Source organism: Oryx dammah, unplaced genomic scaffold (genome assembly GCF_014754425.2).
Source record: "Oryx dammah isolate SB20612 unplaced genomic scaffold, SCBI_Odam_1.1 HiC_scaffold_20, whole genome shotgun sequence".
Lineage (NCBI taxonomy): Eukaryota > Metazoa > Chordata > Mammalia > Artiodactyla > Bovidae > Oryx > Oryx dammah.
Window position 1 is genome coordinate 28521045 of NW_024070204.1, and position 144179 is coordinate 28665223.

Here is a 144179-nt window from a genome sequence, read left to right on the forward strand (position 1 = left end):
ATGAAAATTATAGCGACTTTTAAAATTTAATCTTAACACAATTGATGTATACTGTAATCATCTGATTCCTAGTATTTAACTCTGCTTTTAAAGATAGTATTTCAACATGCAAAAATTATTAAATAATTTTTATTACATAAATTCATTTAAAATACAGGAAAACTGGAGTCTGTAATACCAGAATTTGTATTCTGACACATAATGCTAATAAAATGTGAAACTGTGGTACTCACAAGTTTCAAAGTCACTCTCATGGGTGACTAAGGAGAAAAGAAGGTTAGAAAGCATGCTCTACCTCTGATTGGCTATTTGCCACTTGGCCAGGAATTTAATTATGTGCTTCAAATTAATCCATTTATAATAAATGCCTGTCTTCTAAAGAAATTTTATGACTCTCAATATAAAACTGTTGCAACATGTTGCATTCAAGGTCCTCCTAAAGTGTTAATGTCTGTATATTAATCTGAACTTATTTCTAATGTTTTATCGTTAAACTATCAGCCTGCTGTGTGCTAAAGTCTGTTGGAGGTCCTAAAAATTGAGCTATGTCTATATTTGACTAACTTCAGCCCTATAATATCAGGGTGTTTGGGATAATGGTCTTGGTTAGTATTTGGTTTGCCATTAGTGTAAACCACTGGATACTTTTAGAAATAGCATAGGAAGACAGAACAAACATAATCTCTACTTTTCTAAAATGACAAGATCAATATCAATTTGAATGATCATGCATAAATCTTCCTTGGACAGCTGTCCATTTCTACACTGATGATCAAGCAGTAACTCAGGAGTAATGAGTAATTCTCATACCATAAGAACTCTCAGAAAGCAAGTTGAGTGCCTTAAAGTCCCTCAATACTTATACAAAATTGAGTATGCAGATGCAAAGAGAAACAGTCCCCAATATGCCAATTAATTTTAAGCCTCTAATGTCACCCAGCTAATTTTATAAGAAATCTCACTGGTGTGGTGTGCATTTTCCTCCACTTTTGGTGGCAAAGTTCTATCAGCATGCCCTGATTATCCAAAGGTCAAAAGTAAAGAATGGTCTTTTTATCGCTAACAGAAAAAAACTTGGAGGCTTAAAAGTGATACAATATTATTATACAAAAGAGTTATTATTAATTCATTGTATTTATTCATAGTTGCTTAATAAAATACATTTTATTAAATATGACAGTAATATTTTCAGGTCCTTAGTTTATTGTTTTTGGGTGTTTTCAATTAGAGTCACATCAAATGGGATTTTGCACAGATTAATTTGCTCTGTATAATGAAGAACATCCTCTGTGGAGAAAGACTAAGATTCACAAACATTGTACTCCAATACCCAACCAATAATCATAGTGAACCAGGGATCATTTAAATGGTTTTTAATTTATATCACAGATGAAAATACAAAGAGAGCCTCACCTCTACCATTTGCTTGGGCAAAGATACCCACAGTATAATAAGAATAACTTACAAAATAAAACTTGAGTTCATGTTATCTTGAGGCACATACATACTGAAAGAATTAGAAAACTGAAATAATATAAATGCAAAACAAAAACTCTCCCTTTTGCCTGGAGATGATGTATTGCATTCCTTTAAACAAATGTATTGTGGTTTTTATAATCATAAAATCAATGGGAGAATATAAAAATATTACAAATAAATTCACCCATAATTATGCCATCCAGAGATGAGTGCTGTGAACTATTAAGGTGGCTGTTCACTAGACCCATTAGAACTCTGAGACTCAGAAGATAAAAATGTTAGCTATTTGGGCAGCCCCAGAAAAAGTGGGATGTTTGACACATGGATCAACTATCTTCCTCAGAAGCTAAGAGCTGGCTTGTCATCCTCTCAGTCTCTGAGCAGAGGGGACAATCTATTGATCCCAGCTGCCATCTCCTTTCTCCTCCACATGTCGGACTGTGCCAGTACCTTGAAAGCTTCAAGACTGGCAAGACAGAATCCAGTCCTCTGGGAAGACCCCTCAGAAAAGTTGGGTGTTAGATGCACAAATCAATGCCTTTCCACACCTGGGAAAAGCTGGGAGCTAGTGGGTCTCTTCTTGACTATATGGTTTCCTGCCAAGGGTAAGGATTCTAGAGGGTGCCCCAAATCTCACCATTGGCTTCAGTGAGTGATTTCATGTTCTTCTGGGAGGAGGAAACTTTTAATTAATTTCTAGATTTCTCAAGAGAATTTGTCCATGAATTGTTGCTGAATCTTTCTGTTTGTTGGACGGAAAAGAAAAAGTCCAGGGTTTCCTACTCTGTATCTTGTTAATGTCAATTCCATAAGTTTTTTTATTATCATACATTTGAGATTTTAGGAATATGTTTGTTTTGAAGAAAGATAATTTGCATTTAAACTTTCGATTTACTTAAATATATTTATGGAGCTTCTCTGGTGGTTCAGGTGGTAAAGTATCCATCTTCAATGCAGGAGACCAGGGTTTGATTCCTGGGTTGGGAAGATCGCCTGGGGAAGGAAATGGCAACCCACTCTAGTATTCTTGCCTAGAGAATTGCCATGGACAGAGGAGCCTGGCGGGCAACAGTCCATGGGGTTGCAAAGAGTTGGATATGACTGAGCAACTAAGCACAGAACAGCACATTATGATATTAATCAATGTTGTTACCTTTCCTATCTGTTTGAAAAACACCTTTGGAATACACTGAATTAAATAAAAGAAACTATTGAAGCAAGAAGTTTTAAAATTGCTATCTATAACTCATGAAGCTGGAATTTTTTTCTATTTCAAATTATATATAATTATATATTCATATAATTATAATCATAATATACATATCATTTTCCTACATTTCCTTACACTTTCTAGCATTATAATTATTAAATAATGACCAGCCAGAGTAAAAGGAACACTGCTCATAAGATGAATTTTTCTAGTTCCACAAAATAATACCTGGACATTTGTACCTTTATTTTGGAAGGCCCTGGATTGTACAATAATAATGATATCATAATTGCTTATACAAAGGTATCCCCACCATTTTCCCATTTGATCATCACAAAATTAAAACTAGCATTTATCTATGAATAATCAATCCTGGAGCTGGTTGAAATGAATACTTATTTTCCTGATGAGAGGCCATTTTTCTATCAGAATAGTTTCAATCTGACTCTTTACTAAGAATTTCTACAATCCTAACACCTCATTGTGGTCTTTATCACTAATCTGGTTCAAATGTCTTCCTCACTCAACAGTCCTATCTGTAATAGTTCTAACGTGAACTTTCTTCCAGTTTGTAAAACTTTGTTAATTATTCTTTAAGAAAAAGAGACACATGATACAGCTTCAAAAAGGACCACACAGGAATAATGCCCTCAAAATTCTTTGCATAATAATGTATTAAAATTTACTTCCTCTGCTTTTTGCTCTATGCTCAGCCAAGGATACAGGCAACTGAGTTTTGAATTCTGATTCTCACTTAACTTACTTCCTGGCCCCTGATTAATTAGTTACCAGGACTATCTTTCATCTCAATTATCCCTCACAGACCCCTCCCTCTATGTTCTGCATGTCTGGTCAATGATCTCTTGTTGGCTGTGTGTACATTTTAGAACCTGCTGCTGCTGCTGCTAAATCGCTTCAGTCATGTCCGACTCTGTGCGACTCCATAGACGGCAGCCCACCAGGCTCCACCGTCCCTGGGATTCTCCAGGCAAGAATACTGGAGTGGGTTGCCATTTCCTTCTCCAATGCATGAAAGTGAAAAGTGAAGGTGAAGTCACTCAGTCGTGTCCGACTTCTAGAGACCCGATGGGCTGCAGCCCAGCAGGCTCCTCTGTCCATGGGATTTTCCAGGCAAGAGTACTGGAGTGGGGTGCCATTGCCTTCTCCATTTAGAACCTGAATCAAGTGCATTTTGCAAGATTTCATAAGCACATGCCTAATCAGTATTTAGAATGAACATAACTGAAACAAAATTTCAAAATGGGCCATCCTTTGCCACATTTCTTTCAAACTTTCAATTTTCCATGATGTCATAATCCAGCCCAAAGAACTCAAAACCTCCTGGGTTGCTTCTCTCTCCTTCAGTCCCATGCTAGCAATTTTCAGTTTACCTCTATTTTTCCGCAAAACTTCTTTTGAGCCATTCTCTCTCTGAAAGGAGCTCACACACTCCTACCTTCAACCCTGGGCCATTTGAATAGCAGCAAGGACCTTTTTTAGTCCAACTCTTCTATATCATCTGCCAAAACTATCACAGAATCACAGAAAAATGCAGTATCAAAGGTTCTAAAGAGATTTAATCCAGGGCTCTTCCTGTATTTTCCTATATCTGAGCTCTGATTTCCTTCTGTCACACTTGGCTCAAAATTCTCAATGACTTTCTTTAAGGTAACAAATTAAATTCAAACATTTGACCTTACCATGCAAATTTGCAACCATCTGCAGTCAGTTCATCTTTCCAGGTTTATCTCTTCCTATTACCCTCCGTAATTAAGATACTCCAGTCTACCTATCTCACCCTTTCTAGTCATGTACTGATATATTTTCATTCCAATCCAAAAGAAGGGCAATGCCAAAAAATGTTCAAGCCACCCCACAATTGTGCTCATTTCATATGTTAACAAGGTAATGCTCAAAATTCTTCAAGCTAGGCTTCAACAATATGTGAACCAAGAAATTTCACATGTACAAGATGGACTTAGAAAAGGCAAAGGAACCCAGAGATAAAACTGTAAACATCTGTTGGATCATAGAAAAAGGAAAAGCAAGGGAATTCCAGAAAAAAGAAAAACATCTACTTCTGCTTCATTGACTATGCCTTTGATGATGTGGATCACAACAAACTGTGGAAAATTCTTCAAGAGATGGGACTACCAGACCGCCTGACCTACCTGCTGAGAAATCTGTATGCAGGTCAAGAAGCAACAGTTAGACCTGGACATGGGAAAACAGACTGGTTCCGAATTGGGAAAGGAGTACGTCAAGGCTACATATCGTCACCCTGCTTATTTAACTTATATGCATAATACATCATGTGAAAAGGTGGCCTGGATGAAGCACAAGCTGGAACAAAGACTGCTGGAAGAAATATCAATAACCTCAGATATGCAGATGACACCACCCTTATGGTAGAAAGTGAAGAGGAACTAAAGATACTTTTGATGAAGGTGAAAGAAAAGAGTGAAAAATCTGGCTTAAAACTCAGCATTCAAAAAATGAGATCACTTTGCAGACAAAGATCCATCCAGTCAAAGCTATGGTTTTTCCAATAATTATGTATGGATGTGAGAGCTGGACCATAAAGAAGGCTGAAAGCTGAAGAATTGATGCTTTTGAACTGTGGTGCTGGAGAAGGCTCTTGAGAGTACTTTGGGCATCAAGGAGATCAAACCAGTCAATCGTAAAGGAAATCAACCTTGAATATTCATTCAAAGAACTGATACTGAAGCTGAAACTCCAATATTTGGCCACCTGATGTAAAGCGTCGACTCATTGGAAAAGACCCTGGTACTGGGAAAGATTGAAGGCAGTATGAGAAGGGGCCGATGGACAATGAGATGCTGGGATGGCATCACTAACTCAATGGACATGAGTTTGAGCAAACTCCAGGGGATAGTGAAGGACAGGGAAGCCTGGTGTGTTACAGTCCATGGTGTCGCAGAGTTGGACACGGTTGTGACTGAACTGAACTAATACGTTATTCTCTTCCATCTATTAAGATTTGATTCTGTCCTATCCTTAGGTACCAGTCCATGCTTATTTCATTTCTGTATCTAAAGAGAATTTCCTTGTTTGAGTTAGTTATTTCTATGAACATATAACATGGCACATCAACATCTTGGGTACCATTTACTGTTACAGGTAACACTTAGTCTTTCTTCCCTGTCATGACAATAATCTCCTTGAGGAGCTGTATTATTTACATTAGGCTTACTTTTTTCCCTTTTATAGAACACCTCCAATTGAGCTTTATGTATAGGAGGTTTCAATGAATTTTTGATGAGTGAGTGAATCAAAGTGAGAGATAGCATTTACTACCCACCCCCAATTCATTTATCAGAATCTTGAGACACATGAGATGAGCCTCAGGAAAAAAAATATGGCTGACATTTTTTTTTCATAGATCTCTGTATTTTAATAACCATGATACAAATATGTTTATTTTATTTCTCTGTCTATTCTGTGCAGTTCTTGTCACATTATTTTTCTTCTCTAATTAGAGGGTCTGTGTCTACAAATCATGAAATCTTCATGGGTTCAGTGACTTCCTGTAGTAAATAAATAAGATGATCTGGCTTCAGTGACTATGATAACTACATTGTTATAAAGCTATCTTATAGAATCTACACTCAAGAACCAAGTGATGGAGTGCTGCTCCTGTCTTTTAATCTTCTTGTCTTTTCCACAGAAAAATCCCACCTCATGTTTTTTTTTTTTTATCTTTAGCATAAAAATTATGAACTTTTGTGAGAATTAAAACAAACCTTCAACATTTATATCATTGGCCTTTTTGTCTCTGTTTTTATGTTTTTGTTAAAGAACATGTTATTCACAACTTTATTGAGCTAATTATTTTAGAAAACATATACATCTTATCAGTTTTATTGGTGGCCTCATCCAGGGTTTTGTTTTTAACTATTTAGTTTAGTTACAAATTAAGATAAAAGAAAGCCATATGTACTATAAAACTTGAAATATGATTTCCACTTTCAGCTACAATATGATATGAAAATTTTACTTAGAAAGCAAGTTTCAAATTCATGGCTCATCAACAAGCCACTTCATCTTTTTTCTTTCTGTAAAGAATGACAAATTGTGTTGAGTTCAAAAGTAAAAATTAAAAAAACCTGGAGTGTATGCAGTAAATATGGCTATGCAATATAATATACAATAGACGCTCAAACAACTTGAGGGCTAGGGACAGTGACCCCACACAGTAGAAAATAGATACAGATATAGAGATGGATATCCAACCCTCCCTCAATATCCATGTTTTCAAATATGTGGATTCAACCAGTAAAAAAAAAAGCATATACTACTGTAATACATATATACTGGAAAAAAAAAACAACTTCCTATAAGCACAGTTATTAAAAACTCACATTATTCAATGGTCAACAGTATGTAGCATATATAAATATAGATTTGAAAGTGAAAGTGAAAGTTGCTCAGTCATGTCTGACTCTTTGTATCCCCGTGGACTATAAAGTCCATGGAATTCTCCAGGCCAGAATACTGGAGTGGGTCCATTCTCCAGGGGATCTTCCCAACCCAGGGATCGAATCCAGGTATCCCACATTACAATCGGTTTATCAGCTAAGCCACAAGGGAAGCCCAAGAATATTGCCGTGGGTAGCCTATCTCTTCTCCAGAGGATCTTCCCCACTCAGGAATCAAACCTGGGTCTCCTGCATTGCAAACGGATTCTTTACCAACAGAGCTATTAGGGAAGCCTTTTTTCAATCTTAATATCTACATAACTTCAAAGCTTCCTTGAGTACATAGTTCAAATCTACACCTAAAGTCCATCTATTTTAGCAAAAGCATAGCTCTAAATTTCTGATTCTTTTAACATGAAAACATATATGATTTTGAAATAATTTTTATTGAATGCTGGATTTTTGCATATGTGATGTTATCTACTTTGATAATTTAGGTTGTAATGCAAAACTACTTTTTCTTCCTTCTTTCATCCAACAAGCATTTATTAAGTTCCAATTTTGTATCAGATTCAGTGCATGGCACTGAAGATAAGAAATTAAATAAGCACATTTCAGCCACCAAATTTCTTACAGCTTATCAGAGGAATGTATGTGTAAATAAAGACTATCTTCTTTTATATCCTCCCTATGATTAGTGTGTGTATCATGTATAACAGGGGAAGATGTTACACTCAACGATACCAAAATGTGTTTTTGTAATCAAGAGTGATTGAATATCAGCAATTTCACATGGTTCCATTTACAAAAAGAAATGGAAATTCTAAATGAAGAGAATGATGATCAAATATAAAACAAGTCCTGGATAATGCATCCAGATACTCTAGACTAGGTGAAATGCAGACTGCATCATTCCTGGGCTTCTTTGCCCTCAGATTCATTTCACCCTTCCTCGCCTCTGTGCTACTAAGGGACTGATCCATTTAAGTTATAGATTGTCCAATTACAACTCTGTCTGGAAACTGTAAGGTAGCTCGTTTCTGTCTATGGAAGTGTCTTTGGTTGTGTCTGTTTTTCAATGGCTCCATCTCCTACTGGGAAAACCCACCGCCACTATTTCCACTTCTTCTGAGTGACCCCAAGCCCTTAGGCTCTGTAATATCATCTCCCTCCTTTGTTCTTCTAATTTAGGATTCACAGTGTCCTTCTATTGTTGTTAACATCATATTTGTCCTATTCTCCTGCCCAGTTTCTTAGTTATTTTTAAAAATCATTTGTCTTATATTATCTGAGATTTACATATACAGAATATTTTCTGTTTTGTGAATATGCATAAACCCGACTGATACAAAATTAAGGGGCAAATGTGCTGATATCTTTCTTATTTCTGACTACAGGAAAATGTCCTTCCTTCAGGAGCAGCAGGTGATCCACCCTCATCCTAAGAAAGATAAAGGCTATCCCTGAATAGCCTCCTCAGTTCCTTCAGAGACAAAGTGATTAAGCTTATTGATCAGCTAATGATTTTTCTCTCCTTAAATGAGCTTCCTTTATCCCAACACCTTCATCTTTCTAGCAACTGGAAAATCTTAACCTTAGCCAAGATACCTCATACCAAGTAAACCTCTAATCTAACCTCTTCATAATGTTGTTTGGCTAGGATTAAGAATTGATCAACATTTTATATCTAGCAGACTGTAAAATTATCAGTATTGTTTGCTAGAAAATATAGATACTAGCTTCTCTACTCAGAGATTCTGACCTGGGGTCTGAATGTGGCAAGGGAATCTAGATTTCAGCAACATACTTAAGAACATTCAGATAAAGGTTTTCTGTGGGCCATGATGCTTGGCTGCACCAAGGAAAATAAATCACTAGTGTCATCTGGACATTTGTGTTGGAAAGTTGGGGCTTATTCAGTGCCCCTAATAACATGTTCCCTGGGCTATTCTTTCTCCTAAAAAACTGTGGGCCTAGAAACTTTGGAATTATCACCTTTACTAAAGAACTCCTTAGGGCAGAACCTGACTCCTATACTGCCTGTGTCCTTTTGACAAAGTCCAGTGATTACTTCCAGAGCACAGTCAAGGGTGGTAAATAGACAGATAGATAGATATTTATATAATATCATTTTACATATACTACATATTTTTATGGGTTTCCAAGTGGTGCTAGTGGTAAAGAACTCTCCTGCCAATGCAGGTTAGATGTAAGAAACACTGGTTAGATCCCTGGGCCAGGAAGATCCCCTGGAGGAGAGCCCAGCAATCCACTCCCGTATTCTGGTCTGGAGAATCCCATGGACAAAGGAGCCTGGTGGGTTATAGTCCATGGGGTTGCAAAGAGTTGGACATGACTGAAGCAACTTAGCATGAACTCACACATGCATATATCTATATAACTGCGTACATATCCACTTATCTGATAAAAGGGAGATTGAGGTGGATCAATTCATACATGGCAATATAAAAGACAGAGTAGAAAACATGAGTCTATATAAATGTTTATTTTCATTTCTTTAAAGAAAAAGAATAAGCGCCCTGCATGCCCTGTCCAAGGGTTTTAATGGGGTATAAATCCAACCTTATATCATTGGTCAGGAAGCTCAAGTTTACTAATCATTAATATTCTTTACTCTTTTTATTAAACTATAATGAATCACTCTGAATGATACAATACTTGGTGATAAAATAATTCAAAATTTATATCTTCCAGGGTTTGTCCTTTCCTTCAGTTATTGATCCACTAATTGGAAATAAATATCACATTAAACATAATTTCTTTATCATCATTAGATACCATAAATTAACTTGTATCACCAGATTTACCAACAGTATTTGTGAGAAGATAGTTTGGGTGAAATCTCAAGATTTCTACTGCACACTGAAAAGTCAGTGAAGTCTGTTCTGCAAGAGACATCTTGAGGAAAAGAAAGACAGCTGCAGATTGAGAAAAAACATTAGACAAGAAATGTTAGGATAAAGAACTATAAAATAATAATAAACTTAACCAATTTTTAATGGGAAAGAGATTTGAAGTAACATTTTATCAAAAATGATGTACAAATGTCCAATAACTGTATGCAGAAGTGCACAACATCATCAGGGAAAAGCAAATTAAAATGACAATGAAATAACATACCTCAGAGTAACTAAAAAAAGACGAACAACTTCAGTGTCGGCAAGGATACGGAGAAGCTTTCATGCATTGATGGAAATGTAAACTGGTACAACGGTACTGGAAGTTTTATCTGTAACTTTTTAGAAACTTGCTGTATTTTTAAAAAATTTTATAATAAACGTTTTAGAAAATGAACATAGGTTTTAAACAGATTTTACAAAAGAAAATATTCAAAAGCATATGTAAAGATAGCCACCGTTAATAGCATCAGAAAAGTGTTAATGAAAACACAATAAGATACTACTACACAGCTACAAGGATGACTAAAATTAAAAAGTCTCATGATAGGAGGTACTGATGAAGTTGTGGAGTAACAGCAACATTTATACTTGGATGGTGGGAAGGTAAAATTGTATGATCACTTTGGATAACATTTTGGCAACAGTTTCTTACATACAACTCCCAAATTCTATTTCAAACTATTCAGTTCAGTTCAGTTCAGTTTCTCAGTCGTGTCTGACTCTTTGCAACCCCATGAACTGCAGCACGCCAGGCCTCCCTGTCCATCACCAACTCCAGGAGTTCACTCAAACTCACAACCATCGAGTCAGTGATACCATCCAGCCATCTCATCCTCGGTCGTCCCCTTCTCCTCCTGCCCCCAATCCCTCCCAGCATCAGAGTCTTTTCCAATGAGTCAACTCTTCACATGAGGTGGCCAAAGTACTGGCGTTTCAGCTTTAGCATCATTCCTTCCAAAGAACACCCAGGGCTGATCTTCTTTAGAATGGTTGGATCTCCTTGCAGTCCAAGGGACTCTCAAGAGTCTTCTCCAACACCACAGCTCAAAAGCATCAATTCTTCAGCGCTCAACTTTCTTCACAATCCAACTCTCTCATCTATAGATGACCACTGGAAAAACCATAGCCTTAACTAGATAGACCTTTGGTATTAAAAAAAGACAAATTAAATACATATCCACATGAAGACTTGCATATGAGTCTTAATAGTATATAGCTTTATTCATAATAATAACTCCAAACTAGAAGCATACTAAATGGTTCAAAGCTAGTGAATGGATAAACATATTGTAGTATAGCCATGCAACTGAATGATACTGATCAATAATATGGACTGAATTAGCAATACTGGCAACATCATGGATATATCCAAAATTACGCTGAACAAAAGAAGCCAATTCAAAGGAGTACATTTATATGAAAATCTAATAAAACAAGCTATTGTGAACTTTTAGAAAACAGAAGAGTACAAAAAGATGAGTGAAGTTTTTGAGATGGTGGAAATTTCTATATCTTCTTTGCAGTGACATGTATATACACGGATGTATGTACTTGTCAAAACTCATAGAACTGTGAACTTAAAATGATAGTGTTCAATTGTAAGTAAAATTGTACTTCAATTTAATTAAATACAAAAATATGAATTGCTGTTATTGGCTTTGCTGTGGAAAATGTTGAGAATTCTGCGCTTGAGCACAAGAGTGGTAAAGCAGAGGCCAGTGTCCCCTCAAGTGTGAAAGAGAAGGCCAGCCAGCTGCTAGAGTCCTAGCTCAATGTTTTCTCCTTCCCCAGGGTGTGAGAGGTGTGCTTCACTTAAAAATAGTCTCTATTATCACTGAGGGGATGCAGAAAGGAGAGCAAGAAAAAGACATAGAAAGGCCAATGTCAAATGGCTTGACATTGAGCCTGGTCCTAGAATCGCAGTTATTTAGAGTAAGCTTCTGTCCCAGTTTCCCCAGGGTCATTTCCAGTTTATTAGTCTTGTCCTGTTGCAATTACTAACAGTGTTCCCTTTGACCCTGGGTGAGTGTTCTAGTTTAGTTTATAAATATTACAGTCACCCAAGCTTTGCCAAACACTCAAAACTGATGGCTTAGAATCAGGATTAATATGAGAAATCATCTAGCTAGTCTTTCCCACGTTTTCACTATTTCTTTATATTTTTAACTGCTGTGCTTCATGCTCTGTTCCAAAATTGAAAACATTTTTATAGACCATTTCTAGAATTTTCCAACCTGTTGCTATCTCTGGTCAAATCTACCTGTCAGGTTTAAACCTCAGAACCATGCCTGAAAGATCAGAACCTGTATCCTTTGTCCGAACCTAGTGCTTAGAACACACAGCACATTTCACACCTACTTCCCTCTGCTCTAAATGAATTGCCACATGGCACAGCAGAATGGAAACTTGGTTGTTGGGTTTTTTTCATTAATTAATGTATTTATTTTAGTTGAAGGCTAATTACTTTACAATATTGTGGTGGTTTTCGCCATACATCGACATAAATCAGCCATGGATGTACATGTGTCCCAACATTCTGAACTCCCCTCCCACCTCTTTCCCCACCCCATCCCTCTGGGTTTTCCCAGAGCACCAGCTTTGAGTGCCCTCCTTCATGCATCAAACTTACACTGGTCATCTATTTTACATATGGAAATATACATGTTTCAATGCTATTCTTTCATATTGTCCCACACTCACATTCTCCCACATGGACCAAGAGTCTGTTTTTTTACATCTGTGTCTCTTTTGCTGTCTGGCATATAGGATTGTCGTTACCATCTTTCTAAATTCCATGTATATATGCATTAATTTACTATATTGGTGTTTCACTTTATGGCTTATTTCACTCTGTATAATAGGGTCCAGTTTCATCCACCTCATTAGAACTGACTCAAATGTGTTCTTTTTTTATAGCTGAGTATTATTCCATTGTGTATATATACCACAACGTCCTTATCCATTTGTATGCTATTTTTTAATAACCTCTAAAATGTGTTAGACATACCTGTTAATTTTTGTTGTTATTTAGCAAGGACTTTGATTTTAACACTAGAGTTTAGTTTGAAAACACTCTTGAAGATACAGATATGAATTTACTCCAACAATGAGTTCATTCTGTCCTTTCTAGGTTCTAATAGAGCCATGTATTTCCCAACTATCAGGGGATCCCCTTATCTGATTGTCTTGTGGATCTCTACATGTTTCCCCAGTGTTGTTTCCAATCATCCCTAGTATCCTATCCAAGCCTTGTAGAGATACAATAATAGTTTGCAGACTGAAATAAATTTTATTTATATCTGCCTGCATAAAAAAAAAATTAATTCCTGAGGAAGAAGTCCATGAAGCTAGGAATCTTATATGGTGCACTGAATATATTGAAGACAAATAGTCAACAATAGTGACTCAGGATGACTCTGCCATTTGCTATATAATTCTCACTTAGGAAGAATCACATCTTTAGAGTTCAGTGCAGTTCCTTAACAGATAGGAAACCAAATTAATTAAGAGGAATACTTTACCTTAAAAAGCCACATAACCAAATAGCAACACATGCAGAGAGATAAGTGAAGATATAAGTATAGAAAGGATATAGTTTTGACCCATCATCATTAAGGCTGCAGAGCACATTAACACTGAGTCACCCTTCTTCTGCTCCAGGCACTACTTTGCATGGACTATCAAACATAATTGCATGTTAAAAGATCTTTTAAAGAAAAGCAGGAACACTCATTAGAACAATCCTATGATGTTGACATCATATGTAAAATTACTGTATCTGGTCACCAGACCTGGTTGCTAAGGGGTGTAGGTATCTTGTCTGTAGTGCATTTTCATGAGTCACTTTTTTGTTATCAGTATGCAAGCCAACCACAATATTAAATTGCTGGAGGAAAAGAGAAAGCAAGGATGAAGTCTTATCTAATCTGCAAAATACAATGATTAAGTGTACTGTCTTTAGCAGGGTGTTATGGACAGTCGAGTATTAAAATTTCCCATCTTGATTCTACATTTTGCAGGGGAGAAATAGTCAACAGCAACATTAATAGCAACACAAGTATAAAGGAGCCAGAAGGAAATCATAAAATGCTAGCAAGGACTTTTTTATTTCCCCAACATAAGAAAAAGATTGATTGGAGTGTTTTCTGTTTTTAATTTATACAATCTTCACACTTAATTTAGAAGAAAATTCACAATAAATGATGCTCTTTATTTATGACTTTGGGTAATATGTCCGTTGTATTTGTTTGAGTAGTTGATTCAGAAAATAATCAAAAAATAACACAAAAACCTTTAAATTAAAACTTGCTTGAGAATGAAAAATGATCCCATAACCCTAAAGTTTTTTTCCTATAATGCATTATTGCTTTAATAAAAATCTATGTTCTCCAACTGACCTATTTTTCCTTTGGTGGAGATTTTAGCTACTATATAAGCAAAATAAAATTAAAGCCTGGAATGGGACTTTTCCATAGTCAGTCTTGTTTTTCCAAATATTTACTCTAAGACCATGGTTTGATTACACAGACAACAACCAAAAAAAAAAGCAGAAAGAAATTTGTTTGCATATACAATAACAAAAGGTTGGATTTTTTAAATACTTCCCAGTTTATATTGTATTTTTTTTACAAATATTACCACACAACTCCATTCCCATACAGCAAAAAGCACTCCCATTTTATAGATGAAAGCAACTTGGAAATGCAAAATATAAGTGTCTGCTATAGTCACTAGCTAGTAAAGAAAAAAAGCACAGCATTAAGCCCAGGTCTTCTCTAAGACTCATAGTTGCTATCATTGCTAAAATCCATCTGTTGTTTGGGTTCTGTGCAAATAAAAACACACATAGCAAAAGCTGTGAGTTCAGTTTTATTGGGAAACTTCCTAAAGAAGATCACCTCTCAGATCAGACTGCCCTGAGGAACTTCTCAGAAGAGGTAAGGGGGAGGTCAGCACATAGGTGCTTTTCATAAGGGGATATTTGCAACTAAGCACATGTCTCCACAGAAGGTTGCCACTGGTCACAAGGAACCACTATTTTAGTTAATGGTTTTAGTGTTTTTCTAAATATTTGTTGTTATTCAGTCACTGAGTCATGTCCGACTCTTTGCAACCCCATGGACTGCAGCACGCCAGGCTTCCTTGTCCTTCACTCTCTCCTGGAGTTTGCTCAAACTCATGCCTATTGAGTCCTTGATATCATCCAATCATCTCATCCTCTGTTGCCCCCTTCTCCTCTTGCCTTCAATCTTTCCAAGCACCAGAGTCTTTTCCAATGACTCGGCTCTTTGCATTCTAAGCATAGTAGGATGCAAGATTCCAGATTAATAGAACTGTCTCCTGAAAATACCTAACTATCTGAAGGCCTGTACTGCCAGTTTTCCCTGAGCACAGAATGCCTCATTCCTCATCTCCATCTTGAAATCCTTTCAAGGTGTGTTAAAAGTCAACAATTGCTGTGGCTCATGACCAAATCCTTATAGAACCAGATGGTAAGTGATATTTTGTTAGTTACCAGTTCAAACTCTCAACACCAGTTTGGAAGATAACATAAGAGTGCAACTGATTATACAAATCAGTCATAATTTCACCACAGCCTCAGCTTTGGATGTTGTTCAGTCATACAGTCATGTCCGACACTTTGCAACATCAGGGACTGCAGCACACCAGGGTTATCTGTCCTCCACTATCACCCAGAGTTTACTCAAATTCATGCCCATTGACTTGGTTATGCTATCTAACCATCACATTCTCTGTAGACCCCTTCTTTTGCCTTCCATCTTTCCCACCATAGGGTCTTTTCCAACAAGTTGGTTCTTTGCATCAAGTATTGGAGCTTCAGCATCAGTCCTTCCAATGAATATTTAGAGTTGATTTCCTTTGGGATTGACTGGTTTGATCTCCTTGCAGCCCAAGGGACTCTTAACAGTCTTCTTAAGCATCACAATTCAAAAGCATCAATTCTTTGGTGCTCAGCCTTCTTTATGGTTCAACTTTCAAATCTATATATGACTATTGGAAAAAACAGCTTTTGATCATACAATCAATATTTAGAACATCAGTAAAACTTAGTGATTTATCATAGTTTTAAAATTTGTATGTGTATATCTATTGTTTTTATTGGAGCACATATTTCAGTTACAACCACTTTATAAAGAAGGTTGATGTGCAAATTAGCCTTCTTTTTTGGATAAATTATTTAGTATCTTTAGTTTCTCACTTGAAAATAACAAGAAAACCTATTCAAGTTGAAAAATGCTTATTACACTTTTTCTGCTTTTAAATGTCACCACAGTCAAAATTTCAATGTCATATCATCCATAATTTGTTGTACTCCATCTCTGTCTGGTTTGTTCTATTGGAAAGCTTAAAATTTGCATTTTTTTATTTTAAAACCTTCCTCAAAACTGATAAAACTTTGACAGGTTTCTAATGACCCTGTGATAACATATAAGGGCAATTGGAAATGACTGCTTTCATAATAACCATATTAATGTATTTTGAAATTTTTTTACCTCCCCCATCCACCCCCCCACCCCCAAAAAAAGCCTGCATGTCCACATCTACAAACTTTTCTCTCAAGTCATGTGTATCTCGGGGCCCTTCTATGAATATATGCCTTGCTCTCCACTAAATAGCTTCTCTCTTTCCTTCTATGAAATGACAGATAAAACATGTGATTTCTTCTCATAGGACTTTCACCTTAAATTGCCTCTTTCCCACTGCATCTAAACTCCTGCATCCCACCTGAACTGGAAGATGCCCCATTGTTTTAACTTGTTCCCTTATCTTGCTAAACTATCGGTCTTGAAGGAGTAGCAAAGAGAAGTACAAAAAGATTTAAGAATTTATGCCTTGGACCAAATAGACATATTTCAATCTCCAGTCTACCACTTACCAACAGTGTAATTTTAACAAATTATTTGGTTTCCAGAGCACCACGTCTGCCTCTATAAATGGGGGAGGCTTGGAAGTGATAATACCAGCTTCAAAGAGTTGTGAGAATTAATAAAATAAAATAAAAGCACTAAGCAAACTGGAACATAATAAAGGTTTAATAAACGGCAGTTAATTTTATCATAAATGAAGATCTGATTACCTCCTATTGCTTCTGATATTACTTCTATGGAGCTGATTTCTAAATCTGTATATTTAGCAATTGTCTATATTTTTCCTAAAAGTCTTTCTCCTTTCCAACTCAGTTTAGTTCAGTCACTCAGTTGCGTCTGACTCTTTGCAACCCCATGAATTGCAGCACGCCAGGCCTCCCTGTCCATCACCAACTCCGGGACTTCACTCAGACTAATGTCCATCGAGTCGGTGATGCCATCCAGCCATCTGATCCTCTGTCGTCCCCTTCTCCTCCTGCCCCCAATCCCTCCCAGCATCAGAGTCTTTTCCAATGAGTTTACTCTTCACATGAGGTGGCCAAAGTACTGGAGTTCCAGCTTCAGCATAAGTCCTTCCAAAGAACACCCAAGGCTGATCTCCTTTAGAATGGACTGGTTGGATCTCCTTTTAGTCCAAGGGACTCTCAAGAGACTTCTCCAACACCACAGTTCAAAAGCATCAATTCTCTGGTGCTCAGCTTTCTTCACAGTCCAACTCACATCCATACATGACCACTGGAAAAACCATAGCTTGACAAGATGGATCTTTGTTGGCAAAGTAATGTCTCTGCTTTTCAATATGCTATCTAGGTTGGTCATAACATTTCTTCCAAGGAGTAAGCGTCTTTTAATTTCATGGCTGCAGTCACAATCTGCAGTGATTTTGGAGGCCCCCCAAAATAAAGTCTGACACTGTTTCCACTGTTTCCCCATCTATTTCCCATGAAGTGACTGGACCACATGCCATGATCTTCGTTTTCTGAATGTTGAACTTTAAGCCAACTTTTTCACTCTCCTCTTTCACTTTCATCAAGAGGCTTTTTAGCTCTTCTTCACTTTCTGCCATAACGGTGGTGTCATCAGCATATCTGAGGTTCTTGATATTTCTCCTGGCAATCTTGATTCCAGCCTGTGCTTCTTCCAGTTTAAGAGTTTCTCATGATGTACTCTGCATATAAGTTAAATAAGCAGGGTGACAATATGCAGCCTTCACGTACTCCTTTTCCTATTTGGAAACAGTCTGTCATTCCATGTCCAGATCTAACTGTTGCTTCCTGACCTGCATATAGGTTTCTCAAGAGGCAAGTCAGGTTGTCTGGTTTTCCTGTCTCTTTCAGAATTTTCCACAATTGATTGTGATCCACACAGTCAAAGTCTTTGGCATAGTCAATAAAGCAGAAATAGATGTTTTTCTGGAATTCTCTTGCTTTTTCCATGATCCAGCAGATGTTGGCAATTTGATCTCTGGTTCCTCACCTTTTCTAAAACAAACTTGAACATCAAGGAGTTCACGGTTCATGTATTGCTGAAGCCTGGCTTGGAGAATTTTGAGCATTACTTTACTAGCGTGGGAGATGAGTGCAATTGTGCAGTAGTTTGAGCATTCTTTGGCATTGCCTTTCTTTGGGATTGGAATAAAAACTGACCTTTTCCAGTCCTGTGGCCACTGCTGAGTTTTCCAAATTTGCTGGCATATTGAGTGCAGCACTTTCACAGCATCATCTTTCAGGATTTGCAATAGCCCACCTAGAATTCCTTCACCTCCACCAACTTTGTTCATAGTGATGCTTTCTAAGGCTCACTTGACTTCACATTCCAGGATGTCTGGCTCTAGCTGAGTCATCACACCATCGTGATTATCTTGATTGTGAAGGTCTTTTTTGTACAGTTCTTCTGAGTATTCTTGCCACCTCTTCTTAATATCTTCTGCTTCTGTTAGGTCCATACCATTTCTGTCCTTTATCAAGCCCATCTTTGCATGAAATATTCCTTTGGTATCTCTAATTTTCTTGAAGAGATCTCTAGTCTTTCCCATTCTGTTGTTTTCCTCTATTTCTTTGCATTGATCACTGAAGAAGGCTTTCTTATCTCTTCTTGCTATTCTTTGGAACTCTGCATTCAGATGCTTAAATCTTTCCTTTTCTCCTTTGCTTTTTGTTTCTCTTCTTTTCACAGCTATTTGTAAGACCTCCCCAGACAGCCATTTTGCTTTTTTGCATTTCTTTCCCATGGGGATGGTCTTGATCCCTGTCTCCTGTACAATGTCACGAACCTCAGTCCATAGTTCATCAGGCACTCTATCTATCAGATCTAGTCCCTTAAATCTATTTCTCACTTCCACTGTGTAATTATAAGGGATTTGATTTAGGTCATACCTGAATGCTCTAGTGGTTTTCCCTACTTTGTTCAATTTAAGTCTGAATTTGGCAATAAGGAGTTCATGATCTGAGCCACAGTCAGCTTCTGATCTTGTTTTTATTGACTGTATAGAGCTTCTCCATCTTTTGCTGCAAAGAATATAATCAATCTGATTTCAGTGTTGACCATCTGGTGATGTCCATGTGTAGAGTCTTCTCTTGTGTTGTTGGAAGAGGGTGTTTGCTATGACCAGTGCGTTCTCTTGGCAAAACTCTATTAGTCTTTGCCCTGCTTCATTCTGTACTCCAAAGCCAAATTTGCCTGTTACTCCAGGTGTTTCTTGACTTCTGACTTTTGCATTCCAGTCCCTATAATGAAAATAACATCTCTTTTGCGTGTTAGTTCTAAAGGATCTTGTAGTTCTTCATAGAACCATTCAACTTCAGCTTCTTCAGCATTACTGGTTGGTGTATAGACTTGGATTACTGTGATATTGAATGGTTTGCCTTGGAAACAAACAGAGATCATTCTGTCATTTCTGATATTGCATCCAAGTACTGCAGTTTGGACTCTTTTGTTGACGATGATGGCTACTCCCCTGATCCAAAAACTCTGGAGCACTATTTCACTTTCTTCTCTCCCATTTGATTCATTTTATGCTATGGATATGTCTATGTCTCTGTAGAACACTTCTGAACATGCTGTTGACTCCAGCATCCCATAAGCATTTGTATTTTCTCTTTACTGGAACATTTGCAATGGTGTTAATTTTCTATAATATAAAGTTAAAATATTCTATATATTCATTCATTGATCCACCTACCACCTACTTATTGAATATGCAGACTGCATACATTCAATGCATGTTCAATCTCTTCCAGATTCATATTTACCCAAAAAATGGTTATTTCACAATTTCTTAGATGATTAGTGTTGGGGAATTGGACCCGTTTCAGTGATTCTCAAAAATATCTTTTGCAACCAGTGTATGTGGGAAGTTCCTTATATAATTGCCTCAAATCGTGCATTTTACTGGCTGACAATTAAAAAGGAAGAGGATGTTAAGACCTGGATAGAGGAAGAATTATGTTTTTAAAAACCTATTTTCCTTTATTTATTTTCATGGATAATATTTCTATTTTCCATTGTCATCACTGATATACATTTTAAATACTCATTTCTTTACGGGAGTGCACATGTATAATCAGGACCTTTTGTACATAAGTTTGCCTGTGTGGAATCAGCCATGTTTAGGGAAGTTATTTGGATTGCTTTCCCATTCACAATATAATCTATTCAAGTTGAAAAATATTCAGTGCTGATATCAACATTTATATGCTTCCACCTAATATAAAGAAGCATATGCCCAGATGTAATTGTGTATATTTTAAAATATTAATAACTGCTGCTGAGTTTGGTGCATCCCCAAACTTTAGGCACAAGTCTTTCTAAATCATATGTTGATTCTCACATGAATCACTACCATGCCCAGGACTTTAGGACAGCTGGCAGAGAAAGTTCCTTCTATTACTTTTCTTGTAACATTACCTCTAATGATTAATTCTCTCTTCAAGCTGCTTAGTGGTTAAGAGATAATTAAGGGATACCAGATATATGTCTTTACAGATCAATTAGAAGCTATGTGTCATACATTCTTTCAAATTACTCTTCATAAACTCTCCCATAAAGCTGAATTAATTCCAAGTAATAGTTAGCTTAACAGCATGAAGCTTCTGAAACCATCTTTGGGCTTTCCTCTACTATTCCACCAAGCTTTCCCATACTATTCCCTCTCCATCATATTTCCCTTTCTTTTTTGTAATAAAATTCTCATTTTGTTTTTAACCTCAAATATTTTTAGTTATTGATACAGATTTGGTGGTCCTTGAAATTTAAATAAACTAAAATTCTATTAATCATGGACTAAAGATTTAAAAAAAAAAACTGACTTAACTGGAGAACTCATCATAAATTGATTTTTTTTAAACCCATTTTTAACAATAATAAAAAAACTATTTTCAAGATTTTCCATAACTAGTGAATTCCCTGAGGGGTCAGGACTTATATATTTGAGTCTTTGTTACTATGGATTTTTAACAATCTGTTTCCCATAGAAATGACTCAATGACTCAAAGTCTTTTTGTTACATTTCAAATATCTTGGAATAATTCTCCAGAAAGCATTGGTCTATTTCATTAACATAATCAGAGTGGGAGCATTGCTGAATTAGGTAAAACACAGAAAGTTTATTTAATAGAATAGGAAGTTTTAGGCTATCTAAAATACTATTAAAGGGCAAGGAAAAAAAAGAAACCAAGAAAAGGAAAATAAAAAATAAAAATAAACAGTAACGTAGCCTTGCAAGGAAAACAAGGAGTGGCATATTAGAAAGGGACAAAATTTTACTAAGTCCTATGAATCCCCTATTCAAAAATAACTTTCTTGAAATATATTCCAGTATCATATGAATTTGATTATATTCCCTGCCAAAATAGGAAACCAGTTGCTATAGGAAGTAACAAGGCAAGTCATTCTGGGTGTAATGTGCTTTTTGGATGTAAATTGGCAACACTCTGGTGAAAAAAAGATGAACACAGTAAACAAGTCTTATTTGATGAAAGGTGCTATGAGTAGAAAATCAAACATTCATGAAAGCCTGTGTCTTATTAACCTAGTTATATTAAGGAATCAAGATTGTCAGAAGAAATATCAATAACCTCAGATATGCAGATGACACCAACCTAGTGGCAGAAAGTGAAGAGTAACTAAAGAGCCTCTTGAAAGTGAAAAAGGAGAATGAAAAAGCTGGCTTAAAGCTCAGCATTCAGAAAACAAATATCACAGCATCCAGTCCCATTACTTCATAGCAAACAGATGGGGAAACAATGGAAACAGTGACAGACTTTATTTTTTGTGGGCTCCAAAATCATTCCACAATGTGACTGCAGGCATGAAATTAAAAGACATTTGCTCTTTGGATTAAAAGCTATGAAAAACCCAGACAGAATATTAAAATAGAGACATCACTTTGCTGACAAAAGTCCACAGTCAAAGCTATGGTTTTTCCAGTAGTCATGTATGGATGTGCAAGTTGGACCATAAAGAAGGCTAAGTCTGAAGAATTGATATTTTTGAACTGTGGTGCTGGAGAAGACTCTTGACTCTTGGACAGCCAGTCAATCATAAAAGAAATCAACCCTGAATATTCATAGGAAGGACTGATGCTGAAGCTGAAACTCCAATACTTTGGCCACCTGATGTGAAGAGCTGACTCACTGGAAAAAACACTTATGCTTTTGAGCTTGAGGGTGTGAGGAGAAGGTGGTGACAGAAGACGAGATGGTTAGATGGCATCATCGACTAAATGGACATGAGTTTGAGTCAACTCCAGGAGGCAGTGAAGGACTGGGAAGCTTAGCATGCTGCAGTTCATGGGGTTGCAAAGAGTAGGACACAACTGAGCAACACAGCATTAAAGATAGCATGACATGAACCTTTGAATCATAATGTAGTCAAAATAGAAATAATAAGCCTACAAAAATCATTTTCCAAAAAACTAGGTAAGTTTCTTTTTTTTTTTTTTTTTTAGTTTTATGCTTTCTAAAATGAACACTGCTCTGATAACTTTCCTCATTCTGTGTGCAATTTAATTGCACTGTGATAGATGCCCTCACTCACACAGATGTACTCCAACAATATCCACTTTCACTTGAATTTTTTCTGCTTTGTCCCACATGTCCCAGAACTGAAATGTCTCCCAAGATTCCTCTATCTATTGAGTGCCCTCTTCTAAAAAATATTTAAACATAACATATGTCTGTTCTCTGCCCTCCTTCTAACTGCTAGAACAGCTAGGGCTAAGGATACTTGGAGATAGGAGTAGGAGATCCAGAGTCCACAGGTGACAATATTTTCATCACAACTAAAAGCGGAGAATAAAGCCGGAACAGAGAGACTTTGGGAGAAAACACAGGGGAAATAAGTCCTAGACCCCTGTTACCACTAATACAATGCTGATTCACTTGATTAGTATGTAGTAGACACTTTTATAACAATTCACATAGTTACTTAGTCACTAAGTCATCTGACTCTTTTGCGACCCAGTGGACTGCAGTCTGCCAGGCTCCTCTGCCCATGGGATTTCCTGGGAAAGAATACTGGAGTGGATTGCCATTTCCTTTTCCAAGGGATCATCCTGACCCAGGGATCGAACCCGCATCTCCTGTATTGGCAGAGAGACTTTTTACCTGTGAGCCACCAGGGAAACCCATCTATTTAGTTAATTCTCTCCAAAACCTTACAGAGAGGATAATAGAGCATTTCCCATTTTTTACTGATGAGGAAACTGAGGTTCACACTATTCACAAAGCTTGCCAAGGTCAACGCAGACTGGGAGAACCAACGGGCATTTTAGTTTCATAGATCAAACGTTTAACCATGACCATGTATTGCTTCCCAAGAGAAGAGACACTTTGACCTGAGGAGTACAGTTATATAATAGTCTTTGGATTTTTCTCAGGGAAGTTGTCCACTCCTCCTCTTATTGCAGTTTTTCTAGTCTTTGAGATCCTGTGAATGGGCCATCAGGTAAATCTAATCTAGTTCAGGTGTAAAATCATATTAACACATAAATGACAGAAACTTTCTACTACTTTGTACCCATTATTATGTTTCAATGGGGAAAACTGGCTGATGAGAAAACAAACACAAAGATGTTTTTACTCAGGAATTGTAAGAAAATGGTAAGGTAAATTATATAAGAACATGACATTGTAGCCATACTCATAAATCTCTCTCAGCCTTTCAGTAAACCAGGTTCCAACTCAGTGGTCTGAAAATTTCAGAAAATTTCCAAATTGATTTTCTACTGATACTGGTTGACTCATACAGGTCAACCAACTCACTTGCACCCCATCCTGTTTTGACTGATCACTGCTTATTCCAGGTCAGTTAAAACTTTCACCCCTTGTCCTGTCACTAGTGTTTTTCAACATACTCCTTATTTCTCATTTTCACACCCCATACTTGTAGGTGGGGCAGCAGATTACAGTCAGCAGAAATGAAAGGATTGCAATGTTTTATTTCTGAAAATGGATAAGGAAAAATGGACTTTATTTTCTAGGCAGAAAAAGAAAACATAAAAGATGAAAGCACAATTGAGTATGCTCAATTTACTTAATTTATCAGGAATATCTCTGAATGCTGTCTTCTGAAATTTTGTCTTATGTAAGGTACAAAATGAGTACACTTTTCTCTCTATGACACGTCTTGAATTCTGTAACAATGGAAAGCATACTTTGAATGTTTCAGAGTACAGAGACTCATTCTAGGGTTTCATATCACTTTCCAAGGAGCATGCCTTGAAAGAGGAGATCTAAATGAGGGAGAAAGAGGAATGGTTTCTCAGTTTTCTTTCATTTTCTCAATTGTCTCCATATTCACATATTTTTAATTTGAATTTCTCTGAGTTTTCTTTATGTTCTCAGAATTATCTACCTATTAAGATTTTGGCCACTTGTTTATAAATCATATTGCTAGAAAAGTCTAAATTCCTGACCAAGGAAGGCATTTAAGGCTAATGTCACCCCCTTTTCTTTCTTTTTGCATGATCTTTTTATTTCTTTCTTGCTTTCTTTGATTTTAGATTCCCTTTCAATTCTCATTCCTCATTCTGTCTAATGTAACTGATTCTAATTCTTCCTCAAGACTTTCTTCATTTTTATTTCACTTTGGAGCAATATAGTTTAGATGCAATGAAAAAGTTTTTAATATAGAACATCCTATAAATAAGAGTCAAAACTGTTAAATACATCACCCGCGTGTATGTGTGTGTGCACGTGTATGGTAAATAATTAAAAGTTGGGAGGTGATTCCATCATTTGACAAATACAAATGCTTGCTCTGAACACTAATGTCACCATCCTGTTGCTACTGCTAAGTCACTTCAGTCGTGTCTGACTCTGTGTGATCCCATAGATGGCAGCTCACCAGGCTCCCCCGTCCCTGGGATTCTCCAGGCAAGACTGGAGTGAGTTGTCATTTCCTTCTAGGTGATATTTTAAACACTTGTCTTAATCCAGTGTTATGCTCTTTGACTAATGGACAGTAATGAGCTAGATTAAGAGATTAATCCTAGCCATGTAGTGGTTGTATTGAAAGTAATAGACACGAGAAGCACTATTATTTATGAGATACGTTTTTTGTTCACAGTATATTTTAGATGTAAAGTTTCCATGGCTCATATTTCATACTTTCTATTAAAAAAATAAATGAAACAAAATTTAAAAAACAGCAAAAAATAAAAATGTGATTAGCCAAATAGAGAATTTCACATGTACTTTTTTGAGGTTATTGATAGATGTAAGAAAACAATCTTATATTCATACTAGAAATATAATACAAGCAATACCTTGTTACAGCTTCTTATGGCTTTTGGTTTATTTTCACTCTCTTAATCATTGTTTCAATTTTCTACCAAGATTTTTTTTTTTTTTTTTGTAACCAAGCAAGACCCTATGGAGTTTTCCCAGGACAGACCCCTCCCTCCATGTCCTCTGCCTGCCTCTTGTTTGTGGGAAAACTGTAGTCTTCCCAGGCTTCCCCTGAGTTGTGAAAGTCTGACTCTATAATCAACAATTGAAAAGATGTGAACCTGTAGTGACGAAAGTAGCAGCTAGGCCAAGAAAACTGGTAACAATTTAAAAGTTAATCAGCCATATGGCAGTCACAGAATCTTCAGTTCCTCTCTGAAGTATGTATGTAACAGTATCTGAAGCACCTTCTTGAATTACCTGACCATCAGCACAGTAGCCCACAGACTGGCTAGAGCCTCAGGGTCAATAATGTTAACCCCTGCTGCCATACCATCAACCAGTTAAACAACTGGGCAGGAGCTGAACAATACCTGCAACTCCCCTCACTCATCTGGCCTTTAAAAATGCTCCCCCAAAACCCATAGGGGAGTTCCAGCCTTTTGAGCATGAGCTGCCTTGTTCTCCTTGCTTGGCCCTCACAATAAACCCTTCTCTACCCACTCCAGTAATCTTGCCTGGAGACTCTCGTGGAGAGAGGAGCCTGGTGGGCTAACAGTCCACAGGGTCGTAAAGAGACACAACTCAGATGACTTAGCACGCATGCTGCTCCAAATTCCATTTTGGTTTGTTTGGCTTCATTGTTTGTCAGGGATATGAACTTGAGTTCAATGAAATTTTTACTCCAGATGATGACATTTATATTTAACTGCATCAGTTGAACAGTAATTTTAGCTATATTTTATTAAAATGTTTGCCTCATTCATAGACTACATACCTTAAGTGAGTGAAGTCGCTCAGTCATGTCCGACTCTTTGCGACCCCATGGACACCAGGCTCCTCCATCCATGGGATTTTTCTAAGCAAGAGTACTGGAATGGGTTGCCACTTCCTTCTCCAAGGAATCTTCCCAACCCAGAGAATGGACCCAGGTCTCCCACATTGTAGACAGATGCTTTACCATCTGAGCCACCAGGGAAGTCCTAAGACTCCAACGAAATATCTTTAAGGCTGCACAATAAAAAAAAAATAAAAATAAAAATCAGAGTGAATGTTTATTTCTATTTATACACCTTCCAAACTAATGGAGTTCTCTACTCATGCAGGGTATCCATACATAAAGCCAAAAACATAGACACCTTGTGCCTTCTTGTGTACATTTTCACACTAGAATTCTAGAGCCCAAAGAATTACACTCTTTGGTACTTCCGTTCACCTGCCAGACAATTTCCTGTCTTCCTATTCCAAAACATTTGGCTTTAGTGAGTTGAGAAAAGTGGGAGCAAAGAACTTCCATAATAGACATAGAAAAGGAGAAAAAACAATCCAATTATATTATTTTCATAGGGTAAGAGCAAGTAAAATTTGATTGCTAGAAGTGCTTTTAAAAGGTTTGTTAAAAAAGGAAAGAGAAGGAGAAGCAGCAGAAGGGGAAGGGGAGGAGGGAGAAGGGGTGACAATCGAGGCATTCATCTTCTTCATGTGATGTACATGAAAATCTAAATGGTGGAATGATTTGGTTTAGTCCATGTAAGAGGTAAAAATTGATGTAATCGGCCCTGTGAAATATTATATAACCTTCAAAGGAAAAAAGAAACATGCATTGATATTGCAGCATTGTTCTTTTAATTTTTGTGATTAAACTTTATCTTCATGCTCCCCAATATTTGCAATAATTATTTTGAATTCTAAAATGCTGTGCCATTAACTTCCCCTAGTTTATCATTACAGTAACATCAATGGCTACAACGGCAACACAAGATACACACACACACACACACACACACACACACACAGCCAGTGATTTCCATAACAAAGGTCTCTCATGTGAATAAACAAAGGTTACTGTATTTTACATTGTACGTCAAGTGGAAATCTGTTTCATATCCGGGTTGAAGGAACATATAGGATGGATACTGCCATTTCCATAGCATGCTAAAAGAGATGACTGAACACTGGTGGCTCTTTAACATTTTTCTCTGCTTACTCACAGCTCATTTGCTAAACCAAGTTACAGGATAAGGTTGTGGTCAATGTGCGGAGAAGAAAAATCTTCTCATAAAGAAGAGTAATAAAAATCCCATGATCAAGCCTGATTGTGGAGAAGGGTGTTTCTCACAGGAAAGGAAAGGTAACACTGAGAAACCAAGATTTAATCGACCACAAATAACTAACCAATTAAAAGAAAGATGAGTAGTTTGCAATCAAGAACAAGTCTCAAGACTTCATTTTTTAAGGAATGTGTCAAAATTGAAATTTCCATGGAATCAATATTTTTACATTACTGCCCTTAGAATTTTTATTAGAAATTTGGAATTTAAATATTTTTAAGGTGTGGAGTTGTGTGGTAGACTTTTTTCTCCAGATCATTTAAATTTCCCCAGCATCAAAGAGCGATTCCTTCCATATCCTTAAAAGTAACTGCATGCCTTTCTATATGAAATTCACTTTCAAACAAGAAAATGTATTCTACCCTGTTTCTGGCACCATAAGGTGAAAAGTGCTTCTCAGAAGTCATCTCATCAGTAATGGGAAATTTTAATCAGGAAATGTTGTTGTGCTAATCTAATAGACTTTAAGTTAAGACCTCAGTGTCACTGAAGCCTAAAATATTCCTGCAGTTCTACATATAGAAATCTCTGTATAATGTAGTTCATCCCTAAAGAGGTATTATGCAAATGAATGCATTCAGTTAATATGTACTGTAAACAGATCACTACTTCTTTATTCCTTTCTAAATCACAGCAGAGATTAAAACTATGAGACTCATATTACATAACAAGATAGCTAAATATTTAAAGTAGATCTTCAAAGAACTTCAAGCCCAAAATAACACCTCTTAAATTTGGATTGGGGTTTTCCTCCAAAGGTCATAGCATCTTCTTACATGATTTCTTCCAAACTGCCAGAAAAATATTTCTCCCAGCAACATAATATCAAGTTACACCGGCTTTCACTACCCACTGAGAGTACTGTACATTTTATATTCTCATATTACCAAGTCCAACCCAGCACTCAGTGATGAGTATAAAACTGACAATCATACGGAACATATAAGTAGGAAAATCAAACCCAAGGTGCAGAACGTAGTTGATTGGTTACCTCTGATTTAGTGGCCTCACAGTGAGTTGATGTCAATTTCCATTAGAACTCATCCATGTCACATTGACCGATTTTACCACCAGCAGATGATTTCAGGTGAGAATGAAAACTGAATAATGATCATTTCATTCCTCTTTAAAATCTTTATTGAATAAAGACAATGAAGTAGGATGCTAGGGCTTTGGCTATATAATTTTAAAAGGTTGATTTTTATGAAGCTATTTTTGAGCCATCATAAAAGTTGGAGTGACAGCAAATCTTTTCCTCTCAATTATGCAAAAGCAGTTGATCAAATAGTGCTGGTTTCATTAAATATGCCCACCATCCCCTTGGGATCACCTAATTTCTGCCAGACAACTCTCCTTCTCTTTTGAAAGATGTAAAAACGAACAGGGATAAATGATGACTTTTAAATCAGCAAATTTGCTTTTGCTCTTCTGTCTTTAATTTGTTATTGAACTGAGGTAAAATATTTCTTTATTGTTCAAGAACACAGAGAACCAAAGGATCCCAGTGCAGGTTTGTAGTTGAAGAGGAAAAGTTTTGCAATCTTACACCGGGGAAAGAAGAGAGGAAACAAATAAATCTACACTGGTCACTCTCAGAGAAAGGGAGGCTCAATCAAATGCATTACTACTTCCTTAGAGAGGAAAACAGGCCTCAGTGCAGCACTGAAAGGCAAGTTTTAAGAGTGAAGGAGATGATGGGCTCAGAGCAATGCAACAGTGGGTAAGTAAATGTTGTCAGAGGGTCTTCTGTATTCTCACTAATGGCCATTTTGACTTGCCTTTGGTACCTACTAGATCACTGTCCCTGAGGTATGAAGAGGTTTGTAATGTCCAAAGAGGCAAAATAATTTTCCAACCCCAGTGTTCCCTGAGGCAGTTCGGTTAGATATATGACTTTCAGGAGGGAAGCAGAGTATACCAGAAAATCTGAGATAACAGCGTAGGCATTCATCAGTTTTCAAATATCTGTTTCACTTGTGCCTAGTAAAGTAAATGATGTGTTTCCATTTTATTTCTGCTGTTTTCAATAAATGTTTCTATTTTATTAAAATTCTTTCTTTCTTCATTTACCTTTTCTTATATAGATGCTTCCAATTTTTCCAGTTCTTTCCCTTTTGTTTCTATCCTTTATGGTATAAAAGATATCACTCTGACATTTTACTTCCAATTGGTATTTTCTGTAACATTTTATTTTATGCAGAAGCACAGGGTTGTCTAAGTAACTAATAGAGTTCATGGCAGGAGGGAAGAAAATCAAGTCTATTACATAAGCTATATTTCTGTTTTCATCAAAATTAAATATTCCCGCCAAATATATTATTAATGTTCAGTCAATATTTTTAGGCAGTGCATGTGCAGTTTATAAAATTGCATTTTTACTTTGTATTTTACTTTCTAAAATATTTTCATTGCATATATTGATGGGCTATAATTAGGAACTATGGTAAATGGTTAAAGCTATAAGACAATTGAAATTAAAATGTGAGTACCAAAATGAAAATCAACCCCCGTGTACTGGGTTTAGTAAGACATGTTCAGGTGCTAATCCCAGAATTTATTCATGTTAGCGTTTTCAGAAGTAGGGTCTCTTTCAGTTCAGTTCAGTTCAGTTCAGTTCAGTCGCTCAGTCGTGTCTGACTCTATGAGACCCCATGAACAGCAGCACACCATGCCTCCCTGTCCATCACCAACTCCTGGAGTTTATCCAAACTCACGTCCGTCAAGTCAGTGATGCCATCCAGCCATCTCATCCTCTGTCGTCCCCTTCTCCTCCTACCCTCATCTTTCCCACCATCAAGGTCTTTTCCAATGAGTCAACTCTTTGCATGAGGTGGCCAAAGTTTTGGAGTTTCAGCTTCAACATCAGTTCTTCCAATGAACACCCAGGACTGATCTCCTTTAGGATGGACTGATTGGATCTCCCTGCAGTTCAAGGGACTCTCAAGAGTCTTCTCCAACACCACAGTTCAAAAGCATCAATTTTTCGGTGCTCAGCTTTCTTCACAATATAACTCTTACATCCATGCATGACTACTGGAAAAATCATAGTCTTGACTAGACGGACCTTTATTGGCAAAGTAATGTCTCAATTTTTAATATGCTATCTAGGTTGGTCATAACTTTCTTTCCAAAGAATTCAGTTCAGTTCAGTCACTCAGTTGTGTTCGACTCTTTGCAACACCATGAATCGCAGCACGCCAGGCCTCCCTGTCCATCACCAGCTCCCAGAGTTTACCCAAACTCATGTCCATCGAGTTGGTGATGCCATCCAGCCATCTCATCCTCTGTCATCCCCTTCTCCTCCTGCCCCCAATCCCTCCCAGCATCAGGGTCTTTTCCAATGAGTCAACTCTTTGCATGAGGTGGCCAAAGTATTGGAGTTTCACCCTCAGCATCAGTCCTTCCAATGAACACCTAGGAATGATCTCCTTTAGGATGGACTGGTTGGATCTCCTTGAAGTCCAAGGGACTCTCAAGAGTCTTCTCCAATACCACAGTTCAAGAGCATCAATTCTTCGGCGCTCAGCTTTCTTCACAGTCCAACTCTCACATCCATACATGACCACTGGAAAAACCATAGACTTGACTAGACGGACCTTTGTCAACAAAGTAATATCTCTGCTTTTTAATATGCGAGGAGTAAGTGTCTTTTAATTTCATGGCTGCAGTCACCATCTGCAGTGATTTTGGAGCCCCAAAAAATAAAGTCTGACACTGTTTCCACTGTTTCCCCATCTATTTCCCATGAAGTGATGAGACTGGATGCCATGATCTTCGTTTTCTGAATGTTGAGCTTTAAGCCAACTTTTTCACTCTCCAGTTTCACTTTCATCAAGAGGCTTTTTAGTTCCTCTTCACTTGCTGCCATAAGGGTGGTGTCATCTGCATATCTGAGGTTCTTGATATTTCTCCTGGCAATCTTGATTCCAGTGTGTGCTTCTTCCAGCCCAGCATTTCTCATGATGTACTCTGCGTATAAGTTAAACAAGCAAGGTGACAATATACAGACTTGATGTACTCCTTCTCCTATTTGGAACCAGTCTGTTGTTCCATGTCCAGTTCTAACTGTTGCTTCCTGACCTGCATACAGGTTTCTCAAGAGACAGGTCAGGTGGTCTGGTATTCCCATCTCTTTCAGAATTTTGCAGTTTATAGTGATCCACACAGTCAAAGGCTTTGGCATAGCAGAAATAGATGTGTTTCTGGAACTCTCTTGCTTTTTCGATGATCCAGCAGAGGTTGGCAATTTGATCTCTGTACATGTGATTAAATTAAGGATATTGAGATGAGAAAATATTCCTGGATCTTCTGGGTAGGGCTTATATACAATGTCAAGAGTTCTTATGAGAAACACACAGAAGAGAGGACACAGGCACACAGAGGCAGAGACTGAAGGGATGTGGTCTCAAGCCAAGAAAGCCAAGGAATAGCAACAGTCATGAGAAGCTAGAAGAGGCAAGGAAGGATTCTTCCCTAGAGCCCTTAGAGGGAGTGGGGCCCCACAAACACCTTGATTTTAGATATGTAGCCTCCTGAATTGTGAGATAATAAATTTTGCTGTTTTAACCCACTCATTTTGTGGTAATTTTTTATGGCAGACATAGGACAATAATACATCTACCAAAAATCCTATGAATGAATTTTTAAAAGATACATATATATGGAGATACTTATGAAAATTAAAACAAGCATTTTCATTTTATAGTTATTTATAGGTTTTTCTTGAAGCACATTTGCACCCACATTATTTCCTTTGATATATATGCAAATTTTCTTCAAGTTCTATTTGTGATTATCTAGCCTTATGGCACAGAAAAGGCGATGGCACCCCACTCCAGTACTCTTGCCTGGAAAATCCCATGGACAGAGGAGCCTGGTGGACTGCCGTCTATGGGGTCGCACAGAGTCGGACACAACTGAAGTGACTTAGCAGCAGCCTTATGGCAATAAGTAAAATAAAGAACTTCGTCTCTGTGGGGGTGGGAAATTTCCTATAGAAAATTGATATGCCTCTCTCTATTCAGACCATAAGAAAGAAATTATATTAAGGATATTTGAAGTAATTTTGAGTTTATTATATGTTACCATTTTAGATGAGTAAGAAGTAAATAATGTTTTGATTTTGAGACAATATATAATTCTGAATCACTAATTATTTTTTAAAAAACTGACCCAATGAGTAAAGTGAAGCATTTTAACTCTCCTTGAGGCTTAATATAATCCCAACTTGCATTCTTCTCCTTAATGCTCACATTTTCTTTCTTTTATTTCATCCATTTATCATCTTGTATGATGGACAAGGAGGCCTGGCATGCTGCAGTTCATGGGGTCGCAAAGAGTCGGACAGGACTGAGTGACCGAACTGAACTGAACAGATGAACAGAACTGAACTGATAACTGAACAGGTTTCTGTTAACAGAGTTAATCATTACATATATTGTTAAGTGTCAGCCAGTCCTACTTGAACATAAGCTCCAAGAGGGTGTAGATCTTACATGTTCCATTTGCTCACGCTTCACCTGGAACATCTCAGGGTCAGTGCTCAGCTTGTACTGAATAAACAAATGATTAACTCAATTCTCTGCTGCCAAAGTCTAGAGAGAAATAAGCCCCAACTAATGGTCATACAGAGTTGGAAACAACTGAAGTGACTTAGCAGCAGCAGCAGCAATGCACTTGGAGAGATAGAGAAATGAGAATGATTGTTTCTGAACATCAAGAACACATGAGAGGGCAGAGAAGGGGAAATTAAAATTTGAGAAGACGTGTCACAACTAGTGGGTACTGGATATTAACTTTTTTTTTCATTTTTATTGAGGTATAGTTGGTATACATTATTATATAAGCTTCAGGTGCACAGTATAATAATTCACAAATTCTGAAGGCTATGTTCCATTATAATTATAAAAAAATACTGCCTATATTCCCTGTGGTGTATATCTTTGTAGCTTATTTATTTCATACATAGTAATTTGTACCTCCTCATCCCCTACCCCTAACTTTCTGCTACCCCATTTCACTCTCCCTACTGGTAACTGGAAACAACTAGTTCACTCTCCATATGTGAGTTTGTTTCTTTTTTGTTACATTCACTAGTTTGTTTGTTTTTAGATCCCACATATAGGTGATATCATATAACATTTGTCTTCTTGGTATTATTCCTTTTAGCATAATACCCTCCAGGTCCATCCACGTTGTTGCAAATGGCAAAAATCTCATTTTTTTTTTTATGGCTCAATTGTGTGTGTGTGTGTATAATATACATTGTATATATATATATATATATAAAATATACATACTGCATATTATTATGCAATATATATGATATGTATATGTGGTATATAATATAGATTATATTTATATGGGTATGACTATATGCATATTATATATTTTTGGCAATTCAGGGTCTTTTGTTGCCATTTCTTTCTTCAGGACATCTTCCCAACCCAGTGATCGAACTCAGGTCTCCTGCATTTCAGGCAGACTCTTTACTATCTGAGCCATCAGGGAAGCTCCAGGGACTTTTGTGGTTGCATACAAATTTTAAAGTTATTTGTCCCAGTTCTATGAAAAATGCCCTTGTTATTTTAATAGGGATTGCATTGAACCTGTATATTGTCTTGAGTAGTATGGTCATTTAACATTAACTATTCCAGTCCATGAACATGGTATATCTTCTCATCTGTTTGTGTCCTCTTCAATTTCTTTCATCAATATATTATAGTTTTGGGGAACATGTCTTTTACCTCCTTATGTAGGTTTATTCCAAGGCATTTTATTCTTTTTCATATGATTAAAAATGGGATTTTCTTAATTTTTCTTTCTGATGGTATATTGTTAGTGTATAGAAAAATAATATGTTTCTATATATCAACTTTGTATCCTGAACCTTTTCTGAATTCATTGATGAGATCCAGCAGTTTTCTACTGACTTCTTTAGGATTTTCTACATTTAGTATCACGTCACCTTCAAACAGTGACAGTTTCACTTCTTTCTCTACAATTTGGAGTACCCCTCTTTTTTTCTTTTTTTCTTTAATTACTGTGGTTAGGACTTTCAATATTATGTAGGAAAAAAGAAGTGAAAGAGGACATTCTGTCTTGCTCCTAATAGTAAAGAAAATGCTTTAAGCTTTTCACAATTGAGTATACTGTGAGCTTGTCATATATGTGAAAGTGTTAGTCGCTCAGTCATGTCTGACCCTTTGTGACCCCATGAACTATGAACCACCAGGCTCCTCTGTCCATGGAATTCTCCAGGTAGGAATACTGGAGGGGGTAGCCATTCCCATCTCCAAGGGATCCTCCCTACTCAGGGACTGAACCCGGGCTTCCTACAAGGGCTTTCCTGGTGGCTTAGATAGTAAAGAGCCTGCTTGCAAGGCAGTAGACCTGGGTTCAATCCCTGGGTTGGGAAGATCCCCTGGAGAGGGGAAAGTTTACCCACTTCAGTATTCTGTATAGTCCATGTATACCATACAGAGTCAGCCACGACTGAGTGACTTTCACTTTCACTTCACTTTTATCATATATAGTTTTTGTTATGTTGAGGTATGTTCCCTCTAGACAATTTCCTGAATAATTTTATTATTAATAGATGTTGAACTCTGTCTTCTGATTGGAGCATATAATCCATTTACATTTAATGTAAGGACTGATTTATATGATCTTATTGCCATTTTGTTGTTTTGGGGTTGCTTTGCTGGTCTTTTTAGTTCCTTTCTTCTTTCATTCACTTCTCTTTTGATTTAATGAATGTCTTTAATGTTATGTTTGAATTCCTTTTATTTTTTCTGTGTGAATCTATTATAGATTTTTGTTTGTGGTTACCTTGAGGTTTTTTTATAGCAATATATATATATATATATATTGTTGTTTTATAACAACAACAAAATGACTGTTTTAAGTTGCTTATCTCTTATTTCAAATGCTTTTTAACAACTCTGCATTGGTACTCTCTTCCTCTAATGATACTGTTTTTGATATAATATTTCACATCTTATTGTTTTACGTATCCCTTAACTTCTGACTGTGGAAGTAGATGATTTTACTACTTTGACTTTTAACCCTCCTACTGTATTTTTACGTGGGTGATTTACTATATCTATGGTATGTTCCTAGTTGTAGCTTTTTCTTTTTCATTTTGAGAAGCTGCTTTAGCATTTCTTGTAGAGCTGATTTGGTGACACTGAACTCTTCCAGCTTCTGCCTGTCTGTAAAGCTTTTGTTCTATCCATCCTATCTTAGCAAGAGCCTTGCTGGGTAAAGTATTCTTGGTTGTAGGGTTTTTCCCTTTCATCACTTTAAATATACAATGTCACTCCTTTCTGCCCTGCAGAAATTCTACTGAAAACTCAGTTGTGTTATGGGCATTCCCTTGTATGTTACTTGTTACTTTTCCCTTGCTGCTTTTAATATTCTTTCTTTCTTTAATTCTTGCCATTTTAATTACAATTTGTTTTGGTGTGGTCCTCCTTTGGTTGATCCTATTTTTGATTCTCTGTGCTTCCTGTACTTGGATGTCTATTTCCTTTCCCAGGTTAGAGAATTTTTCATCTATTATGCCTTCAAATCTGTTCTCGGTCCCTTTCTCTCTGTCGTCTACTTCTGGGATCTCTATTAGTGTGCTTGATGTTTCCTCAGAGGTCTCAAACTGTCCTCAATTCTCCTCACTCTTCATTCTTCTTTTCTGTTCACTAATAGTGATTTCCACTATTATGTCTTCCAGCTCACTGATCTGTTTCTCTGCATTATTTAGTCTACTCCTATTTTCCTTTATTTTTCATTTCACTTGCTATATCCTCTATCTCTAATTGGTTGTTCTTTTATTCTCTAACTCGTTGCTAAAAACTATTAACTTCTCTGTGCACTCATTATTTCCTAAGTTCATTGATCCTGTTTATGATCACTAGCCTGAACAATTTCTTGGGTAGATTTTCTGTCTTCACTTAATTCTTCTTCTATAGTTCTATCTTGTTCCTTCATCTGGAACCTGTTCCTATGTTGCCTTAGTTTGCCTAGGTGGCTGTTTTTATTCTTATTGGTTGGTTACATTTCTCAACCTTAAAAAAGTGGTCTTTTGTAGGAGATGTTTTATGTTTATCAGTAGCACATTGCCCTCTGATCACCAAAGCTATATGCTCTAGGGTTACCTCCATGAGGGCTATGTGGGTCTTTTACTATGGTGGGTTGTGTGAATGGATTGATAGGCCTCCAATGAATATTCAGGGTTGATTTCCTTTAGGACTGACTGGCTTGATCTCCTTGCTGTCCAAGGGACTCTCAAGCGTCTTCTCCAACACCATAGTTCAAAAGCATCAATTCTTCAGGACTCAGCCTTCTTTATAGTCCAACTCTCACATCCATACATAACTACTGGAAAAACCATAGCTTTGGCTAGATGGATCTTTGTTGGCAAAATAATGCGTCTACTTTTTAAATATGATGTCTCTCTCTCTCTATATATATATATATATATATGTATATGTATATATATATATTTTACACATACACACACACATATATATGCATGTGTATATGTGTAACTGTCACTTTGCTGTACATCAGAATAAATCAACTATACTTGAATAATTTTTTTTAAATCAAGCCCTTCTTGAGAGAAATAGAAAGTCAATAATACCGTATTAAAAAATGAGCTTTTAGGAAACATTAAAATTAAACTACTTACATGGGTGGAATATATAATGAAAACTAGATACCCATATAAATATGACTAATGCATATTCAGGGCCATGGGATGGCTATTCCAGAGAAAGTTCATAAATGAAGGTATATACATGACAGAGTGTTCCATTTTGAAGTAAGACGGTGTAGAGGACTAAACATAAACTTTGTAATTGAATATACCTGAATTTGTATCCTGGACCTACTAAAAAAATTTTATGAAACCTTGGATAACTTACTCAAAATTTTTCTTGTCTGAAATACTGCAATTAACCACTAGAGAAAATATCTAAATCTAAGATTATGGAATTATTTGAATTAAGTAATAAAATACAAAACCAGGTATACAAGAGGTACTTTTAAAATATATTTAGGTCATATTTAGTCTCAGTTTTTTTTTTTAATGCTAATATTGTCTCTGGTTTTGATTCCCAGAATACATGAAATTATTCATGTATTTGTTCTAATGGCTACAACATAGTATATAAAAGATGCATTTGTCTTACTTTTCCTTCAATCAACTAGTTAATTAAAACTGATCACTAACAAAAAGATTACAGAAAGAAGCCAAAGACACAATACTAGGAAGGCCTTACACTAAAATTTGAAAAATGAAGAGAAATAATCATGAACATTAAAGAATTCATAAAGGCAGGAGAAGAAAAACAATGTATGAGAAGTCAAAAAAACATAGAGCTTATGAAAAAGGAGCAGTCAGCAACAATAAAGCCAACAGAGAAACACAAATTTTCAGTGCTAAGAAAAGGGTATTGATTTTGCAATTTGAAAGTTACTGGTTTTCTTTGAAGAAGAGTTGCAACAGAATAGTAAGAAAGGAAATCATATTGTGTGGAATTGACTGAAAAATGAGAAGTAAGGACATGGTGATAAAAAGAATAAAAAGAATATGTGATTCCTTAAGGGCTAGAGAAATCAAGATGAAATGGATTTTTTCCCCATTAGTAAGAAACAAATGTTTTAAATGCCTATGGAGTCTTGTTAGTAAAAGTGATTGATTTAAGAGTGGAGAAGTAAGATAAGGAAGGTAGGGATCAAGAGAACAGGTGAAGGCAGCTGTGTTAGGGAAGAAGGCACATGCTTTTATTTAATACAGACAGAAAGGAAGAAATAAGAAATGGAAGAATGATATGGTGGAGTTTTGAAAAGTCAAGGATGTGGTTATAGGAAGATATTTTTACAGAGAAGGGATAGCTGGCAGAAGTACACTCTGGATAACTAATTTTTCTTTTTTTTTCTGTGAAGTAAGAGGTAAATTCACGTCTAAAAGGGAGGAAAAAAAGCAGTATTTTCTGATATGGAAACTAGCAAACAACACCCAATTGATCTTGGCACTTCAGTAAATAGGAGAGTGGTTGCATACCTGGCTTTCAGAAATAATTGCTCAGCTGAAATGTATATTTGGATCTTGAGGAGAATAGAAATGGTTTAGAAGAGTCAAAATGAGAAAGCAAAAACCAAAAAAAGGATGAGGAATGAATTGAAGGCATACACACACATTTGAAGAGTTTCAGTGACAGCTCAAGTGATGTTGGAGAACATAAATTTGGCGTGAACCAAGTTTTAGAAAATATAAGTCCTATTTTTTTTTTTCCTAAGGGAAACTGGGTAATGAAATCCATTAAGAATACACTACCCAATTGAAAATTGAAAGGGAGATTAGGGAAGACAAATGTAATTACCCAAACTGTAATTTGGTCAAGACACCAAGGTTAATAACATTCCGCCTTTTTCAAAAGTTGCCATGAATTTTTTAACACCTTATAATGGCCACTGTCACAACTTTTATTCCTTATATGAGAGATGAACACTTTGATATGCACTTTTAAAATGTTAAGCATATATATTAGGATATGTATTCACCATTACACATGCACATGCATTTATACCAATACAACTATTAGAGAATGAATTTTTAGATTAGGCTAAGTGCTTAGATAAAAAATAGCTGCCACTTTCCCTCTCAAATCTGACAAGAAGTTGTGACTAAAACTAGGATCTATCAACAATAAAGGTGGAAATAATGTCTGGGTTACAATGTTGTTCAGGAATTAGAAATATGATTATTAGAGAGACCTTGGTGCAAGTTACATGTCCTCTATACACACATCTGCATGCATGAATGCTAAGTTGCTCAGTATGTCCAAATCTTTGTGACCCCCATGGACCATAGCCCGCCAGGCCCCTCTGTCCCTGGGATTCTCAAGGCAGGAATACTAGAGTGGGTTGCCATTACCTCCTCCAGGGGATCTTCCAGACACAGGGTTTGAACCTGTGTCTCTTTCGTCTTCTGCATTGGCAGGCAGGATCTGTACCATTAGTGCCACCTGGGAATCCCTATAAACTCATCTACTAATGGAAAAACAGAGATATGTATCCATATTATATTACAGGGATTTTGAATAATAAGATAAAGCATATAGAAGACTTAACATAGATGCTAAATTCTTAATAAATGTAAATTATTAACCTACCTGTTAATAGTTTTAATGTAATGCTTCTTTGGAATGGGTGAATTTAACTCAGATGAACATTATATTTACTACTGTGCGCAGGAATCCCTCAGAAGTAATGGAGTAGCCATCATGGTCAACAAGAGAATCCGAAATGCAGTACTTGGATGCAGTCTCAAAAACGACAGAATGATCTCTGTTCGTCTCCAAGGCAAACCATTCAATATCACAGTTATCCAAGTCTATGCCCCAACCAGTAACGCTGAAGAAACTGAAGTTGAACGGTTTTAAGACCTACAAGACCTTTTAGAATTAACAGCCAAAAAAGATGTCCTTTTCATTATAGGAGACTGGAATGCAAAAGTAGGAAGTCAAGAAACAACTGGAGTAACAGGCACATTTGGCCTTGGAATGTGGAATGAAGCAGGGCAAAGACTAACAGAGTTTTGCCAAGAAAATGCACTGGTCACTGCAAACACCCTCTTCCAGCAACACAAGAGAAGACTCTACACATGGACATCACCAGATGGTCAACACTGAAATCAGATTGATTATATTCTTTGCAGCAAAAGATGGAGAAGCTCTATACAGTCAACAAAAACAAGACCAGGAGCTGACTGTGGCTTAGATCATGAACTCCTTATTACCAAATTCAGACTTAAATTGAACAAAGTAGGGAAAACCACTAGACCATTCAGGTATGACCTAAATCAAATCCCTGATGATTATACAGTGGAAGTGAGAAATAGATTTAAGGGACTAGATCTGATAGATAAGAGTGCCTGATGAACTATGGAATGAGGTTCGTGACATTGTACAGGAGACAGGGATCAAGACCATCCCCATGGGAAAGAAATGCAAAAAAGCAAAATGGCTGTCTGGGGAGGTCTTACAAATAGCTGTGAAAAGAAGAGAGGTGAAAAGCAAAGGAGAAAAGGAAAGATTTAAGCATCTGAATGCAGAGTTCCAAAGAATAGCAAGAAGAGATAAGAAAGCCTTCTTCAGAGATCAATGCAAACAAATAGAGGAAAACAATAGAATGGGAAAGACTAGAGATCTCTTCAAGAAAATTAGAGATACCAAGGGAACATTTCATGCAAAGATGGGCTTGATAAAGGACAGAAATTGTATGGACCTAACAGAAGCAGAAGATATGAAGAAGAGGTGGCAAGAATACACGGAAGAACTGTACAAAAAAGATCTTCACGACCCAGATAATCATGATGATGTGATCACTAATCTAGAGCCAGACATCCTGGAATGTGAAGTCAAGTGGGCCTTAGAAAACATCACTATGAGCAAAGCTAGGGGAGGTGATGGAATTCCAGTTGAGCTGTTTCAAATCCTGAAAGATGATGCTGTGAAAGTGCTGCACTCAATATGCCAGCAAATATGGAAAACTCAGCAGTGGCCACAGGACTGGAAAAGGTCCGTTTTTATTCCAATCCCAAAGAAAGGCAATGCCAAAGAATGCTCAAACTACTGTACAATTGCACTCATCTCACATGCTAGTAAAGTAATGTTCAAAATTCTCCAAGCCAGGCTTCAGCAATATGTGAACTGTGAGCTCCCTGATGTTCAAGCTGGTTTTAGAAAAGGCAGAGGAACCAGAGATCAAATTGCCAACATCCGCTGGATCATGGAAAAAGCAAGAGAGTTCCAGAAAAACATCTATTTCTGCTTTATTGACTATGCCAAAGCCTTTGACTGTGTGGATCACAATAAACTGTGGAAAATTCTTCAAGAGATGGGAATATCAGACCACCTAACCTACCTCTTGAGAAATCTGTATGCAGGTCAGGAAGCAACAGTTAGAATTGGACATGGAACAACAGACTGGTTCCAAGTATGAAAAGAAGTACGTCAAGGCTGTATATTGTCACCCTGCTTATTTAACTTATATGCAGAGTACATCATGAGAAACACTGGACTGGAAGAAGCACAAGCTGGAATCAAGATTACTGGGAAAAATATCAAGAACCTCAGATATGCAGATGACACCACCCTTATGGCAGAAAGTGAAGAGGAACTAAAAAGCCTCTTGATGAAAGTGAAAGAGGAGAGTGGAAAAGTTGGCTTACAGCTCAACATTCAGAAAACGAAGATCATGGCATCTGGTCCCATCACTTCATGGGAAATAGATGGGGAAACAGTGGAAAAAGTGTCAGACTTTATTTTTGGGGGCTCCAAAATCACTGCCGATGGTGACTGCAGCCATGAAATTAAAAGACGCTTACTCCTTGGAAGAAAAGCTATGACCAACCTAGATAGCATATTCAAAAGCAGAGACATTACTTTGCCGACTAAGGTCCGTCTAGTCAAGCCTATGGTTTTTCCAGTGGTCATGTATGGATGTGAGAGTTGGACTGTGAAGAAGGCTGAGTGCCAAAGAATTGATGCTTTTGAACTGTGGTGTTGGAGAAGACTCTTGAGAGTCCCTTGGACTGCAAGGAGATCCAACCAGTCCATTCTGAAGGAGATCAACCCTGGGATTTCTTTGGAAGGAATGATGCTATAGCTGAAACTCCAGTACTTTGGCCACCTCATGAGAAGAGTTGACTCATTGGAAAAGACTCTGATGCTGAGAGGGATTGGGGGTAGGAGAAGGGGACAACAGAGGATGAGATGGCTGGATGGCATCACTGACTCGATGGACGTGAGTCTGAGTGAACTCCGTGAGATGGTGATGGACAGGGAGGCCTGGCAGGCTGCGATTCATGGGGTCGCAAATGGACACGACTGAGCGACTGAACTGAACTGAACTGAACTGAATGTTTCTTTGATACAAAGTTTTGATATATGAACCAGAAATTATGGAAAACAAGGTTCATAAAGGTTCATTCTTTGGTAGTATTAGATTATGGAACATCTATTTGTCTTATATATTTACTACACTAAATTTTCTTATACATGTATCTTTCTTGGTGTAAATTTTGAACTATCTTGCATTTGTAAAAGATCCATTTTATAAAGAGACTTTTATCATTTCTTTTATTTGATAACAATGTTCAAATGGTATTCATCAGTAAATCTACATAAAAGTATACTGAATATCCATTATCTCTTAAGAAAGCATTTCTTCTCTTTAAGTATTCTTGTACTTGGCTAATATGTATTTCTATAAATATGAGAAGGCTTTAAAAAATTAAAATTATATTTATGAAGTATGTGTGTATAATATATAGATATATGTATATGTATGGCTTCCCAGGTGGTGCTAGTGTGTAAAGAACCTGCCTGCTAAAGCAAGAGACATATAAGAGATGCAGGTTCAGTCCCTGGCTTGGGAAGATCCCAGGAGGAGGCCATGGCAACCCACTCCAGTATTCTTGCCTGCAGAATCTCATGGACAAAAGAAACTGATAGTCCACAAAGAGTCAGACACAAATGAAGCAACTTACCATGTGTGTGCATGTGTGCACACACACACACATATATACATATATATGTATATATATCATGTTAGTTGAATAAATTTCATTAATATGTTTATTATACTTAACAACTGTGTCTTACATTAATATGATAATAATTCAATTCTATACTCATTCATGGAATCTGATTTTAATATTAAATAAAATACATTATAGAAAACTAAATTTTTAGCATTATTTTTTAAAATTTACTGAATTAAATATGTATAAGCATACTAAAAATAAACATTACCACTACCCTTTCCTCCTAAAGTGCCTTCAGAAGCAAAGTGATAGAAAGTATTCAAGGCTAAACAAAGAGCATAATCTATGTCTTTTTCAAGTTAAAGCTTATATCCAAATATTTTACTGACAGACCTTAGCTTAAAAAGGCACTTTATCATTCTCAATAAATCTGGGGGATAGAGGTGTCTTGGGGATTATTGAATCTGTGTGTGTGTGTTTAGTTGTTGTTGTTTTGTTTTGTTTTGTTTTTTTAATCTGTTTAGCTTCTCTTTCTCCTCCTTTTCTGCTATTTAACTTTGTGTGTCGATCTTATTCTCTTCTCTTGAAGAATTGAAGAAAATGACCAAAAACAGGTTCAAACTTATACCAACTCATGTGAATTACAAAAAACAAACAAACAAACAAACAAACTATAGTTCCCAGTTCCTTTTTACAAAACCCTTGGTATCTATTTGTATCTGGTTTAATGTACAAATGCTGAGCTAATTACTATAACTAGAGTAATGGAACTTTTATTTCTCAGGTGCAAGTCACATGTTCAACGTTTACAGAGCTAGTGATTAGTAACCACACAGACAAGAACCCCACTGACAGAAGAGACAGCCTCCAGAGTAGAAGGAGTGCTATGACAAGAAGAATGGACGGAGTTATACCATACAAACAAACTAGCATCTAAGTCAACTTTATGATAAGATCCCATTAAGCCAATAAAAAAAAGTGGAATTACAGAAAATATTGCAACCAATAAGTGTGTTCTGACAATGTTGTCAGGTACTGGAGCAGAGGCCCTTTGTCAACTTTGTGCAGGACTTTTTTTCAAACCACTGCCAGTCTCTATAACTTAGCCTCCTCAATTTCTATAACTAGAAGACTGAATTTATTTACATATTATGTAATAGATTCAAAACATTTTAGCTTTTAATAAATTAACAGATTTGAGCAATTATATCAACTTGTATAAAGAAGCAATTGCCACAGTGGTGGTGAGGAGATGGCAATATTCTCTACTTTCTAAGAGTTGTAATGAATACATGTGATAATTTCAGTGCCTACCATGGAAAGACCACTTAATAAGTGTCAGGGTTTCTATTATTACTGTCATTATTATTATTATTTTATTTTTATACCCTTCAGAAAAGATTTTGCACATTTCTCGTAGGATGTATGTTTAAAGAGTTGACAGCTTTTTTTTAATATAAAAAATTTAAAAAACCATCCTTCTATCAATTCCTGAGTTCCACTGGTGATAAGTCAAAGCAAAGTGCTTTTTAATATAATGTGCAGCAGCATTGGGAATTTATTTTAAAAAAAAAAAGGTTCAATACCATCTAGAGTATTTGGAATAAAATGTTTTCAAGTCACAATAATTATGAGGTCATAGAAAGCAAGTGTGATGCTACTTATTCCTCTCTGTCCCCCTGTCTTAATAGATCAGGATATAGGAAAAGTGGAATGGTAATTGATAGACACTTCTCCTAGAATAATGCCATTAGAAATTCTCATCAGAAAGTGACACTTAATTGACACAAAAAGTTAAACACTCTTTTATGTTAAGTGGCCATCACTAACATTTTTAAGAGCTAATTAAAGAAAAGCACATTTCTTTTTAAAAAGCCCTTGTTAAAGACACTAAATTCAAAGTGATCTTTAGGTAATTGTAGAAAAAGGAATGGAGAATTACACTGCAATTTGTGTTCTATCTCCTGATGAATGGTTCTGACTATTTTATTGATGATCAGCATGGGATATGAATGTCATCGAGTTTAAAAAAGAAACCAAGGAGTTAAAAAGAGTGAATAAATAAATAAATACCAGGTCATAAATTCTTATTTCAATTCTTAGTAAATAGAATTGATAACATCATTCAAATTCTCAATTGCTATTTTCAGTATATACATTTACATGTTAAGATTTAAATTTAATTATATATTAAAAGATACACCATATAAACTTTTGGCTGAAATCAACATTTACCCAAAATCAAGGCCAAAGGCAAATATCTCCATTGTAGAACAAACTGTATGAACTCTATGATGTAAGAGTAAATCTAAAATGAAAATGAAAGAAAACAAGGAAGTGAGGACAATTCAGTCTAAACATATCAAGTGTTAGTGAAGTAAGCACAGGAAAACAGGAACACTCTTTTTTTTTTTTTCTTGTGAAACTGTAAATTGTTAAAATCCACCTTGGAGAACATATGGTAATATCTGGTGAATGCCTTATCACCTGGGAATCCCATGCCTATGTATGGACCCTGGAGAAATAAATAGTTGCCTGAGTGTACTAGATAGTGTATACAAGGATGTTCACTGTAGCAATCTTTGAAGCAAAAAACTAGAAAAAATAAACCATAATTAATCCATATGATAGATTAATTTAAAGCTCTAGAACACATTGGCAAATCTCAGAAGTACACTGAGTGAAAAGAGTAGAATGTTAAATGAATATTTGCAAGTATTTTATGAAATATATCCAAGACATACAGTACATGAAGATACATGTAGTCAAGGATTAATTAAAAATGTAATAGTTCCCTTTAGAGGGTGAGAGAGGCTAATGGGACTGCAGAAAGAAGTGAAATTCAACTTTACTCTTAATAATAATTGCATAAAAATTTTGAAACCGAAAATGGCAGGATGAAGAGTAAACAGGTGTATACAATGTTATTTTAGCTATTTTTTATGTTTTAAATGTTCACATAAAAGTCAAGGTGCATGCACGCATGCTAAGTCAGTTAAGTCGTGTTCGACTGTTTATTATTCTATGGACTGTAGCCCACAAGGTTCTTCTGTCCATGGGATTCTCCAGGCAAGAATACTGGAGTGGGTTGCCATGCCCTCCTCAAAACTCAAGGTACTTCACAGTAAGTTCACCTTTCTAGTATTGTATAAAAAATGCAATACAACTGTTCCAAGTCTCAACTAATCACTAATTCCACTATTCAAAAAATTTTAAGTCTCCAAATTAAGTGAAGAGTAATGAATAGCCATTAAAAAAATAATGCTGCTGTTTCTTTTTATTGGAATTAGGAGGAAAAAATCTTAATTTAAAAATAAAGCTCAACTTCTTAGTTGGTAAAGAATCTGCCTGAAATGCAGGAGACCCTGGTTTGATTCCTGGGTCAGGAAGATCTGCTGGAGAAGGGATAAGCTATCAACTCCAGTATTCTTGGGCTTCCGTTGTGGCTCAGCTGGTAAAGAATCCACCTGCAATGAGGGAGACCTGGCGTCAGTCCCTGTGTTGGGAAGATCCCCTGGAGAAGGGAAAGGCTACCCATTCCAGTATTCTGGCCTAGAGAATTCCATGGACTGTATAGTCCATGCGGTCGCAAAGAGTCGGACATGACTGAGAAAATTTCACTTTACTCACTTTTATGATACGTAAGACTCAAATGCAACCAATACTATGTTTGTGTTTTTGTGATTAAGGCAAACATAGGAATTGAAGATTTAGAGATAGCAAAGGAATGACTTTAAAGTTTTTGTTTATTGAAACCACTAGTCTTTAAAATTTAAAACACAGAAAACAATGACTGTGTTGCGTCTTTCATTTTGCTGAAAAGCAATGAGCATGTTGATTGGCTTTCAACATTTTTAATACCACTGATGCTGAAACGCTACACATGTATTTTATTTTTTTCTTTGTCAGTAAGCTTTACATATTCTGTCAATGATTCTCTAACACTATGCATTATATAACTAGCAGCTGGACAAACACAATGGTGAAAGAAGCTTGGGATTCCTACGTATTCCTGGAGAGAATCTGTCTTTTGTTATGCTTTATTTATGTATATTCAACAAAGAACCCATATAGGTTTATAAGAAATTTTGACTTTCTTCTTAAATGCATTACATTATTAAAATTTTCTTGTTCTGTCACTATTTTGAAAATTAGTATCCAGAAAGTATCAAGAAATGTGATCTTGAATATCTTGTTACCTATTAACAATTGAATACAGAAACTACAATATTGCCACGGATGGTTATACTTGAAAATGAAAGTGTTATTCACTCAGTTGTGTCCAACCCTTTGCAACCCCATGGACTGTGACCCCATGGAGCTCTCCAGGCTCCTCTGTTCATACAATTCTCCAGACAAGAATACTGGAGTGGATTGCCATTCCCTTCTCCCAGGGAAATTCCCAACCCAGGGATTGAACCTGGGTCTCCCACATTGAAGGCAGATTCTTTACCATCTGAGCCACCAGGGAAACCTATAAACTACAATATACACCACACATGGCTATCCTTAACAGTAAGATTTTTCTATTCCAAAATAGAACCCATATCCAATAATGTCCCTCAAACATTTCATGTATATCTAAATGCTATTTAGTCAACAATATTGTTAATCTTTCCACTTCCACTATAATAGTAACTTCATCTTAACTTTCAGTCTTAATATCTAGGGAATACCAGATGTTGTATTCTGAGAGAAAAAAAAAAAAAGGCAGTAGAGTATCAGATTATAAACTCACATCATATTTCTATGGTTATAAAAATAGACATGTTAAGCTGTATTAGGATAAATTACTGCCTAATCAATGATTACCAAGCTCACTCAAAAATGTTATGGATTCTTTATCAGATAGCAAGCCTTCTCCACTGTTCTGGGATTCCCTGGTGACTCAGATGGTAAAGAGTCTGCCTGCAATGTGGGAGACCAAGGTTTCATCCCTGAGTCAGGAAGATCCCTGAAGAAGGAAATGGCAACCCACTCCAGTATTCTTGTCTGGAAAATCCCATGGTCGGAGAAACCTGGTGGGTCGCAAAGAGTCCGACATAACTGAGTGACTAACACCCAAACTGCCTTAGGAGAAGCCCTGAGACTAATTCAGAACATTGCTGTTAGGTTTCCTCAGCTCTCCATTGTTCCACAACTTTCATACAAACACTTTCGCATTGAGTTGGGTCGACTGATTGGGCGGTGTGCAGAAGAGTGATCCACTGTGGTAACAGAAGAGCATGTGCATTTGCTGACACACACTCTGGAGCCTGGTTTTAGTGGGATAGGTTTATTAACGCCAAAGAAGTCCAAGGGAAATTTAAGCCTCCATCAAAAATCCCTGGAGATATTGGGAGGTAAGGTGGACCTTTACCTTAGGAGAAAGAGGCACTGAAGACAATTTTATACAAAGCTTAAATGTTCTATTTACTCAAGCAAGTCAAGGAATTAGGGGACATCGAGTGGCTCATGTCTCACTTCTATTTATTATATTAAAATATCTTGGTCTTTCAATTAGAAGTATTTTATATGCTTATACATGGGAAATTCTGTCCCAATCTTCACAGTGTTACAACAAACCAGCAACTCTAGAAAGACGTAACCAGTTTAAAAGAACAGATGCTTTCTACCTATGCTCCCACACTGTTAGACTAATGAAAATTCTCAGTAAAACCATATGTAGGCAAAAGAGACTTTTTTTCCTGTTGTGTTGAAATCTTCCAAGGAAAGGCCCGTAGAAAAAAAATATAGCTTTCTCCCTCTAAGTGCTAAAGTACTTAAAACTAAAGAGTCATTTATTTGGGTTTATCATAGTCCTCTGTAGGGAATCTATGCTAAACTGGGGATACGTTTGGATAGTAAAAGAAAAGGCACAAGAATGAAATGGGCAATCAGTCATATACCTACATAATAAACAACTAGGCTATCAGAGGAGTCATGGGTTGACCACAGTAAGGATTTAACATGATGACAGAATCCAGATATGGAGGATGTATTTTAATTGTTTCCTTTTTAAATTTTATTTGTAATTGGAGGATAATTGTTTTATAATGTTGTGTTGGTTTCTACTGTACAACATGAATCAGCTGTAAGTATGCATATTTCCCCTCCCTCTTGAGCCTCCCTCCCTCCCACCCACAACCCAGCCTCTCAGTTGTCAAAGAGCACAGAGCTGAGTTCGCTGTGCTAAATGGCTGCTTCTTGCTAGCTATCTATTTTACACATGGTAGTGTATTTATGTCAATGCTGCTCTCTCAATTAGTCCATGGGGTCATAAAAGAGTCAGATACAACTGGGCCACTAAAAAACAACACAACTCTTTCTTAAAATTTACTAGGTAAAAAAAAAATTTACCCAGTCTAAAAAAAAAAAATTGTATTAAGACTAAAAAATGGGAAAGGAGCTGGCAGGCTGCTGAAGGAGTTGGAGTCTATACCTAATTGCTTCTTGATACTTGAGATGGGGGTGATGAGAATGGATAGAAGGGGAGGATTAGAAAAACAGGACGTTGTGGAAGTTAAGGACTCACAGGGCACTCGTCTGGGTACCTTGATGGCTCACGGCACCATGATGTAAATCATGAAGTGCACTGAAGGAGCAGGTTCTGTCTCTCAAACCGGAGAAAGGAACATGGGGGTGGGAGTTGCAAGTAGTTCATGGAAATGACAAATTTATTTTAGGAAATCCTGAGTTCCAGGTAACAGAAAGGGAAGTCGCTCAGTCGTGCCAACTCTTTGCGACTCCATGGACAGTAGCCTACACCAAGCTCCTCCATCCATGGGATTTTCTAGGCAAGAGTGCTGGAGTGGGTTGCCATTTCCGTCTCCAAAAAAAATCTTCCTGACCCAGGGATTGAACCCAGGTCTCCTGCATTGTAGACAGAAGCTTTACCGTCTGAGCCACCAGGGAAGTCCAGAGAGACCTCCAATTGAAAATGTCCTCTAGGCAGTTTGCTATACAGGCTTAGTGAACAGAAGGAAGATATGTCAGCTAGTCAGGAAAGAGATATTTACTGACAGCCTACTATGTGCCAGGAACTACTTGGTGTTATGTAGATACAGCCAAGGGTCTTGTTCCCGTGAATTTATTGTCTGACTGTAGGTACATGTTGTGGTGTCATTAACTGAAGCTAGAGAGGGAATGAGTTTCCTAGGAAGAAGTCATGGATTCACAAGATAATCAGGTTTAGGAAATAACCTAGGAAGCCTACATATTTATGAACAATGAGCAAAAATAATGGGGGGGGGTATTTTGTTTTGTTTTGTTTTTTACAAAAAATAGTCATCTAATAAGGACTCATTATAGGAAGATGCATTAGATAATGACTGAAAGTTTAAATTTACTTTATCTACACGGCAGTTGCTAGTGACCTTGACATGAGCTGAGGAGGGATCACTGAAGAACCAGATTATGGTGGGTTGGGGAGAAAGTTAGAGGTAAGAAGGTGAGGACAATGCTTTTCTACTTGTGAGGAGGTTGATACAAAGAACAATAGCAACTAGGGCAGTAAAATAACTATAGGAAGATGAAGAGTCAATGAGGGAATTTTTTAAAGATAGAGAATGTTTAAATGTTACTGGGAAGGAGTCCACTGAGAGAAAATCTATAAAAATTGCCATTTCTCCACTGTCTGAAATAAGACAGAAAGCACATTATCTGCTAACACAAGATGCTGAGGGTCATACCTCCTTAGTTGAGGAATATGCTCTGATAAAGGAGATCGTCCTCATGATCCCCATTCAATGCATAGCCTCTTAGATACCAAATATAATTTAATGAAGGCCATTAAAGGCTAATAAAGTTCAGCCACTGTCAAATGCAAACGGAACATGCGAAAGGTCTTAACAATTACTTAAATCACGCAGTATAACTTTTATTATTAGCACTGTCATTTTCTGTCCTCTAAACTTCAGGCCTTTCTTGTTTATACTTTATCACAATACCTTGTCCCTCTAAAAATTATTTTCTCTGGTTTTATTAATTACTTGAATTTCAAATGAAGTCCAAAGAGGCTCATTCTGGCCCTTAGTGGCACTAAAGTTAAAAGGAAAAAAGGAGAAGATAAACTGTTTTGGCACTCTGTCTTTCTTTAAAGTCTGGCTTTGGGCCTTATTTTAAAACATGTTACCAAAGGTCTCATCGTATTTCTTCCTGTATTCAATAAACGGTTAAGTGGTCATGCATTCATTATGCCATAAGCTGCACATAGATGCAAATGGATGCCATTTATAATATTTTACAGTGTTTTGAAGTTCCAAGCTCATCTAGAATGATAAAGACCTGGAAAATGTTAACCCACCTCAAAGACTTTTTTTATTGCATTCTTTAATAGATTGGTGCAATTTCTTTGCATGCTATAAAAGTCAAGAAAGTATTTCCATGGTATTAAATGGTAACACATGGAGACCATTTCGTTTTTAAGAAGAATGTTCTCTACTTTGTGATTTGTGTTTTTTAATGCCCTTTTCCTTCCTCTTGTTCTTTCAGGGACAGTTTGATTCAGAGTAATGGAGCGGTAGAAATTAAATGAGTGCGCATGAAGTCCAATGAACTCAGTATACTGCTTATCTTGTAACTATACTTAATCTAAATAACCTTTTTTATGCTCTGCTGGAATGGCATTTTCAAAAGGCTGTATAGTAGTAAATGAGAGTATATGTCAGTAAGGATTTGCTAGACAAATCAGATCCCACAGAGAAGTATATCTATCCATTACTATTTAATATACACTTCAGTTTGAAGGACAATTTTCATGTGTGTGATCAGACCATTAACATTTACTGTCATTTGGGCTATGTTTTCTAACTTTTCTGCTTTCCCTTTTTATTTTTTTTTTATTTTTTTCCAGGCTTTCAGACCAAAATTGTCTCCAAAGGAAAGAAAAACCTGATTTATATATGTACAAATCACCGACTCAGTTTTTCTTACCAAATGTATACTTTCAGGAGTGAAAGATTTCTGAGGGATAATGTCAATATTTATGGTAGTATGCTGGAAAGAATTTAATCCACATACATAAAACACAAGGCAGGCATGTCCTTAGATAACAACTTTTACTTTTCAGTGATATAACTTTTCTTTATTATTGTGTTTGAAGGAATGATTTACTCTAGAAAATAGCTTTTCTGTCTCAGCTTCTGGCCCTCCTTTTGGTTTTCTGTGGAAACTTGTTAAGTTTGCGCTCAAGTGGTTAAGTTTATGTGGACGTTATCTAATAACACTTAGTTTCTTCCAATATCCTAAAGCAAATCTTATGGTACATTTGGGTATTTAGGCTTTTATCTTAGTTCTGGTTAAGAGGCCTAGTATTTCTCTCCTACCCTAGAACAGCTGGTGCTGCTCTGTCCCTGCCAGACCCCTTCCCATTTTGTCTCTAAGGATAACTTTCTTATGCCTATCTTTCTGTGTCCTCTTGCTGCAGTTACCCAGTGTTTGCTTCCACTGAGATCAACTAGGCATGTACCTCTGGATAACAGGCACTGGTTACCTAATAAACTACTCACCATCTACATTTAGGCAAGTTCTGTCAGTTCCTCACTGATGCGTGGATACAATGCAATTAAAAATCCCACACCCTCCCAATCTCTTCTATTTGATGAAAGTAATCCAGCCATTACATGAGAAGTTTAAAGATAAAATTCTGAAAGTTAGTCTTTGGATCTGAATGTTACCATAATTGACATGTGCAGAATATTTTCATAATTTCAACAGCAATAGAAATTCTACTCTTCCATACCCTGCAGGAATCTCAGAAGTAGTCCCTGTCTTCACCCTGATAAAACACAGGTCTAGTAGAAAGAAGTGGGGGAGACCAGTGAGTACTTGCTTAAATGCCCTTTGTGCCTCCTTCTCCTCATCTTAGCCCCAGACCAAGATCCCACTTTACCGGTGACCTTTAATTGTCTCATTATATTCCTAAAACAGAGTGACATAACATTCTGATGCACTTCTTTTCCTTTCTGTTTCTTTCACATTCTTCCTATTCTGCCCATGACCACCTTAGCTTACACCTTGAAAAGTTCACATCCGTGAGTAGTTTCTATAGCTGGTTATTCCAAACATAGGATCTATTAATATCATACAAATTCTTCCTAAATCTCTTGTCAAATAAATTTTGGGAAAAAATCACTTTCATCAAGTCATTTCCTTCATCTAAAGATCTGCAATAACTATAATTTCCAGTTTTATTAAGTAAAATATCCTCTGATTAAAATGAAATCTCTTTATAATTTTGATTCTCAGAATGTGGTCCCCACTCTGGGGGCATCAGCAACACCTGGAAACTTTTTAGAAAGGAAAATTATTGAGGCTCAGTCTAGACTTACTGAATTTTGAAATTGAAAGGGTGGAACAAGCAACTGTATTTTAACAAGATCTCTAGGTTATTCTAATGTTCAATAAGGTATGGGAATCATTGGTTACTAATCACATCTACCTGCTAGTGGTGACTATTTACATGAATGAATATTTTTTTTCAAAATGGAAACTTCTAAATACTTAAACTACATCCTCTGTTCACAATTAAATGGTATCAGAACTAAATAACAAACTATACAATCTAAAATCAAAATCACTTGGTACCCCAAGTATACTATCTAATTTTAAAGAGGAAATAAAAGTTGCAGTTATAGACTCTAAAAGTTAAGAATATATTAAAACATATAGAATATAGAAAAAACACACTTACTATGCATCACTTTGTAGTTATTAGATTAGAAAGAAAATAATTGAGCTGAACTTTTAATTCAAGGAGTTAGAATAAGAAAAACAAAATAATTCCAAGAACAGCATTAATTAAAAGTAGAATTAATGAATTAGAAAACAATTAAAAATACAATTATAGAAGAGACCAATAAAATAGAGTATCCTATGGAAAATCTAATAAAGACAATGTAAATACACAGGGAACTAAATTTTCTGTCTGCAGACAGAAAGACTACTACACTAATATATTTAAAAATCAACATGATATTTCCTGAGAAAATATAAACAACTAAAAAGCAACTCAGTAAAAATACTAAAATTGGAGAGCCATTAGGAAATGTTTGACCAAAGAGTTTACCCCAGAATGTTACTTGACACAAAACTTTTATCAATGACTTCTTTCAAAATCTTCAAGAACAGTATTTCCAGAGCTCCAGAACATTTAAGAAGAGTGTAAGCTTTGCAATTCATTGGCTAGCATGACTTTTGATACAATCATCTGAAAAAGGAACTCAGTGATGGAAAACATTATTCTTAGTCAATTCATCCAACTGGCACATTAAAATATTATAACACCATGACTAAGTTGACTTTATTTCAAAGTTGGTTGAAATATTACCAAGCAAATATTATTAACATCTAAGCAGGTAAGAAAAGAAGAACCTTTTTAAACTGTCAAAAAGTTTTCTAATAAAAGCAAATAACTTTATGAATTAAATATTCTAACATCTCACAGTTTATTGTCAAAAATATATAGATTGCCATGCATATCTCAGATCAATAACCAAAGGCATGTTTAATTTTAAAATTTATTCTCATATATATGTATACCTATGTCTGATTCATGTTGAAGTTTGACAGAAAACAGCAAAATTCTGTCGAGCATTATCCTTCAAAAAAATAGATAAATTAAAAAAAAATAATGCCTAGTAACACTTTTACTATTCAGTACAATTTTGGAAGTTCTAGCCAAGCTAGTGAGACAAAAATGACTATAAAATTTACATTTTGGAAAGGACGGTATTAAGTTATCATTATTTGTAGAGGATACAAATGCTACTTTAAAAATCCAAGAAAATCAAGTAGAAATAATCATAATTACTAAGAAAATTTTATAATCATACTAGAGACAGAATAATACCTCCAAAAGTCAATAAATTTTCTAATTATGACTTAGAAATAAATTTTTATACACTTAAAGTAGTAAGGAAACACACAAATGAAACAGGAGAAATAAATCATAGGTGTGAGATGAAAAATCCCGAAACCAACCTGGGTATAGAACATCAGTATCTTTTAGGAACAGTTTTGTAGCTTATGGCTTCCCCTCATAGCTCAGTTGGTAAAGAATCTGCCTGCAATGCAGGAGACCTGGGTTTCATCCCTGGGTTGGGAAGATCCCCTGGAGAAGGAAATAGCAATCCATTCCACTATTTTTGCCTGGAGAATTCCATGGACAGATGAGCCTGGCAGGCCACAGTCCATGGGGTCACAAGAGTTGGTTGACCAAACAGTCAACCAACCAAGAGTTGGACATGACTTAGCGACTAAACCACCATCACCACCACCATTGTAAATTGAAGACAATGGATAATAAATGGCGTTGCAGCACTTTACTGAGCACTTAAGCAAAAAGTATATATTATGTAGTAGTGTCACCAGCAAAGCCCATAAACAATTCCCAGGAATGAAAACTAGAATATGGGTAATAAACTCTAACCTTTCTCTCCTCCTTTGTGCTTAGTCTAGTCTCATGTACTCATAGGGTGTCACACGCAGAGGCCAAGACCCAGGCACCTCATATCAGAGCTCCCAGTGAAAATCTGTTGCAGACACATCTCCACTAGAGACTGTGCAAGCTCTGCCAGGACACTCACTTCAAGATGGCTGCAACAGTGGGCTGTGTGCAGAGAAGCTGTGCCCAGCACTGCTGGCCAAGTCCAGCAGCACAGCTGTGTGTGGGTGTGAGCACTCAGCCCCCTCCCCTCCATGCTGAGGGAGCCCTAAAAAGCATCCCTGCCCACCTCCTGGAACCACTCGGTCCTCAGGTAGAAGAACCAAGCTTGCCTTTGCTTCTGAACTGAATTGCTTCATTCTGTTTGTCTGAGCAACACTAGGCAGAAGAACACCTGTTGGGATATGAAGCAAAATGGTTGGTAACTTTTAAAACCAAGACAAAATGTCCACATTTGGTCGACAGCAGAACACTATAATACCACCTCAGTTTTTAGATAATGAATGTAAAAGATTTGACAGAGTATCTGTCCATTGTTGTTTAATCGCTAAGTTGTGTCCAACTCTTAGAACCCCATGGACTATAACCCACCAGGCTCCCCCATCCCTGGAATTTCCCAGGCAAGAATAATGGAGTGGGTTGTCATTTCCTTTTCTAGGGGATCTTCTCAAACCAGGAATGGAAACCATGTCTCCTGCATGGGCAGGCAGAGGCTACTGCTGAGCCACCAGGGAAGCCCACTGACTGAACGCTATATGCAGGTCAGGAAGCAACAGTTAGAACTGGACATGGAACAACAGACTGTTTCCAAATAGGAAAAGGAGTATGTCAAGGCTGTATATTGTCACCCTGCTTATTTAACTTATATGCAGAGTACATCATGAGAAACGCTGGACTGGAAGAAACACAAGCTGGAATCAAGATTGCTGGGAGAAATATCAAGAACCTCAGATATGCAGATGACACCACCCTTATGGCAGAAAGTGAAGAGGAACTAAAAAGCCTCTTGATGAAAGTAAAAGTGGAGAGTGAAAAAGTTGGCTTAAAGCTCAGCATTTAGAAAATGAATATCATGGCATCTGTTCCTGTCACTTCATGGCAAATAGATGGGGAAACAGTGTCAGACTTTATTTTGGGGGGGCTCCAAAATCACTGCAGATGGTGATTGCAGCCATGAAATTAAAAGATGCTTACTCCTTGGAAGGAAAGTTATGACCAACCTAGATAGCATGTTAAAAAGCAGAGATATTACTTTGCCACCAAAGGTCCATCTAGTCAAGGCTATGGCTTTTCCAGTGGTCATGTATGGATGTGAGAGTTGGACTGTGAAGAAAGCTGAGCACTGAAGAATTGATGCTTTTGAACTGTGATTTTGGAGAAGACTCTTGAGAGTCCCTTGGACTGCAAGGAGATCCAACCAGTCCATCCTAAAGGAGATCAGTCCTGGGTGTTCATTGGAAAGAATGATGCTGAAGCTGAAACTCCAGTACTTTGGCCACCTCATGCAAAGAGTTGACTCATTGGAAAAGACCCTGATTCTGAGAGGGATTAGGGGCAGGAGGAGAAGGGGATGACAGAGGATGAGATGGCAGGATGGCATCACCGACTCGATGGACTTGAGTTTGAGTGAACTCCGGGAGTTGGTGATGGTCAGGGAGGCCTGGCGTGCTGCGATTCATGGGGTTGCAAAGAGTCAGACACGACTGAGCAACTGAACTGAACTGAAACACTCATAACTCCTAAGACTTCCTTTGCTATCAAGGATATTTCACAAATGTTGAGGATACAGCACCTCATTCTTCCTTTTCACCATCGTTTATATGATCATGATTAGAATTGCTCCAGTCATAACATGATTCATCTGAGGATCACCAGGTCCTAAATTTTTCACTTAGCCTCACTATCTCCAATGAAAGACCTTCTTCTGTCGGATGACATATTGAAACCATGATTCCAGATGACTTTTTTGAATCCACTCTCTGATCTCTAACCTCCACCCAAATTATTTGAAATTATTTCAGCCTTTCACAGTTTCACTTCGCTACTTATGTATAGTCTACTACTCCTATTGCCTCCAACTGAAACTGCAGTCAAAATTAACTGTAAACTAAACTGACCACACACAAAATACCATTTCTTTTATTCAACTCAAAAATTCCTCTTTTCCAGTCCAAACAAGTCTCTTCAGTCCATTAATGCCTTTTGCTTTTTTTATGTCAGTACCTTTGACTGCTCTTTTTTTTTTTTTAAATCACCTCCTTTTTTTCCCTTCTGCCAACTTAGAATGATTACTTCCATTTGTTCAACATTTCATTCCTTAAATTCTGGCACTCAAGCCTTACCCATTCTATGAGAATTTCCCAGATGGTTGAATACCATGGTAATCTCCTGCTTCTCTTAAATCTTACACTAACAATGCAGCAAAATCTCTTTATAAATACCACCTTGTTTGCTCAACTAGATTGTAAACTCTTTAACTGTCCAACACAATGCTGTGCAAATAAAACTCAATAAATATTTACTCAATAATTATGTAATTGAAAGGACAAATCCAATTCTGTGCCCAGGAAGGTGAAATGTTTTCCTGAAAATAAAAGAGTGAGTGTACCTCTAATTATGAAACACTAATGGAAAGAAAGATTTCTTTCTAAAGCACTGAATTCTGGAGGCACACTTATAATCATTTAAGGAAAAAAAGCTGAAAGCATAACTGAAATATCCTCTTATACCAACTACAAACACTTTTTTTTTAATGGCATAGTACCAAGAAATTATTTTAAATAAAAATACAACCAAAAACTCACTCATGACCAAAACTACACAAAAATGCGTTTGGGGGGAACATTTTAAAAATGAATATTTCATTTCATAGGCGTTTGATATACAAATCTGGCAAATATTCATTTTTACTTCTCTTTCTGTTATTATCATTTTTTTTTCTTAGAAAAACTCAGACCGAGTCATTCTTAATGGGGCATTGAGTGAACTGGCACCACAAACAGCAGAGAATTCTAAGCTGAGGTACATCAGCTTTCAAAAGCAGAGATAACCCTTGAACGATAACTTCACGAAGAGGCCGAAAGCAAAGAAAGATCCCCCAGAATTCATTCTCATCTATTTCATTGATTTGGGTAAAGATCATCTCCACTGACAATTTTTTAATTTGATTATACATTACTTAAATAAAAATTTAAGCAAAAAGAAGATTCATTTTAAACAAGTATTATGTCTTATATATAGATTATTATGTAATCTAATTCAATGTTGGCAACATGATTCTGCTTGATTGCTTGACTGATTGATTAAATATGTGGTGTTTGAGCTTCACTGTCACAATATGGTAAAGAGAAATTTAATTTTTCCTTTGCCTTCCCCTGAAGCCCATGCTCCATAGAGGATACCTTATGTAGAGAAATAAAAAAGAATGCGTCTGTTTTATAAAACCTATGCTTTATCACTCTCAAGTCAAGGTTGAAATTGTTAAAAAAATATAATGTCTATTTAATAAGCAAGCTCAGATTTGGGGGTAAAGATGAAAAAATAAAGCCCAAACAAATAATTTCCCTTCTCCAACTGTTAAAAAATGAATAAGAATAGAATCAGTAAAGGGAAAAATCCCATAATTCAACATTAACAACCATACAGCCATTCAACCTTATGCCATAAACCGTATAAACTGTTAACCAAGGAAAGAAACAGAAAGTTATGGCATCGTTCTGTGTATATACTAACTCCAGCCCCACACCCAACAAGCAGTTCTGGGGACTGAATGGGAAGTGAAAATAATGAGAATTTTTATTAATCCCTGCTACCACCTCATAAAGACACATATACACCAACAACACCACCACAACCATAAACTGGAGAGAATAGAGAATGAGTGTAGCAAGTAAGAAAAACATCAGAGCAAAAATAGCAAGCACAGAAGCAGTAACTTATAGAGGCAGGAAAGGTGACCATAAGCTACTCTTTGTTTTCTGCTGAAAAACATAAAATGCATGAACCACACAAAAGATTATATGGACTTGGAAACAATAGAAGTCAATTGTGTTATGTATTTAAAGATCTGTTTCTTAATATTTTATTTAGAATTGGAATTATCAATTCTGATTTATTTATATAAAGAGTGCATACTCTTTATGGTTAGAATGCTGTAAAATAAAATACTTCCATTTTTTAGAGTGAATTATCTGATGGTTTACTCTCCAATGCCTAACAGTGACTTTTTATTTTTTTTAATTCCTAGAACCTATCAAAGTGTATGTAAAAGTTAAATACATTTTTATTTAATAAATGAGCCTAAAAATGACTTTTAAGACTATCTAAAGATGATCACTTTGGACAAAGCACCATTGCCTTTAGGTTTTTATCTTATACTCTCAACAAATTTTAATTCTTAAAAATACTGTTTGGCTTATTGCTTCTCGGCCTTTTGGCTGAGGTCGCAGATGGTAAAGCATCTGTCTACAATGTGGGAGACTTGGGTTCGATCCCTGGGTTGGGAAGATTCCTTGGAGAAGGAAATGGCAATCCACTCCAGTACTATTGCCTGGAAAATCCCATGAACAGAGGAGCCTGGTAGGCTGCAGTCCATGGGGTCGCAAAGAGTGGGACACGACTGAACGACTTCACGTTCATGTTCACGTTTGACCACTTTAAGGCAAAAGCTAAAGACTGAACCATAGGCATCGCTCTTATAATCGTAAGTCACTGAGGGAATTCCTCCTGATTCTCAACATGCCCCAGACCCAGTGCTGAGCACCTGAGGAACATTTTGCTAAATAGGAAGGACAAAATGAAGCAAGCCAGATCTCTAAGACTTGGCTTGTCTCTCTGAATAGAAAGTCCATGCGTATGAATTGAAATTTAACAAAAACTTAATTTCATTATAAAGAAAATCAAGTAAACCAGATATTCTGACTACATAACACACTCTCAAACTTAATATGAAAAATATAATTCAATAAAGACATTGGACATGGGAGTCACTCCATCACAAAAGATATATGGATGGCAAATAAGCACATGAATAGATGCCCAACATCATTCATCAAAATGCAAATTAAAACCACAATAAAATTATGCTGGAAATCTACTAAGAGATCTAAGATTAAAAAACTAGATCGATACCATGCTCATGGATCGGAAGAATCAATATAGTGAAAATGAGTATATTACCCAAAGCAATTTACAAATTCAATGCAATCCCTATCAAGATACCGGCGATATTTTTCACAGAACTAGAACAAATAATTTCAAGATTTGTATGGAAATACAAAAAACCACGAATAGCCAAAGCAATCTTGAGAAAGAAGGATGGAACTGGAGGAATCAATTTGCCTGACTTCAGGCTCTACTACAAAGCCACAGTCATCAAGACAGTATGGTATTGGCACAAAGACAGACATATAGATCAATGGAACAAAATAGAAAGCCCAGAGATAAATCCACATACATATGGACACCTTATCTTTGACAAAGGAGGCAAGAATATACAATGGAGTAAAGACAATCTCTTTAACAAGTGGTGCTGGGAAAACTGGTCAACCACTTGTAAAAGAATGAAGCTAGATCACTTTCTAACACCGCACACAAAGATAAACTCAAAATGGATTAAAGATCTAAATGTAAGACCAGAAACTATAAAACTGTTAGAGGAGAACATAGGCAAAACACTCTCTGACATAAACCACAGCAGGATCCTCTACGATCCACCTCCCAGAATTCTGGAAATAAAAGCAAAAATAAACAAATGGGATCTAATTAAAATTAAAAGCTTCTGCACAACAAAGGAAAACATAAGCAAAGTGAAAAGACAGCCCTCCGAATGGGAGAAAATAATAGCAAATGAAGCAACTGACAAACAACTAATCTCAAAAATATACAAGCAACTCCTGCAGCTCAATTCCAGAAAAATAAACGACCCAATAAAAAAATGGGCCAAAGAACTAAATAGACATTTCTCCAAAGAAGACATACGGATGGCTAACAAACACATGAAAAGATGCTCAACATCACTCATTATTAGAGAAATGCAAATCAAAACCACAATGAGGTACCACTTCACACCAGTCAGAATGTCTGCGATCCAAAAATCTGCAAGCAATAAATGCTGGAGAGGGTGTGGAGAGAAGGGAACCCTCCTACACTGTTGGTGGGAATGCAAACTAGTACAGCCACTCTGGAGAACAGTGTGGAGATTCCTTAAAAAATTGCAAATAGAAATGCCTTATGACCCAGCAATCCCACTGTTGGGCATACACACAGAGGAAACCAAAATTGAAAGAAACACATGTACCCCAATGTTCATCGCAGCACTGTTTATAATAGCCAGGACATGGAAACAACCTAGATGTCCATCAGTAGATGAATGGATAAGAAAGCTGTGGTACATATACACAATGGAGTATTACTCAGCCATTAAAAAGAATACATTTGAATCAGTTCTGATGAGATGGATGAAACTGGAGCCAATTATACAGAGTGAAGTGAGCCAGAAAGAAAAACACCAATACAGTATACTAACACATATATATGGAATTTAGGAAGATGGCAATGATGACCCTGTATGCAGGACAGCAAAAAAGACACAGATGTGTATAGCGGACTTCTGGACTCAGAGGGAGAGGGAGAGGGTGTGATGATTTGAGAGAATGGCATTGAAACATGTATAATAACATGTAAGAATCGAAATGCCAGTCTATGTCTGATGCAGGATATGACACGCTTGGGGCTGACGCGCGGGGATGACCCAGAGAGATGTTGTGGGGAGGGGGGTGGGAGGGGGGTTCATGTTTGGGAACGCATGTACACCTGTGGTGGATTCATGTCAATCTATGCCAAAACCAATACAGAATTGTAAAGTAAAAATTAAAAATAAATAAATAAATTTAAAAAAATAAATAAATAAATAAAAAATAAAAAACTAGATCGTACCAAGTATGTCAAGGACGTGGCAGCAGAACTGTGGAGATGCCACTGCTGATAGGAATGTAAAAAAACTTAAAACCACTTTGGAGAACACAGCTTGTCAAAGAGGTATACATACATCTACCATAGTATCCTGCCATTACACTTAGAAGTTTACCCTAGATTAAAAAAAAAAAAAAGCACATGTACCCAAAAGACTCGTACATGAATATTCATCACAGTTCTGTTTGCAGTAGCCAACAACTGGAAACAACCCAACCATCCATCTATAAGTGAAGGGATACACTCTGATGAGTTTACAATGGAATACGACCTAGTAAGAAAAAATAATATACACAGCAGTATCAGTGAATTTCAAAATAATTATGCTGAATGAAGAAGTCAGACAAAGAAAGAGTACCTATGATATGATTCTATTTATATAAGAACCTGAAACATGTAGGTGAATCTATAGTGGCAGTCGATCAGCGTTGCCCCAGTCCTTGGGGAATAAGGAGACGTGGCAGAGAGGAATTACCGAACAACATAAGGTGACTTTAGAGAAAATTGGATACATTTGTTACCTTTATTGTGGTTATGGTTTTATTATGGTTTCATGGATATATACTCATGAAAAAGTTGTCAAATTATACATTATAAATACATGTGTATTTATAATTGTATATCATAATTATGTCTACAAAGTCTTTTTTAATTAATTTTTTAAAAAGTTATTAATTGGTCATGTATTAATGGGTCCCCTCAAATAGTGTTCACAGCTCCCAAAATATTTTATGTTGTTGTTGTTTAGTCACTAAGTTGTGTCCAACTCTTTTGCGACTTCATGGACTATAGCCTGCCAGGTTCCTCTGTCCATGGAATTCTCCAGGCAAGAATACTGGAGTGGGTTGCCATTTCCTTCTCCAAGGGATCTTCCCAATCCAGGGATCAAACCTGCATCTCCTGTACTGGCAGGCAGATTCTCTACCAATGCTAGCAGGGAAGCCCAAAATATTTTGTACATATATCTATTTAATTTCTTTACAAATGATGTTTGCTTCTGTGCCCAACGTTTACTCATATTAATGATAATTTGATGATTTATGCATCACATAGTTAACTTTAGTATGCTTTAAGAATTTGCACCAAAATTCCAATCTCTAATAATAAAAATAGAAAGAAGCATAAATTTTGAGCGAAATAACACATTCCACTGGAGGCAAAGCATTTGTATCCTTCCACATTACACCTTAACTCTTGAATCACAAAGTCCACACTCACTCTAAACCCTGCTGAGTTTCCGAACTTTCTTCTGATACCCTTTTCTTTATCAACGTCACTGTGCCACGCATCAACTTACTGTAAGGTACATTTGTTCCTTGAGAGTTCTCCAACAGCAAGAGTCGTTTTCTAGGCAGAGTTGTGTTCCTCTAAAACCCAGCAGTACTGGCTAACGGTTTCCAGTCATTAAGTGAGCAGGTTGTTGGCATTAGATAGAACTTCTTGAACCTCAGTTTTATATTAAATAAGCTGATTTGAAACATAGTCATACTTCTATAAACTTCCATTTGATCATTTTAAAATATAGTATGTGTGCTAAGTCACTTCAGACTCTTTGTGACCCTATGGACTGTAGCCCACCAGCCTCCTCTGACCATGGGATTCTCCAGGCAAGAATACTGGAGAGGGCTGTCATGCCCTTCTCCAAGGGGCCTCCTGCATCTCCAGCATTGTAGGTGGATTCTTATTGCTAAGCCACAAGGGAAGCCATAAAATATAGTATTACTGTGCTGAACTCATAGCGTTTTTCTGATAATGATCATGACGGCATATGTAAAGAAATTCACATAGTGCCTGACACATGGTAAGTTTTTCAACCTGTGAATGTTTATAAAAGTTATTACTGTTATGTCTGACCTATAATTTGACAAGTATTAAAAGATGTGGCATGTTATAGAATCTAAGAACCAAGAAAATTTATGCCATGGTTTCTCACTTTATGCTTTTTAGTTTGTTGTTTGTTTGTTTGTTTTTAATCAAGTATGTAAGAGCATTAAAACATACACTGTTAGAAAGGTTATCTTCATAGAACAGATTTAGAAACTTAACAAAGGAAGTAAAAATTACACACTTTATAAACCATGAACTCAGCATTCCCCAAAGTGTACTTGGTGAAAATATAATCCTGCAAAATACTCTGTGGGGAAAAAAAAAAAAAAAAGAGCCCATGTTCAAATAAACATGGAGACTATTGAATGTTATATGTTCCTTTGGGGAATTCCCAAAACAAATGGTATAGTAAGAGACTGGGAAGTCCTGAAGCTTAAAAAATATGTTTCACTTTGATCTAATGTTTTAAAATTGTCCTGAACATAGAAGTTTTTTTTATAAATCTATGAATATTTCTTTAGGGGAAAACTGACTTTATGATAACTGCTAATTCTTCTTTTCTGTTGAGAGATGCAAAGAGTGAAAACACTACTTTCACCTGTCAACAACCAATGGTCTTGTAAGAAGACTTGGAGTCTGGTATGAAGTCCCTTGAGCCTCTGTCACAGTGGCAGCTGTCTGCTACCTCAGCGTCTTCCTTGCTTGGCTACCAAAGCAATTCCCCAGGGGTGTCTACGCTCCTACATTCTTTTCACTTCTAAGCGACTTGACAGAATTCAGAAGAAAAGCAAGCATACAGTGTCACCTGCATCTACCCAACAATGAGGATCCCATTAATTGTCTTTTTCTAATCAGAGGAGAGTCAGTCTGCAGTGTTGTAGAATGAAGGGAAATGACAATTGAGACTAGTGCTAGATGACTTTCTGTTGATTCTACGGCTTTGAATTACATAACGGATCATCATTTCTTTCTTTGAACTACCTCCACTCTCCTCCTGCCTTGTCTCCTTTATATAAAAGGAGGGGAAATACAGGAACTAAAACTGAGGCAAGGTGTTCTTTCCTGGTGATGGACAGGGAAGCCTGGCGTGCTGCAGTCCATGGGGTTGCAAAGGGTCAGACATGATTGAGCGACTGAACTGAACTGAAAAGTGCTACTAAACTGTTATGTGTAAAGACATATTTTTAATTGCAAATGTACACACATCTTCATTAAAGTCATTTAAAAATACGTTTTAAGGTAAAAAAAAAAAACAACTAACTAATTTATTTAATTTCCAGTTCCTCTATTAACAACCAATAACTTGAGATTTACAATGCTAGATTTAAGTGCAGTCCCACTCATGATAGCAGGTTGCCTCAATAATCAGTTATCTATTGTTATGTTGCTATTGTGTATCAGACCACTTTGTAACCCAGAGCCTTAAAACGATAAGATCTACTCATAGATCTCTGAACCCACTGAACAGTTCTGATCTCTGCCAGACTCACTCACAGACCTACTAACATATGTATTTTGGGCAGGTCTTTCTTCTTATTTTGGCTGATCAAATGTTTTGGGGGCTGCAGGATACTGGCAGGTCTAGCTGTTCTTCATATATCTGTCATATCCATCCAGTAAACTAGCCCAGGATGTTATCATAGTGAGACAGGGATCTGAGAGAGAGAAAGAAAGTAGAAGTGAGCAAGGTTTCTCTGAGGTTAGTATAAGACCTGTCACAATTATAAACACATCGTAAATTATGCAATACAGCATAAATAATATAGCAAATAATATAGCAATTATTTATGCTGTCTATTTTTCTTTTTTTTTTTCAAAACAAAGTTACAAGATCTACCAACATTCAAGGAATAGTGAAATTGACCCCTTCTTACAAGGAGCTCAAAGTGACAGTGAAAAGGGTGTGGTCTCAGCGAGAGGTGAAGAATTGGGGACAATGCTTGCAATCAATCTACTACCGCTCCTCCCTTTGGCTTTAACTCCATATGGTTGCCACTCACAAATTACACATTACATTCAGCCCCTCCCAAGGTCCCCAAGTTCTCCCCCAGTTATTGTATTGTCTTCAAAGTCCATCATCTATGATCTACGTGAATGAGGTCTAGATAAGGCTCTGCAGATGCATCACATTTTGATTCAGAAACTCATGAACCAAAAAGACACAATATTTGTACTTTACCACTCCCACCCCGCATATGATAGTGAGGACAGGAAAACTGCATTAAACAGCACTCTCATTCAGACAGGCAAGAATGAGAGGCAAGCACAACTCCACGGATACAACTGAACAGTGGGCTCCTAGCTGCCTAAGTTTACATGGGGCGGGGGGGGAAGCCCCTGTGGTTAATATTAATATTTTTGAAATCCAACAGGGTAAATGTTACCAGGTTCCTGGACACTGGGAGAAGAGAGTGTTCCCAGATTTTGACTCCATTCTGTTTCTGAGGACAGACTGCTCTCCACAGCTCCATTTTAGGAAACTTTTTCCTTTCCCACCTCTCTCCTTACCCTTTCAGAAGAGTTTGGGGGAGTGTATGCCCTCTGAATAATCATTTTCAACTGGCTTTCTTTTCTTAGAATGATGAGAACCTAGATGCCATTTTGAACAACTCAGTGTCTTTGAGGCTAGAATGATGAGGCTACTTCTGCCTGTAAAACTCCTTAAAAAAAAAAAAAAAGTGAACTTGCAAATAATTTGATGTACACCCTCTCCATTCAACCAATTCTTTTTAATCACACTCGTTTGGGTCCTATCAGACAATTGTGGGAGCTTCCCTTTGTTCCTAGCAGACTTTTTGCCTAATGAGAGGACTAAACACTTCCTTAACTCTTTCAGAGATCTTAACAACACATCTTAAGACATACTGATGATTTGATCTATGCCCTGAGGCTATAGTTACTTTGCTAATACCTTCTTGACTAGGAGGACTAGAGATGAGAAACTGTTTTATTTTGTAGCCCATACATTTGGCCCTCTCTTATTCCCTCTATATTCTTAGGAAGGGACAGCTTTTTCTTAGTTCATCACTTTCTTGCTGTACCACACACAATTAAGAAAATCCAGCTGTCGCTCTCAACACGCTGCCTGGAGATCTCCTTAGGCAAATCCAAAAGTTCATTAGATACATTTTCTATCTTCCAAGTTACTTCAGGCAACAGGTTAGTCAATTATTTTGCGATGACATTACATGAATCATCATTTTTTCCAAACTCCAGTTACAATTTCTTGCCATGCCCCTAGTCCTTGTTGACAGCTTGCTTACCATTTTTCCAACTCCCAGCTGCAAGCAATCACATAGCCAATGCCACAGATTTACAGTTTCTCTAATGATAGTGCCCTCTGCCAAATGCCAAGTCTGTCTCAGGTACTGTTGCCACAAGCAAAATTTGCAGTAAACTATGCCCTAACTTGGTGTCTTAAAACCATTAGGGCTTGTTCTTGCTCACAAAGCTACAAATAGTTTGGGTGGCTCCTCTGATCTTGACTGTTTTCACTAATAAATCTATAGTGAGCACTGCATTGGGTCAAGACTTTGCTGATCATGACTGGATTCTCTGAAATCTGTGGAGTTGCCTGACTGTGGGTCAGTCTTCTTGTGGTTCTCGCATCCCTCCAATGTGCCAGCCCATGCATATACTTATGGCAAAGCCAAGGTCCAAGGAGAAAAAAAAAAAAAAAAAAAAAAAGCACAATTATTTAAGGCTCGGGGAATCCTAGGCTTGGAAATAACATCTAGTCACTTGTTTGCTAAAATTAGCAAAAGTCCAGTCCAGATTTAATGTGAGGAAACACTATCTCTTGATGAAAAGAGCTACAAGGACAGATTGTGAAGGATGCTGATAAAGACAAATATGGAAAACTGGATCCATTTATACAATCAATCTACCACACAGGTAAACAGAAATTCAGTTAAGTTTATTCTGATGTCCATGCTTTATTGTGTTAGGTAGAAAGTTAGGCATGAGCAAAGAGGGGTGGCCTAGCTGAAAGCTGATCTCTAAACCCCATCCCAGACACAGCCAGGAGAGCTCATAGATATGTTACCAAACAACCACAGAGACTTTTTCAATTTCTGCACATGCACCCTAGGCACAGTGGATACAGACTAACCACAGGGGCTTCCCCATGCAAACTTAGGCAGCTAGGAGCCCATTGTTCAGTTGCGGTTGTATCGCATCTGACTCTGCAACCCCACAGAGAGGCTTCCCTGTCCTTCACCATCTCCCCAAGCTTGCTCAAACTCATGTCCATTCAGTTCAGTTCAGTTCAGTCACTAAGTCACGTCCGACTCTTTGCAACCCCATGAATCGCAGCACGTCAGGCCTCCCTATCCATCACCAACTCCCGGAGTTTACTCAGACTCACGTCCATTGAGTCCATGATGCCATCCAGCCATCTCATCCTCGGTCGTCCCCTTCTCCTCCTGCCCCCAATCCCTCCCAGCATCAGAGTCTTTTCCAATGAGTCAACTCTTCTCATGAGGTGGCCAAAGTACTGGAGTTTCAGCTTTAGCATCATTCCTTCCAAGAAATTCCAGGGTTGATCTCCTTCAGAATGGACTGGTTGGATCTCCTTGCAATCCAAGGGACTCTCAAGAGTCTTCTCCAACGCCACAGTTCAAAAGCATCAATTCTTCGGCGCTCAGCCTTCTTCACAGTCCAACTCTCACATCCATACATGACCACTGGAAAAACCATAGCCTTGACTAGGTGGACCTTAGTCGGCAAAGTAATGTCTCTGTTTTTGAATATGCTATCTAGGTTGGTCATAACTTTCCTTCCAAGGAGTAAGCGTCTTTTAACTCCATGGCTGCAATCACCATCTGCAGTGATTTTGGAGCCCCCAGAAATAAAGTCTGACACTGTTTCCACTGTTTCCCCAGCTATTTCCCATGAAGTGATTAATGGTTCATAAATATTCTACACATATATACATCTGATTATAGCAGACTGAATTTTGGGAAGACATGCACAACAGAGCCTTTTATTATGTAACCTGCAACTGTCAATCGGCCTTCAGCATGGGCCCACTTGCATCCTCTTGACTGATGGTGGGACCAAGCCCTATTTTGCTCAGGACGCAACCAAAAGGAGGAGACAGAGGGGAAGTATTAAAAGGAGGAAGCCAAGAGGGATTGTTAGCATGACACTTCCTTTGAGGTCGGCTGCTTCTGCTTGAGCTGAACTGAGCTGTAACTTGTCTGGTGTTTAAAACTCTTTAGTCTGTCATTCCAAACACAGGGAAACTAAGTCTGCACGCCACAGCTACTGAGCCCATGCCCCATAGCCCGTACTCTGCAACAAGAGAAGCTACCATAAAGAGAAGCTCACACACGTCTAGAGAAAACCCGTGAGCAGCAACAAAGACCCAGAGGAGCCAAAAATAAACAAATACTCTTAAAAATCAACTGTTGTGATATTTCCTATTAAAAATAACTAGTGTTTAATCTGATCATGAATGTAATTTATTATGTCACAGTAAATGTAAAAAGAGAAGAAAATAAAACATCACTCAAACTCCAACTGAAGAAATTTACCATAGTAATTTGATGCTGTTTTCTTTAAAATGTTTCACATTCATATAATATAGATCCATATATATTTCCATAGTTGATACTGCATGCATAATTTTATATTGTGCTTGTTTCACTTATATCATGAACACTAATCCATCATTAAAATTATTAGGAAAGCAGTCAGTGATTTATGCATAGCTTATGTCTACTTTAGATCTCATTATCATTCTCCTAATTTTGTAGGTATATCTGTTTTTGTCAACTTGATTTTTAACATCTGAGAGGTAACTTCAAGTCTTTCAATGTCTTGGGCTTCCCGCTGGCTCAGTGGTAAGGAATACACCTGCCAATGTGGGAGACATATGTTTGATCCCTGTGTGGGGAAGGTACCCTGGAGGAGGCAATGACAACCCCCTCCAGTATTCCTGCCTGGAGAATCCCATGGACCGAGGAGTCTGGCAGGCTACAGTCCATGGGATCTGAAAGAGTCAGACACAACTGAGCACGTGTGCAATATCTCAGACACTTTTCATTGTAATTCCTACAATTTAAAAATGCATTTCAAAGTTGTACTCAGAAAATATAGAGACTCAACACAGACTTTCATTAAACTGTAACGTTTTTCATTAAAAAAATCTTTCAGTTTTACTTGCAATTTTTAACATTTCAACTCAATCTTTCCCAGCATTGGGAAATTTTCATCTTTTTTTTAAATCATGCTTCACCCCAGCATTCTCTGATCTTTATTCTAAATTATTTTCCCCTGTTAGTCTCTCTCCTAACATTTGCTCTTCTCCTTTATAAACCCCATCACAATTTTAACTCCATATTCTTTTGGTAAACACTCTCAGATATAATATATATATTATTTTTTTGAAAAAAAAAAAAAAAAGAGTGCTAAACCAACATGTCTTCCCTGACCCATTCAAGTACTGAACTCTGGAGCACCTGAAGCTGTGGGGATGGAATGGAAGGTAGTAAATTAGTAGTGCATGAAACATACGCAGAAAATAAAAGTCAAACAGTGACACTGCATGGTTCACAGAGAATACTTCCAACTCCTTATTACTATTTTCTTTTCACTTATTAGATGGAAAGTCTAAAACTACCCTTGCTACGTTTTAGTCCATGTTTTCATTTTGCAACGAAATGCAATGAGCTCTAATGAGCAATGAGTTCTTAAAAAACAACAGTGCAGGTCAATAAAGAATTAAGTAAGAACCTGAAGGGATAAGTACAGAGGGAGGTTGGAGGGGGCTTCAGGATAGAGGGGACATGTGTGTATATCTATGGCTGCTTCATACTGATATATGGCAAAACCATCACCATACTGTAAAGTAATTATCCTTCAACTAAAATAAGCAAAGAAAAAAAAATTTTTTTTTTAAATACCTTCATAGAAAAAAGAAAAAAAGGGTTAAATGCATGGGACTTCCCCAGCTGTCCAATGGTTAAGATTCCACTTCCACTACAGAGGGAAAAGAACTGTCCATTTATAGTTTAAAAGGTAGTAATTATTTTACATAAGAAGTCTGGGATAAAAAATAATTTATCGTCTGTATTTTAGAAAAGTGTGTTTACTTATCACTCTGTAAAGCATACATTTTCATTTAGATCAAATGACTCTTCTATTGATAAATTAAATTTTCCTTTTCTACTTGAAATGGTCTTGTTTGCTATTGTTTAGTGGCTGTGTCCTACTCTTTTGTGACCCCACGGACTGTAGCCTGCCAGGCTTCTCTGTCTTGGAGGACTTCTCAGCAAGAATACTGCAGTGGGTTGCCATTTCCTTCTCCAGAGGATCTTCCCGAATCAGGGACTGAATCCACTTCTGCATTGGCAGGCAGACTCCACTATAAGTAAAGCTTTAACGATTAATGCACCACCTCCATCAGCATAAGAATTCTATACAGAATTGGGAAAAAAAAAGATTTTTATCAGAAATGTTTTAAATAAAAAATTAGTTAATTCTCATAGTGCTTTGATATTTTTAGATATGATATAAAGACTTGGAAGTGCATTCAGTTGAAGGATAAATATTTCACATTATTATGAATGCTATTTTAAATTCAGTTCAAAATGTAAATATTAATGTTAAGATTATTTTTATTATGATATTTCACTGAAAAAACATGAATCTAAATTTTCATGAAGCATTGACAAGAATAAGCAATATTCTTTCTAAATCAAAAAGCTATATTTCAAGGAATGCTCTTGAAATTAGTTTTGGTTGATATAATTCACAATTATTCCCGCAAAGGTATGATATTCTACCAATATAAATAGGACCTATAATTTGTCAAATTCCTCCCCCCCTCCTCTTGTGTGTGCACGCTATTTCCAATTGGATAATTTGATGATTATATATATAACAATAGAATGAAATGGAAAGCTCTATGATTTTATAGCAATTCATTAAAAAAAGCTTATTTGAAAAACTTATTTGTCAAACTTTTTCTGAAAGAAAAAATGACAGCATGTGTGAACTTAATTCATATCAATATTTAAATATCTAAATAAAAAATGTAATGCTTATAATAACTTCCACTTAACACATATGCTCTGATTTTACCAGGGACTTTAGCAACTGCAGTGTAGTTTTTCAATTAAAATATTGTAATCTACATAGTTGAGTACAGTAAATATATTAGGAATTTCAAATATGTTCCACAAAATGTTAACTTTGAAGATTGCTGATTTTATCAAACCATTGACTTATTCACAGATTATATTCTTTATCAAAAATGATGGCATTAATTAGACAGGTATATTTTTTAAATTGAGAAAAAAGTGTGAATATGTACAAGTAAAATTATTTTTCTTATGTCAATTTTAAAAGTTTAGATTTTAAATCTGAGAGTTTTTTTTTTTATTATTCTTTAATATACAAAGATATGTTACTTTTCATTTTGTTAGAGAAAATTTTAAAATAAGACTTGAAAAATAAATTATTATTATATTTACCAATACAATAAAACCAAGGAATATTTCAGTAGTTAAATAATTTTAATTATTTTAGCATCCTTTTAAACTCAGTGATGTCCTGATTTGGATAATGAATTAAATAGTCTCCTTCAGGCATTCACTTATTTATTCAAATTAAATTTAATCCACAAAGTGAAGTGGTTATTTGTGGCCAGCTCCTAAGACAAACATCATGAGAAATCTGGTCGCTGTGTGTTATATTTTTATTGCTATGTTGCTTTGGAATCATCTTCATCTCACCATATCCTAAATGGTCTCCTTCAAGTGAAGGAAAGACAACTGACATTTTCTGACACCTTTATACTTCAAAAATGATAGAATAGTCTTTACTTTACAAAGGGCTTATAATGAAAGGCTTTATTTAATAATTCAGGCAGTCTTTACTTGCACAGTATGTCAGACCATAAAAATGAATGTATAAACTAAAACAGGCACACTGATCTTAAAAAATTAATGGGAAAAATTACAATTGTTCTGTGACCTCTGAAAATATTTTCCCAGAACCTTAACTCTCTTATTGCCAATTAAATATATAGGGAAAGGGAAAAAATACAAAAATAATATTTACTTTGTGCCCTGTAACTTGTAACACTGAGATTTTAAAGTGCTTTATTTCCTTATCAAAAACTTACCAAGAAGAGTTTTAAGAGTGTTTGCCTTTTCTAACTGTCTTATAACTTACCATGTGGAGCAGGCATCTTTTCTATGCCCTGATGAATTTTCATACTCCTTTCTAAGTTTGGATGGTTTTCCAACATTTTATCCTTTGCACTTTTATGTTGTGAAAAATCTCCAGGAGTTGCTTTCATGTAATGATTTTGCCTGTGTCGCCTTCTTCTAGGACATCTTCATCTTCTTGTCACACTTTCCTCATTTGTGTCAATAATTCTGTCTTTACTAAGTTCCTCCAGGCACACATCTAGAATCTCTCAAAAGAGTAGCAGTGTCAACAACATGACTATAGACAGCTGTTTCTCTTTCTTCTATACATCAATTTACATTCAATTCAAACTTCACTTCTAGTATTAAAATTTTTCAGCCTTTTTTTTTTTTTTTTGCTCTAGACTTTCATCTTTGTTGTTCATCCCTAAAAGACTTCAAGAGAAGAATCAACTATATAGAAAAATTTTGGGTAGTTTTTAACATCACCTTTGCATACAAGGGGAAAGTCTTGTCAATTGCTTAAGTTTTATTCTACTTCAAAGGAGAAAGTTTCAAAGGCTTTTTATAAAAATAAATAAATAAATTTCTACACCAGAAAAAAATAAAACAATGTAGAAAAACTTGATGGAAGGAAGCCCCAGCAGTTGTAACATTTTGCCCAGTTGAACCAGGCATGCAGTCTTAGACTGATTCTGGAAAGTATGCTACCTCTCTGTGAGTTTTCACCAATCAAATCCAGGTAACGTAGGAGTGCTGGAGGCAACTCAGCTATTGTTTAATTACAATGAATGATTAGTTTCTCTCCAGGTGACTTCAGAAGGCAAATTTGTTTTCTAGGGCAGCCTGTCAACGGTCTGGAGTTCTTTTGTTGCTTTCTTTTTCCTTCTTCTTTTTCCTCCAGTGAAGTAATTCATTGATGACACAAGCTGCTGAAATCAGCAGTTAACATTTTGAAGAACATCCAGGTCTAGAATTTTGTATATTTCTAGTCTTTATAATCAGCTCTTAAAATAGGGGGAAAATGAAGAAAGAACAGACATAAAAAGAGCAAGAAGGATAGCACCTTCCAAGAAAACTCTCAAGCATAGCACATCAAATTCTTCTTCCTGGATACTTTGTTCATTCTCTTTCATTTCCACAATGGCATCCCCTCCCCACATTTATTTAAAAGATAAAGGAAAAACAGCTTTGGAGATGAAAGAATAGTGATCCCATTCAATGTCTTTGTCCAGATCTTGAAGTATATTTCTGTAATCCACAAGGTTTAAACTATAAGAGATGATTCTTCCCTCCTTAGCCTCCTCTGACCCATCTTTACTTTTACTTTTTTGGAAATAGTGTTTGGTATAACACCTTTTAAAACTCTTCATCTGTTCTTTATTTTTCAATTAATCCACAACTAGATGCTTATATTCAGGTCCAGTAAAATGTCTCATAATCCTTGCTGGAAGATTCTCTGTTTCCCAAGGTCAGAGGATAAAAATATATCCTTTCATAATTCAGTTCAGTTTAGTCGCTCAGTCATGTCCGACTCTTTGCGACCCCATGAACCACATCACGCCAGGCCTCCCTGTCCATCACCAACTCCCGGAGTCCATCCAAACCCATGTCCATCGAATCAGTGATGCCATCCATCCTCTGCTATCCCCTTCTCCTCCTGCCCTCAGTCTTTCCCAGCATCAGGGTCTTTTCAAATGAGTCAGCTCTTCACATCAGGTGGCCAAAGTATTGGAGTTTCAGCTTCAACATCAGTCCTTCCAGTTAACACCCAGGACTGGTCTCCTTCAGAATGGACTGGTTGGATCTTGCAGTCCAAGGGACTCTCAAGAGTTTTCTCCAGCACTACAGTTTAAAAGCATCAATTCTTGGCGCTCAGCTTTCTTCACAGTCCAACTCTCACATCCATACATGACCACTGGAAAAACTATAGCCTTGACTAGATGGACCTTCTTTGACAAAGAAATGTCTCTGCTTTTTAATATGCCATCTAGGTTGGTCATAATTTTTCTTCATAATTATCAAGTGAATAAACCAAATTTATCAATGAAAATACAATTTTGTCATAAATTTATCATTTCAAAGAAAATACTAAACAAATTTCAAATATTTCTAATTCAGCAACTTTCGATTTTCCAGCTTTACAATTTTGCCACCTAGCTGATTTAACAAGTGTTTCAGTTACTATCAAGTGATAGAAATTGTATCTTATACAGCCTTATAAAGTAATCCCTGCTAAAAATGTGTGTCCATTCACATCAAAAGCTACAACTTCCTCTTATGTTCTGGAGCCCTTTCTATCTTGCCATCTGAAAGACTTGACTTCAGCAGTTGTCTCTCATAGGATTAATTTCTCCTTCTCTAATTGTTCATCTATTAGCATGAAAGACTATACTAATCTTCCAACTTAAAGAAGTACCTTCCTTAACCCAAGCACTATGTTTAAGCTACTGGCGCATGTTTCTATTCTCTATATCATACTAAAAAGATAGAAAATATTTTCTACATTGAAGCCCACTTTATTGAAGAAGGAAATGGCAACCCACTCCAGTATTCTTGCCTGGAGAATCCCATGGATGTAGGAGTCTGGTGGGCTACAGTCCTTGGTTTCGCAAAGAGTCGGACACGATTGAACAACTTCACTTTCACTTTCACTCTTCTTTGAAAAGTCCCTATTATTTTATTTAACCAGGATGTTAGAAGAGGTGGAGAAAGTTTAGATTTGTTGGTTGAGCAACCAGAATTGTCCTCCACGTGCTCTAAAGCTCAATGAATGTTTCTGAATATTCCATTCATGTTTGAAAAGAAATGTTTATTATCCTTTTAGTTAATTTTTTCTAGTATCCTTTTCCGATACAAATAATCCTTAACCTCTATGCATACACATACCTTATGAAAGTGGAAGTGTTAGTCATTTAATTGTGTCCAACTCTTTGCAACCCCATAAACTGTAGGCAGTCAAGCTCCTCTGTCCATGGAATTCTCAAGGCAAGAATACTGGAATGGGTTGCCATTCTCTTCTCCAGGGGATCTTCCTGACCCAGGCTCTGAACTCAGGTCTCCCATATTTGAGGCAGATTATCTTTCTTTTAGAATTTATTCTAACTATACTTTTCTGATACTGTTAATCCTTAACATCTATACATACACAGATACCACATACACATATATACACAAAGAATCTTATAAATGTTTTATTCAATTATCATACTCATTACTTTCATCTATTTGCTCTGCTGGTTTCTAACAGATTTAAAATCTTTAAAATACATTTTTATACATTTTTCCTGGCTTTCTATGAATTTTTGTTTTATGTATTTTGTAATTATGTACACATAAAAGTTCATGACTGTCATTATCACCTTGGTATACTGTTATTTTTGCCAGTATGATTGCCCTTTTCCCTATATAAATAATTCACATTGAATTCTATTTGGTCTGATAATAACATTTCTTCAACTCCTTTCTTTTGATTAACCTTCATTGGTAATACATTATTGAATCCTTTGCATTCAATCTTTTTCATGTATTTTAATTTCAGGTATGGCTTTTGTATAACAAGTGACTTTTGTTTGGGGAATTTTTAACACATTCTAAGATCCCCTGGAGGAGGGCATGGCAGCCCACTCCAGTATTCTTGCCGAGAGAATCCCCAGGGACAGAGGAGCTTGGCAGGCTACAGTCCATGGGGTCGCAAAGAGTCGAACATGACTGAGCGACTAAGCACAAGAATATCTATATTTTAAAATGGAACTTTAGACATTAATACTTTTATGATTAATGAATGTTTATAAGTATTCCTGCCATTTTAGTATATGTATTCTATTTTTTATTAAGAATTTTCCTTTCTCACTCTTCATTTGATTGACCTAGTATATTTCTGTTGTTGTTATATTTTTAAATGTTTCCTATTTTATTGGAAATTAATATTTTTCTTCTCTGCTACCGTACTCCATATTTAATACATAGACTTATCAAATACATCATAATCTACACTGCACACTGTGACATCTGATATTTCAGAAATTTTAAAATGTTCATCAAAAATTAGTTAGTCTCAATTATAAGTTTACTTATTTTTCCATATACCAATGTTTCTTTATCCCAAAATCTTGTCCATTTTGGACTTTTTAAATCAAATTTTACTGAAGACCACTTCAAGTAAAACATTTTAAAAAGATCCAATTTTATTAAACATTTTGAAACTCTTTTTTGTTCCAGAACATTCTTATTATTCTCTCACATTTGAATGCTAATAAAGAACTCTAAATTCTAAATTTTTTTTCTAAGATAAAGATTTACAGTTTGCTGATGCCAATTTTATTTTCTTCTTTATAGATATTTTTAAAATAAATAATTTTTAAAACAGTTTTAGATTAACAGAAAAACTATGAAGATAATACAGAGAGTTCCAAATATTTCAGCCCCATTTCCCTTATGTTGAGAGTTTACCTGAGTTACTTCATGGCATTGCTGCCTTGGCATCCATTTTGTTTGGCCAAGCAGCCTACAGTGACCCTGAATTGACAATAATCCCTCATACAAGCACTTGCCCTAGATAGCAGCCTGCAGAGCCACTAAATTCCTGGTATGACTTACCAACAGCTCTTGTGATTAACAGTTTTTTCTGCTTCCCAGTGCCTTCCCAGAGGCTCCACTTAGGTAAGACCCCAGTGTGGACTACCATAACCACTCCTTTCGATTTGAAGTGACCAATCCAGGGTTAGCCTGGGAGCCCCAGAGCACTCCACTCATGGTCTCTAGTAAAGGCATGTGCCACAGATCCTGTCTCTCTGTCTGTCCTCTGTCTTAGCTGCCCACCTGGCTCCTCAAAGCAAGCTGTGTGCTTCCTCCAGGATATGTGAGTAATGAAATCTCCATTTCAATTTCTTTTGTGACCCACTGTTGAATTGCTCCCCATCCAACACCCTGTGTTCCTTAATGAGTGCTAATTTGACAAATTCATAACACCTTACTGTTAACATACTAGTGTGGTATTATTGTCAAAATGAATACCATATCTTTTTACTAGCTAAAGTTCATGTTATACTCAGATTTTTTCAGGTTTTTACCTAATAGTCCTTTTCTGTTCCAAGAATCCGTCCTTATCGTATTAGTTGTCACATCCCCTTAGGCTTCTCTTGACTGTGACAATTTTCCAAACTTCTCTTGCTTTTTGATGACCTTGATAGTTTTGAGGATGATCAGTTAGGAACATTTTAGAATGTCCCACAGTCAAGATTTGCTTGTTATTTTTGCCCTGATCCATCTGGGAATGAGTCTGAGGACAGAAGACCACAAAGGTAGACTGCCATTCTCAACATGCACTAGTAAGAATACATACACTCTATCAACGTGACTTGTCACAGTTGAAGTTGACCTTCAACACTTGGCTGAGTTAGTGCTTGTCAGATTTCTCCACTATAAATGTATCATTATATTGTTTCCATTCTTACTGTGCTCTTTAGAAGGAAATCACTATCTGCAGCTCATTCTTGGGGAATAGGGACCTTTGCTTGGCCTCTAAGATGGACTATCTACATTCATTATTTGAAATTCTTTGGTCTGCCAAGAGTTGTCTCCTCTTTCCCATTTATTCAGTTGTTTATTTATGTCAATATGGACTCATGAATATTTATTTTATACTTCAGATTAACAAGCCAAACTTACGTATTCATTTTATTGTTCAAATTTTTCCAGCTCTGGACATGGGTATCTCTTTCAATAAGCTTCAAATACCTGACTTATGTGATTTTTCTCCTCCCTGAAGAAGTTCTTTTATGCATTTTGTAGAGTGGTTCTACGGACAATGAATTCCTTAAGTTCGTATGTAAGAAAACCTTTATTTCTCCACTTTTAAAAGATAAATTCATTGAACACAAAATTCTAAGTTCACATTTTCTCCCAAAGTTTTAAATATTTCACTCTACACTCTTCTCCTTTGAATTTTTCTTGTTAGAAGTCTGATAAATTTCTTACCCTTGCCATTCTATAGGTAAATTTACTTTTCATCTGGCTTATTTCAAAATTTTTAATTTTTCCTTTTTTTACTTCACTTTGAATATGATATTCCTAGGCATAGATTTTTTAAAAATTCATCCTGGTTGGTGTTCTTGATCTTTCTGTACCTATACTTTTGGGTCTGTCATGAATTTCGGAAAACTGTCAGTCATTACTACTGCAGATATTCCTTCTGCTCCATTTCTATTTCTTCTTCTTCTGGCATTCCAATTATGTATGTGATATCTTTTGAAATTTTCCTGTAGTTTTTGAATGCTCTGTCCTGTCCTACGTATCTGCATTTGTTTACTAGATTTTTTAATGTTCTAGAAGATTATGATCATCTTTTGGTGATGTCATTTTCCTTGGTTCTTCATGCTCCTTGGAGTTTTACGTTGCTGTTTTTACACTCAGAGTAGTAGTTGTATTCTTCAATCTTTATCAGCACCCTTCATATGGCATACTTATTGTTGGTCCTGCTTGTATTCTGAGTTTTTCTCTGACCTTATATGGGTAGGTCCACTCCACACTTCTTGCTCCCTCTTGTGGCAGAATTTTTAAGTTAGTACATTGTCTTTCAGTCTTAAAATGCACTCGGCCAGCTGTTAGTAACCTTTTTTTCCCTTGTTAAGCTTGCTTTTGCTGCTGCCCTTGGGAGCATGCACAAGGAACCAGCCGTAGGATGGAAGGAGGTGTAGGCTTGGCCTCTGGAGCCCTGGAGGTGCCAGCATGCCAGTTGTGGGGACTCTCTGGTGAGGTTCAGCCAGAAGATCATAGGTGGGCTTGCCATAGCAGGATCTATGTCCCTTTAATGCTTTGATAGTCTTATCTGCTTCTTCCCTGATCTGCTCCCTTCCCCCACATCATAGAACTCTCCCTTCAATACTCTGAGAGAGAAATGATTTTCTCTGGCAGTGTCCTGTCTGGTTGGAAAAGTCAGGTGCTCACTGACCACTCTCGCTTCTCATCCACAGGAGGGATCCCCAGCCTTCTTTTTCTCTAATTCTCTAAGCTGTGCCATCTCGGGTCGGGTGGGGGGGGGCGGTGGGGGAATGGAAGGGCAGTATGGCAAAGTTTCTCTTGACCACTTAAATGTGTCCAAATGTGTTTTGTTCTGTTTTAGCTCCAGTAGAATGCTAGAATTTCTCCTCGAGGAACCTGAACTTGTACAAAGGTTCTCATGTCTACGGGCATCTGCCCAAGTCTGGGTTTGCCAAATGCCATATATTTTACACACACACAGACACACACACACAGTATAAGGAATTGGCTCACATGATTTTGAGGGCTGGGAAGTCCTGAGATCTGTAAGCTAGAGAGCTACAAAAACCAATGGTATAGTTCGAGAAAAATCCAGAGACCTGAGCAGCACTAATGCTGATGGTATAGTTTCAGTCTGAATCCAGAGACCTAAGAACCAAGAGAGTTGATGGTATAAACTTCAATATGACCTCAGTTCTGAAGGCAGAACAGGACCCATGTCCCAGCTCAAAGACCATCAGGCCAAGAGAGGAAATTCCCCCTCACCCCTTTTTTCTATTCAGGGTGTCAAATACAGTGGATCACGGTTACCCACATCCAGAAACACCTTCATAGATATACCCAAAATAATGCTGAATCAAATAGCTGGGTACTTTTTGGCCCAGTCAAGCTGGCACATGAAATTAACAGTGCAGCCAGGTTGAGTTATCATTACTTGCAACATAAAGCATTTTAACTAATATATCAGGTTCTGAATTATGTGGCCTGTCTTAACTAATTGATGTTCCAAACTCAGCATTTTTCATGATTTTAATTATTTATTATTTACTGTATCTTATGTAATTTACTGTATCTTATATTGTATATGATAATCACAAAATCACCTCCTTAATTTAACAGTCAATAATTACTAGAAGCATTTCATGAGTGAAAAATAATTTTGTAAAAAGAATTAAGGAAGAAACAGGAATGAAATTTTTTGAGAACCCAGTGAAAATGAATAAATACAGGTGCAATAGAATAATATCAAAATCAGATTACTTCTTTCTCTGTTTCCTCATGACTGGTGGTATTTGTGTGTGTGTGTCTGTGTGTGTCTGTGTGTATACACACTCATGTGCAAACATGTGCAGACACCAGTGTGTGAGACAATCAATCCAAAAGCTAAAATTCCCATCAACTGGTATTTTGCACAGCCAGTACCCTATGTGATTTTTCTAATGTTATAGTTAGCTGTAATCTTTACCCTATAGGACTTTGAAGAATTCCTATAACTGTTATCACACAGCACGCGCACTCTCAGTCATGTGCAACTCTTTGTGACGCTATGGATTGTGACCCGCCAGGCTACTGTGCCCATGGGATTTCCCAGGCAAGAATACCTGAATGGGTTCCTATTTCTGTCTCCAGGGAATGTTCCCAATCCAGGGATTGAACCCACATCTCCTGCAGCTCCTGTGTTAGCAGGCAGATTCTTTACCACTGAGCCACCTGGGAAGCTCTATAACTGTTCTAATTGCAGTTAATTGCAAGTTTCTCATTCATATTTCTCCTCAGCTTAGCTTATATTTTTTCAAATTCCAAATAGTTGAACAGATTTTAAACTCTACAGTAACATCTAGTAAAGTTTCTGAGAATGAATGGAAGTAAATTTGAACTCTTTTGCTACTTTATGAACAACTAAGCCATGTTCTAGATAAGCTCCATAAAGAGAAATGAATGGATTCAAAGCACAGTTGCCAACTTTGGGACTATTTCAATGAATTAGAGGTTTAGAAGAATTTGTGTAGACAGCAAGCATATTTTACCATATTTTCTTACATAAGGTCACAGCCCCAATAGCCAGGTCCTCCCTATCAGTAGGTAGAACACAAGTACATTTAGAGATGTGATTTCAGCAGTTTTGAAAAGTAACTCACCCAGAAATGACTTATTAGCTCATTAACACTTCAACGTGAAATAGTTTTCAGATTAACTAGCTTCAGCAAGCACAGAATGGGTGAAAGCACAAATGGAGCTGTTCTAAAACAAAATTTGTCTCATTGCAAAGCTGATAATGTGTTCATTTGAGGGTATGTAGAGAATATACAAAAACTAAAGAACTATAAGTCACCATAAGCTTACTACCTAAGATTACTACTCTTAGCATGTGAGTGAATATCACTTTTAATTTATTTATGTGTATATAAAAATACATATAGTTTAAAAATCAATGTCACTACTTAGAGGTACAGACATGATTTTACTTCATAACTGGACTCATTTACACGTCTCCCTTTTCACATTTATAGTGGAAAATAAACTTCAGTTTTCCATCTTATGATGATCAAAACACTTCTCATTTAACTTAATCACTTCTACATTAGCTCACTCTCATTCATTTAAATTTTCAACTTCTTTTTTTTTTCTCTCCATAATAGGATACTGTTGTGTTCTGAATGTTTGTATTCCACCCCCTCAACAATTCATATGTTGAAACCTAATTCCTAATGTGATGCTATGAGAAGTTGGGCCCTTTGGGAGGGAATTAGATTATAAGAAAACAACTAGAAGTCCGCAACCTGATCTCAGGCTTTCAGCCTCCTAAACTGTGAGAAATACTGTCCTGTTATTTATTAGCCACTAGGTCTGTGGTATTTTCTTAGAGCATCCCAAGAGGATTGAGACAGATGGCATGGTAGGATGGCCCCAGCTTGTACACAGACAGCCATCAGCTGAGAGGTCTCAACAGACACAGTATTTGAGTGTGTGTGTGTTTCTGTGTGTGTACACGCGTGCACACATGCGCATCCCTGATGCATCTGCTGCTGATGTTCTTTTGTCACAAGCAACACATGGTATTTCTCCTACAGAGCTCTGGGGTATGGAGTACAGTTGCTGACTAGGTTGTCACCTTGGCCTGTGCTTCAACTCCCACTCAGATCCCACTTTGAACAGTTCTCTGCTCAAGGATACAAATGATTTCCGTGACAAATGGGACAGCAATGACTTCCTGCACCTTCCCACCTCGTGTAGTGAGGTACGTGGTCACTACTTAACTCCTCCATCCCAACATGTTACAAATCCCTCCCCTCCCTCTAGTAACATACCCTGCCATGCAACTTTGTGCACCCTTCTAGGCTGACTCTGGACTCAGTGATGTCACTCCCTTTGGCCATTAGAATATTAGCTAGTATGGCTCCAGCAGAGGCTGGAAATGCACCTAGAGGTTGGGGTGTGTCCTCTCTCTTGCAGGCCTTGCTGAGATCACTGTGTGAACAAGTCCATGCTAGTCTGCCAGGGGAGGTGGAACTACACGGAGTGAACTCAGCTGCCACAGACACTGCCAGAGATGTGAGTGAGGAATATTAGAACAGCCAGGGTCCTACCATCAGCGGCTAGAAGTAGAAGATGATTGCAGAGGAAAGAGTAAATCTAGCTGGGGTCTGGTCAAATTCATGAGCCACAGAGTCAAGAGCTAAACAAATTGTGTTGTTTTAATCCATTATGTTGTGGGATGGTTTATTATGTAGCAATAGATAGCTAACATAGAAGGATGGCTATCTGGGGCTCTCTTTCTGCATAAACCTTTGCCACCACCATTTCTATGTTCTACTCTGCTTGTTGGAGGAGGGTGCCTAGTGGGTCAGCCTCCTACCTGAGTCCATATGTTGACTGATGTATAAAGAGGAAGGCCACATAACATACTGTCTAACCTGGGATGGTTTTGAGAGAAAGAGGGTGTGTTATTGATAATTACAATAGTAAAATAATAGGTGAAAACCAGGACAATGGAAGGAAATGAAGATACATGGTTTTACTGGTATAAGTAAGTGTGTTCCTTGGATATCCATAAAAAATGTTTCCAGTGGAATAAAGATTTCTTTGCCCCATTATCATCCAAACCCTTAGGTTTGTCTTAGACAGCTTGGGCTGCTGTAACAATTATCACAAACTGGATGATGTAAACAACAGAAATTCCTCATGGTTCTATAATCTAGGAAGTCCAAGATGAAGGCAATAGCATGGCTGGGTTCTGGTGAAAGCCTTCTTCCTGGTTTGCTGATGGCCATCTTCTTGCTCTGTCCTCTCGTAACAGAAGTAGAGAAACAGGAAGCAAGCTCTCTCTGATTTATTAAGAGCAATTTGTTAAGACTGATAAGAGCACCAATCCCATCTTGAAGGTTCTATCCTCATAATCAAATTACCCATCTCCAAATAGGAAAAAGAGTATGTCAAGGCTGTATATTGTCACCCTGCTTATTTAACTTATATGCAGAGTACATCATGAGAAACCCTGGGCTGGAAGAAGCACAAGCTGGAAAAAAGATTACCGGGAGAAATATCAATAACCTCAGATATGCAGATGACACCACCCTTATGGCAGAAAGTGAAGAGGAACTAAGAAGCCTCTTGATGAAAGTGAAAGAGGAGAGTGAAAAAGTTGGCTTAAAGCTCAACATTCAGAAAATTAAGATCATGGCATCTGGTCCCGTCACTTCACGGGAAATAAATAGGGAAACAGTGGAAACAGTGTCAGACTTTACTTTTTTGGGCTCCAAAATCACTGCAGATGGTGACTGCAGCCATGAAATTAAAAGATGCTTACTCTTTGGAAGAAAAGTTGTGACCAACTTAGATAGTATATTGAAAAGCAGAGACATTACTTTGCCAACAAAGGTCCGTCTAATCAAGGCTGTGGTTTTTCCAGTGGTCATGTATGGATGTGAGAGTTGGACTGTGAGGAAAGCTGAGTGCTGAAGAATTGATGCTTTGGAACTGTGGTGTTGAAGAAGATTCTTGAGATTCCCTTGGACTGCAAGGAGATCCAATCAGTCCATTCTGAAGGAGATCAGGCCTGGGATTTCTTTGGAGGGAATGATGCTGAAGCTTAAACTCCAGTACTTTGGCCAGGTCATGCGAAGAGTTGACTCATTGGAAAAGACTCATGCTGGGAGGAATTGGGAGCAGGAGGAGAAGGGGACGACAGAGGATGAGATGGCTGGATGGCATCACCGGCTCTATGGACGTGAGTCTGAGTCAACTCCAGGAGTTGGTGATGGACAGGGAGGCTTGGTGTGCTGCAATTCACGGGGTTGCAAAGAGTCGGACATGACTGAGTGACTGAACTGAACTGAACTGAACTGAACACTATCAAATTGAGGATTAAGGTTTGAACATAGGAATTTAGGGGGAGACACAAATATTCAGTCCACTGCATAATTCAAGTGCAGAAGGAGAAAGAATGACTTATATGCACCAATATTGCCTCTCTTGGTCTCATTTTTGGTTCTAATTCTTTCTCTTCCTCTATCCTTCAAGTGGCTAGCTCTTTTTCTTTTTTGCTTTTGTAGCTAGAGAAATGTGATTACATTTTGGAAAAGCCATACCACATGTTCTCTGGAGCCAGACTTCCTGAATTAAGCTACCAGCTCCACTATTTACCAGCTGTTTATAACCTTGTTCAAGTCACCTAACCTTCCTGTGCTTCAGTTTTTTCATCTATAAAATAACAGTATTAATAAAGCACCTACTGTATAAGAATTCAACAACTTAATACATGTAAAGTACTTGCAGTACTTCATTTAATCCAGTGCAGAGCATTATCATTTTGATTATATCCTACCATTTATCTATCCATCCCTATTCTGTGATTTTCTTAGGTCTGAGTCTTCAAGCCTGTGCTTTATGATCTTCCAGGCCAATAATTTATAGAAAATCTTCCTACCTTAATCCTCTAGTTCTGACATACCATATTTGCTTTGCTTTGTGGACTACTTATTTGGCAGTTGGATCTGAAAACTCTATTTTAAAAGCTAAAGGAAGATTGATCACTTTTATAAGATGCTTCCACTTTTCTCTCCTTAAAGAAGTAAGTATTCACCTTGTACCCTGGTCTGAATTATGGAAGGGGTCTAGGGAATTAAAATAGAGTTATCAAAAATGAAAAAACATCAATTATATTTTAAAATAGTATTCCATTATATACAAATACAGTTTTTAGTGTGATTATCCTCTACAGAAAGTGAAGAAGAACTAAAGAGCCTCTTGATGAAAGTGAAAGAGGAGAGTGAAAAAGTTGGCTTAAAGCTCAACATTCAGAAAATGAAGAGCATGGCATCCGGCCCCATAACTTCATTACAAATAGATGAGGAAACAGTGGAAACAGTGTCAGACTTTATTTTTCTGGGATCCAAAATCACTGCAGATGGTGACTGCAGTCATGAAGTTAGATGCTTACTCCTTGGAAGGAAAGTTATGACCAACCTAGATAGCATATTAAAAAGCAGAGACATTACTTTGCCAACAAAGGTCTGTCTAGTCAAGGCTATGGTTTTTCCAGCGGTCATGTATGGATGTGAGAGTTGGACTGTGAAGAAAGCTGAGCACCAAAGAATTGATGCATTTGAACTGTGGTGTTGGAGAAGACTCTTGAGAGTCCCTTGGACTGCAAGGAGATCCAACCAGTCCATTCTGAAGGAGATCAGTCCTGGGTGTTCATTGGAAGGATTGATGTTGAAGGTGAAACTCCAGTACTTTGGCCACCTGATGCGAAGAGCTGACTCATTTGAAAGACCCTGATGCTGGGAAAAATTGAGGGCAGGAGGAGAAGGGGACGACAGAGGATGAGATGGTTGGATGGCATTACCGACTCAATGGACGTGAGTCTGAGTAAACTCTGGGAGTTGGTGATGGACAAGGGAGGCCTGGCGTGCTACAGTTCATGGCGTCGCAAAGAGTCAGACACGACTGAGTGACTGAATTGAACTGACTGATCCTCTACAGGTCATGCTTGACTTATAGTGGGGTTATGTCTAGATAAAATCATCATAAGTTGAAAATATTGTAAGTTTGCATTTAATACATCTAAGGCGCTAAACATCACAGCTTAGCCTAGCCTACCTTAAACATGCTCAGAATATTTACATTAACCCACAATTAGGCAAAGCCTACCAACACAAGGCCTGTTTCATAATAAATTGTTGACTATCTCATGTAAATTGTTAAATACTGACCTGAAAGTGAAATAGAATGGTTGCATAGGTGCAGAATGGTTGTGAGTGTATCTTTGATTTACCCTCCTGATGGTGCGGCTTATGCTGTCACTGCTGTTGCCCAGTATCATGAGAGAGGATACTACCATATATTGCTAACCTAAGACAAGATAAAAATTCAGAATTAGAAGTATGGTTTCTATTGAATGCACTTTCTTTCATACCATCATAATGCTGAAAAACTGTAAGTCAAACCACTATAAGTGAAGGATTGTCTGTACATACTCATAGTAAACAGTTCTGCCATTTTGCACTATATACACACACACACACACACATATATATATGCTGCTGCTGCTGGTAAGTCACTTCAGTCGTGTCCGACTCTGTGTGACCCCATAGACGGCAGCCCATCAGGCTCCCCCATCCCTGGGATTCTCCAAGCAAGAACACTGGAGTGGGTTGCCATTTCCTTCTCCAATGCATGAAAGTACAAAGTGAAAGTGAAGTCGCTCAGTCGTGTCCGACCCTTAGCGACCCCATGGACTGCAGCCTACCAGGCTTCTCTGTCCATGGGATTTTCCAGGCAAGAGTACTGGAGTGGGGTGTCATTGCCTTCTCCGGCATATATATGTAATTTATTATAATTACAAGATAATGGTGACAGAATTTATTTTACCAATCTTTGAGCACTTAAAATTATTTCTCGTATATATATGAATGAACAGCTTATAGCAAAATTGTACATAAATATGTCTTTATAATAAATTTGTAGAGATGAATTTGTTGTAACAAAAGGCGTTTTCCATAATTTGTCTGTATATAAGTATATAGATAGAAAGAGAGGAAGAAAGTGATAGACAAAGAGAGGAGCCCTCAATATATCGGTAGATATTTGGTTGGTCTTTGGTTAAGATGACCTTGTGGAAACAGTTATTAAGTTAGAGTCAGAGGGGAGACTGTGGAAATGAGTTTTCTGGGTAGCTGGAAAACTGAAACACTTGACGCATCCTCAGCAAGGGTGGGGTTTTTCTAATAATAAGCATTCTTGGGTTTCGAGTTAATTCTGGCTCAAGAATGCTTCAAATGTCAGTGAATATTCTTTGTAAGGGTATATATTATTCGAGACTATAACGTCTTCATGAATTTTAATGAAAGCCAATAATATGAAAGGGTTGCCAAACTTTTTCTATAAAGGATCAGATAGTGAATATTTTAGACTTTGCCAGATATATGGTCTCTGTTGCAATTACTCAACTTTGAAAAGTTGCCATAGACAGTATGTAAATGAATGAATGTGGCTGTGCTCCAATAAAACTTTATTTATAACACAGACAGTGGTTCAGATTTAGCCCACAGCTGTAGTTCACCTACACTTAATATAATAGAACTGTGCATTAAGTAAATGGGCTTTCCCAACCTGGAAGGGCCCAACTTTTCATATCTTGTACTATGAGGAGTTGAGTACTCCCCTTAGGAACTTGGCAACCAGGAACAGTTAGCCAAGTTATACTATGTTTTCTCACATCATGTAGCTACTTGCTTCTGAGAAATATGAGATAATCTAATCCAGAGTGATTGTCTTTCTTATGAGTATGTGTGTGATTATGCATGCATAAGAGAGAGTTCTTGTCATTCTGGAGCAATGAATAGTCTTAAAAAACAGAATATATTTCTATAAAAGCTGAATCAGCTAATATAATCACTAACATTATAGGAAAATGCACCCTTCCCATATAACAAAAATATAGTACAGTATATTGATCTGTTTAATCTTAACTGAGTTGATAGATTTTTGAAAAGACAATTCTATTTTTTGCTTTAATATGTATTTTATAGATTTCCAATGTAGTTGAAGTTTTTCTTCCTTAAAATTTTATTACAATAAGAATTAGGTCCAGACAAGTTTATGATCCTTCTGGAATGACTGAACCATAGACTGAGAAGATTCAGAAATTTACATACAGTCTCTGAGAAAGTATCTTGAATCCAAAAAGCAATCAGCTGTGCCTAAGACACTGTGGTCAGTTTAGTAATGTACTCTTTCCTTCCTTCCTTCCTTACCTCCCTAATCAAGTTAGAAATTTTCCTCCTAATTAGGGAATTACAGATTTCCTTCCCTAATGAAATGTTAGCAGATAAGGTCTTTGGCTCTAAATCCATTTCCTATGGTACCTGTGCTAAGGAAGGGTACATTTGTCTCCTGTATATGTATGTGAGAGAGAGGCTAATTCAACATGTTTTACTTTCAAGGGCATTGTGTCATTTTGGATGAACCTTTCTAAAAATACCTTGCATTTGTTAATATGAAATTGATTTTTATTATATTGCACTCACATGACCTTACACAGTATAAACACTTCATTCATTTTTCTTATATTAATAATTCTGTGTTCAAGTTAAAGAAGTGAAGAGAAAGGACACATTATGGTTTTAAAATTTCATTCTAAATATAATAGAATGGAGTAAAAAAAAATAGTTTTAGGTGTCAAACCACTTATCTGGGTTTTCTATGAGGGTATTGATAAATGATACACATGGCTTAATTTAGTAATGAAAGACCATCCTTCAAGAATGGCCATTTTCTTAAACTTCAGTATTTTAACACACAATTTGGCCCCCACTTACTGCTGAAGCCATCACCTCCTTCAGATTATTCTACAAACAACTCAATTCCTTTGTCTTATTTTACTTTACAGCATTTACCACCAACTGACATTTTTAACTTTTAACTATTACTGTTTCTTTAATTTACTGATGTTTAACATCTATGAGGACAGGAATTACTGTTTGTTCTGTTTATTGGTATCTTCCCAGTACTTAGAACAGTACAGACTTGAAATATAGTAGGCATTTATTTTTGAAAAATGAATAAATGTGGATTTATAAAAAAATAATAAACCAGGCTCAAAATTTAGATTATTATAAAAATGACTTACACTTGTAAAACATCTAAGAAATTGCAGAGAGGTTTTCTGTATATTGATTCAATTATACCTGATAAGAATAATATCAGACATGAAGAACAGTTGTTTTGTGTACATTTTACAGATAATCTACAACTTTTAGAGTTTTGGGGACTTCTCCAAGTTACTCTTCTTAGCTATAGGAGGAAGTGTCTGCTTTCCTGCTTTGTCAAATTTTAAGACTAACTTTGGTGTTATCAATCTTTTAAGACTAAGTTATTTCTGATTATAATATTATAGCAACTAGAGTTCATTATATTGTGATTATACAACTTTCATATTTTGTGAGCACTGATATTGTGTAAACTAATAAATTTACTTTGATATTAAAACACATAAGAAATAAGGGAAGAATTAAATGGGGAAGTGTTGAGTACGTCTGTTGAGTATAAAACACACACACACACGTTCCGCATGTGTGCAGAGGCTGTACCATAAGATAGTATTTTCAAGAGAACATATCACTAGATGATAACTTACTACCTGCTGTTCTGTGATCAATTCTGGTGGAAAGCCCCCTAATAATTCTAGCATTTCTGTCATCCCCAAATCTCATTTTTTTTACTTCAACTGATCACCTCTTATATTACACTAAAAAAAAAAAAAACACTTTATTTATTTTGTGCCATTCAAGAACTAATCTCCTGAACCCCTATTCTTGCCAATCAAATTAGTTGGAACTAATTAGTGTGAAAAAAAAACATGATCATCTAAGGAGATTTTTTGTTTCCTGCCTTATTGGAAAACAAAGACTGCTGCGGTTGGATTATTTAGAAAGTAGCAAAATACGTAATTCCCAATTCTAAAGCTATTTAAAAGCCAAAGATGGCTTCAATTATTCACCAAATATGTATATCTCATGTGTTAACCAGTGACAGTACAAAACGACAAAAGAATAATGGAATTTCCCATTCAACTCAGCTCTATTATATAAAATGCAGAGATGTGCTCTTCACACTAAAACAGACAGTGAATACACATTGTGTGACACACAAGGTTTAAAAATAGAGACGTGTGGGTAGCCAAGTATCTGCTGTGACAATGATCTGATCTACTAATTATCTGCAACACATTTTGGGTCTCATGACTGTTACCCCAATCTTTTCACAATTCAGCAGAGGGTGATTTTGGCAGGTTGTCAGCAGGCAAACAGGGAAATGAGTTGGGAAACATTACTAAAGGTTGAAAACAGCCGCTTTTCATGTTTTGAGCGCATCATTCAAGTATAACAAAAACTGTAAGACGAAGAATGGGGACAGTAGGCTGAGAAGACAAGAAAGAAGCAGCCATTTAAATGACTGTACAGTTACGTTTCTTAACCTCTTGTCAAATGTGTTTGTTGTAGTTTTTCTTGAAGTTTTCTTATACTTTTACCTTTTTAGAAAATCAACCAGTGATGATGCCTGCTCTATAATCATGAAACACGTCCATTCCTAGATATGGTAAAATGCCTGTGACTTTTAACATAAAAATTAACCACAATATTTTTTTTCCAAAAGAGAAACAAAACTGCAACAGCTGTAAAGATATTCAGAAATCAGAACCAGATAATAACATGGAAACTAGCTTTGCTGTGACTAATGATAATTCCATTAACAAGATAGAAATCCTAATGTTACTTTCTTTCATTTACTAATGTGTGCTTTGGGGATTTCTACAGCATTTATATACAAAACATGAGACTGCTGTGTTCAGTGTATTTAAATTGTGTATTAATTGAATGAAGCACTAATCTTAACAGATATAAAAGTCAGGTATAAGGGAAACATATGCAGTGTTTCAGCTTGGAAGTGTGTCAGTGATGGTGTATGTGATAAAAAGAACAGGACCTAGAGCAAAACAATGGAGCTTCATTCTTTCATTCTTTTTATTGTTCATAAAAAGAAAGTTTTATTTCTTATATTTGCCAGCTATGTGACTTTGGGCATATTTTTAAATTCTAAGAACATCAAATATATTGTTTATAAAAGAGGACTTACAGTGCCTCCTTTAGAAAGTCATTATCTGAACTTCACATGGATGCAACAGTGAGCTGTAACTATGACTGTGATGCTAATATGAACTTTTACAACTGAAACTGTACTTAAAAAGGAAAAATGAAAACATAGTGTTATAAGATAGGCAATGATTTCTCTAATCTTGGAAAGTTAATGATGTAGCATTAAAAATATTATATATTAAAATGAGAATTTAGTCTCCATATGCAAATGAAAATAACTTATTTTAACTTACACATGGATTCATAAAGCTAATACAAATATACAAAGAATAATTTAATGAACTTCCTTTTAATCCTAGTGTATATTGTTCAAATATAATTTTATGCAAAACATTCATTTGAAGCTTTCATTATAGCCCATCCCCCATCTTGTTTCCTTCCTCTCCAATAATTAACCAGAATCACATCCTTCCTACTCTCAGCATCTTTACCTATGTGAGTTTCTATGAAAGGTATATTAATTCAAATGTCATTTAAAGATCCACTCTTTTTTCATATACAAAACTCTGTATTTGTGATCTTTGTTTATATACATAGATCTTGCTCATTCAATTAAATATCTGAATAGCATTCTCTGGTATAAACATAGCATATTCAATCAAATTATTTCTATGGCTTCCCTTGTGGCTCAGACGGTAAAGCATATGCCTACAATGTGGGAGACCTGGGTTGGATCCCTGGGTCAGGAAGTTCCCCTGGAGAAGGAAATGGCAACCTACTCCAGTATTCTTGCTTGGAAAATCCCATGGATGGAGGAGCCCAGTAGGCTATAGTCCATGTGGTCACAAAGAGTTGGACATGACTGAGCCACTTCACTTCTAAGTTCCTTTAAATTCACTATTTTAAATAATGTCTTTAGTAGGATCCGTGTACATGGTCCCCTGTGCACAGACAGAACAGTCTTTTGGACTCTGTAGGAGAGGGAGGTGTGATGATTTGGGAGAATGGCATTGAAACATGTATAATATCATGTAAGAAATGAATCGCCAGTCTAGGTTCGATGCAGGATACAGGATGCTTGGGGCTGGTATGGGAGGGAGGTGGGAGGGGGTTCAGGATTGGGAACACATGTACACCCGTAGCGGATTCATGTTGATGTATGGCAAAACCAATACAGTATTGTAAAGTAAAATTAAGTAAAACTATTTAAAAAAGAATAGTATTAGGCTGTGTGAGCAAAGTACAAATGCTGAGGAGCTTAGGCTTCCTTAGTGGCTCAGACGGTTAAGAATCTGCCTGCAATGCAGGAGATCCCAGATTGGATTCCTGGGTCAGGAAGATCCCCTGAGAAGGGAATGGCAACCCACTCCAGTATTCTTGCCTGGAGAATTCCACGGACAGAAGATCCTGGCAGGCTACAGTCCATGGGGTCACAAAGAGTTGGACACGACTGAGTGACTAACATTTTTAATGTTGAAAACCAATAGGTATCTTAAAGAGATCATTTTGATGGCTTGAACTCACTTTTTGAGGCACACTTAGCCGATAAGTGGTAAGACTACAAGTAGATACAAAGCCTTCTGAATCTTGTTTCTGTGCACTTGATACTGTGTCACCATGTTTCATCCATCTGTGTGTTTTTCTTCACTACACAGATGCTTGTACATTTATTCTCAGTACTATCCACAAAGTACCCTCTTCAGTTCAGTTCAGTTCAGTTCAGTCACTCAGTCGTGTCCGACTCTTTGCGACCCCATGAATCGCAGCACGCCTGGCCTCCCTGTCCATCACCAACTCCTGGAGTTCACCCAAACTCATGTTCATCCAGTCGGTGATGCCATCCAGCCATCTCCTCCTCTGTCGTCCCCTTTTCCTCCTGCCCCCAATCCCTCCCAGCATCAGAGTCTTTTCCAATGATTAAGCTCTTTGCATGAGGTGGCCAAAGTATTGGAGTTTCAGCTTCAGCATCAGTCCTTCTAATGAACAGAACTGATCTCCTTCAGGATGGACTGATTGGATCTCCTTGCAGTCCAAGGTAGGCATTTACCAGGACATGGGAACGCGAATCAGGAGACTTCAGCTGTGCCATCAGTGTTCAGTCATCTGTGGCCACTGCACACCTCACTCAGTTTCCATTTCTCCACCTCCTTCTTAGACCTCATTTTGGCCCAAAAAATATCTCACAGTAGCACCCCTACTTAACTATCTAACAGGCATCTTAGCTTTAACATACTGAGAAGTGAGCTCTTCTTCTATTACCTCTCCTTCTGTTCTCCCCAAGCCTTTTCCATCACAGTAAATAACATCCCGACAAGAAACACTGAGTAGCTCAAGACAAACAAACAAAAAAAAATTTTTAGTAATTCTTTATGATACACACTAACTCTCAACATTAAATATTTTATCAAATTATCTATATTCTGCTGAAAGTGAAAGTGAAAATTTCACTCAGTTGTGTCCAACTCCTTGTGACACCCCAAAGACGATTGTAATAAGGAGTTCAAGATCTGAGCCACAGTCATCTCCTGGTCTTGTTTTTGTTGACTGTATAGTTTCTCCATCTTTGACTGGAAAAAATATAATCAATATAATTTTGGTATTGACCATCTGATGATGTCCATGTGTAGAGTCATCTCTTGCGTTGTTGGAAGAGGGTGTATTCTAAGACCACTGCATTCTCTTGGCAAAACTCTGTTAGTTTTTGCTCTGCTTCATTTTGTACTCCAAGGCTAAATTTGCCTCTTATTCCAGGTATCTCTCTTGACTTCCTACTTTTGCATTATAATTCCCTATAATGAAAGGGACATCTTTTTTGGGAGTTAGTTCTAGAAGGTCCTGTAGGTCTTCATAGAACCATTCAACTTCAGGTTCATCAGCATTACTGTTTGGGGCATCGACTTGGATTACTGTGATATTGAATGGTTTGCCTTGGAAACGAACAGAGATCATTCTGTCGTTTATGAGATTGTACCCAAGTACTGCATTTCAGACTCTTTTGTTGACTATGAGAGCCATTTCATTTCTTCTAAGGGATTGTTGCCTACAGTAGTAGGTATAATGGTCATCTGCATTAAATTCGCCCATCCAGTCCATTTTAGTTCACTGATTCCTAAAATGTCAATATTCACACTTGCCATCTCTTGTTTGACCACTTCCAATTTACCTTAATTCATGAACCTAATATTTCCAGGTTTCCTATACAATATTGTTCTTTACAGCATCAGATTTTACTTCCATCACCAGTTACATATAAAACTGGGTGTTGTTTTCACTTTGACTCCGTCTCCTCATTTTTCTAGAGTTATTTCTCCACGTTTCTCCAGGAGCATAGTGGGCACCTACTGACCTGGGGAGTTAATCTTTCAGTGTCATATCTTTTTGCTTTTTCATACTGTTCATAGGGTTCTCAAGGCAAGAATACTGAAGAGGTTTTCCATTCCCTTCTCTTTCTTAAACTGAAGAAAGTCGGGAAAACCACTAGACTATTCAGGTATGACCTAAATAAAATCCCTTACAATTATACAGTGGAAGTGAGAAATAGATTCAAAGGATTAGATCTGATAGACAGAGTGCCTGAAGAAATATAGATAGGGGTTTGTGACATTGTACAAGAGGCAGTGATTAAGACCATTCCCAAGAAAAACAAATGCAGAAAGGCAAAACGGTTGTCTGAAGAGGCATTACAAATAGCTGAGAAAAGAAGAGAAGTGAAAGGCAAAGGAGAAAAAGAAAGATATACTTATCTGAATGCAGAATTCCAAAGAATAGCAAGGAGAGATAAGAAAGCCTTACTCAGTGATTAATGCAAGGAAATAGAGGAAAACAATAAAATAGGAAAGACTAGAGATCTCTTCAAGAGAATGAGAGATAACAAGGGAACATTTCATGCAAAGATGGGCATAATACAGGACAGAAATGGTATAACCTCACAGAAGCAGAAGATACTAGGAAAAGGTGGCAAAAATACATAGAAGAACTATACAACAAAGATCTTCATAACACAGACAACCACGATGGTGTGATCACTCACCTGATCCAGACATCCTAGAATGTGAAGCCAAGTGGGCCTTAGGAAGCATCACTATGAACAAAGCTAGTGGAGGTGATGGAATTCCAATTGAGCTATTTCAAATCCTGAAAGATGATGCTGCTAAAGTGCTGCACTCAATATGCCAGCAAATTTGGAAAACTCAGCAGTGGCCACAGGACTGGAAAAGGTCAGTTTTCATTCCAGTGCCAAAGAAGGGCAATGCCAAAGATTGTTCAACCTACCACATGATTGCACTCATTTTACACGCTTGCAAAGTAATGCTCAAATTCTTCATGCTAGGCTTCAACTGTACGTGAACCGAGAACTTCCAGATGTTCTAGATGGATTTAGAAAAGCAGAACAAGAGATCAAATTGTCAACATCTGTTGGATCATTGAAAAAGCAACAGAGTTAAAAAAAAATCTACTTCTGCTCTATTGACTATGCCAAAGCCTTTGACTGAGTCGATCACAACAAACTGTGGAAAGTTCTCAAAGAGATGAAAATACTAGTCCACCTTACCTGTCTCCTGAGAAATCTGTATGCAAGTCAAGAAGAAACAGAACCAGGCATGTAACAACAAACTTGTTCCAAATTGAGAAAGGAGTACAGCAAGGCCATATACTGTAACCCTGCTTATTTTACTTCTATCATGCAAAATATGCCAGGCTTTATGAAACACAAGCTGGAATCACGACTGCTTGGAGAAATATCAATATCTTCAGATATGCAGATGACACCACCCTTATGGCAGAAAGTGAAGAAGAACAAAAGAGCCTCTTGATGAAAGTGAAAGAGGAGAGTGAAAAAGTTGGCTTAAAGCTTGCATTCAGAAAACTAAGATCATGGCATCCAGTCCCATCACTTCATGGCAAATAGATGGGGAAACAATGAAAACAGTGAAAGACTTTATTTTGGGGGACTCCAAAATTACTGCAGATGATGACTGCTGCCATGAAATTAAAAGGCACTTACTCCTTGGAAAAAAAGCTATGACCAACCTAGGCAGCATATTAAAAAGCAGAGACATTACTTTGCCAACAAAGGTCCATGTAGTCAAAGCTATGGTTTTTCCAATAGTCATGTATGGATGTGAGAGTTGGACCCTAAAGAAAGCTGAGTGCTGAAGAATTGGTGCTTTTGAACTATGGTGTTGGAGAAGACTCTTGAGATTCTCTTGGACTACAAGGAGATTAAACCAGTCAATCCTAAAGGGAATCAGTCCTGAATCATCATTGGAAGGACTGATGGTGAAGCTGAAGCTCCAATACTTTGGCCACCTGATGCAAAGAGCTGACTCATTACAAAAGATCCTGATACTGGGTAAGATTGCAGGCAGGAGGAGAAGGGGACAGCAGAGGATGAGATAGTTGGATGGCATCACCAACTCAATGGACATGAGTTTGAGCAGGCTCCGGGAGTTGGTGATGGACAGGGAAGCCTGGCGTGCTGCAGTCCATGGGGTCGCAAAGAGACACAACAGAGGGATTGAACTGAACTGAACTGATGGACTATTGCCTGCCAGACTCTCCTGTCCATGGAATTCTCCATGTCAGAATACTGGGTGGATTGCATTCCCTTCTCCAGGGGCTCTTCACAACCCAGGGATCAAACCGGGGTCTCCTCCATCGCAGGTGGATTCTTTACCATCTTACTCACCAGGGAAGCCCTAGCCACCATAGTCCTATTCCAAGCCTGAATACCTAGTTTGATGGTATCATGCTCTTCTTCCCTCTCCATACCATTCTGTAAATAGTACTTAGAAATTTATTTAAAAATGTAAATTGGCTCATCTCATCACTAGCTTAAAGCCTACCCATGAAAGTCTCCTCATTACTCTTAAAATTCAAATTCCCTACCAAGGTCTATCTAGTCTCATCTTGTCCAATTTTCTCCTGGTCTAACCTAAAATAAACCTCCATCCCCTTATTAATTCTCTGTGTCACCAGTAATTCTCCTTGATTACTTTCTATTATTTTGCTAGTGTTGCTGTAATAAAATACCACAAACTGTATGACTGGAAATATATGGTTTCCCAGTTCTGAAGGCTGAAATCTTGAGATCAGCAGACTTGATTCCTTCTGAGAGCTTTAAGGAAGACTATATCCCATGCCATTCTTCTAGATTCTGGTAGTTTGCTAGCCATTTAAGGAATCCCCCTGATATCTGTCTTCATGTTCACCTGGTGTTCATATCTGTATTAAAAATTTTTCCTTTTATAATAAGACACCAGTCATAATGGATTAGGGGCCCAGTGCTCCAGTGCTCCTTCATCTTAAATTAGCTAATTATACCTGCAATATACCTATTTCCAAATCAGATCACATTTTGAGGAACTTAGGGTTAGAAATTGAATATATGAATTTTGGGAGAGGACACAATTTAATTTATAGCGAGCACTTTTCAAAATGTATTATGTCTATATGTGTGTGTTTGCTTATTGTTTTAGTGACATTTCCTCTACCAGACAGTTTTTCTTTTACTTTTTTTTCAGAAAGATATACTCAGTGACCTCAACAAGTTTGGCAGTTGATAGTTGATAAATATTTATTGTTTTTCTACATATGTCATTGTGTGATTTATAAAGTTCATTGATGTTCTGAATTTTGTGATTTTGCTTTCTCTATGCCCAATTTTATCATCACAATTTTATCCAATGCCATCCTAGGGCAAATTTTCCGAAATGTAAACCATATGTCAAAATAAGGCAAACATAAATCCTGTTTTGCTTTATGACTTCCTAAATAATTCAAACCACAATATGTATGCTTTTAGAAAAGAAATGGAAGTAGTACCATAGTTCACTTAGTAATTTTTCAACCAACTTTCAATTTACTTTAGCTCTGAGGACTGAGATTTAAGAAGAATAATATAAAATGTAACCCCACTATTTTATGCTGGATGAGAGAAACTTGAGAGAATGTCCCTCCATGGTTCAAAGATCACTGGCTTATACCATACTGTTCATGGAGGAACGTCCATCTCACTCCAAACAAGAGATCTGAATCCTGTAATAGCCTACTAACTTAATCCTGCATTTATTATACATTTCCTCAGCCTTCTCTTACTCTCCCTTTTTACCAGTTCCATCTTCTATGCTGTCAAAAAAGCATGAGTCTCTTGTTTTAAGAAGGCTTGTTTTAAATCTTCCTAATCTATTATTGGATCTGGTCTCTCAAATCAAATGCCTTGATATTTTCTTCAGCCTCTTTAAATCAATCATGTCACCTCTACTAGATGAATCTTCCCCAAATGCCATTTTCATTGTACCACTTTTCTGACTTAAAACTATACTGGTACCATATCACCTATTGGATCAAGTTTAAGATTCTAAGTCTCCATTAACTAGCCTCAGATTGCTCATCCTTTTTTTAACTTCCACTATGTCTCAGACTTATGCCATCTGCTTTATTCTTTCAACAACTCTTGCCAATTTCAACGCTCTTGCTTTATTTATGCTGCTTTTCCAAGTGAGAAAGACCTGCCTACTTCTTCCTGAAAAATCCAGCTCTATCCAGTCATTGAGTTCCTGCTGAGGAAGTTCTCATGGGGTTGATTCTTCCAGTCCATAAAATATTCTCTGTCTCAAGTTCTGTAGCAATTTTATTTAGGAAGCAATGAGGAAATATATATATATATATGTTTTAGTTAGATGAGTGAACATTAAACTTTTGGTTCATCTGTGCTTTTTGGCATTCTTCTTATCTCAATAAATAGACAACCAGCTTCAGTACCATTCACAATTAAGCCTGAGCTACATGGAATCAATAAAGGCAAATCTTTAAACAAGACTCTGTTTATTTCACGTATAAGCTATTCTCTTTATATTTTTCTTTTTCACTTTTTAAATTTCAATGCCTAAGTACTTTCATCACAACAGCTAATGTATAACATACACACAACTGCAAGATTTTATATGAAATAAATTACATCTGAAATAAACCTAGTGCTCGTACTGTCGCTTCTGTCACATCCAACTGTTGGCAACCCTGTGTGGCGTACCCCACCAGGCATCTCTCTCCATGAGAACTTCCTGGCAAGAATACTGGAGTGGGGTGCCATTCCCTCCTGCAGGGGGTCCTCCCCACCCAGGGATAGAACACGCATCTCTCGTGTCTCCTGTATTGGAAGGCAGGTTCTTTACCACAGGTGCCACCTGGGCAGTCCAAAATAAACCCAGAGAAGGTCTATATCACTTAGTAGAAAGCCTTTACAAATGCATGCCAGCAGAAATTATGGAAATTATAAAGCTATAAAAAGTTCATGAAAAAAACATACTTTGTATCTAGCTGCTTTAATTCTTAAATCATATGTAACATATTAAAGGAATATTTTGCTCCTGACTCATGATTCAGCTTCACACTTGCAGTGTAACACTGATATGAGGGAAACAGAGGGAACAAGGATAAAAGAATATTAGTAGACTACAAAAGTGTGTTAATTAAGAATGCATTTATTTAAAAATACCAAGAATAATCTTTCCACATAAACAGCACATATGAAAAGTGGAAATACATGTTGGGCATATATTCAACAATATTAATCTTGTCATGCTTTAAAAACTCTGAATAGTGGAAAATTTTTACACTTTTGATTTACTGTTCAGTCTGTCATCGTAGGCTATCACCATTATACACCCTATCCCATTATACAGACCAGGTGGCCTAGCCACATGTGGCTATTGTATTATATACCCAAAATATGGCTAGGTCAAAGTAAAAACACACTGAATATGAAGTTTTAGTTAAAAATTGCAGTGTCTCAATTTTCTGCTGAAATGATAATACTGTACTATGTGTGTGTGCTTATTTGCTCAGTTGCATCTGACATTTTGCAAACTTTTTGGACTGCAGCCCGCTAGGTTCCTCTGTCCTTGGGATTTTCCAGGCAAGAATACTGAAGTGGGTTGCCATTTGCTCCTGGGGATCTTCCAGACTCAGGGATCCAATGTGTGTCTCTTGCGTTTTCTGCATTGAAGGCAGATTCCTTACTTGCTGAGCCACCAAGGAAGCCATAATATTGTACCTATTAAGTAAACTTTGAATAGTTTATTCTTTTTTAATATGCAAAACAGTAAAATTCACCTATGTGTTTTCTACTCTCCTTAATGAGGAGTTACAAAATTTTAAATTGTACACATAGCTTAAATTATATTTCTCTTGGACTATGCTGATCTAGACTGCATAACACCTCATAAACTTTCCATAAAGACTTTTATATGAATAAGTAAAGACATTCCATAATCAGTTAAAGTAGCTGTATCTTGCTGCAATTATTTATTGTTTGTTTACAGTATTAAATGTTTAAAACCATATTTTTTAATTCTAGGAAATTTTGATTTTATGCTCAAAATGTCTGACTTTTTTTCCAGTATACTACTACCATTCACATTATTTATACCATGCAGCACAAATAAATTTTTTCAAGGTTGTGTGCATGACACATTAAAACATGCCTGTTTAAAATAAAATCCAACTTTTCAATTTTCAACATAAAGCAAATGACACTTTCCATATGTAATTTAAAATTGGATGATTTTCTCTTTGAATTGAGTAGATGTTTTGACATTGAGAAATAATTATGGACCCTGACAGAATGTGAAAGCAATATTAGTTTTCTAGCAGTGCAAGGATAAAGAAATTCTAAGCAGCACTTTTTCTCCAGAAAATTGTAGAACTGGCCAATGACATCTAGCCAAACCCTCTTATTTTACAGATGAACCACCGGATGCCTTGAGAGGTTAAGAGACTGCTCATTGTCACAGTGAGATCACTGGGATCCCCATCCAGTTCTCTTCCCCTTTTAGCACACGATCCTCTTTTCACTCTGAATTTACTTCATAAGACACATCCATAATGACTAACTGAACTGAGTTCCAAACAAGTTATCAAATTCCTCAAACTTAGCATATAAGACAAATAATAAGTAGAACAGAGCAAAAAATTTTTGCTTAAATTCAATGAGAATAGTGAAATAAGTGATGGCAATCATCAATCACAACAAATTGCTTTTTTTAAGCATAACTTCCAAGAATACCATTTTCATGTTATTTATTTTATACTTCTGAGAATGTACACATTTTTCCTTCTGTATTTGAGCATTTTCCCTAATTACACACTTAAACATATGCAATGGAGTCACTCTAAATCCTCATGCCTTTCCTCCTTCTAATTTTTAAACTCTTTAGAATCATTATTTCTAATCATCATCTATGAGTATCTTATATGATTTTTAATACTTCAGGCAATTCTCCTTTATAATCGAATCATGATTATAAGTGTTCTGAGAATAGCTACTATGTTTTATATACCATTATTATCCTAAGATACTTTTGTCAGAGGTCTAAAACCCAGCAGGATGCATTGTGCATATTGGACAATCGATAGACAGAAGCTGATGGACTAGTAGAGGTAGTTATCCTTCCTTCCTTCCTGAGTTCGTGATAGGAAGACTAACATGTTCCAGAAGCTGAAGGAAAGATATGTACTGATGGCATTAGAAATTGGCAATACATACTATTGACTATGGGCTTCCTAGGTGGCTCAGTGGTAGAGAATCTACCTCTCAATGCTAGAGATGCAGGTTCAAACCCTGGGTAGGGAAGATCCCCTGAAGGCGGGCATGGCAGTAGTCTTGCCTGGAGAATCCGATGGACGGAGGAGCCTGGCAGGGTCGCAAAGAATTGGGCACAACTGAAGTGACTGAGAACTCATGCATTGTTGATTGCGTGTCATGAGGACCCCTGATCAAATATAGAAGTAAGGAGCCAGGCCACACAGATCTCCAGGCTCAGATTCTCTGATGTTTACACAAACTTTGTGGCCTCACATCTCTGCACTATATTTCTGGATTACAGGTCAGAGCACTTTACAGACAATGTCATATTTACCTTTATGGTATTCTCTGATTGTTGAGAAGGGGCTAATGCTTAGCCCATTTCCCTCTATTGCCACAGGGAAAAATATAAGCAAAGAGAGCCTGAATCATTTATACAGCACTGCACCATAAGGCAAAGAAAGAGGCAGGTGCAGGTCTCAGATGGTTGTCTAAGTCCACATTCCACGCTCTATCTGCTAGATAATCCTGCCTTCCCTCTCAATCGAATATTTCCCTAGACAGTTCCTGAAACATTTATAGCAGAAGCCTGCAGAGTCTCTGTTATAGAAGTTTGTGGAAAACTTCCAGGCATCTAAAAATGTAAGAAACGGCCACATTTCACTTTAGGTATTCACATTTGAGAAATGATGTTTTTTTTTTCCTCCCCTTAAATATTCAAAAATTTGATCTAAGGCAAAAGTTTTACTATTCCTCCCTAAACTGGGGGAATGAAAACACCCATGAATTTTCATCAGTTTGCTGTAGGCAGAAATTTGCCAGTTTGCAGGAAAATGGCTTAAAAATCGAAGCCGAGATGAAATACTTGAACTTCTTGTGTGAACCTATGAAAGCAATATTTTTCTTTATCAGCTGATATGAAGGTTTGCACAACCCTACATTACTTCAGTATAAAAATGACTTATCCTGTCTAAAATGTCACAAAACTGTTTGGATTTTCCAGAAAACATTCGTAAAAAGGTTTCTGTCCCCTTAATTTTGTCATATGCCATCTTTTCCCTTTTATTCACTATTTCCATACTTAATAGAAATTCCCTATAACTAACTTCCTCTATCCTTCCCTATGAAGTATGCTTTGGGAGAAGTTGTAAATGAGATAAAACTGGAAAACTTTTCCTTTCTCAGAGTGTCAAACCCTGCATAGACTGGATAGTTGCTGCCTATCTAGCTAGAAACTATAATCATATTGAAAGCAGTTAAGCCCCTGACTGAGTCCCACCCTGAAACATGAATGTTGGGTTGGCATTTTCCCAAATTACCAACTGCATCATGTCAACCTGGTATTAGTTTAGGCCATTTGGATGTCAGTAAGAATTACCATAGGCAAAGGTACTTATGCTGCAATGTGGTTCTTCCACTAATGGGACCAGAAGAATCCACTGGGTGAAACCTTGCTCTATTTATTTCTTTGCCACCCCCAGCTGGCAAGTCAGTTTTACTTTTATGGCATGTATTTAATTAAATCCAATTGTCAAAGAATTTTTTTTAATTTCAGACCAACATATATTTCTGGAGGCATCAACTACCTGAAACCTGCTATAATAAATGCCATAAAGTATTTATGCTGATAATGATATTAGTAATGTAAGCAAGAATTTACGTATACATCCAATCACAGGCATTTATTTGTTCAAGAAATTAGTTAGCATTATGTGTGCTTCCTATTCAACTGACTCACCGGTGAAGGATGCAATAATCCTTTCACTAACATTCTCCTTCCACAAAGCATCTTATGAGCTTTCTTAATTATTAGAATTTGAAGCCAATGAAAAGACTAAACCAAGTAAACATATCAGAATATTGATACAAGTGGAGGTTTTGACTTCAGTATTTTTGCCCCATAAATATCTCTACTTTCTAACATAGATCCTCCCTTAGAAGTATTCTATTGTCAGACAGCCATGTGTTTTGAGTTGCTTGTTTCATAGTTGTAGGGAAATAGTAAATATTCACATACTCTTGCTGGCTTATCCTTCCTGTCTTCTATTAAGGAAGAAAAAATGAAAGGTTGCTGGGTGCATTAGAGCACTGACTATCATCAACAATTGAAGAAAAGCCAATTGGTATTTATAAGAAGCAAGAAATACTCATGGTCTTATTAGAACTACAGAGCAGTCTGGATAAAGGATCCAGTTTACTTAAACTCCACAAATTGACCTACGTTTTAAATCACCACCAAAGTATAATGCAGGTTCTCTGAGAAACAGACACCAAGACAAGATCAGATGGGCAAAAGGTTTGTTAAGGGAAATGCCTATGAGAAAATTAGAAAGGAACTGGGAGGTCTTAAAGAGTCTTCAGACCAAGATGTTTATCTGACTCTTGAAAAGAAGGAAAGAAACAGATGAAGGCAGATCTAAGAAAGTCTTGCATTGTCAAGGACCAATAGGAAAGACTGCGCCAAAAAAGGCCCAATAAAGGAGTTCTGTGTCTCCAGGAATGACCTAGCCTGCTGCTGTCAGGCTGGGAATAGTGATGGGGATTGTCAGCCTTGGTTTGATAGTGGTGATGGCTTTCAGAGCACAGCAATAGGAACCATTGCTGAACTATGCTCTGCTCAATTGGAACTTTTGAGAAACATAGGTTGATGAATGCCACAGGTCACCTCTTGCATCAAATACATTTATTTTACTCTCTACTTGGGGAGCATCTTATCCAGGGTTCCCATGGGCCTCCCTACCTGACAAGAAACTCAGAAGAGGCAGTTTTGATGCAGTCAATCTAATCTCGAGACTACAAATGATATTTAAACTATCCCTCCTCTGTTATCCATTCACAATTCCCTTTATACTCAGTGATCATCTCAGCACATTGTTGGTGGTTCACCTCAATACTAGAGCGACTCAAACCTTTCCTGGGAAGTATGTATCCCTTTTCATACTGTTCGTAGGGTGCTCGAGGCAAGAATACTGGAGTTGTTTGCCATTCCCTCCTGTAGTGGACTGATGCTTAAGCCGAAGCTGCAATACTGTGGCCACTTCATGTGAAGAGCTAACTCAATGGAAAAGACTCTGATGCTGGGAAAGATCGAAAGCAAAAGGAGAAGGGGTAAGCAGAGGTGAGATTATTAGATGGCATCACCAACTCAACGGACATGAATTTGATCAAACTCTGGGAGATAGTGAGGGGCAGGGAAGCCTGGCATGCTGCAGTCCATGAGATTGCAAAGAGTCAGATGTATCTCAGTGACTGAACAACAATTGTATCCCTGGTTAACAAGACCCTCAGATGATGGCTGCTACACATATCTACTCATAGTTACAACTGGGCAGGTGAATACTAGGAGGTGCCCACCTGAACAAGCTGGGTTCTACATCACTCCTACTGCCTGAAAAGTAGCCCCATGGCCTCTTATTATCAAGGTCAATTCCCTCTGTCAGTATGATGACTTCTCATCTACCCTGGTGGTCTCTGGATACAAAGAATCCAAAATACCCAGACAGCACCATAGCATGCACTTCAATGGAACCTCTTCTGTGTCCCCCAGCAAAAATATGTTCCCTTTGCTTATAAAGACCTCCAACTCTGCAAAGCCCAGAGTACTGTATATAGGAAAATAAAATCCCCCACCTAGTTATGGAGCAAGATGGTCAATGAGGATAATCCTGCTTCCATGCTATGGTTCCCAGATCTCCATGTTCTTTCCTTAGGGACACACAGCATCACAGGGAAGTCTCTGACTTAATGAATACACTACATGCTGAGATTTTGTTGTTGTTATTCAGTCACTCAGTCATGTTCAACTCTTTGAGACCCCATGGACTGCAGCATGCCAGATTTCTCTATCTTTCACCATCTCCCAGAGCTTGCTCAAACTCATGTCCATTGAATCGGTGATGCCATCCAACCATCTCATCCTCTGTCCTCCCCTTCTCCTTCTGCCTTCAATCTTACCCAGCATCAGGGTCTTTTGTAATGAGTCAGCTCTTTGCATCAGGTGGCCAAAGTATTGGAGCTTCAGCTTCAGCATCAGTCCTTCCAATGAATACTCAGGATTGATTTCCTATAGGATTGACTGGTTTGATCTCCTTGCAGTCCAAGGGACTCTCAAGAGTCTTCTCCAACACCACAGTCCAAAAGCATCAATTCTTCAGCACTCAGCCTTCTTTATAGTCCAACTTTTACATCCATATAAGACTACTGGAAAAATCCTGAGGGCTCTGCTTAATTTCAGAGTACTGCCTCTGGACTGACAATTTGGCTGACTTCTAGAGTTCTGCAGGACTTACTGACTCTAGATGGTATACTATGTGACAATTAACTGTCCCAAGTCAAGACACAACCAGCAGATCCCAAGGTCATATGGCTTTTACCTAACCCCTTTCACCGTGAGGTGTGCCCACTGTTTGGATGTTATGGGTTCAGTATTTGAAAATTGGCTCATATATGAGTATCAAGCAAGAGATTTTCACTTTTCAGAGGGGGGACTGTCTTTATTTCTCAGCCTCCCTATCCTCCCTCCTTTCCTTTTTATTTTTGGGTTACAGTTATTAAACACCACTCTTATTGCCAGGGATGCCACTTTTCAATAACCACCTTTACCGCTCCCCAAGAGCCAAGCTCATTTGGCTGCCTCTTTGACCTTGCTGATCTTTAGAATAATTGTGTCCTCCTGGCATTTGATGTGTAATTCTGGTACCTGGCTTCTAAAGACTGTATCTGCTTTTTCTACCACCAGCTCTGGCCTACAGAGGAGGCCCTACAGAATTTCTGATACTAGTGTCCCTCTCACCAGCATTTTGATGACTGCCTGAGAGAATAATGTGACCTCTGGTTTCTCCTGTGGAACACAGTAATCTGCTGGATTTTCTGGCCTCACATAAGGTATCCACTCCAGTACGCCTGCTTCCCTCAGCCTCTTTATTCCTGCCTCTAATGTTAGACAGCACAAATCAGACATTTTTACTCCACTTAACATTGATCATCACTTTTTTTTTTAGGTCTCCAAGAGCCACTGCAGCCATGAGCTTCCTTCATCTCCTAGGCCCTTGCTAGGATATGTCTTGTCCCAGGAAAGTCAATTAACTGTCCCAAGTCAAGAATACTCACCTACACAGTCTTACATTCTGGCCTCTTTAGTGAAGCATCTTCAAAATCCCATCCCAAGAGTATTATCCTAGCTCATGTATGTATCACCTATTTCTTTCAACTCATTCATTGTACAACAGTCTCTTTCCTTCTTTATGAAGCCCAATATGGTTATCTTGGGACCTACCAATTACCAGCCTGCAGCAAGAAGTGGAGAAGGGGATCATCTGTTTCCTTCAGAGCAGAGTTTTTTTATTTTGTCTTGTTTTGTTTCAACAGCCACCACTCCTGCTGCACATCTACCACACGCCCAGTTCTTCCATCCATGATGTTATTTATTCTGCACAGTCAATTGCCCCACCAGGACTGGAACCATGACCTTCAAGGAACTGAGGTACAGAAAGGTTAAGTCACTTGTCCAAGTCCCCCAGAAGGTAAGTGTTGGAGGAGGGATCCCAGTTCAGATCATCCAAGCCCATGTTCTCTCCACTTTGCCACCAGTGACTCTCAGTGAAGGGTCCTTGCTGCAGCTCTCATGTGAGAAAATTGTGATTTTTATGGAAGCGCTTGACAGGTGTTACAAGGCAGGGTTGGATTTAAGTGGTGCTGCTAACAGCAGTCAAGACCTTTCAAGGTTCCCAGATACTTCTCAGCCTAGAGACCCACATATGCCAGACAGGCAGACTCACAATTCAACGGACACAAACCCCAGTTCCAAGGAGATATGCATTCACCTGACTGTGATGTGAATGTGTAGGTATACATAGGCTCTTAATCACAAATCATGCAATCCCACCAGAGGGGTAGACCATCCTGGGCATGTACATACTCAGATACACTCACCATCTGCTTCTCACACATACTCACACAACATTCACTCAGGATGCTGAGGCAGGTGATGGAAAAGACTCTGATTGTGTTGTCTGAGGCTGGTGATGATGGATGCAGTTGTAGGACCCTGGCCAGCAGACAACCATCCTGAGATGGTAAAGATGTTTTCATTGCTACTGTGGTCACCTTGAGCAGTGGGGTAGAGGGGGGCAATATCAGATAGGGCAATAACAGAAGGGTAGGCAATATCCACTCATGCCCACTTGGTACAGCAGACCAAGGAGCAAGACCAAGACTGAGGCAACCAGAGCGATGTCTGCTGACAACATAGCATCAGTGATCAAGCAGGGGGAATGGCCAGGCCAGCCAGCATCAGGATGGTGACCAGCAGACAAGGCCAGCCGGCAGCACCACAAGGGCATCGTCCCCTCCACCACTGTGCAGCTGACACACGAAGTCCACATCCTGCTCAGCTGAGCTCATCAGCTGCTTAACCAGAACCAGCAGAGCCAGTAGACAGCACAGTGCCTACCACTTGCTGCCACTTGCCCAAGTAGCCACTGGTGGAGGATTATAGCAGTACCATGCCAGCCACAAGGCCTTCAGTGAAAATGATAGCTCTCTCTCAAGAAGGCAGTCCACCTCTGAAGCTCAGAGCGTTTATGGACAAGTGCAGAAATAACATCAAGGTATCCCCATCCTGTGTTTCATGGCTTTGGGTTTTCCCAGCCAGCACCCTGGCCTTGGCACAACAAAGCAGAACACTGGGTGATCGCTCAGATGCCTCCGAAGCCCTACAGCTCTGTTAGATCGTCAGCCTGTTGCATATCTCTGCCTCTGTTTTCACTACAGAAAATAAAGGCCTCTGTAAGATACCAAGCCTTGTTAGCAGCCCTCAGTTTCTTACTATCCCTCCACAGGGCATAAATACAACTTAGGAGGAACTAGCCAAGTTCGCTGTCTTTATTTATAAGCACTGTTAACACACAGCTGTCAAATGCCTGAATCCTCATCCCCAGCACAGCATTCTTCTCCACTGAGATAGTTTCCCACCACCAGCAATAAACTCCTTAGCAATTAACACTGCCTTGGCTCAGATGGTAAAGCGTCTGTCTACAATGTGAGAGACCTGGGTTCGATCCCTGGGTTGGGAAGATTCCCTGGAGAAGGAAGTGGCAACCCACTCCAGTACTATTGCCTTGAAAATCCCATGGATGGAGAAGCTTGGTGCAGGCTACTATCCAGGGGGTCTCAAAGAGTCGGGCACGACTGAGCAACTTCACTTTCTTTCTTTCTTTCTTTCTGTATGAGGCAATGTTATTGCCCCACTTACCAAACAGGACAGTATCCTTCCTCTTCACCCACGAGGCGATGATTAAGCCAGCCCTAAACCCCGTCTTGTTTTTTGTTTTTTTTTTTGTTTTTTTTTGATAACTCCTGACACCACTGGTGTTATTTGGGTACTGTGAGAAGCAGATGACACCGAGACACAATTAGATGTCCAAAAGTTTGTTTTGTTTTAGGGAAAACATCTGTGAAGGAAACTGTGGAAGGAGCTGGAGGAGGCTGGGAGAGCTGACAGAATGCAGAGCTAACTCTCGTGAGGGGAAAGAGAGGAAAGAAAAGTTGGGTGCAAGAGTAGGGAGAGAATGTGGCCGTTTTAAGAAAGCTCGGCAAAGCTGTTGGTTGAATCCTCAGTCCAGAGTTTCCCATCAAAGGACTATCCATCTCTTAGAATCAGGCCATAGCATCCTTCAGTTCCTATAGCAACATGATTGCTGAGTAAGCTACTGAGTTAAAGTGTTTAGTTTCATCAAATCTTAAAAGAATGTAGAGACCTTCATGTCTTTATTTTGCTGTGTTTGTGTCTTTCCTTTAATCCATATATTCTCTTGTTCTATAATTTTATTTTTCTTAGCTCTTTGAAGTCCTCAAGAATTTATGAGATTAAATTACTATAAATCACTTTATGATTCAATCGTTACCTCTAAGTTGTTATATAGAGAACCCTGGATAAATCAGTCTATGGAGGCAATAGGGAAGTTACAACTGATTTTTTTTTTTTAGATAACACATATTCCCAGTCATAAATTGAGCACAATTAAAACACCAAATTGCTTGGTAAAAATTAATCAATCTTCATATGTATTGCATCAATGCATATATTATTTCTATAGATGCACAGAAAGCTTCAGCCTTTCCTTCAGTTTTTCTATACTAGTTTTTTTTCTTATTGCCATATTCATCTGTGCATAAAGGCTTGAGATTAGTAATTTTACCGGCATCTTCCATTTCTTTGATGGAATCTCATCAGGTTGTTCTAATTTCTATTGAAGTGCAGTGTTCATACAGATCAGCATTAAATTATAGAGACAACAAAGTGCCTAAATACTCCAAATTATCTCAGTTATAACTTATTTGAGATTATCATTTCGTATGATTGGTCTCTTCTTGTTACTTTTATTCTTTCAAATCTTTCCATTTTTTCCTGAGTCTCTGCTATACATGTAATACCCTATTCACATTATTCATAAACCATGCTCCTAAAGATATGTTTCTAGAGGGAGACTCATAGAGCATTAGGACTTTTGCAACCAAAGTCAGTTTTCTGAGTGAAATTCACAGGTACTTCTTTTCAAGTGATTTCAGAAAAGACAATAAACCTTGTCAATACAGTGCAATTGATTCCAGTCACTTGTTATTATTTTATAAGAATGGCCCATCTCCAAAGAAATTATCAAATCGACCATGAAGAAATCCACACTGCCATTAATATTGGCATTAGTATAGCAGAAAATAATATAATCTAATCATGTTCAGTTGTATAGACACAGCCTTAGATAAGACACAAACATTTTTAGTAAATAGTATGGTGAGTAATTTCCTTTGAATCCTTTATGAAGATAAAAGATTTATTACAAATAGAGTTCCCATTATGAGTCACGTTCTTTACCAGTTCTCAATGCAATCTTTGCTAGGTCTGAAGTATACTCTCTTCTTGGCTGCAGCATGCTGTCCTAGTGGCTCAGACAGTAAAGAATCTGCCTGCAATGCAGGAGACTTGGGTGCAATCCCTAGGTCAAGACTATCCCCTAGAGAAGAAAATGGCAACCCACTCCAGTATTCTTGCCTGGAAAATCCCATAGATAGAGTCCATGTGGTCACAAAGAGTCAGACACAACTGAGCAACTAACAGTAACTGACTAACCATGTCTGCTTGCACGCTTGTCATCAGAATCTAGGTGGGATCATGTAGAAAACTGGGTTACCTATTTTTGGACTTTCAGCTTAAGTACTTTAGTAACAGCCACTCTGGGAAAATGATTTTATCTCTCATTTTCATAGGTTCATGCTTAGCCTTCAAGGTGAAGGTAATTGCCAATCAAGGAAAACACCCACATCCATTAGAAGTACAGATATAAAAAAAGAGAGAAGATGCCCACCCAAAGAGCAGCCTAGGAAGTAGGGGAAAAAAAGAAACAAAGTAATATAGCCAAATAGATTTAAGGTACTAGATCTGATAGGCAGAGTGCCTGATTAACTATGGACGGAGTTTGAGCAAGCTCCGGGAGATGGTGAAGGACAGGGAGGCCTGGCGTGCTGCAGTCCATGGGGTCACAGAGAGTCAGACATGACTAAGTGACTGAATGACAAAAGGCTTCTGCTCACAGCAGCTTATCACTAAAACAAAACAAACAAACAAAAAAGGCAGTGATTTAATTTTAACATTTTTCTTCATTAATCACAAATATTAGAGTCTTGGGGAAAATGACATGGAACTTTGATAGTTTGATAATCTTTGAAAAAGATAATCCATTTGTTCTGATAAAATAAAAGTATTTGAGTGATTTTATAATGTTTTGCATAAAGATAAAAACAGAATAGGAATGAGAAATAGCTATGTAAACTACAAATAAGTGCACACTTATTTTATTAGTTATACTATGTAAGTTGAATATTTTATTCACTTGTTATCTAGGATCTCAGATAGCTAATAACTCTCAAATAATAAAACAATGTCCTAAATGCTCTAGACATACTACACACTTTCTGGTTGGAAGTACTTTCTTGAAAAACAGTTACTCTCTTTTAAAAATTAACTGTCAACTTTTAAATTAGAATGTACTCTCTACCCTTTAAAAATTGTTTATACTTGGCACTGTTGATAGATTAGATGAAATACATGGTGATAGATAGATATGTGACATGAATTCATATTGGTATATACATGCATGTTCACATTCTCTGCCAAAATAAATAATTTCAGAAATATGAAAAATAAATTGAAGATAATCAAAAAGAGAATTCCTCATTCCTTACCAGAAATATCATGGATCTAGCATCAAAACAGATATTTGTTTTCCTGAATCTCTAAAAGTTAGATAATACCAGAGCTTTGTTTTTCCCAGAAATCTTACTTCCTCCTGATATTCCAGTAACTTGGTCATTTACTACACTTCTAGAGAATCTATGCTTTACACAAGCCTTGTTGAAACTGTTCTAGTGGTATAAGCAGAGTGATTGACATAACTTGAGAAATAATGCACAAAAATTACTAGTTTAAGGTCAGCCATGCCCTCCTACAGAAGCAATCAGTACACGAAAGTTAAAGTGTTGGTTGCTTAGCTGGGTCTGACTCTTTGTTATCCCATGAACTCTAGCCCACCAGGCTCCTCTGTCCATGGAATTCTCCAGGCAAGAATACTGGAGTGGGTAGTTATTCCTGTCTCCATGAGATCTTCCAGACCCAGGGATCAAACCTGAGTCTCCTGCATTGCAGGCAGATTCTTTAATGTCTGAGCCACCAGGGAAGCCTTAAACAGAATGTGGCTTAGCTCTAATAGCAAAGAGGGAAATAGAGAATATACATGTGGGCATAAAGCAAGTGATGGTTGCAATCATTCTCTCAGAGATGAAAGGGATTTTAAAAAGCAGTGCCATTTCTCAAAAATACCCTTCAAAATCATGAATACTAAGAAATCCCAAAGAAATTAAGGAAATCCAAATATCTCCCAAAGAGGCACATCATTTTAGTGATAGGAAAACATTTATACTTCATTACTTTTTTAAAGAAATCCTGCTAGCAAAAGACATCAATATTTGTTTGAAAATAGGATGAAAGCCATATTTGGCAGGAGTACATTTGAAATGTTTCCAAAACGTATTTTTGTTCTCAATGGAACAACAAAACTTGGTTTTTCTCCAGTTTTGGAAAGGCATACACATATTCATATACGTACATGTTTGTGTCAAAGCAAATGAAAGGTGTGACGTTAACAAGTATACTTCCCCCCTCCCTCACTCAAGTCATTCTTTTCCCTGACCAACATGTGTAAACACACTCAGTAAAGACTTACACAGTTATGATAGCTGTATCAATGCTTTGAAAGACAATTTGTGTGTGTGTGTGTGTGTGTGTGTGTGTGTGAGAGAGAGAGAGAGAGAAACTTTGTCAGGTATCTTTTAAAAATGTGATTATATACATTATATAAATCTATAAAAATATATAGTTTATAAATATTATCATGTTATATCAACTGTCTGCAACTTGCTTGCTTAGGCTCAGTAATATGTCTTTGGGAACTTTCCATTTTGAATACATATAACCATTCCTTTTAACTATGCAGAGGGTCAAGATTGCCAGGAGAAATATCAATAACCTCAGATATGCAGATGATATCACCCTTATGGCAGAAAGTGAAGAGGAACTAAAAAGGCTCTTGATGAAAGTGAAAGAGGAAAGTGAAAAAGTTGGCTTAAAGCTCAACATTCAGAAAATGAAGATCATGGCATCCGGTCCCATCACTTCATGGGAAATAGATGGGGAAACTGGAAACAGTGTCAGACTTTATTTTGGGGGGCTTCAAAATCACCACAGATGGTGACTGCAGCCATGAAATTAAAAGACGCTTACTCATTGGAAGAAAAGTTATGACCAACCTAGATAGCATATTGAAAAGCAGAGACATTACTTTGCCAACAAAGGTCTGTCTAGTCAAGGCTATGGTTTTACCCGTAGTCATGTATGGATGTGAGAGTTGGACTGTGAAGAAAGCTGAGTGCCAAAGAATTGATGCTTTTGAACTGTGGTGTTGGAGAAGACTCTTGAGAGTCCCTTGGACTGCAAGGAGATCCAACCAGTCCATTCTGAAAGAGATCAGCCCTGGGATTTCTTTGGAAGGAATGATGCTAAAGCTGAAGCTCCAGTACTTTGGCCACCTCATGTGAAGAGTTGACTCATTGGAAAAGACTTTGATGCTGGGAGGGATTGGGGGCAGGAGGAGAAGGGGACAACAGAGGATGAGATTGCTGGATGGCATCACTGACTCGATGGACATGAGTTTGAGTGAACTCCGAGAGTTGGTGATGACAGGGAGGCCTGGCGTGCTAGGATTCACGGGGTTGCAAAGAGTCGGGCACGACTGAGCGACTGAAATGACTGACTGACTGACTGAACCATTACTTTTAACTATGCGGAAGGTCCATTACATAACACTAGCTGATATTTACTGAACACTTAGTAAATGCAAGGCACTCAATGGTTTACTTGTATTGTTTCCTTTCATTTTCACAAATGAGTAGATACTTTTAACATCTCCATTTAACAGATGAGAAAATAAAGTCACAGAAAAGTTTAGCTATTTTTCCAAGTTCACACTGCAGGGAAACAGCCGAGCTGGGTTTTTAGTTCAAACAGGCTGATTCTTCTCTCAGTATTCCACAACATTCTTTATAAATGCCTAAGAATTTTTTAAAATATACCGTCATCAGAGGACAATCAGCTAATTACAAGACTTTAAGAAAAACAAAACTCATTGCTACAGTAAACTTTTTTGTCTTAACTCCTTTATGTATGTAAATGAACAACCCCTAATGTATACACTTACAACTGCAATTCCTAGTAGAAGATTAATTGCATAGGTCATCTTTCAGTTGGAGAAGGAAATGGCAACCTACTCCAGTACTCTTGCCTGGAAAATCCCATGGACAGAGAAGCCTGGTAGGCTGCAGTCCATGGGGTTGCTAAGGGTCTGACACGACTGAGCAATTTCACTTTCACTTTTCACTTTCATACATTGCAGAAAGAACTGGCAACCCATTCCAATTATCTTACCTGGAGAATCCCAGGGACAAGGGAGCCTGGTGGGCTACCATCTACAGGGTCACACAGAGTCGGACATGACTGAAGTGACTTAGAAGCAGCAGCAGAATCTTTCAGTAGTTTAAACTAAAGCCTAGAGGTTAAGACCCCTCAGCTGTGAATCAGACAAACCTAGATTCGAATCTGTTTTTCTACTTAGGGGCTTTGGGGAAAGGTCTCTCTGAACATGTTTACTCATATGTGAAATGAGTATACTGACAGTATCTCTCTCAAAATTTTGCTAGAGGTTAAAAGAGTTAATGGACAAAAATAGTTTAGTGCCTAGTACATAGTGAGTATTCATGATCACTATCATTATTAAGGAGCGTCCAAGGAGCGGTGGCTGTGTGGGTACAGGAGGGTCAAGAGGAGCTACTCCACGTTCAAGGTCGAAGGGGCGGCTGTGAGGAGACACCCCTCGTCCAAGGTAGGGAGCAGCAGCTGCACTTTGCTGGAGCAGTCCTGAAGAGATACCTCAGGTCCAAGGTAAGAGAAACCCAAGTAAGACAGTAGGTTTTGTGAGAGGACATCAGAGGGTAAGACACACAAACCATAATCACAGAAAACTAGTCAGTCTAATCACGTGGACCACAGCTTTGTCTAACTCAATGAAACTAAGCCATGCCGTGTGGGGCCACCCAAGATGGATGGATCATGGTGGAGAGGTCCACTGGAGAAGGGAATGACAAACCACTTCAGTATTCTTGCCTTGAGAACCCCATGACCAGTATGAAAAGGCAAAATGATAGGATACTGAAAGAGGAACTCTCCAGGTCTGTAGGTTCCCAAGATGCTACTGGAGATCACTGGAGAAACAACTCCAGAAAGAATGAAAGGATGGAGCCAAAGCAAAAACAATACCCAGCTGTGGATGTGACTGGTGACAGAAGCAAGGTCCGATGGTATAAAGAGCAGTATTGCATCAGTTCAGTTCAGTTGCTCAGTCGTGCTCGACTCGCTGCGACCCCATGAATCGCAGCACGCCAGGCCTCCCTGACCATCACGAACTCCCAGAGTTCACTCAGAATCAGGTCCATCGAGTCAGTGATGCCATCCAGCCATCTCATCCTCTATTGTCCCCTTCTCCTCCTGCCCCCAATCCCTCCCAGCATCAAAGTCTTTTCCAATGAGTCAACTCTTCACATGAGGTGGCCAAAGTACTGGAGTTTCAGCTTTAGCATCAGTCCTTCCAAAGAAATCCCAGGGTTGATCTCTTTCAGAATGGATTTGTTGGATCTCCTTGCAGTCCAAGGGACTCTCAAGAGTCTTCTCCAACACCACAGTTCAAAAGCATCAATTCTTCGGTGCTCAGCTTTCTTCACAGTCCAACTCTCACATCCATACATGACTACTGGAAAAATCATAGCCTTGACTGCTGCTGCTGCTGCTAAGTCACTTCAGTAGTGTCTGACTCTGTGCGACCCCATAGACGGCAGCCCACCAGGCTCCCCTGTCCCTGGGATTCTCCAGGCAAGAACATTGGAGTGGGTTGCCATTTCCTTCTCCAATGCATGAAAGTGAAAAGTGAAGCTGAAGATGCTCAGTCGTATCCGCCTCTTAGAGACCCCATGGACTGCAGCCCACCAGGCTCCTCCATCCATGGGATTTTCCAGGCAAAAGTACTGGAGTGGGGTGCCATTGCCTTCTCCAGATGAACCTTAGTAGGCAAAGTAATGTCTCTGATTTTCAATATGCTATCCATGTTGGTCATAACTTTTCTTCAAAGGAGTAAGCGTCTTTTAATTTCATGGCTGCAGTCACCATCTGCAGTGATTTTGGAGGCCAAAAAAATAAAGTCTTCCACTGTTTCCCCATCTATTTCCCATGAAGTGATGGGACCAGATGCCATGATCTTCATTTTCTGAATGTTGAGCCTTAAGCCAACTTTTTCACTCTCCTCTTTCACTTTCATCAAGAGGCTTTTTAGTTCCTCTTCACTTTCTGCCATAAGGGTGATATCATCTGCATATCTGAGGTTATTGATATTTCTCCCGGAAATCCTGATTCCAGCTTGTGTTTCTTCCAGTCCAGCGTTTCTCAAGATGTACTCTGCATAGAAGTTAAATAAGCAGGGTGACAATATACAGCCTTGATGTACTCCTTTTCCTATTTGGAACCAGCCTGTTGTTCCATGTCCAGTTCTAACTGTTGCTTCCTGACCTGCATACAGATTTTTCAAGAGGCAGGTCAGGTGGTCTGGTATTCCCATCTCTCTCAGAATCTTCCACAGTTTATTGTGATCCACACAGTCAAAGGCTTTGGCATAGGCAATAAAGCAGAAATAGATGTTTTTCTGGAACTCTCTTGCTTTTTTGATGATCCAATGGATGTTGGAAATTTGATCTCTGGTTCCTCCGCCTTTTCTAAAACCAGCTTGAACATTAGGGAGCTCACGGTTCACATGTTGCTGAAGCCTGGCTTGGAGAATTTTGAGCATTACTTTGCTAGCATGTGAGATGAGTGCAGTTGTGCGGTAGTTTGAGCATTCTTTTGCATTGCCTTTCTTTGGGATTGGAATGAAAACGGACCTTTTCCAGTCCTGTGGCCACTGCTGAGTTTTCCAAATTTGCTGGCATATTGAGTGCAGCACTTTCACAGCATTATCTTTCAGAATTTGAAATAGCTCACCTGGAATTCCATCACCTCCACTAGCTTTGTTCATAGTGATGCTCTCTAAGGCCCACTTGACTTCACTTTCCAGGATGTCCGGCTCTAGATGAGTGATCACACCATCGTGATTATCTGATCGTGAAGATCCTTTTTGTACAGTTCTTCTGTGTATTCTTGCCATCTCTATTTAATATCTTCTGCTTTTGTTAGGTCCATACCATTTCTGTCCTTTATTGAGCCCATCTTTGCATGAAATGTTCCCTTGGTATCTCTAATTTTCCTGAAGAGATCTCTAGTCTTCCACATTCTGTTCTTTTCCTCTGTATCTTTGCATTGATTGCTGAAGAAGGTTTTCTTATCTCTCCTTGCTATTCTATGGAACTCTGCATTCAGATGCTTATATCTTTCCTTTTCTCCTTGGCTTTTCATTTTTCTTCTTTTTACAGCTATTTGTAAGGCTTCCCCAGATATTGCATTTCTTTTCCATGGGGATGGTTTTGATCCCTGTCTCCTGAACAATGTCACGAACCTCATTCCATAGTTCATCAGGCACTCTATCTATCAGATCTAGGCCCTTAAATCTATTTCTCACTTCCACTGTATAATCATAAGGGATTTGATTTAGGTCATACCTGAATGGTCTAGTGGTTTTCCCTGCTTTCTTCAATTTCTGAATTTGGTAATAAGGAGTTCATGATCTGAGGCACAGTCAGCTACTGGTCTTGTTTTTGCTGACTGTATAGAGCTTCTCCATCTTTTGCTGCAGAGAATATAATCAATCTGATTTCAGTAGAGGTTAAAGCATCTGCCTGGAGTGCTGGAGACCTGGGTTCGATCCCTTGGTCGGGAAGATCCCCTGGAGAGGGAAATGGCAACCCACTCCAGTACTCTTGCCTGGAAAATCTCATGGAGAGAGGAGCCTGGTAGGCTACAGTCCATGGGGTCACAAAGTGTCAGACATGACTGAGGGACTTCATTCACTCACTTACATCAATATTGCATAGGAACCTGGAATATCAGGTCCATGAATCAAGGCAAATTAGAAGTAGTCACACAGGAGATGGCAAGAGTGAACATCAACATTCTAGGAATCAGTGAACTAAAATGGACTGGAATGGGTGAATTTAACTCAGATGACCATTATATTTACTACTGTGGGCAGGAATCCCTCAGAAGAAATGGAGTAGCCATCATGGTCAACAAAAGAGTCTGAAATGCAGTACTTGGATGCAATCTCAAAAATGACACAATGATCTCTGTTCGTTTCCAAGGCAAACAATTCAGTATCACAGTAATCCAAGTCTATGCCCCAACCAGCAATGCTGAAGAAGCTGAGCGGTTCCATGAAGATTTACAAGACCTTTTAGAATTAACACCCAAAAAAGATGTCCTTTTCATTATAGGGGACTGGAATGCAAAAGTAGAAAGTCAAGAAACACCCGGGGTAACAGGCAAATTTGGCCTTGGAATACAGAATGAAGCAGGGCAAAGGCTAATAGAGTTTTGCCAAGAGAACACACTGATCATAGCAAACACACTCTTCCAAGAACACAAGAGAAGACTCTATACATGGACATCACCAGATGGTCAACAGCAAAATGAGATTGATTACATTCTTTGCAGCCAAAGATTTGAAGCTCTATACAGTCAGCAAAAACAAGACCAGGAGCTGACTGTGCCTCAGATCATGAACTCCTTATTGCCAAATTCAGACTTAAATTGAAGAAAGTAAGGAAAACCACCAGACCATTCAGGTATGACCTAAATCAAATCCCTTATGATTATACAGTGGGAGTGACAGATAGATTTAAAGGACTAGATCTGATAGATAGAGTGCCTGAGGAACTATGGACAGAGGTTCATGACACTGTACAGGAAACAGGGATGAAGACCATCCCCATGGAAAAGAAATGCAAAAAGCAAAATGGTTGTCTGAGGAGGCCCTTACAAATAGCTGTGAAAAGAAGAGAGGCCTAAAGCAAAGGAGAAAAGGAAAGATTTAAGCATCTGAATGCCGAGTTCCAAAGAATAGCAAGAAGAGATAAAAAAACATTCCTCAGCAATCAATGCAAAGAAATAGAGGAAATCAATAGAATTGGAAAGACTAGAGATCTCTTCAAGAAAATTAGAAATACCAAGGGACATTTCATGCAAAGATGGGCTCGATAAAGGACAGAAATGGTATAGACCTAACAGAAGCAGAAGATATTAAGAAGAGGTGGCAAAATACACAGAACTGTACAAAAAAGATCTTCACAACCAAATAATCACGATGGTGTGGTCAATCACCTAGAGCCAGACATCCTGAAATGTGAAGTCAAGTGGGCCTTAGAAAACATCACTAGGAACAAGCTAGTGGAGGTGACGGAATTCCAGTGGAGCTATTTCAAATCTTGGAAGATGATGCTGTGAAAGTGCTGCACTCAATATGCCAGCAAATTTGGAAAACTCAGCAGTGGCCACAGGACTGGAAAAGGTCTGTTTTCATTCCAATCCCAAAGAAAGGAAATGCCTAAGAATGCTCAAACAACTGCACAATTGCACTCACCTCACACGCTAGTAAAGTAATGCTCAAAATTCTCCAAGCCAGGCTTCAGCAATACGTGAACCATGAACTTCCAGATGTTCAAGTTGGTTTTAGAAAGGCAGAAGAACCAGAGATCAAATTGCCAACATCCGCTGGATCATGGAAAAAGCAAGAGAGTTCCAGAAAAACATCTATTTCTGCTTTATTGCCTATGCCAAAGCCTTTGACTGCGTGGATCACAATAAACTATGGAAAATTCTGAAAGAGATGGGAATACCAGACCACCTGACCTGCCTCTTGAGAAACCTATATGCAGGTCAGGAAGCAACAGTTAGAACTGTACATGGAATGACAGACTGGTTCCAAATAGGAAAAGGAGTACGTTAAGCCTGTATATTGTCACCCTGCTTATTTAACTTCTATGCAGAGTACATCATGAGAAACTCTGAGCTGGAAGAAGCACAAGCTGGAATCAAGATTTCCGGGAGAAATATCGATAACCTCAGATATGCAGATGACACCACCCTTATGGCAGAAAGTGAAGAGGAACTAAAAAGCCTCTTGATGAAAGTGAAAGAGGAGAGTGAAAAAGTTGGCTTAAGGCTCAACATTCAGAAAACAAAGATCATGGCATCTGGTCCCATCATTTCATGGGAAGTAGATAGGGAAACAGTGGAAACAGTGTCAGACTTTATTTTTGGGGGCTCCAAATCACTGCAGACGTTGACTGCAGCCATGAAATTAGAAGACGCTTACTCCTTGGAAGGAAAGTTATGACCAACCTAGATAGCATATTCAAAAGCAGAGACGTTACTTTGCCAACAAAGGTCCGTCTAGTCAAGGCTATGGTTTTTCCAGTGGTCATGTATGGATGTGAGAGTTGGACTGTGAAGAAAGCTGAGTGCTGAAGAATTGATGCTTTTGAACTGTGGTGTTGGAAAAGACTCTTGAGAGTCCCTTGGACTGCAAGGAGATCCAACCATTCTAAACGCGATCTGTCCTGGGTGGTCTTTGGAAGGACTTATGCTAAAGCTTAAACTCCAGTACTTTGGCCACCTCATGCGAAGAGTTGACTCATTGGATAAGACTCTGATTCTGGGGGGGATTGGGAGCAGGAGGAGAAGGGGATGACAGAAGATGAGATGGCTGGACATCAGCACCAACTCAATGGACATAAGTTTGGGTGAACTCTGGGAGTTGGTGATGGACAGGGAGGCCTGGTGTGCTGCAATTCATGGGGTCACAAAAATTCAGACATAACTGAGAGACTGAACTGACTGATCATTACTAACTTCAGTAAGAAACATTTTCTGACTCCTACATCTGTTCACATTTCACCTGCAGTAGCTTATAATCCATATATTATTTCTTCACATTCTATTATGAGCAATCACTTCTTATATATCTCTTTCTCTTTGGATTTTAAGCTTCCTGATAGAAGGCATTATTGTTGTTGTTCAATTGCTAAGTTGAATCCGACTCTTTGCGACCCCATGGATTGCAGCATGTCAGGCTTCCTGACCTTCACTGTCTTCCAGATTTGGCTCAGATTCATGTCCATTGAATCAGTGATGCTATCTAACGATGTCATCTTCTGCCACCCCTTCTCTTTTTGCCTTCGATCTTTCCCAGCATTAGGGTCTTTTCCAGTGAGTCAGCTCTTCCCATCAGGTGACCAAAGTATTGGAGCTTCAGCTTCAGCATCAGTCCTTCTAGTCAATATTCAGTCTTGTTTTCCCTTAAGATTGATTGGTTTGATCTCCTTGCTGTCCAAGAGACTCTTAAGAGTCTTTTTCAGCAGAACTATTCTAAAACATCAACTCTTCAGGACTCAGCCTTCTTTATGGTCCAACTTTCACATCTGTACATGACTGCTGGGGCCTTTGTTGGCAAAGTGATGCCTATGCTTTCTGTATCAGAAGTATCTAGCAGGTACCTAGCATCATCCATGTTTTCTGAATGAACGATATATGGACATGCAGAAAATAGATTCCTAAATGCTTTCTAATTCTTCTCCATCTTTTTGGCTGTCAACCTAAAATTTCTTAATAATACTAAGTTCTTTACATTCCTTCCATCAAACTTACCTAATTTTCCTTTATTGTATTCGTTTGTGGGGCAATGTAATTTTATAAAAAGTTGAAGAAAATGTATTTAACAGGCTGAGTTCTCTCTGAAATATATAACTGGCCAAAACCAAAAGAAACAACAAAACTGACTCGGTCTTCTGATCTGACCGAGATGACCACCATTCAGGTTCCTGTAGGCCAAAAAGTAAAAATGTGGCTCCAGCTCTCATACTTAGTTATGCATATTGACCAAAGTAAGTGGAGAGTGAGCAATTTCCATTTCATTTGTGTTGTATAGACACAGCATGAAGTTGTTACATTTTGTTTTATTGTTTGCTTGGAGAATTCGTTTTTCTGTTTTAATAATATGTTGAGACGGTTTGATGATGGATGGGGTTTCAGAACTCTTAATCATCTTGCCATGATAACTAGGATAAACTGAACATGTGCAGACATAACAGAGATGAGGAGAAATGTTACTTAACAGTGAACCTGCTAATAGCACTTATCATATGCTTTCAAATTCTGTTTCATTAATTCTGCAAGATTTTCCATCCTCTTTTCCTGTTCTCTACTTTTTTATTTGTACTTCATTCATTTGAGTCTACTTTTATGTGTTCATAACTGACTTCAACGCCTGTATTTAGAAATTCTGCTTTCATTTGAATAGGAAGTTGCTATTCATTCTTAGTAAGGTCAAAGGAAAAAATATCTACAGCTGAATTTGTGTGCTTGCCAAAGTCAAAAAGTGAAATGAAATGTAGGGAAAATATCCAAAATGAGAATGAAAAGAAATACCCTAGTGCAGGGAATTGAAAGTGGCCTGGGTTTTATCTGTCTGATCTGTGTAATTTCTCCCTATTACCACTATTTTCATCAGTCTGTGTATAATATATATATATATATGTTGCATAATTTGTTATCAGAAAACTGTGAGAGAATTTAAAGTATGAAGTAGAGAGTTAGGGGCTAAGTTCAGTTCTGACATTCATTTTCTGTCCTGGGCAGTCAAGGGTTCAGATCACAGCACCTAGAGAGACCATTTATCCAGAGTGTGATAATGGGTCATGCACAGAGACAAAGCACAGAGGATACAGAAGCAGAGTCCTGTCCCTGACCAGATGCAAACTTGGAAAGAAGCTCTGATAGTTTCTGCCAAGAGAGCAATACTGTAAGGAACAGGCATATTTCCAAATGGCCAAACAGCCAGCCCTAATCCAACTGCCATGTACCCACAATGCCTGTTAAAGCTTGGTGCCCAGCAGCATTGATCCTGTGCCCACTGTGATGTGCTGCAGCTCTGCTTCCAAACAGCAGCATGATTATTTCGGACTCCTCTTCTACTAACCACTACCCTAATTAATTGTTCCTTTAACTCCTATGTAAAATTGTAAAAGAAATAACCGGCTTACTATAGAAAAGAGAAATATTAAAATTGCATCTTCAGGGTCATGGAAAAACCTTCCATGTCATAATCAAAGTTCCAAAACAAAAGTATAATTAGTTGAAGCGTTAGTGGAAAACATGTGTGTGTATAATAAAGTTCTTACATGAAGTCTAGTGTCTTAGTACTGCACAGTTGGTAAAACTCTCAGCTGTAGGAGATGACTCTATCTTGGTTGAATCAAGATGCTCTTCTCATGAAAGCTTCCTGGATTTTCTGCATCACTGTGTATAGTCACTACCTATGACCAACACCAATCCATAACACACTTGACATTTCTTATATTTGTGCTGATAAATATTTTCATAAGTGTCAGAATATCGTACAGCCATTGTTCACTTTTGCAAACTTCATGCAGAATCTCCATTTATTAAACCTCTGTGGTTCTAAGCACAGTTACTCCCAATTTGACACACTCACAGCCAAAATGTATTGCAGCTCATTAATTTGCAATTGGTGTTGGGTAAGTGCTCTCAGTAACTTATTATCTGGACAGCATTGCTTTCTGAGTTGCATTCCAACTACCCAAAAGTAATTGATTATACTTAGTTCTTGGATAGTCCTCTAAAATAGCTTCCCAAATTAGCACTAAGATGTTATGTACACATCTCTAGGTCAATGAGGTATGGTTTGCTAAAGCATTTATTCAGTCAGGAAATCATTTAAAAATCAGTTACTGAACACACGTTTGTGGTGAGGCACTGGAAAAGACCTGGGGCTATGAAGATATAGCTTATTCACATTTCAATCTGATAAAGAGAGAGATAAATATGTAAACTAATGTGCATAACGTATGATAGATACTGTAAAAAGGGATATAGCAGTAGAAAAGGGAAGGGGTCAGATCTACTTGGGAGTAGGGAATGGTCATTCTACAGCTCGAGAATTCCTGGTGCACCGCTAAAAGAATATCAAATGCAGCTAAAATGTGTGCCATTAAACTAAAACTCTGAATATATTGAATAATGGACAAAACGGGATATTCATTGAGCTCTCCAGAACTTTACCCTTCTTTCTATCCAGAAATGAAAAGTGAATTCATAGCTCACAAAATGTATCAATCAAGAAAATAAGGAAAAATATTTGTTTCCTAGTGTCTTTTCTAGAAATTTGCAGTCTTCTCACATTGGGTTGTATTTTAGCTCCTGTTAGAATCTAGTAAAATCAATATATTCAGTGAATAGTAAATGGCTATACTCACTTCATAAGAAAGTCAATGAAATATATACATTTTGTACATTTTACCCATGAAATTATATTTAGGGGATTAATTTTTGTATATGTTTTTCTCCTTTGAAGATATTCTTTTAAAAAGCATATTTTCAAATTGTGTAATCAATATAAAAATTTTAAAATATGCATTAAATATTCTCTGTGAAATGCATCTTGGTACTACAGTCCCTCATCTTTAATCCTTCAAACAAGTTCAAAATAAAATTGTAGCACTATAGCATTAGCTGCAAATATTTTCTATAAAAAAGCTTTTGATGATTTTCATGGTTTCAGATACATAAATTCCATTTGTGGTATCTTTTTTTGTTTTCAAAGTATTTACCAATAGAAGTAAGGCATTCTTAGTTTGTCAAACATGCAAAGACTAGTAACAGAACTTTTGTTAGCTGATTCACAGGATTCTCCAGGTAAGATTGATGTGATTACTTGTATAAAATCTGTTTAAAAAGCATGAAATTCTCTTTCATATGCTCATCTTCCTGAAGTTTATGGCAATTGATCAATTGTAATAGTTCATATTCTCCTTCCTCTAAAAAATAAAATCAATAAATAAATATTAGGTAGAATTTAAGATAGAACTTATCTTTATTGCAGATGTTTTTTAATCCAGTCTTAAAAATAAGGGTTTTGATCTATAGACGAGAATACCTAATGCATGGCCACTTGTTTAATAAGAGAAGGAACACAAGAATTATTTGACCTATATTGTCAAATGAAACCATTAAATAATGCCTGAATTTTCATAGAAAACAAAGAAAGGCATTTGAAAGAATATAATCCCTCCTCATGCTTTCCATAGGACAACAGCTATACTTTTATCTACCAGAAAAAAAAGCATGAACAAAAAGCACCAATGAACTTTGGTGCTTTCTTTCAAAGAAAGGAAATTTCGCTTACTATTACTTTCATAGCAGTGAAAACTATTATGATGTAACAGTAAAAGGTAGTGAGCAAATCACAACATATAAATACTCAAAGTTTTGTAGATGTCTTTTATCCAGTAAATAAGTTAAAAACTAAATTATTTTCATAGAAATAATAGTTACAGACACTGCATAAAGTTACAACACCCATCAAAAAGAAATGTTACTACTGACAACATACATGTTGTCATGTTTTGGGTTGTGTACGTTTTGTATACTTCTCAAGCTTAGAAAATGTTGCCAAGAGTGTGGGGAGAACAGGGTTGACACTGGGAGTGATCAAATTAAACAAAACAAAACAAATAAGTAAACCTTGTTAGTCACAAAGGCAGTGGGAGCAGCGGGGACTGGACCAGAGGCAGCAAAAATGTGCTTTTTAAGCTCACCTCCTACTTCCCCACAGGAAGTATGCTGATTCTTGGTTCAGTTGCTTCCCATGAGAACTTGAAGAAGCCCTGATGACTTCTTTACTTTCCAGGAACTAGTATAATAATATTTTTTAATCATTACAAAGCTTTCACCAAGATGCTCAGGGTACTATATTAACAATTAAAACATCATCATTGTAAACAATAATAATTAAAAACACATAAAGAGCACAGCACAGAACAGCTACAGAACACTGAGACAAGTTATGCTGAAGAGAGAAGGGTCTTTTTGCAGTGCTCCTGGTAATGCGATATTGCATGGCCATTTTCTGGAGTTCAAAACCAGAAGCAGTTCTAAAAGGATCATCAATTTGCCAACTGCAAAATGCCTACATGTTGATGTATGGAACATTGCTCTCATACATGGGAGAATCATCTAGTATCCACTGTCTCCTTTAAAATCAGAACTTTCAAAAAATAATGTAATGCCAATTAAAATGATGAAAGAACCTGCTGACAGTTTCTGACTGAATAGACAATGTTGTCAGGATTTTAATAATTCTGTCTCCTATTTTATGTTCCTCTGGTCGTGATGATTAGTAAGCTGCTTAACCCATTTATGGTTTTATTTCAGCATCTGTGAACAAGGAGTAGAATTGTGTCTAGCATTAGAGAAATTGCTTTAAGTTGTACAAACTAAAGATTCTATTAATCCACAAATAATTCACATATCCCCTCTCCACAAATCTGATGTTTAACCAGGGAATGCCAGCTCTCTGATTTAAAATATATATATTTCAAATTTTAAATTTATTTTAAAGAAATAATATCAGTGACATTTTCTTTAAGGAAATGGCAAATATCTATATATTTTTAATAGATTAAAATTTCTATTGAAGTTTTTTGCTCACATTATAAAGTGAGCAAAATACATGTTTAGCTTGATAAAGGGTTATAAAATGAGCATACCCATGTAACCCACCACTCATGAATAAATGGAACAATTCCACCATCACAAAAATCTCCTTTTGTCTGCTCAAGCTACTAACATTACTTCTGAAAAGTAATTAGGAGGCTACCTTCTACAACCATCTCTCTACCTGCTTTTGACCTATATGGAAACAGATCTCCACCGTGCCTAGTTTTTTATGATTCTTCTTTTGCTCCATTATTTTTACGAAATTCATCCATGACGCTGTGCAGAGCTCAGTGCCTCCACTGGAATTACTGTTTGCCATCGCTTTGTGTGAATATGCCACAACTGATTTGGTCACACCAGAATTTAGGCTGCTCTTAAAAACATTCTTGTATATATCAGCAAGTGCATGCAGGTTTTCATTTCTGTTCGGTAGAATTGCTGGGTCACAGAATTTTTGCACCCAAATATTCTGCTTTAGTAGACATTTCTATTCAGCTTTCCCAAGTGCCTGGCTTGTTTTACATAACTACCACCTGAATGGAAGAGTTCTAGATACTCAATATTCTCATCAACAATCTTCATTTTCAGCTTCTAAAATTTTTAGCTTCATTTTAAGTTAATTCATTTGGTTTCATTTTTCATATCACCTCATTAGAGTTTAATTTGATTTTCTGATGAAAAATGATGTTGAGCAATTTAGCATACACATATTGGACATCTGAATATCTTCTTTTGCAAAATACCTTGTCAATAATTTTTTCCATTACTGTTAAATTGACTTACTTGAATTTTCCTTAATCATTTTAAGAAACTCTTTGCATACTCCTGATATGAGTCCTTTTTTAGTATTATCAATATATTATTCCACTCTTTTTTGTCTTTTCTCTTTCTTACCAGTAACTTTTAATGAACATAAGCAATCAATTTTAATAAAGTCCACTCTAGAAGTCTTACTTTCATAGCAAAGGGTTTTAGTAGCCAACTCAAAGTGTATTTACCAACTCCCAAATTACAGACCTTCTCCTTTGTTAACTTTCAGATGACATACGATTTTACCTTTCCATTTATATGTGTAGTTGATAGTGACATGATTTCTTTTTTAATTCGAAGCTTCAGTATAAATTTTTATTTTCCATATGCAGAAGAAGCTGAAGTTGAACAGTTTTATGAAGACCTACAAGACCTTTTAGAACTAACACCCAAAAAAGATGTCTTTTTCATTATAGGGGACTGGAATGCAAAAGTAGGAAGTCAAGAAACACCTGGAGTAACAGGCAAATTTGGCCTTGGAGTGCGGAATGAAGCAGGGCAAAGACTAATAGAGTTTTGCAAAGAAAACGCACTGGTCATAACAAACACCCTCTTCCAACAACACAAGAGAAGACTCTACACATGGACATCACCAGATGTTTAACACCGAAATCAGATTGATTATATTCTATGCAGTCAAAGATGGAGAAGCTCTATACAGTCAACAAAAACAAGACCAGGAGCTGACTGTGGCTCAGATCATGAACTGCTTATTAACAAATTCAGACTTAAATTGAAGAAAGTAGGGAAAACTGCTAGACCATTCAGGTATGACCTAAATCAAATCCCTGATGATTATACAGTGGAAGTGAGAAATAGATTTAAGGGTCTAGATCTGATAGATAGGGTGCCTGATGAACTATGGACAGAGGTTTGTGACATTGTACAGGAGACAGGGATCAAGACCATCCCCATGGAAAAGAAATGCAAAAAAGCAAAATGGCTGTCTGGGGAGGCCTTACAAATAGCTGTGAAAAGAAGAGAGGTGAAAGCAAAGGAGAAAAGGAAAGATATAGGCATCTGAATGCAGAGTTCCAAAGAATAGCAAGAAGAGATAAGAAAGCCTTCTTCAGTGATCAATGCAAAGAAATAGAGGAAAACAACAGAATGGGAAAGACTAGAGATCTCTTCAAGAAAATTAGAGATACCAAGGGAATATTTCATGCAAAGATGGGCTCGATAAAGGACAGAAATGGTATGGACCTAACAGAAGCAGAAGATATTAAGAAGAGGTGGCAAGAATACCCAGAAGAACTGTACAAAAAAGCTCTTCATGACCCAGATAATCATGATGATGTGATCACTCATCTAGAGCCAGACATCTTGGAACGTGAAGTCAAGTGAGCCTTAGAAAGCATCACTATGAACAAAGCTAGTGGAGGTGATGGAATTCCAGTGGAGCTGTTTCAAATCCTGAAAGATGATGCTGTGAAAGTGCTGCACTCAATATGTCAGCAAATTTGGAAAACTCAGCAGTGGCCACAGGACTGGAAAAGGTCAGTTTTCATTCCAATCCCAAAGAAAGGCAATGCCTAAGAATGCTCAAACTACCACAAAATTGCACTCATCTCACATGCTAGTAAAGTAATGCTCAAAATTCTCCAAGCCAGGCTTCAGCAATATGTGAACCGTGAACTTCCTGATGTTCAAGCTGGTTTTAGAAAAGGCAGAGGAACCAGAGATCAAATTGCCAACATCCGCTGGATCATGGGAAAATCAAGAGAGTTCCAGAAAAACATCTATTTCTGCTTTATTGCCTATGCCAAAGCCTTTGACTGTGTGGATCACAATAAACTGTGGAAGATTCTGAAAGAGATGGGAATACCAGACCACCTAACCTGCCTCTTGAGAAATCTGTATGCAGGTCAGGAAGCAACAGTTAGAACTGGACATGGAACAAGAGACTGGTTCCAAATAGGAAAAGGAGTATGTCAAGGCTGTATATTGTCACCCTGCTTATTTAACTTATATGCAGAGTACATCTTGAGAAACGCTGGACTGGAAGAAGCACAAGCGGGAATCAAGATTGCCGGGAGAAATATCAATAACCTCAGATATGCAGATGACACCACCCTTATGGAGGAAAGTGAGGAGGAGCTAAAAAGCCTCCTGAAAGTGAAAGAGGAGAGTGAAAAAGTTGGCTTAAGGCTCAACATTCAGAAAACGAAGATTATGGCATCCAGTCCCATCACTTCATGGGAAATAGATGGGGAAACAGTGGAAAAAGTGTCAGACTTTATTTTCTGGGGCTCCAAAATCACTGCAGATGTTTATTGCAGCCATGAAATTAAAAGATGCTTACTCCTTGGAAGAAAAGTTATGACCAACCTGGATAGTATATTCAAAAGCAGAGACATTACTTTGTCAACAAAGGTCCATCTAGTCAAGGCTATGGTTTTTCCTGTGGTCATGTATGGATGTGAGAGTTGGACTCTGAAGAAGGCTGAGCACTGAAAAATTGATGCTTTTGAACTGTGGTGTTGGAGAAGACTCTTGAGAGTCCCTTGGATTGCAAGGAGATCCAACCAATCTATTCTGAAGGAGATCAACCCTGGGATTTCTTTGGAAGGAATGATGCTATAGCTGAAACTCCAGTACTTTGGCCACCTCATGAGAAGAGTTGACTCATTGGAAAAGACTCTGATGCTGGGAGGGATTGGGGGCAGGAGGAGAAGGGGACGACCGAGGATGAGATGGCTGGATGGCATCACTGACTCGATGGACGTGAGTCTGAGTGAACTCCAGGAGATGGTGATGAACAGGGAGGCCTGGCGTGCTGCGATTCATGGGGTTGCAAAGAGTCGAACACGACTGAGCAACTGAACTGAACTGAACTGATGATGCCCAGTTGACCAAGAACCATTTACCGAAAAGAACACCTTTTTCCTACTGTACCAATGGGGAAATTTATTATAATTCAAGTAACTGTAATGAGGCCCTTTCTCTGTGTTGCTTTATTTATCTATTTTTACTTCATTAAATTCTAATAAATTATTGGAGTTTTATAAGTCTAGATATTTAGCAATGTCAGATAGCCCACTTTATTATTTTTCACAACTGTCATTTATGTGCTTAGTCCTTTGGTTTCACATGTATAATATAGATTCAGCTTGTCAGTTTCAACCAAAAATTGATGAGATTTTTTATTGGAATTCCATTAAATGTATAGGTCAATTAGGATGTACTTGATGTTATTACAGTGTTGAACCTTGCAAACCGTGGATATAGTATCTCTCTCAATTCATTAAGTCTTCTCTAATTTCACTCATATCTAGTAGTTTTTTTTGTAGAGAGTTTGCATGCATGCTAAATTTCATCAGTCATATCAGACTTTGTTCAACACTTTGGGCTATGGCCCGACAGGTTCCTCTGTCCATGGGATTCTCCAGTCAGGAATACTGGAATGAGTTGCCATGCCCTCCCACAGGGGACCTTCCCTACCCATGGATCAAACCCAATTCCTTCATGTCTCCTGCATTGGCAGGTGGGTTCTTTACCACTAGCACCACCTGGGTCTTATGTCAAATTTATTCCTGGGTATTTGATGTATTTTAAAGGTATTTTATTTATTTAACTTATATGCAGAGTACATCATGTGAAATGCTGGGCTAGATGAAGCTCAAGCTGGAATCAAAGTCAGCAGGAGAAATATCATTAAATTCAGGTATGCAGATGACAACACCCTTATGGCAGAAAGAACTAAAGAACCTCTTGATGAAAGTGAAAGAGGAGAGTGAAAAAGTTGACATAAAACTCAACATTCAGAACTAATATCATGGCATCTGGTCCCAACACTTCATGGCAAATACATGGGGAAACAATGGAAAGAGTGACAGACTTTATTTTCTTGGGCTCCAAAATCATTGCAGATGGTGACTGCAGCCATGAAGTTAAAAGACGCTTTCTCCTTAGAAGAAAAGCTATGACCAACCTAGACAGCATATTAAAAAGCAGAGCTATTACTTTGCCAACGAAGATCTGTCTAGTCAAAGCTATGGTTTTTCTAATAGTCATGTATGAATGTGAGAGTTGGACTATAAAGAAAGGTGAGCACTGAAGAATTAATGCTTTTGAACTGTGGTGTTGGAGAAGACTCTTGAGAGTCCCTTGGACTGCAAGGAGATCGAACCAGTCCATCCTAAAGGAAATCGATCCTGAATATTCATTGGAAAGACTGATTTTGTAGCTGAAACTCCAATAATTTGGCCACCTGATGCAAAGAACTGACTCACTAGAAAAAATCCTGTTGCTGGGAAAGATTGAAGGCAGAAGGAGAAGGGGATGACAGAAGATGAGATGGTTGATGGCATCACTGACTCAATGGACATGCGTTTGAGTAAGCTCTGGGAGTTGGTGATGGACAGAGAGGCCTGGCGTGCTGCAGTCCATGGGGTCACAGAGTCAGACATAATTGAGCGACTGAACTGAACTGAACTGAAAGGTATTTTAAAAGTTATAAGTATACAACTAATATTATCCAAATTTTCTTATCTTAGAAATAAATTTAATGTTTATGTTAATACTGTATACAGAAACATTGCTGAATTTACCAATTATTTTTATTCATTTTTCTAAGTTTTACCATATGCAAACAATGACAACTTTTTTCTTCTCTTCCAAGTCTTTTGCCATTTACTTATTAACCCCATTGCACTGGCAAAGATCTCCAGAAAAAATGATGATTGTGGGGTGATAATGATATTCTTATCTCATTTGTCTCAAAGGGCAGCTTTTGATACTTAATCTTTAGACAGAAAGTTTCCTAGAGATTTTGTTGATATCTTTTATCAAGTTGAGGAAGTTTTCTTCAATTTCCAGCTGCTAAGAGTTGTTGTGAAAAGTTGTTGTACTTTATCAAATACCTTTTCTGCATCTATTTTAATATCCATATATTTTTCTCCTTAATCCCGGTAATATGGGTAATTACATGGATTGACTTTTGAATGTTAATCTCATGTTGAATTCCCAGAATGAATATGCCAAATAGTTTTCTATGAGATTTTCAAATAAGAGAAAAAAATGTCTCATTACAAAATTAATTTGGCCTTTAAAAATCTATCTTTTCAACAATAGCACATACGTGCTTTTGTGGGGCTTCCCAGGTGGTACTAGTGATAAAGAACCCTCCTGTCAAAGCAGGAGACTTAAGAGAGGCAGATTCCTGGGAACGCATGTACACCTGTGGTGGATTCATGTCAATCTATGCCAAAACCAATACAGAATTGTAAAGTAAAAATTAAAAATAAATAATAAAAAAAAAGAGAGGCAGATTCAATCCCTAAAGATCCCCTGAAGGAGGGCATGGCAACCCACTCCAGTCCTCTTGCCTGGAGAATCCCATGGGCAGAGGAGCTTGGTGGGCTATAGCCTAGAGTCCCAAAGAGCTGGACACGACGGAAGTGACTAAGTAGAGCATGCATGCATACTTTTGTAATGCTCTGAATAATCCACATTTTCTTTGTCCATTTCAGCTTCTATAACCTAGAAACCAGTTTATAAATATCTTAATATAGGAACAAATATTAACTATTGTATATTTACTTTATCACAGGAAAATGGGTTACTCTTAAAACCAGTGAGTTAAAAAAAAAATTGCTCTAATAGCTTAATCCCTTTAAAAACATGTATTTCCTTCTATTTACCTTCAACCCTTGGAAATAAAAATGCTAGGTACTAAGTGCCATAGTACAGAAGTATTGGAGGAAAAAATGGTTAAATTATATAAAAGGAGCAATAACTGATTAAATGAAGTGACTGAATTAATTTAAAAGCAAACCATTCAGAATTTAGAATTGCCTCACACTTTCAGGGAGGCAATTAATAGCCAGTATTTGGGGCTCCCAGTAATGTTTCACGTTCAAGTAGAAAAGTGTGGAAACTAAGCCAAGATGTTACTCTGAGAAGCAGCTGCAGCCCATTTTAGAAGTACACACAGGTAGGAATTTCATCAATGTGGCCAAATTTAGCATAAAACAATAACACTTGGAAAAAAATCTAACAGTCAGGGTTTGGAATCTCATCTTCACTAAGAAGATAGGTTTGTTGTAATAAGTTCATATAATTAGCTCAGCTAAAACTCTTTTTTATCTCTCTGTAGTAAAATATGTATTTTGCTCTGTCTTCAGTCATGGGCTTCCCTGGCGGCTCAGAGGTTAAAGCGTCTGCCTGCAATGCAGGAGACCTGGGTTCGATCCCTGGGTCGGGAAGATCCCCTAGAGAAGGAAATGGCAACCCACTCCAATATTCTTGCCTGGAGAATCCCATGGACAGAGGACCCTGGTGGGCTACAGTCCACGGGGTCGCAAAGAGTCAGACATGACTGAGCGACTTCACTTTCAGTCATGGAAGTCTACTAGCATAAACCATTTTATCTAATTTATGAGAATGTTTAATCAAATAGAGTTTTAAATTATTATTGTACCATTCATACAATGTCTGAAGATCATCTAACATTTTGAATTCCTACCAAGTATCACTGTGTCTGCCATATCCTATACAGGCAATCACAAACTCTTGACAAACCTAGACAGTAAAAAGCAGAGACACTGCTTTGCTGACAAAGGTCCATATAGTCAAAGCTAGGGTTTTACCAGTTGTCATGTACAGATGTGAGTGTTGGACCATAAAGAAGGCTGACCCCAAAAGAATTGAAGATTTTGAATTGTGGAAGACTCTTGAGAGTCCCTTGGACATCAAAAAGATCAAACCAGCCAATCCTAAAGGAAATCAACCCTGAATACTCATTGGAAGGACTAATGCTGAAGCCGAAGCTCCAATACTTTGGCCATTTGACGCAAAGCACTGACCGATGGGAGAAAACCCTGATGTCTGGAAAGCTTGAGGGCAAGAGGAGAAGGGAGTGACAGAGTATGAGATGGGTGGATGGTGTTATCGACACAATGGACATGAGTTTGAGCAAACTCTGAGGGATAGCGAAGGACAGTCTAGTGTGCTGCAGTCCATGGAGTTGCAGAGTCGGACACAGCCGAGAAACTGAATGGCATCGTGATAAACAAATGCTTGATTAAAGAATGAAACAATTCAGTTTTCAAATTTTATCTTTCAAAAGTCTTGTTGCGAATATTCCATGGATCAAATTCATTAGTTTATATGAGGGGAGAAAAAAAATCTCATGTCTTTACTAGTACCTCTCACGTTTTACTGTTAACTTTTCAGGCAATCTTCAAGCATGGTATCCATGTTTGAAGCTAGGTTACTTTAAGAATGAAAGTAAAGCTTTCCACATACTCTGAAGATAAAACATTACTAAGATTGAAAAATTATAATCTTTTCCAAAAGAGAAATCACATGCTTGGGGGGATATTACATTACTCCTCTTGGCCTTACTAATATTCCATTCAAATTTGATTTTTTTGTGATAATTCTTATTCTACGCATGCAATTTCTGGTGGGACATTTTAATAAAAGGGTTTTTTCCAAAAGTTGAAGAGGCTTACTTTTTATAAATACACTTTCTGTAATAGCTTTATACTGTACTTTCAGAAATATCTTGATGAATAAAAATGATTAATTTCATGGTTTTATTTATTGATTAATCATAGGCATCCTTTAACTATCTTCATGTTATATTCATTGATATCAAGTTGCTTTCCTCAGACAGTATAAAGCAAAAATGGCCAGAGTTCAAGCACTTTAAATAAAATTCAAAGGAATATGCTGCTGCTGCTGCTGCTAAGTCACGTCAGTAGTGTCCGACTCTGTGCGACCCCATAGACAGCAGCCCACCAGGCTCCCCTATCCCTGGGATTCTCCAGGCAAGAACACTGGAGTGGGTTGACATCACCTCAAAAGAGCAAAAATGGTTCATATCCAACAGGGCAGGATTGCCACCATCATCTTCACACTTCAGTTTGACTCCCCTGTCAACCCTTCATACATTTCAGCATTTTGTTTTCTTTATTTTATTTTTATTATTTTTTTTAATTTATTTATTTATTTTTAATTTTTACTTTACAATTCTGTATTGGTTTTGGCATAGAATGAAAGGGGAAGGAAACTTTAGCCACTTCTACAAGAAAAGTATAAAAGTTTTCTAGGCCAGATTTTAGTGTTCTTCACACATTTCTATTGACTTGGTGAATAGCCTTGGACTATGGAGTGAGAATGCAGAATCTTGCTGGGAATTCTAAATTCTCTCAACAGCAAAGGGAAAAGTTTATATGTAAAATCATTTATTAACTGCATGGAATCATCTAAAAATCACCATGTCACTCATAATTCAATTCAGAAATTTACAGTTAGAGATAGGGAGCACTAATATTTGAGAATCACAGAAAACATTTCCTTGGGTTTTCACTGTTTGTACACAAAAAAGAAGGAGGTACTTCTAGAAGAGACAATATTTTGCTACTTCCTACCCTGAAAGGAAAAATATTCTTAATCATATCTAGCACTACATTTGAATGAAATGCTTCATGTTATTACATTTGAAACCTTTTTTTACAATGTTAGCTTGATGACAATTTCAGTCTCCCTATTTTTCTAGAAAGTTAGCAATCTAGAAACAAATATGAAGAATCATGAACTTAAATATTAATATCTATATGTTTAATCCTACTATTATAAATATGAATATATAAAAATACATTCCAAAGTAGATTGGTATTATTTTTTAAATGAAACAAATTATCCTCAAAACATTTAGAAGTGGTTAACGAACCTCATTTCACAGTATCCAGAAATAATCACACTCATACATATGCCTAAATATATAATGACATTGTATTATCATTTTGTATGTACATAGGCTTCTCCTGTAGCTGAGTCAGTAAAGAATCTACCTGCAATGCAGGAGACCCTGGTTCAGTCCTTGGGTTGGGAAGATCCCCTGGAGAAGGAAATGGCAACCCAATCCAGTATTCCTGCCTGTAGAATCTCATGGAAAGAGAAGCCTGGCGGGCTACAGTCCATGGGGTCACGAGAGTCGGATGCAACTTAATGACTAAACCATTATCATTGTATTATCAGTATTTTCACCTTAATGCAATGATTTTCTTACTAGAAAACTTTATATTTTCTAAAAAGAAAATGTTTCCTGCTTTGCAATATACATCCTTTGAACAAGTTCAATATTCATTTAAGGTGCATCTATTGAATACATATGTCCCCTTTTGATTTACCTATTACTCTTGATTTCATCTAAACACTCTCTCTCTTATGCTCCTGTATCCTTTTACCATAGTTCACATAGTTTCACACAATTACAGGCTGTTACAGGCTGTAACTCTTCCCTTTTATTTACCTGGCACCTAGTACGTGTTCAATACATTTTATTAAAATATTTAATTACTCCATTTCAGAGACTCAGAATATTGACTTCCTAATATTCCTAATATCTAAATGTATTATTTATCCATCCATTCTTTTAAATTCATCTGTCATATCTCATACTTAGAAATCCCTCAACTTACAGTTTTGTCTATACTGAATAATGTCATCAGAATAACGATTATGAATCAACACTGTCATCAAACCATGCTTCTTCACTAAAAACCATTAACAACCTACTGACTACAGAATAAATAAATTAATTCAGTCAAAAAGAATATTTATTATTTTTTATGTGCCAAATACTATTCAAACCTCATGAACTGAAATTCAGGTCCCTCCAAATTTGGCTGTAATCAGTGTTCAACAATGTGTTCAAACACTGATCCTCTGGGATCTTACATTCTAGCTAAATTTTTCTGCTCTTCTTGTCTCTCTGATATGTATCTTGTGCCTTCTCACTTTGCAAATTTTTCATGTTAAGACTACTCTTTTCTTCATGGTTTAAGCAATTTTTTTAGACATGATCAAATTTTTACTATTTTATGAAAATTTTACAAACCATTCCAGATATGAATAATTTATTCACTATCATATAATTTTAATTGTCCTTTAATGACAGGCTTTCTTCCAAAATATTTAATTTTTTACTATGAAATTCAACACTATATAATGAAAAAATAAGGGCTTTGCCCATATTTCAGTTCAAATATCCAATAAGCTATATACTAGCCAAGTGATCTTGGTTAAATTAATTTCTAATGGGTTTCCTATCTCCAAAGCAAAATTGGTAATAACTCGGAGAAGCCAATGGCACCCCACTCCAGTACCCTTGCCTGGGAAATCCCATGGACGGAGGGGCCTGGTGGGCTACAGTCCATGGGGTCGCAAGGAGTTGGACACAACTGAGCGACTTCACTTTCATACAGTGGAGAAGGAAATGGCAACACACTCTAGTGTTCTTGCCTGGAGAAACTCAGGGATGGTGGAGTCTGGTGGGCTGCCATCTATGGGGTCGCACAGTCAGACACGACTGAAGCAACTTAGCAGCAGCAGCAGCAGCAGTAATAACTACTTCCCTGAGTGATGGTAAGAATCCAGTGAAATAACACCGGTACTTATTTGACTATGATTTTCCTACAATCTTGCATTTTTAAAATATACTTATGTTTAAGAATTAATTTGAAAGCCCTTAAAAAGGTTTTATCACATTTTACTATATATCATTATAAAGAATAGAATCACAAAACACATTTCTTTAATAATGGATTGTTTATGTCATTTTTCTATTAATTCACTTATTGGCTAAAAAAATTATGGATATAAATACATGAGAGAAAGATGATAACCTTTTATTGAATAATTTATGCTAAATATTATATATATATGAATATGTGTGCATATATGTATATATTTTATATATGTTTGTTTATAATGTACATGTATATTTGTGTTTATAGGTATATATATAAATACATATACACTCTTAAAAGTGTATACAAAACAAACAAAACAAAAATAATCTCAAACAAAAATAATTAAGCCAGATAGGAAGATGATTATCTTGGGTTAATATATTTCTATATAGAACAGTTCTGTTGGATTTGCAGTTGAAATTAATAGTGCAGTCTCTCAGAGAACAGTATATCAACATTCTAAAGAAGACTTCAAGCCTTCAGTTTGAAAAGGGCTCCAAATGTGTAGTTTGAACTGATCAGTTTCAATAATATTAAAGGAAGGTCAGTAAGTCAGTAAAATATACAAACACTATTTCTGAGATTATAGTAATTAAAAACATTTCTCTAAAAATTTGCTTTAAAAGAATTTTTTTTATTGAGAGGAATTGTAAATGTAATCTTACATTGCATTACTGATCAACTTGATTAAAGGAACTCTGCCATTTTTCCTTGTTTTATTTCCTACACTGAATTCCAAGCACACAGTTCTATGACAGTGCCCTTCATTTGTTCTTCCCAGTAGGAAAGCATGACTAATCTTTAAAGGGAATGTTCTTGCTATTTATTATTGATTTCATATAAGTGGGCAGAGAATGGGCTGCATTTCAGATCAGGAAATAACCACTCTGAAGAAGAAACCAGTTGGACACGTGATAAATTGCTACTTTCTGTCTGAATTTTATACCTAGTTATAGGTAGTTTACAGAATTAAGCTCCATATGGACCCAGTGTTACTAAGGACTATGACGTAACCTGTATATAGTTACAGATGCTTCTCTCACTCTTTTGGGACACATTTTAGGAGAAACATGTCATAATCAGGGATTTAAAAATAATGAAAGATTTGGCTCTCATCTGTTTTTCATGGATTTACCAGAGCTGAGATAAAGAAAACAAACACACAAATGTTGGCTGTGATAGCATAAAGCAAACTAAACAAATGTTCCCTGCATGTGTTTATACATACACAGGCATACACATGCATATAAACACATAAAGCTCTCATACCACCACCAGCAGCAGCTCTGTAATTCTCACTATAGAAGCAGTTTCACTGTTTTACAATACTGGAGGAAAAAAAATGATCTGCTATAAAAAAAAAAAAAAACTGATGAATTCTTCAATTGTTTGGATTTTTTTCTGGCTCTGTATTATCTAAATTAAACTAATGCAGACTTCTCAAGTGCTGATCTATCAGGAATCTTCCAATTTATAATAATGATTATTTGGGGTTAAACATTACTATTCTTTAAAATGTGTTATAAATCATGTATTGGCCAATGTTCAACCAGGAAACTGAAACCACTAAGAATTTGAAACTGATAAAATGTAATGCAGGAATTGGTCATACTATATGATAGAAGACCTGAAAGGACAAAATAAGGGAGAGGAAGCAATACAAAGATTGCAAAAGCATGAACCCATTTGTACCCATAGATAACAGAAAGGAGTAGATGATATTATTTGGGCCTGGAGCCCTGGATTACAAGGAGTCTGGTGTTAAGATGGATGTTTCCAGTAGGAGATGGACCTATAGTGGAGATATAGTTATTTCTGGAGAGACTGCCAGAAGCAGAGAGCAACAGGGAGAAATAATCTAGATTCTCCCTTCTGAGCCTTTCAGTTGCCAACCTGCAACTAACATTGGCTAAACCTAGCCATCAGGCAACTGGCATAGGGCAAATAACTCCTGCTAGGGAAATCCTCCCATCATTTTCTGAGGGAAAAAAAAAAAAAAAAGAATTGATCAGAGAGTAAATAAACCCAGGATCAACACACACACACACACACACACACACACACAGATAAACACAGCAAAGTCTTTTCCCCTCCAAGATAGCAGAGTAGAAGGACATGCGCTCATCTTCTCCTGCAAGAATACCAAAATCACAACTAACTGCTGAACAACAGTCAACAGGAGAATGTTGGATCCCACCAAAAAAAGGAATACTCCATGTCCAAGGACAAAGCAGAAAGGTGGGAGGGGCACAATCAAGTTTAAAGTAAAATCTCATACCTGACAGAGATGCTTGGAGGGCACAAACAAAACCTTCTATGCACCAGGACCCAAGGGAAGGAGCAGTGACACCCACAGTCGATGGAGCAAGACCTGCCTGTGAGGCTTTTAGGGTTTCCTGCGGAGCCAAGGGTCAGCAGTGGCCTGCCACAGGAACAGGGGCACATGCAGCAGCAATCTTGGGAGACATGGCAAATGGCATAAGTCCTCTTGGAGGAGGTTGCAATTAGCTCCACTATAGAGCCACCAGGTAGGCAATCCACAACCTAGAGACCTATTATACTAAAGAAGTTCTCACACTACTATGAAAGTTATAGACCCCAAAACTACTTCCCAACCTGGAGATCCCACAGAGGGACTGGGAATCCCCAGGGAATCTGAATTTTAAGGTAAATGGGATTTGATTATAAAACTTCCACAGGACTGGAGAAACAGACACTTGGAGGGCACAAACAAAACCTTGTGTGCACCAGGATCCAGGAGAAAGGAGCAGTGAACGCACAAGAGAATAAGCCAGACATGTATGTGAGTGCTTGGGAGTCTCCAGCAGAGGCGTGGGTCAATAGTGGCCTTCAACAGGGTCAGGGGTACAGGCAGCAGCAGTCCTGGGAGGCACAGCATTCTGGCATGAGTCTTTATGGAGAAAGTCACCATTGCCCCTAATATAGTTTGGTCTCAGGCAAAACTACAGGGAGGGAGCACAGCCACACCTATCAGCAGAGAATCTAATTAAAGATTTGCTGAGCATGGCCCAGCCCACCACAGCAAGACCTAGTTTCCCCATAGCCAGTCCCTCCCATCAGGAAGTTTGCATAAGCCTTTTTACAGAATGAAAACCACAATCAGGGAAAACTAACCAAATGATTACATAGAGTTACATAAAGCTGTAATTCAACGATAAGCCATGCCATATATGGCCACCTAAGATAGACAGGTCATAGTGGAGAGGTCTGACAAAACATAGCCTTTTCCTTGGAAGAAAAGTTATGACCAACCTAGACAGCATATTCAAAAGCAGAGACATTACTTTGCCAACAAATGTCCATCTAGTCAAGGCTATGGTTTTTACAGTAGTCATGTATAGATGTGAGTGTTGCACTATAAAGAAAGATGAGTGCTGAAAAAATTGATGCTTTTGAACTGTTGTGTTGCAAAAGACTCTTGAGAGTCCCTTGGACTGAAAGGATATCCAACCAGTCTATCTTAAAGGAAATCAGTCCTGAATATTCATTGGAAGGACTTATTTTGAAGCTGAAACCCCAATACTTTGGCCACCCGATGAGAAGAACTGACTCATTGGAAAAGACCCTGATGCTGGGAAAGATTGAAAGTGGGAGGAGAAGGGGATGACATAGGATGAGATGGTTGGATGGCATCACCAACTCAATGAACATGAGTTTGAGTAAACTCCGGGAGTTGGTGATGGACAGGGAGGTCTGGTGTGCTGCAGTCCATGGGATCGCAAACAGTCAGACATGACTCGGTGACTGAACTGAACTGGAGAAGAAAATGGCAAACCACTTCAACATTCTTGCCATGAGAAACCCATGAACAGTATGAAAAGGCAAAAAAAAAAAAAAAATGACACTGAAAGATGAACCCCCCATGTTGGTAAGTGTTGAATATACTACTGGAAAGGACTAGAGAAATAGCACCAGAAAGAATGAAGAGCAGGAGCCAAAGCTCACATTTGGCTTTTGATGCCCAGTAGTGAATGCGACTGGATATGAAAGTAAAGTTCAATGCTATGAAGAACAATACCGTGCAGGACCTGGAATGTTAGGTTCATGAATCAAGATAAATGGGAAGTGGTCAAACAGGAGATGGAAAGAGCGAATATCAGCATTTTAGGAATCAGTGAATTAATGTGGATGGGTAAATTTAATTCAGATGATCATTTAATTCAGATGATCTACTACTGTGGATAAAAATTCTTTCAAATAAATGAGTAACCCTCATAGTCAACAAAAGACTCTGAAATGCAGTACTTTGGTGCAATCTCAAAAATGACAGAATGATCTTGTTTCAAAGGCAAAACATTCAATATCGCCATAATCCAAGTCCATGCCCCAATCACTAATGGCAAAGAAGGTGAAGTTGAACAGATCTATGAAGACCTAGAAGACCTTCCAGA